The sequence below is a fragment of the Salvia miltiorrhiza genome, chromosome 1 (assembly GCF_028751815.1).
Source record: "Salvia miltiorrhiza cultivar Shanhuang (shh) chromosome 1, IMPLAD_Smil_shh, whole genome shotgun sequence".
Lineage (NCBI taxonomy): Eukaryota > Viridiplantae > Streptophyta > Magnoliopsida > Lamiales > Lamiaceae > Salvia > Salvia miltiorrhiza.
In genome coordinates, this window is record NC_080387.1 from 34,250,501 (window position 1) to 34,370,100 (window position 119,600).

The 119,600-nt window shown below is 36.5% G+C and overlaps 11 protein-coding genes, 1 long non-coding RNA gene and 1 pseudogene across 15 annotated transcripts; 9 read left to right on the forward strand and 4 right to left on the reverse strand.

Moving 5' to 3' along the window:
- The first annotated feature begins 10,538 nt into the window (after nt 1-10,538).
- LOC131021746 (vesicle-associated membrane protein 714) lies at nt 10,539-13,931 on the forward strand. Its single transcript, XM_057951031.1, has 4 exons — nt 10,539-11,056; nt 11,385-11,575; nt 13,159-13,322; nt 13,514-13,931. The coding sequence occupies exons 1-4, from the start codon at nt 10,834-10,836 to the stop codon at nt 13,605-13,607; spliced, it is 672 nt and encodes a 223-aa protein (XP_057807014.1). The 5' UTR covers nt 10,539-10,833; the 3' UTR covers nt 13,608-13,931.
- Nucleotides 13,932-16,413: 2,482 nt separating this feature from the next.
- LOC131021739 (capsanthin/capsorubin synthase, chromoplastic-like) lies at nt 16,414-18,249 on the forward strand. Its single transcript, XM_057951021.1, has one exon. The coding sequence runs from the start codon at nt 16,674-16,676 to the stop codon at nt 18,156-18,158; it is 1,485 nt and encodes a 494-aa protein (XP_057807004.1). The 5' UTR covers nt 16,414-16,673; the 3' UTR covers nt 18,159-18,249.
- Nucleotides 16,656-20,320, reverse strand: LOC131021753 (extensin-like). The gene has a single exon (XM_057951039.1). The coding sequence runs from the start codon at nt 19,938-19,940 to the stop codon at nt 18,534-18,536; it is 1,407 nt and encodes a 468-aa protein (XP_057807022.1). The 5' UTR covers nt 19,941-20,320; the 3' UTR covers nt 16,656-18,533.
- Nucleotides 20,321-29,598: 9,278 nt separating this feature from the next.
- LOC131021763 (casparian strip membrane protein 2-like) lies at nt 29,599-31,589 on the forward strand. The gene is made up of 3 exons (XM_057951048.1): nt 29,599-30,007; nt 30,882-31,005; nt 31,206-31,589. The coding sequence occupies exons 1-3, from the start codon at nt 29,742-29,744 to the stop codon at nt 31,419-31,421; spliced, it is 606 nt and encodes a 201-aa protein (XP_057807031.1). The 5' UTR covers nt 29,599-29,741; the 3' UTR covers nt 31,422-31,589.
- Nucleotides 31,590-33,338: 1,749 nt separating this feature from the next.
- Nucleotides 33,339-35,260, forward strand: LOC131021771 (uncharacterized). Its single transcript, XR_009101066.1, has 2 exons — nt 33,339-34,396; nt 34,829-35,260. It is a non-coding gene; the product is annotated as an uncharacterized LOC131021771 (long non-coding RNA).
- A 21,525-nt stretch (nt 35,261-56,785) lies between these two features.
- On the forward strand, nt 56,786-62,115 carry LOC131021778 (OVARIAN TUMOR DOMAIN-containing deubiquitinating enzyme 6-like). 2 transcript variants are annotated; one of them, XM_057951075.1, is made up of 10 exons: nt 56,786-57,000; nt 57,643-57,690; nt 57,785-58,656; nt 58,916-59,077; nt 60,300-60,377; nt 60,937-61,015; nt 61,110-61,255; nt 61,346-61,411; nt 61,490-61,664; nt 61,764-62,115. In XM_057951075.1, the coding sequence occupies exons 3-10, from the start codon at nt 57,970-57,972 to the stop codon at nt 61,982-61,984; spliced, it is 1,614 nt and encodes a 537-aa protein (XP_057807058.1). In that variant the 5' UTR covers nt 56,786-57,000; nt 57,643-57,690; nt 57,785-57,969; the 3' UTR covers nt 61,985-62,115. The 2 variants fall into 2 exon arrangements, with proteins under 2 accessions (XP_057807058.1, XP_057807051.1); XM_057951068.1 differs by having other exon boundaries at nt 57,643-58,656.
- Nucleotides 62,116-62,883: 768 nt separating this feature from the next.
- LOC131021797 (mRNA-decapping enzyme-like protein) lies at nt 62,884-66,752 on the forward strand. Of its 2 annotated transcripts, none has more exons than XM_057951091.1 (8): nt 62,884-63,217; nt 63,327-63,367; nt 63,553-63,602; nt 63,960-64,104; nt 64,873-64,929; nt 65,157-65,280; nt 65,795-66,262; nt 66,494-66,752. In XM_057951091.1, the coding sequence occupies exons 1-8, from the start codon at nt 63,059-63,061 to the stop codon at nt 66,551-66,553; spliced, it is 1,104 nt and encodes a 367-aa protein (XP_057807074.1). In that variant the 5' UTR covers nt 62,884-63,058; the 3' UTR covers nt 66,554-66,752. The 2 variants fall into 2 exon arrangements, with proteins under 2 accessions (XP_057807074.1, XP_057807080.1); XM_057951097.1 differs by having other exon boundaries at nt 62,948-63,217; nt 65,157-65,244.
- Nucleotides 66,753-66,880: 128 nt separating this feature from the next.
- LOC131021790 (uncharacterized) lies at nt 66,881-72,959 on the reverse strand. The gene is made up of 14 exons (XM_057951082.1): nt 72,476-72,959; nt 71,818-71,984; nt 71,394-71,497; nt 71,251-71,317; nt 70,983-71,075; nt 70,747-70,911; nt 70,520-70,660; nt 70,340-70,417; nt 69,186-69,298; nt 69,015-69,075; nt 68,743-68,910; nt 68,299-68,400; nt 67,477-67,566; nt 66,881-67,276 (listed from the first exon to the last, which is right to left on the reverse strand). The coding sequence occupies exons 1-14, from the start codon at nt 72,765-72,767 to the stop codon at nt 67,214-67,216; spliced, it is 1,704 nt and encodes a 567-aa protein (XP_057807065.1). The 5' UTR covers nt 72,768-72,959; the 3' UTR covers nt 66,881-67,213.
- An 870-nt stretch (nt 72,960-73,829) lies between these two features.
- On the reverse strand, nt 73,830-77,108 carry LOC131021811 (uncharacterized). 2 transcript variants are annotated; one of them, XR_009101079.1, is made up of 10 exons: nt 76,888-77,108; nt 76,602-76,786; nt 76,213-76,308; nt 76,036-76,092; nt 75,623-75,703; nt 75,110-75,144; nt 74,792-74,881; nt 74,557-74,713; nt 74,248-74,430; nt 73,830-74,115 (listed from the first exon to the last, which is right to left on the reverse strand). XR_009101079.1 is itself a non-coding variant. In XM_057951103.1 (9 exons), exons 1-9 carry the CDS (start codon nt 77,009-77,011, stop codon nt 74,311-74,313), a joined length of 945 nt encoding a protein of 314 aa, XP_057807086.1. In that variant the 5' UTR covers nt 77,012-77,107; the 3' UTR covers nt 73,830-74,310. The 2 variants fall into 2 exon arrangements, 1 of the variants encoding a protein (XP_057807086.1); XM_057951103.1 differs by having other exon boundaries at nt 73,830-74,430; nt 76,888-77,107.
- A 1,725-nt stretch (nt 77,109-78,833) lies between these two features.
- On the forward strand, nt 78,834-80,118 carry LOC131021823 (F-box protein At2g27310-like). The gene has a single exon (XM_057951117.1). The coding sequence runs from the start codon at nt 79,041-79,043 to the stop codon at nt 80,004-80,006; it is 966 nt and encodes a 321-aa protein (XP_057807100.1). The 5' UTR covers nt 78,834-79,040; the 3' UTR covers nt 80,007-80,118.
- A 5,517-nt stretch (nt 80,119-85,635) lies between these two features.
- On the forward strand, nt 85,636-86,937 carry LOC131021832 (photosystem I subunit O-like). The gene is made up of 4 exons (XM_057951129.1): nt 85,636-85,900; nt 86,263-86,335; nt 86,415-86,594; nt 86,743-86,937. The coding sequence occupies exons 1-4, from the start codon at nt 85,810-85,812 to the stop codon at nt 86,831-86,833; spliced, it is 435 nt and encodes a 144-aa protein (XP_057807112.1). The 5' UTR covers nt 85,636-85,809; the 3' UTR covers nt 86,834-86,937.
- A 6,995-nt stretch (nt 86,938-93,932) lies between these two features.
- LOC131006842 (patellin-3-like) lies at nt 93,933-101,576 on the forward strand (annotated as a pseudogene).
- A 198-nt stretch (nt 101,577-101,774) lies between these two features.
- On the reverse strand, nt 101,775-102,254 carry LOC131006854 (uncharacterized). Its single transcript, XM_057934009.1, has one exon. The coding sequence runs from the start codon at nt 102,252-102,254 to the stop codon at nt 101,775-101,777; it is 480 nt and encodes a 159-aa protein (XP_057789992.1).
- Between the last annotated feature and the right edge of the window lie 17,346 nt (nt 102,255-119,600).

Consider the following 119,600-nt stretch of genomic DNA (forward strand, 5'->3'; position numbering starts at 1 on the left):
ATCCCCCATTTTCCTTAAACTAGTATGCCCTCCCGTGCGATCCACGGCCACGATATATTTATTTATTTTAAATTTTGAAATTATGTAAAAATATTATTATTTATGAATCAAATTAATTAATAACAAAAAATATATTATTTAAATATTAGTATTTGATTTAAAATAGTGTATAGTAATAATTTTATCAACTTAATGAGTAGGAGTATAATATTAAGTTCAATGAGTATTGTATAATAATAATTAAATTTATCGAAATTTTTTTGTTATTGATTATTATTTTCTATTAAAATTAAAATTAATAAATACTTTTATAATATTGTCTCGATATTTGTTGATAATTGTGCATTATATTTTTTAATTAATATTTTTAATTAAAATATTTTTATGTATGCTTTGATAAAATAATTCAACAAATAAATATTATATTTTTTAATCAAAAGATAAGAGAAGATATATAAATGTTATAGGAGAAAGAGATACAAATAGAAATAATATAATAACTGTAGTGGTCAAAATTCGTCAACTTGGCTCAAGCCCAATTAACCCTTCCGAGCTGGACGAATGAGCTAAACAGCCCGGTCAGTCCAGCCCGACAAACTTCGAACCAACTTGGATCAATAACGAGGCTGACCCATTTACTTAAGAAAACTTGTTCGTCCAGCCTAATAAGTCAAGTTATACTTATCTCGAGATCAACCTGGATCGACCCAGGATGACTATCCCACTTCAAGTCCAACTTGTCTCAACAGTCCGGTTGAATAATTCACACTTAGCCCAAACCCATCAAGTTAGTTCGTCAATCTGGCATGACCCTAAAAAGTCAAATTGGCCCAACAGATTGGTCCATCTAGCCCGGAAAACTATAGACCGACTTGAGTCCACAACCAAGCTGGATATATTGCATGCGGCCCAATGGTTATTGACAACCCAGAAAGACAAAGTTACAAGGCCCAACCGTCAAACCCTAAAACACGCTTCCCACCAAGCTGACACGATCAGACGGGTAAATCTTTGTGATCCCGTCCAAATCGCAACAACCCGGGAGATAAGGGCCTTGACGAGGCCAAACTGTAGAAACCCTAGCGGCTGGATGTCCACTATATAAACAGCCCGATTAGGTCATCAAACGGACACGAAAAAATCCTACTTGCTCTCGACTCTTTGAATTCTCTCGACTCCGCCACCACGCTAATTGCTCTTCCGAGCCAGAAATAGCCAACTTGGCCTATCTCCGCCTCCCATATTCCACTATCACAGCACACTGTCATCGTTTCCACCCTCCGACGCCGCCTACAGCCTGGAATAACCACGCATTCCAGCCTGTCTTTCTCTCTCATTTAATTTCATTTATAATTCCGCTTTGCTATTCCGTTACTAACTTGAGCGTCGGAGGCTCTACGGTCGACACCCCCACCCGGTGCTCAACCTAGGGCTCTTACGTGTTCTTGTGTTGACAGGTTGCTAGTGCCCAATCTATCCGGACGTGCAGACGTCAACTTCAATTGTAGATTTTAGTCTCTACAATAACAAAATAAGGAGAAAGAGAAAAAAATAAAGAATATTGTAAAAGAGATAGGAGGGAGAAAAATAATCACTTTAAAATTTTAAATTATAATAAATTATTTATTTCAAATTCATATTTAATGAATTTTAAATCAAATTGAAGATCTTGTCATGATCTTTAACTTAAGATACACATCAAATATATTTTTATAAAAGACGAAAAAAGAAGTAAAATAAAAGAATAAGGTTTTGATTCTGTTTTAATCTTAGTCAGCAATTTAATCTTAATTAGAAATTAATTACGTGGAAAAAAATAATCCACATAAGCTCCAACTCATCACTCCGATGGCCATAAAAAATTGAGGAGACGAAATTGCAAAATTGAAAATGTTATGATTTAATTCGCCACACTTCAAAACTCACGTTAAAATTGCAAATTTAAAATTGTTCGTGATTTTATTTGCAAAAACTTCGATGACTTTTTACCCTTAAATCGTTGCTGACATAACAGTCGAATTGACATCCCAAACTCTACAATTACATGTTATAGATTCCACATTTATAATAAACTTATTTATTTTATTATGCACTTCAAAATTCTATCTCAATTCGGCTGCCATATCAGTAACGATTTAAAGGTAAAAATTCGCCAGGTGCGAAATCATAAAAAATACAAAATTTAAATATTTATAGACAAATTTTAAAGTTGAGGTGTAAAATTAGAAAATAAGAAAGTTCGGGTAAAAATCAATACTATAACTCACCAAATATATGTTCATTTTCATTCCCTAAGAACACCTGTTTTTTTTAAAGTTCTTTTTTTCTTTAACTTTTAGTTACAACTTCAACAATAAAAGTGATAAAAGTAGTTACAAAAAGATTAATAGGATCCCTCAATTAAATTAATGAAATAAAATTCGCAGATATTTATTTCTCAGCATAATACCCTTTGATTAGCGCAGTTATGGAATGAACAATGGTCGTTCATCAACTTAATTTTACTAGAATTTAGCAATTTTCAGTTAAAGGAAAAAGCTTACTTTGTAATTTTTAAATCACATCTTTTTCTCTCATCTATCAACTTTTGAGTCACAACTTTTCTCCCTTCTCTGAATCTCTCACTCTCTATACATTTTTTTTTCTGACCTCCGACGATTTTCTCCAGTAGCAGAGTGAGTGATTTTCTCTGACGGAAACAATGTTCATTTTATGACACGTTTATTTATCCTCTATTTTCCCCATGTATTTATTTTATAACTCTTTATTAAAAATAAATTTTTTGTGTTAGTTTTAATATAACTTTGTAGATGAATAATTACTTATATATATATATATATATATATATATATATATGTTGGAAATATAATTTTAAATGACTTTTTATTTATGTTTGTGTATGAATATATTAATTTATTTATTATGACGTGTAATACACTATATGTAATAATGTGTAATGCTAATTTTGTTATCGAATATTTCCGCATCCCAACTTTTAGTACCCAACTTTCCTTTTTAAGTCATCCCACATTGTAGTATGAGAGCGCTTTTGAATTAGTCATTTTAAAGAAGGAAACACAATATTTGGCCACTAATTGAAAAAACACAAAATCTGGCCATTTATTACGTGTAAAGACTGTTTTGCCCTTAGTTAGGGCATACCGGATTTGGGTCGAATTCGGCTTTGCGCGCGGGTTAGGCACCATATGTGCCAACCGAAAAAAAAAATCTAAGTATACGACATTAAGGCACTAATATGGTCATAAGTACCATTCGTGCAACATTACATAAGAGAGTATATGGTACTAATGACACTAATATGACCATAAGTATCATTCGTGCAACACACTAAATGGAAAATCTAAACCCTAAATGGATAATCTAAGCCCTAAATGATAATCTAAACCCGACGGGAAAGTGTTCAAAATGGTCATTAATTTAACTGTATCCATCAATAATATCAACACACAAGTATATGATACTAATATGGCCATAAGTACCATTCGTACATCACTGAATATATGGCACTAATAGTGCCTAACCCGCGCGCAAACCCGAATCCGACCTGGATCTGGTCAGCCCTAATTAAGGGCAAAACAGTCCTAAAATGTAAAAAATGGCCGGATTTTGTGTTTTTTCAATTAGTGGCCAAATATTGTGTTTCCTTCTTCAAAATGGCCATGTAAGTATATTGTTTCTTTTAGTATCCATTTCTATTTTTAGTAAAAGTAGGTGGGACCTTTGCTCCATTTTAATTATTTTAACACTCACATAAAAGATGTGACTCTAATTCCACTTACAACACATCCAACCACTTTATTAAAACTCGTGCCACTCTCAAATGGATAATAAAAGTTGAGACGGAGGGAGTAATTTTTAATTATTTAATAACTATAATTATCATTACACTTTATTTATAAAGTTGAAAATTTAAATTTCAAATTAAGATTTTTATGCAATTTACTTAAACTAAAGAATAAAAATATAGTATATCTTTCATAATCATTCATTTACTTAAACAAATATGATTAAATATGCAGAAATTCTTGGTTGTAAAATCAGAAAGCTCCCTTTCACTTATCTTGATTTATCGATTGGAGCGAATTACTAGAAGAAAGAAGTTTGGAAGCCAATCATTGATAAGTTCTAAAATAAACTCTCGATTTGGGAAATGAGACTCTTATCTCTTGAGGAAAAGATTATTCTTTTAAGTTCAGTGTTTTCTACTCTCCACTCTACTACCTCTCTTGCTTTAAAGCCTTTGTGTGCATCTTGAAAACCTTAACCAGGTTTCAAATGAAGTTTTTGTGGAGAGGAAAGGAAAATTCTAAAAAAGTTAATTGGTTAAATGGGATAGAGTGTGCAAAAGCAAAAGTGTCGCGGGGTTAGGAGTAAGAGATATTAGAATCTTTAATGTGAGTCTTTTGTGTAAATGGTTTTGGAAAATTCTCGGATGAAGAGTCGCTATGGGTACAGATTCTCAAATCGAGATATGAACCCATTAGTAATATTTGGATGGGTTAATAGCCGAAAAATACACGAACTTTCATCGGATTTGCATATTGCACATGACCTTCAAAAATAGCCCCAGAATACATCACATTTTAATTTAGTCGCAAATTGCACCCGCGTTGACTAACACCTTGATCGGTGGTGACGTGGCTGCCAGATTTTGTTGACGTGGACGATTTTCCGATGTAGTAAAACGACGTCGTTTTGTCAAGCTCTTTTAAATAATAATAAAAAAATCAAAAATGGAACGCCGCCGTCTGCCGTAGCCAACCTCTGGTCTCCACCGTCTCCAGCGCGGTCCGTCGACCACCGTGCACCACCTCTCCGTCCACCTCTCTCATCACTCCAGCGCCACATTTTGCCCCACCCTGACGCACCCTGCCACCACTGCTCAGGCCAGCGCCCCAGATCCGCCGCCTTTTCCAGACACCGAGCACCACCTCCACCTCCACCTCCACTGCACTGCACAGGCCAGCGCCCCAGATCCACCTCATTTTCCAGACACCGAGAACCACCTCCACATCCACCGCACCGCACAGCGCGGCCTTGTCTCCAACCGCCGCGTTCCACCACCACCGTTCACGAACGCCGCCGACCACTGAGCCCTACACCTTCAATTCACCGCCAAATCTGCAAAACCCCCAAATCCCCTACAATCGCCGCCAACCCTGCAAAACCCACAAATCCAGAACCACAACCACCCCTCTCTCTCAGTCAACGATCTCCCTTTCCTTCCCTCTCCTTTTCCCTCTCTCGATTCCTGCAACTCCGGCGCGAGGTTAGAGGTAAAAAGGAGAGAGGCGGTGGTGCAATGGACAGATGGTCGGAAACAAAAACGTGAGAGAGAGAGACTTGTTTTTAGATCTGCCACGCGCCTTTTTCCAAGAAGCTGCGGAGGGTTTTGTTGCTGCGCCTGAGGTTCGACGCCTGATTTTGGTGGAAGAGCTGGCCGGCGGTGGTGGAAAAGCTTGAGGAAAGAGAGGATGCGGCTGTGATTTCTGAGAAAGAGAGATGATTTTTTATTTTTATTTTTTATATTTCTTTTTTAATAAAAATGACATGTGTATTTCCAGATCAATTAAATTGCCACGCGTATTGCCACCTACAATAAAAAAGCCACGCGTATAGTCCACGTCATTGCCGGTCAACTTTAATTATGGTCGGAGTTCTCACCGTGTGCAAATTGCAACAAAATCAATAGTTCGTGTATTCTGGGGCTATTTTTGAAGGTCATGTGCAAAATGCAAATTTGGTGAAACTTCGTGTATTTTCTGGCTGTCAAATAGTTGATCACTGTGGTGGAGAGATCTTGTTGGCCTCTTGAAGAGTAAAAGAGATAATCTTATTTTGTAATAACATTTTCTTTAGGCAATGGGCCCTCTATTAAATTTTGGAAAGATATGTTGTTAAAACAAGTTGGAAATCTACGCAATAGGTTTAGGGGGTTATGTGTGTTGTCCAAGTAAAAATATTGGAACATGAATGAGTTTTTTTAGTTCGATGGAGAAATCGACCTGATTCTCGATTTTGAGCGAGTTCGAATGATGGTTTGTTTCATAGAAGAGACATTTATTTCACCATAACAAATGCATCACCAAGCGATGAATAAGCTAGAGATCCATGGTTGATACTATGGTGGAAAGCCATCATGTTGAAGGTATCGGCTTTTGTTTGGAAAGCTTAAGACAAATTACCAATGAAGTATCTTGATCAGAAGATGAATTTTACGCTCAGTTGAAAATGTTGATTGCGTTATGTGGTGGGCTCAAATCAAATCGTCGTGTCACATACTTTCTACTTGCTCTAAGACATTTCTACTTCGGTATAAGGTATGTGAATGGCTTGATCGCCATTTAATTTATGCAATTAATTTGAAAGATCATTTAGAGGATTTTGTGAGCTCTGATCTTGATCAAGTGAAGAAGAAAATCTTAGGCCTAATTTGGCAATGCTGTACAAAATTTGGAAGACAAAAAATGAAATGATCTTCAAAAACTCAACACTGGTGCGGAGAAAATTGTCAAGAGTATCAAGTTTTGCTATTAGAAATGGTTAAAGTCATATTATCCATTCATTTTTTTGTCTCCTTTCACGATTGGAATTCACATTCTCTCGTTTGTATACTTGTAAATCTTTAATTTTTTCCCATTCTTTCTCTCTTTGTGTGTCCGTAGTATTAAGATTATAAAATAAAATCCTTCATCTTTTTTTTAGTACTTTGATACTTTTGAATGAGCTTTTATCATATTTAGTTTCGAAAAAATATTTCAAAACTAGTGTTTTTCATTTTTTCACATTGAATTATTTACTGTAAATTAAAACACTACCTAACTCGAACTATAATTCCTGTAAAATAATCTAAGGGGGGTGTATTTGTTCAAGACTTATGTAGATTTTAAAAGTCCGTGGATTTTAAAAGTCTATAGAATTCTCACGGATTCCTCATGATTTCGAATGAATTCTCGATCAGATTTTTAATGAATTAGCAAGAATTTGACGTGATATTTTTGGACTTGAAATCCACAAACCCAGCGAGGTGCGAGCCCGTGAGCGCTGGACCGAGGCCCAGCGGCCGCTGCAAGCACGCGAGCGCTGGAGACCCTCATGTGCCGCTTACCCCCACCTCCGCCACCGCTGCCGTCGCGGTGGTCCCCTCAATCTCCACCACCACCAACCACCCTGAACACGTTTTCCTTCCCCACCCTCCAAAATCCCCTGTGCACCTCTTCATCTCCACCACCACCAAACATCCCAAATCGAAAATCCTCAACCACCAATTCAAAGCCATAGCGTCGCCTTCCCCATAAATTGCTCTCCTCAGTCACCATTACAAACCCTCGATTTAGAAAAAAAATCAAAATTTGGAGATCTTGCAAAAGTAGGGATTTTGGGTCACAAATTAGTGAGTACAAGATAGAGAGACGAGGGGGACGAGGCCGATGCGGCAGCGAGGGAGACGACAGATGAGAAATCACCGGAAACATGAGAGAGAGAGAGAGAGAAATGGTTGTGAAATGAGATAAATGAGAACTTTCATCGTTGTATCCTCGGCAGCGATCGCTAGGTGCCAGCCGGCGCTGGCTTCTTGAGCCGCGTCTGCTGGCACCCAGCAAGCGTGGGGAATTTGCAAGATTTGTGAATTCTCGTGGTCTGTGTTCGGATTTGTTCATGCCTATTTTTTCAACGAAATCAATGAAAGTCATTCCAACTTTAAAGTCCATGGATTAACGAATACACCCAGATTTTTATAGACTTTTAAAAGTCTTTAACGAATACACCTAGATTTTTATAGACTTTTAAAAGTCTTGAACTAATACACCCAAACTTTAAAAGACTTTTAAAAGTCTTGAATAGGGATGGCAACGGGCCGGATCTGGACCGGGTCTGGCCAATACCAGATCCAGATCCGTTTTCATATACTAGATCCAGATCCGTGGATCTGAAAATTTTGGATCCAGATCCAGATCCGTCAGATCCGCGGGTCCACGGGTCCAGATCCATGGATCTACTATTTTTAAATTAAATTAAAAAAATTTCACAAAATCAACAACACCTAATTTCCATCATGAAAAATATAACACAAAATACTTTTATCTAATTACTTTTAGTTTTTATTCTTTTGAATATAATTTATTTATTATTTTTAATTTAGTTAATATTATTAGTAAACTAAATATAAAATATATATATATATATATAAAATAAAACGGATCCACGGGTCGGATCTGGGCCGGATCCGGATCTAAAATTTCAAGATCCAGATCCAGATCCGTTTTCAAAACTGAGATCCAGATCCAGATCCAGATCCGTCGGGTCCAAAAAATTGAGATCCAGATCCGTAAAAATGGATCTGGATCCACGGATCTGGACCGAGCCCAAGATCCACTGCCATCCCTAGTCTTGAACTAATACACTCAAACTTTAAAAGTCTGCAGAAATCTATTGAAGTCTTGAACTAATACACCCCCCTAAATGTTGTAAATATATCTATAAGATATATCTTATATGTGTTGACCAAGAAATCTCCCTAAAACCCTAGCTTCCCACTTGTATAAATATAGGCCTTTAGCGTCCATATTGAATACACTTAATACGTATTCTCTTCTCTATTCTCTTGCTTCTCTCTAGTTTATAACACGTTATCAGCACCATAGTTCTAGTTCTCTCATCTCCATCTCCCTTCGATTGTAGAAAGGTAATTCTATTGTATTTTTGTGTCATCAATATGTATCAATTTAATGTGAATCATATGAGAGTGTAGTTAATTAAGGGGGGTGTATTCGTTGTGAATTTCCACATACTTTAAAAAGTCCATGGAATTTAAATTCCATGGAATTCACATAGATTCCAGACGACTTTCAAAGAATTTGTGGTTGGATTTCACCCTGATTTTCACTGATTTTCGAAGACTTTACGGGACAATTCTGTAATTGAATTCCATGAAAACCAACGCCCGCTGAGTCCCAGCACCGCTGAAAACCCAGCGACCGCTGGGAATCCAGCGAGCGCTGGAAACCTTTAAATATGTCCATATCGTCAATTCCGAGCAACACAGTTTTGCCTGCAAACTGTTGCTTTAGCTCCTCAAAAATGTGGGTAAAACCATCAAATGATAATCATGAATCCAGACAAAATCATCCTCAGGATTAATTATTTCAATAACTTTTTGTGAGAACAACTTATTGGCCGATACATATGCTTCCCACATGGACCTATCAAACTGAATTCCATGATCTGATGAAAATGGAAGCATATAGTGAAAGAGTGGCCATAAGTGCTTCTTGCAGAAGCCATGATAATATTTTTCCAGAAGACTGGGCGGAAGAAATGCAGGGACACATTTGAATTTCTCCAAAAGGTAGTTGGCTACATCATCCTGTTCAATTGGATCGACATCAACAGGCAATGATCCAACATATAGCACCTCCATGTCCTCCGGAAAGCCATCCCTAACCCGTAACAGCAAGGAATCCTCGTTCCAGCTAAAAGTCCAGCCCTTATTGTCAGGCCTTCGTTTTGCTTTCAGAGGCAGAAGATTTGCAACAATGATGATCCTATCACCAAGAAGTGAAGATGGGTTTTCCGATGTAGCACTGCTAGCCTGTTCATCATCTAGCTCAAGAATATTCCTCGGAACGGTCATAACCCTCGGGAGGCGCTTCCGGTCCCTCTCCCTACCCACTATTGGGAAATTTCCAGATGCTAAATCCAAAAGGTTGGTATAAGATCTTGACATCATCTTTGCAAACTCCCTGTGCCTCTTCCCGAAAACTCAAAGTTAATTTTCCCCTCAAATCTCACTCAAAACCAAATCCGCAACTCTCTCTCTCTATCTCTCTTCAAATAAGGCTTTCCAAATTAACAGCATTAAACCACTAATTCAGGTGCAACCCAGCGGGCGCTGGACTTTCTCAACGGGTGCTGAGTTCCGGCGCTCGCTGGCTTCTTGGCCGCGGGCGCTGGAACTCAGCGCTCGCTTAAAACTTCATGGATTTCAATTCTCGTGGTTCTTGGCCGGATTTCGTCGTGTGTATTTTTTGGATGAAATCCATGAAAGTCATTCTGGATTTTAAGTCAATGGAATAACGAATACACCTAGATTTGTATGGATTTTAAAAAGTCTGAAACGAATACACCCAGATTTATATGAAATTTTAAAAGTCTTGAACGAATACACCCAGATTTCTGCAGACTTTTAAAAGTCTTGAACGAATACACCCAGACTTTTAAAATCCATAGAAATCCATTAAATTCCACAACGAATACACCCCCCTAAATAACTTCATCTCTATTTGATTTCACGAAAATCTCTATTTGATTTCACGAAATTCTTGCATTCATATTTGATTCAAAAAGTTTGATTTTTTTTATCTGTATAATATTTGTATAACAATTCTTGATATGAAAATCACGCATCAATCCATGTATGTTAATATACTCAATTTTTGATTGTTTAATTAATTAAGTGGCGATACATTTAATCAATTGTTATGCATGTTGTCGCCGTATATATCAATTGTTATGCAATAATGCATCTAATCAATGTATTAATCAATTTTCTGTTTTCTATTAATCAATTGATGGCCTCTGTATAGTATATTATTAATGATTAACACCTTCGTGAAATATCTCAAAATCAAAATAAATAAAATAACAAAAATTCTCCGTTTCAGTCATCGATGAGAGCCCGCTGTAAGTGTATCAAAACTCTCCGCGACGGCAGCTTCTTCCTCTTTTGACTCGCCCGAACACCTCATCGCCTCTGCGTCGGAGCTCAACAATCAGTAATCGCGTTTGTAAAATTTCAGTCGGAATTTGGGGATGGCGATTCTTTACGGCGTGGTGGCTCGCGGGACGACGGTGCTGGCGGAGTTCAGCGCCGTGACGGGGAACACCGGCGCGGTGGTACGGCGGATACTCGAGAAGCTCAGCGAGACCGATTCGGCCGAGTCGCGGCTCTGCTTCTCTCAGGATCGCTACATCTTCCACATCCTCCGCTCCGATGGCATCACGTTTCTCTGTATGGCCAACGACACCTTCGGGAGTAAGCCTCCGTTCCCAAATCGAGTGAATTTATTTTTTAATTTTGTGGTTCAGGGTTTAATGCGTTGCTGTTCCCTGCCTGGGCGTGAATTAGGTTGTCATACTCATATCGATTTTAGGGTATCGTAGATGCTGAATTTTTTAAACTACACTAGGTGATGATGTATTGTAGATTTGCACAGCGCTATATGATTTTGTGTTTATGAAATTGATGTGTTGATTTAGTTGGACTTTACTTGTATGCTATGGAGCAGTGAGGAAGTATTATGTTCATCTATGATTCTGTGTTCATTTGAAACTTGGTTGAGTAATGTAATGCTTTGATGCAGGAAGGATCCCATTCTCGTATTTGGAGGATATCCAGATGAGGTTTATGAAGAATTATGGGAGAGTGGCTCCTTATGCGCCTGCATATGCTATGAATGATGAATTCTCAAGAGTATTGCACCAGCAAATGGAGTTTTTTTCCAGTAATCCTAATGCGGATACGCTAAACCGTGTTAGAGCAGAAGTTAGTGAGGCAAGTATTTATCATCTTCATAAATAAAACGAAAATCTGCAAAGATTATACATCTGTGTTTCATTATTGGATTGCCATGTAATGAGGTGGTTGTGTGTTTTAGGTATGTCATAAAAGATGTTTCTCATCTCATCTATTAGGAAGCCAGCTGCATTTTTGTTATGAATGTTAACTGCATTTCGGTTTCAGGTTTTGATTAAATTGATTTATTTGTTTATACCTGATTTTCTGGTTATGGTCCTGAAGTGTGTTGCATTTTGATTTCGATTTTCCAGTTGTCCTTGTTTCAATTCAATCGTGAGTATGTGCCCTTAAATCTACAATATGATGGATGGAGAAAAATGAGTAATGGTATTCTGATACTTTTGGCTTGATAAAAATTGCTTTTAGATCCAATAGCTTTGGCTGCTTTTACCTTCTGAACTATGGCTTTTATTTTTTAGGTACTGTGCCACAAAATATGGAAGCAATAAGAAACTTTTTTTGCTAGGTGTCAAAATATAGTCAAGGCTAAACAACATTTATGATGTAATTTTTTCCTTCTATTCTAAAAAAATGTACTTACATGTGCTATGTGTAAAAAGTTGTTATTTAGCAACACCATTGGTCTGTTTTTTTTTTCTTTCTTCTTTTTCTTTTCACATGGTTTGTCTTCGATCGTTTTATATTTCTTCATGGATCATTTTGTGGATATTTATTCACCAAATACAATAATTCTAAGGATAAAAGTATAAAGTATAAATTCTATAGATGTTTGTTCTCAATGAGAGGATCTCATCCCCTTAAGTGCTTAATGGGAAATAAGTGTTAGTTCATCCAAAACAATTAGAGGGTGTTTGACTGAGTTTATAAGCTCTTTAAAACAGCTTATAAGTTGTTTAGGAGCTTATAAGCTCCTTCAAAGTGTTTGGTAAAATAAGCTCCTAAAGAGTTTATAAGTTGTAAAATTAAGCTCTAAGAGCTTGTAAGCTCCCCCCAAAAATAAATTCCTCTACCCCAACTTGTTTTCTCATTTTCTTATAAGCAACACTCATTTTACAAAAATAACTCAATTATGACATTATATATCATTCTAATTTCATTTCTTTTCGATTTTTTTTCTCAATCTCTCACTAAAAATTCTCTTTCTAGCTTATAAGCTCAATTATCCAAACACTTTGACAACTTATAAGATCTTAAGAAACTACATCTTATAAGCTCTTAAAACATCAAGAGCTTATAAGCTCTTTAAAATAAGCTTAGCCAAACACCCTCTTAGTAGGAGAAGTCAAGAAAGATCTCAAAGTTTCTAAAAATACTTGTCAAATAATACATCAACTGATGTCCAAGCTGTATGAAATCCAGCTTTTAGACATGTCTAGGCTAAATGATACCCAATGTTTCTTTTTATAGCATGTCTGCATTTTTTTTATGGCCATCTTATATCAATAGTTTGTGAATTGTGATCAGGAGTGATATATGAATTCAGAGAAATTCCATTATTCTTCTATTAATGTATATATGATATGCTTCTTGTTGTGTATGTCAATCTTCCTCATCCTTGTTATTGCACTACTTGTCATGACACCTTAATTTGGGTTCAGGTACGCACAATCACGGTGGACAACATTGAGAAGATTCTAGAGAGAGGTGACAAGATTGAACTTCTCGTTGACAAAACAGCAACCATGCAAGATAGTGCATTCCACTTCAGGAAACAATCAAAGCGCCTTCGTCGAGCTCTATGGATGAAGAATGCCAAGCTACTGTAAGTTTATGGTTCTGTCTACCACTCTATTGAGTCAAGTTTGCATCTTAAAAATTTACAAGCTTCTTTTTTCAGGTGTTAGTTACAGACGATGAATTCTTAATCTGTTTAAGCAAAGTAGCTGTGTGTGTCATTTATTGTTGAACTCTTTGGTTCATGGCTATTGACTTAAAATATTGTGTGCTTCACAGGGCCTTGCTGACGTGTTTGATTGTTCTGCTCCTGTACTTCATAATTGCGGTTGCATGCGGAGGCATCACTTTACCTTCTTGCCGATCAAAATAATCAATTGTGGTCTACATTGGGTGATCCTGTTGAATCCAAACCATGACAGCAAAATCTTCAGGTGCCTTATGGTTGCTTCTATCAGAATGCCTATGGAAAATGTGTCGTTTCCAGATAATTTTACTTGATTTATGCTGTCGTGGCTGTAAAGTGGTGTGATGCACAAGCATGATAATATCTAGTATATCTGTGATGCAGTTCGCTTCCTCTTATTCATGTGTCTACATAAATTGGTGGTCTTTTTCGATTGCGTGTGATGTATCTAGAAAAGAACAGAGAAAGCCTACAGAATAAAATATAATAAGAGGTCTACTTGTTTGTGAATATGGTGGAACTGAATTTCTTGAAATTCATCTTAGCAGAACTTCATAATTGGATAATCAGCTGGTTTGAAATATAAGGCTTTCATTTTATTTGTGCAATTTTGTAGGGGCTGATCTATATGTGGAGCTAAATTTAATGTCAATTAGATGAGATGGAGAAGTGCATGTTAAAGGAATATGTGAAATTATGACATCCTAAGTAGAGGCAATGTATAGACTGTAGAGCATATCTGGATATTGGCTGGGAGATTTATTACTGGATAGAATTTTAGAGGGAAATTGTTGCAGTAGTAACAGATTTTTTTAAAATATAGATAACGAGTGTTTTTGTTTGGTAATGCGATTAAGCAAAGACTGTAGCCAAACTCTTTGTCTCAAAAAATTTATCTTTTCAGAAACACAATCGAACGCTTTACATTTGGTTTTGTGTTTGTATCATATTAATGGAAATTAATTTCAGCTTTTGAGAACAATCTTGTTATTACTACTATTTTTTTGAAAACTTACTCCTATTACTATTACATTTTGAATAATTGAAATGACCAATTGTCTAATTGAGCCTCATGAGGTTTTAATTAATAGCAAGGCATGTTTATTTCATGCAACATTTAATTATCTAATGCAAATTCATAGCATAACAATCCTACAGTTTTAAACGTGTTCCATATCCCCCCACCAAAAATAGAAGCGTTGTTTGGCCTACAACATATGAAATTCGTATATTTCAATTAACGGACAGCTGGGCAGTTTATACATTTTCTAAATGAAATTCATATATTTCAATTAATCCACAGCATGCGCTAAACAATTTTATTTGGGTTAATTGCATGTAAATCTATAACGTTTTCTCAAAATTGATTTTTGCTCTTAATTTAAAAAATCTACTTTTAAATGCATAACCTTTCGTTTTTGTCTCAAAAATTTTTCGGTGACCAATTTTTTCTCACGTCGGTGTCGGAAATGACACGGTGGCACATTTATGATGTGTGGAAAAAAAAATCCACATCATCTTCCCCAACCTCCCCCATCCCAAACCCTAAGAGAGGTGGGGGATTTTTTTTTTTTTTTTTTTTTTTTTTTTTTTTTTTATCCACATGTCATAAATATGCCTAGGTGTTAATTCCGGCTGCCACCGTGTCATTTTCGGCGCCGGCGTAATAAAAAATCGGTCATCGGATAAATTTGAGACAAAAACGAAAGATTATGTATTTAAAAGTAGATTTTTTAAATTATGAACAAAAACCAATTCCGAGAAAACGTTATAGATTTACAGGCAATTAACCCATTTTATTTTATCTTTAGAGGGCGTTTGGCTAAGCTTATTTTAAAGAGCTTATAAGCTTTTGAAGCTTATAAGATATGATTTCTTAAGAGCTTATAAGCTTTTTTTTTTTTTTTTTTTTTGATCGGGCAAAGTCATGTTAGATGTTAGTAGTTAGTTCCCCATCCACTCCAAGTACCACCTTATCTCTCCCATTCACCAAATTCACCTTATATCTCCAATCTCCAATTCGCTCCCAAGAGGGATCGAACCCGGGTCACTTCACTTAAGTGAGGACCTGGTGGCCAGTGGGCTAAGCCCCCTGGTTCTTAAGAGCTTATAAGCTATTAAAGTGTTTTGGTTATTGAGCTTATAAGTTAGAGAGAAAAAAAATTATTAGAAAGAGAAAATTGAATAGACATAAAATTAGAATGATAGTATATGATGAAAATAAAAAATTATAGTTAAATAATATTTATAAAATAATTGTTAAATATAAGATTATGATAAAATAAGTTAGAGATAGAAAAACTCATTTTTTGAAGATCTTATAAGTTTTTAGAGCTTATTTTTAAAATTTATAAATCGTATAAAAGCTTATTTTAATAAATAGTTTGAAAGAGCTTATAAACTGTTTTAACAATTTATACGCATTTTTTAAAGAAGTTATAAAATCAACTAGACACCTCCTTAATCTTTCTAAAAGAACGGCCGCCCCACAGCGGCCCAACGTTCTGTTCATTTAGGATTTGCCGATTATAACAATAATCATGGGGCCAGACGGCTTTTTTGGGGGGGATCACTGTGATAATATGAGGATTCAATCTAATAACCGTGGTGACAATAACGAGAATTGCTAGTATTAAATTATATAAAATTATAATCCATAATCATACGAATATCAATATGATTCTTGGACGAGACATAAAACGAATTAAAATATAGTAGGCTCTTATTCTCTCAAACATCTTTTTAAAAGAAAGTGATGTGGATTTAATAAAAATTAGATGATGATGTGGATTTAATAAAAATTAATTGTGTATTTGATAAATAGAGAATGAGTTCTACAAAAAAATGAAGATTGTAAAAATAATAATTAGTAGAATTATTTTTAAAAATAGATTAAAAAATGTTTTGCGAGGAACTAAAATAAAAAGAAAGAAATATTTTTGAGAGAGGAGGAAGTATTAAACGCAATCATTCAAATTCAATAGAGTAGTTAATTAAGATAATTAGGGGTATTTTCTCAAAAAAAAAAGTTAATTAGGAGTAGGTTTGCCGATGATGGCCCACCAATTGGTAGAAATGCCAAATTTTGTTTTCAAGAGCATCAATTTTCATCAAATTTCGGGTCATTTTCTGGGATCCTCTCTGTTCAGTTAGTTAAAGATTCAATTTTGGCAGCATTGAATTCTTGTGATTCTTTTTCTGCATATTTAGTTCAAGAACCTGTTTTATTTGCATTCTCTCTCTGTCTCTCTCATGGCGTCTCTGCTCAATCTCACCCCATCACCCCTGCTCTCCACTTCAAACCCATGTTCATTCCCAGCCAAGACTCCAACTTTGCATCCAATCCCTTACACCCATCTCAGAAAAAATCCCCAAACAGCTCAAAGCAGCAAGTTCGACAGCTTTCTTGATTTGGAACCCAAATCAAAACCGGAGTCTTTGAATTTCGACATCCCCTGGTTCAACCAGGCCGACCGCTCCCGGTTCGACGTCATCGTCATCGGCGCCGGCCCGGCCGGTCTGCGGCTGGCCGAGCAAGTGGCCCGACGCGGCATCAAGGTATGCTGCCTCGACCCTTCCCCCCTTACCATGTGGCCCAACAACTACGGCGTGTGGGTTGATGAGTTTGAGAGCTTGGGATTAGAGGATTGTTTGGATGCTAAATGGCCCATGACTTGTGTTCATATAGATGATCGAAAAACCAAGTATTTGGACCGTGCTTATGGTAGAGTCAATAGGAAAGACTTGAAATTGAAATTGTTATCTGATTGTGCAACACATGGTGTGAAATTTTATAAAGCTAAGGTTTGGAAGGTGAATCATGAGGAGTTTGAGTCCTCAATTTCTTGTGATGATGGCATTGAATTGAGGGCTAGTTTGATTGTTGATGCTAGTGGCTTTGCTAGTGCTTTCACCGAGTATGACAAGCCGAGGAATCCAGGCTTTCAGATTGCTCATGGCATTCTTGCTGAGGTTGATGAGCATCCCTTCGATTTGGACAAGATGGTGTTGATGGATTGGAGGGACTCTCATCTTGGAAACGAGCCATATCTACGTGCTAGCAATGAAAGATTCCCGACCTTCTTGTATGCGATGCCCTTTGATTCGAACCTGGTGTTTCTTGAGGAGACGTCGCTGGTGAGCAGACCGGTGCTGTCTTATGCAGAGGTGAAGAGGAGGATGGTGGCGAGGCTGAGGCAGCTGGGGATCAGGGTGAGAGCCGTGGTTGAGGATGAGAAGTGCTTGATCCCGATGGGGGGGCCCCTCCCGCGGATCCCCCAGAGTGTGATGGCGATTGGGGGGAATTCAGGGATCGTGCACCCTGCTACTGGCTACACGGTGGCTCAGACAATGGCGCTCGCCCCTGTGCTTGCGAGGGCCATTGCTGAGTGCCTTGGCTCGACCAGGATGATCCGGGGGGCTCCCCTTTATCAGAGGGCTTGGGATGGGTTGTGGCCTGTGGAGAGGAGGTGTGTGAGGGAGTACTACAATTTTGGCATGGAGACGTTGTTGAAGCTCGATTTAAACGGGACGAGGAGGTTCTTTGATGCCTTCTTTGAGCTTGATCCTCACTACTGGCATGGCTTCCTTTCCTCAAGACTCTCTCTTGGTGAGCTTGTTTTGCTGGGGTTGTCCCTCTTTAGGCATGCTTCAAATCCTACTAAGTTGGATATGGTTACAAAATGCCCTGTGCCCATGGCTAAAATGGTGGGGAGATTGGCCCTTGAAGCCATTTGATGTGAAATAATTGTAGTTTTTTTCTTTATGAATTTATACAAATGGTTCTTGATTATCTGTGGTGATATAAGATTTTTTTTGTTCTGTGAAATTTGTAGTTTCTTTTGTTATGTGTTATTGGTGTTGTTTAATTGCCAAGTGAATATTGTCATGTGTTAGTGTCATACATTGATGAAAAGAGATGCAAGCATTAACTTTTATATATCGGATTGAAATGTGTTAAAGATGTTAGTCATTGAGGATTGTAGCCATTAAATAAAATTTCGATATATGATTGAAAAGGTGAGTACAATACAACTTGAAAAACAAGGGAAATATAAATATGCAAAAACAACATTACAAAGCTACTGGTAAAAGCTTAATTGTCAAGATTGCTCATGGAGATGGTGGCGATGGAGGAAAGCCATATGACGGAATAGGCAGCCCGGGTTGGCAAGTAGGTGTTGATGGTGATGGATTGTAGTCTGGAGTTGGTGGTGGAAGAGTTGGAGGAAGTGATGGTGGAGTTTCTGGTACACTTGGTGCCGGATTGTAAACCGGAGATGGTGGAGATTGATAGGTTGGTGTTGGGGGTGGTGGATTATAGACCGGTGGAAGAGGTGGAGGAGATTGATAGGTTGGCGTTGATGGTGCCGGAGTCGGTGGTGGAAGAGTCGGAGGAAGTGATGGTGGAGTTTCTGGTACACTTGGTGTTGGAGTGTAAACCGGAGATGGTGGAGATTGATAGGTTGGCGTTGGTGGTGGTGGGTTATAAGCCGGTGGAAGAGGTGGAGGAGATTGATAGGTTGGCGTTGATGGTGGTGGACTTTGTGGTACACTTGGTGCAGGGGTGTAGACCGGAGTTGGTGGTGGAAGAGTTGGAGGGAGTGATGGTGGAGTTTCTGGTACACTTGGTGTGGGAGTGTAAACCGGAGATGGTGGAGATTGATAGGTTGGCGTTGTTGGTGGCGGGTTATATACCGGTGGAGGAGATTGATAGGTTGGCGTTGATGGTGGTGGATTTTGTGGTACACTTGGTGCAGGGGTGTAGACCGGAGTTGGTGGTGGAAGAGTTGGGGGAGATTGATAGGTTGGCGTTGGTGGTGATGGTGATTGAGGCGGGGTTTTTGGTGGAGTCGAGGGAGGGTTGTAGGTCGGAGTTTTGGGTATGTGGTGGTGATGGTGGTGGTGGTGGTGAGGAGGATGAGGTTGAGGTGTATAAGGTGGTGGTGGTGACGGACTAGGTGGAAGAGGGCTATACGTCGGAGGAGGGCTTTGTGGTGGTGGATTATAGACCGGAGGAGGTGATGGTGGTGGACTTTGGGGTACACTTGGTGCAGGAGTGTAAACCGGAGTCGGGGGAGACTGATAGGTTGGCGTTGGTGGTGGAGTCGAGGGAGGGTTGTAGGTTGGAGTTTTGGGTGGTTGGTGGTGGTGGTGAGGAGGGTGAGGGTGAGGGGTATAAGGTGGTGGTGATGGACTAGTTGGAGGAGGGCTATAAGTCGGTGGCGGGTTTTGTGGCGGTGGAGAGTAGGTGGGGAAGGGCGGAGGAAGAGTTGGTATGGCCGGAGTGTATGTCGGAGATGGCGGTGGCGCATAGCTGGGAGTAGGAGGAGGAGGCGCGGTGGTGTCCGGCGGTGGTGGATTGTCATATGGTGGAAGGTGAAATGGAGGCAGTGGGTTGAAGTAGTGTTTCCAGTTTGGCCATTTCAAATGGCAAAATGGATTTGTTGCAGTAACAAAACCAGGCAAGATCACAAAGACTGCAACAATGAGATTCAAGAAAACACTCACAAATCTCATGATGAAGAAGCCCTGATTTTACTGCAAAGCCTTGTTTATGGCATTAAAATGTGACATTTTTGAGCTGCATTTATAAGGGGTTAGAGCATTGATTTCAAGAATTCGTGTCGATGTAAAATTTGGTGATGAAAATGGCACTTTCTGCATGGCTTTGCACAACTGTGAAAAATGGTTGAGCAAGATTGTCTTCTACATAATTATGTTTAATTTCTTTGAGGATTTTACAGTTCATCATTTTCTCATTTGACACTCGGATTCCTTTATTACAGTTGTTAAGGGTCTTACTTTGTTGCATGTATTAGTAAGCAGATTTATGTACAATTGTTAACATGTTTGCTGCTGACTTTACTACTAATTATTTTGAGTAAAGTTAATTAATTATCGAGCACAAGATTTGATTCTATATTTGGAGTCAGTTGGAGTATTTGAGTGTGTGATTTTGTCCCTATCTTCATATGCATTTACACCTTATTGGTAGGATTGATTCAATGGGATGTATTCAACATATGATTCGACATTAATCGGTTATGAATTTATTTGAGCTGATTCATAGTTGGAGTGGTTGGTCATGAATTAGGGGAATAGTGTTTAATTTTATTTTATTTTATTTACTCTTTCATTTAGAATCATGTGTGCATTATTATCTAGCTATTCAGATTCAGTGTATCAAAATTAGTGTCTTATTTATTTTCTTTCATTTTTTTTCCTTCAATTTCATTTTTGCATATTGTAGTTTAATTTTGTAATCAGTAATTAGAGTTTATTCGACTCAATTAAAATATACAATTATTCTCAATCCTTTAATTTTACTTTTATTAGTTAATATTTCATTCATCCACGAAAATTGTGGTGTGATTTGGGAGGACACGAATTTTAGTAAATGATTGGAAGATGTGTATTAACGTGAAGAAAATGACTTACCAAAATTGAATGGAGAAAAAGACTCATCAAAGTTAATGTGTTAAATGATTTGATTTTTTTTTTATAAATATCAAGTGTTTAAAATATTAAAGGAGGTGTACCAAAATGAAAACCCCATAATTTTTGTGGAAGCACGAAAAATGATAATAACACCGTAATTTTCGTGGATGGATGGAGTAATTCATTATTATGATTGATAAATAAGGAGTATAATCATTTAATTTCAATTTATTAAATATAATACATAATATTATAATAAATTTTATTTAAAAAAATATTATTATAATAACACAAAAACTCCTGTGAAACCGATTTCACGATGAAATCGACTTTTCAATGACACTACTTCAATATACACATGACCACCTGTTATAATAATAGTCAATAGATACATAATACTGACACAAAAAAATTAATGAACACTACCAGAACCGTTCACCTACCCACCGTGGGCATACATAATGTGCCCACCATTGATGTGGCAATCTTAATTAGAGTATGATAATTTTAATTAGAGTAAGATATGTTAATTCTCTTTTCAAATTAAAACTGTTACATCAGTGGTGGAAATATTATGCTTGCCCACGATAAGTATGTGATCGGTTTTATGAACACTAAATCCCATCTGTTTATTTAGTGCTAATATTTTACATATGACGAGATGCATTAGTGGAAGGGAATCAAGCTTCATAGTGTGGTAACAATTCCATCTAAAGATGTAGGGTAAATTTGATAGGTGTAACATGTAGCAATAGTACAGAAAATTAAAATCTGAAAATTGTAGTAGCCAAACTTTGCTCGACTCAATTTCGAATTTTATAGAAATTTGAGACTTAACTAGTAAATTTGGATAAATTGTTACATATTTATATACTGTGATAACTGCTAATGAAAAGGGTCAGTACAACTATATATGCTTTGATATTTTTTTTTACCTTTGTCAACTAAAAGTGGAATATTAGTTTAATGAGTAGATGACAAATCTTATTTATGGTATATTGGTGGCGGTTGAATAAGTAGAGTATTGCTGTAAATTACTCCCTCATCACAAAGAGTGTGTGGTGGAATTGATGGCATAAATTTTAATAAAATAGTTGAAATATGTAATTTTAGTGTTAAAGATAGTATTGAATTCATCAAATTGTAAAAGTAAATGGTGGGTAATTTGTAAATATTGAGTGTAAATAAGGTTTAAAGTATAAAGAGAGTTTCTAAAAGAAAAACACTCAATCTTTGTAAACGGACGAAAATAGTAATAAACACACAATTTTTGTGAACCGAAAAAGCATATAATACTCTTCCTGTTCATAAAAATAAGTCCTAAAAGCATCTTCAGCAGGGTGCAAACGCACGACTCAATCTGCCCCGCTTCGCATCCCACTGCGCCGGCACCCCCTTGGCTCAATCAGTGGCGGATCCAGAATTTAATTTTTGGGGTGCGCTACATAAACATAAACTAATACATTATGTACATTATTTAAATTGAAAATCATAAACTATTTCTTTCTCTTCTAATGACACACTACTAATATTTGAACCATCCAAATTCGTAACTTTTTCTTGAAGAAGATGTAGTACCTTTTTTTTAGATCTTATTTAGATGAACAAGGGATGATGAGACGATTTTTTATCCTCTAAATTTTTAGCTAATTGTTCTACAAATGGGGGTACAAATATAGAATTAAAAGTAATTTTTCAATTTTTATACATAATAATATTCTTTTTATAAAACATTTGAGGGTACAACTATACCCCCTTTGTTCTATACTAGATACGTCCCTGTCAATTGCCAGCTCTAAAATTCGCACTCGACTTTAAGGAAAAAGTGTGCGACGCGTGCTTGTACGTGCCTTTATTAAAAAAAAATAGATTTTTATTTAAATTTTAATTTTAATTAAATATAGTTTTATTTTTTTTATAGTGTACTACACATTGTAGAAAAGCTTACACACTTTGATGTGAGATTCAATACAAAATCAACTTAATGTAGCTTCTCTTTTTACAGTAAATTTACACACTTTGATGTGAGATTCAATACAAAATTAACTTAATATAGCTTCTCTTTTTACAGTACACTACACATTGTCGAGAAACATACTTTTTCCAATGTGGGATACAATATAAAATCAACTTAACGTAGCTTCTCTTTTTTTAGTGCACTACACATCGTAGAGAATCATATACTTTTTGATGTGGGATACAATACAAAATATTTTTCTTCAGTTCTTTCAACCTTTTACCTAATTGTTTATATAACTTTCTACATTAATGTAATTCAAAAAATTTAAATTTAATATAAATTTTTATTTTAAAATTCAATATTTATTTTAATTTTCAAATGCATTTAAATTAGATTAATGAGGTGAATTTGAAATGAAATTTCTGTATTAGTTATTGTAATGTTTTTTTAATTATTATTTTAATTAATATAATGTGGCAATTTTAATTTTAATGAAATGTTATATTTTAAATTTGAACAGTTAAATGAAATGAAATAGAAATAAAAAATTAGAGCCTCAATTAGAGCTCATGGTTGTGGAGTAGAGGCTTTAAGGCGGGGACCATCCTCTTAAAGTGGGCTAGCTGGAGACGCTCTAAGGGAAATTCAAATGGATTTTTAAGAAAAAGTTAGTTATTTATTTAGTGAGTAGAGAAATGGCTCTATAAGTTAAAAATACAAAAAATAGAGAGAGTTAGTGAGAAAAAGAGCCCTTCTATAATTAAAAAATGGTGGGTCCATGAATAGTAAAAAACAATTAGAACATATTTTTATGGACGAACGAAAATGACAAATTACAATTATTTTTGTAAACGAAGGGAGTATATCCTTTTTAGTATAAACTCTATTGATTTCAAATCGGATGAAAAGCTTCAACTTCATGATGTACATGTATTTCCTTTCATAATCCATACCCCACGTTGTTAAAATATGCAAGTTTTGTATTTATTTGTTTTAACTGGTATTGTTATAAATTTATGTGTTAATATATAAATATAGTCACTTTCATATAGTAAAATTAAATTTTAGCCTATGAAATAAAAACATAAAAAATTGGCCAGTTTTTGTGTAAAAGTACAAAATTACCCCTCACTTTAAAATTTTAAAAAATGGCCAGTCAAAAATACTCCCTCACTTCTCTCGCTCGCTCTCTCTCTCTCTCTATGCACTCTGACTTCTCTCACTCTCTCTCTCCCTCCCTCATTCCTTCTCTCCTCCGGCGAAGCGCCGCCGCTCCGATCACCGCCGCTCTTGCTTCGTCCGCCGCCGCCAGAACATCAAGGCTCGAGTTTCCAAGGAGCAGCAGCCGCTTCGCACTTCTCTCCCTCCCTCCTTCTTTCTCTCCTTCGGAGAAGCGCCGCCGCTCTCGCTTCGTCCACCGCCGCCAGAACATCAAGGCTCGAGTTTCCAAGGAGCAGCCGCCGCTTGCGCGCTTCGTCATCCAATCGCAGGCCCTACATTCTGGATCTCCAGTGCGTATATCAGATCTGTTTTTGTGAAGATTGAACGAGGCCTTCGTTCTGGATCTCAGCGATTTTCCGGCTTTGCCTTTGGCTGTTTCGATTTGGACGTTGATAATGGAACAACGTTGGACTTGAGGGATGCGTAGCGTGATTGGATTTGTTCCAATCTCCCCTGCAGCTGGCGTTTGAGCTTCGATTTGGAGTGGTTGAGTAGTGCATCCGAGAGCAGGAACTCGAGCTTCGATTTGCTGCCATGGGCGACGTGGAGCGAACCGTAAGGCGTGGTGGTGATCGCCGACGGCGAATCGCGGCCGCTGAGCGGCAGGATTAGGGATTTCTCGAGGTTGATGGCGTCGAATTGGGCAGGGTTTGATTGGGAGTTAATGAGGAGATTCTCGATGCATAAAAAACCCTAGTTACATATCTGAATAATTTTGGGGATTTTTGTCTTAATTCCTTGAAAAAAACTTTAGATTTGAGACGTTTGTGAATGATTTTCGTTCTAAGATCTGTTGAGATTGTTGATTTGGAGATTGAATGCTAAGATTGTTGATTCGAAGGAATTGTTGTATTTTGATTGTTGATTTAGAGGAATTGATGTATGTTGATGGTAGATTGAGTTGTTGTATTTTGGTGTTGTACAACAATTTTTTTAATGTTCTTAAATTCACAACCAAATTTATGAATTCACAATTTAATGTTCTTGAATTCACGACCACATTTATGAATTCACAACTAGATTTAAGAATTCACAACCAGGTCGATGAATTCACAACTTAATGTTCTTAAATTCACAACTAGCTCGATGAATTCACAACTTAATATTCTTGAATTTACAACCAAATCTATAAATTCACAATCAAAATAAATTACAATTTTAATTGTGAATTCAAACTTTAAAACCTCAAATTCACAACTACTTGAATTCACAACCAAAATAAATTCTAGTTGTGAATTAAATTCAGGTTGTGAATTCGACTGATTGTGAATTCACAACCAACATAAATCTGGTTGTGAATTAAATTTTGGTTGTGAATTCGTTTGTTGTGAATTCACAACCCAAAAATTCTAGTTGTGAATTAATTTTTGGTTGTGAATTCGACTGGTTGTGAATTAAATTTTGGCTGTGAATTCGACTAGTTGTGAATTCACAAACAAAAAATTCTGGTTGTGAATTCGACTGGTTGTGAATTCTCAATTCACAACCAGAGTGAATTCACAACCAAAAAATTTTGGTTGTGAATTCACACTGGTTGTGAATTGCGGGATTTTTTAAAGGGGTGATGTAAAGTGGCCATTTTTTTAATTTTTAATGTGGAAGGGTATTTTGGTAACAGTGGCCATTTTTAAATATTTTTATCTTAGTGGACAATTTTTTATTTTACAATATAAAAGTGGCCATTTTAAAAATCCACTCTAAATTTATTCGGGTGTAACCATGAGCTACATATTGCTCTTTCTTGTTTCCGTAACTATTTTCAGAAGAAATTTTTTTACCAGATTTTGAAATTAATTAAAATGATATTAGTATTATAATATGATAGGCATCAAAAGCAAAATCATAGTTAATAAAAAGATAATTAACAAAGTGTTGGGTCCTGGAGGGTTAACTGAACAGGTGTATATGGGGGGAAATACACCTGCAGGCTATTTTTCACGGATTGAAAACAAACAAACCAAATTTCAGTTAAAAAATGGTTGTAGACTGATACTGAAGTAACTTCAGTATTTTTTATTTCAGTCAAGTACAGAGCTTTAACTGATATTCGCGTAAGGCTATTTCTCAGCATTGGTATGCCTTTACACAAGAGATTGAACCAAAGCAAATAAAATTAATGCCTTCCCCATCGAATTAGAAAAACCCCTCGCCGGCGCGATGCTGGAAAAGATCGGCGCGATGCGAAGCTTCAACACTTGGTAATGAGCGAGAGGATGGAGGAAGGCGGTGATAGGCTTCCCAGCGGTAAACTCGCCGGAAATCAAGGGAAGCGGCGGCGAATATTTTGGGGATCTAGGGCTTTAGGCGCTGGCGGTAGGAACGATGACTCCACTGGCGTTGTTGGTGAGTCGGGGATACAGAATAGGGCGAGAAAGAGTAGTGGAGGCGCGGATTGAAGTCGGCGGCGAGGTTCGTTGTGTGTATGTTTGATGTCTCTTGTGTGTGTGTGTGTGTCTGTGAGAGACGAGAGAAGGGGGAGCAAAGGTAGGGACGAGGCGAGAACATAAAGGAGAGGGAGATGGGGGTAGCCGGCGGCGGCGACTTGCCGGAGCAGGTGACGGCGTGACAAGGGGAGGGAGGAAGAGAGAGAGACCGATGAGAGGGAATGAGAGAGAGTTTTTAGTTATTTTAAAAAGGGTAGAATAGAGTTTAATTTTCGGGATGGATTTTCATTTATAAAATGACATGGATTAAAAAAAATAGAATATAAAATGACATGGACTAAAAAATAGAATATAAATTACATGGTGGGATCCGGAGAGCCACGTCACATTTTTGGCGATCGGAAAATAAATGCCGGATATATTTGATAAAACCTTGATACTTTGAGCTAGGGTTTAGAGAACATTTTGAAACTTCTAGGATATTTTTTGATAAAGCGGGTATAATTCAAGGTTTAATATGATATTTATCCTAAAGCAAAAGAATTTATGGATGGACGGATGAGGTGATAAAAACATCATTATTGAGCATATAATTTCCTCCGTGTAAAAGGCGAGAAACAATTTTAGCATAAACCCATCTGAAAAGGTTTCATCGCTCCTAAATTTTCAAGGGTTAAGGTGCAGAAAGGCCCCTTAAGTAGATGCCCTTATAGCGTTTCACTCCTCTTACTCACTGTGTGTGCAATTTAGCCCCTAAAGTATCAAAAATCGAACATTTAACCCCCTCCGCCCTAACTCCGTCAGTCCACCGTTAGTCAAACTTTTTTTTTTAAAATTCAAATCCCTTCCTCCGGCGTCCGATGCTCCTCGAGAACGGCCAAGCAGCAGAATCGGTCGTCGAAGCCGCGCTGCCAGAATTCGGCCGTCGAAGCCGCGACACCAGGAGCAGCAGCTACTCTGACTCCCAAACCAACAGCAACATACAATCCAACCTCTCTCTCCTCACCCTCTCCTCCATCTCCCAAACCGGCCGCCGAAGCCGCGCTGCCAAAATTCGGTCGTCGAAGCCGCGACACCAGGAGCAGCAGCTATTCTGACTCCCAAACCAACAGCAACATGCCAACATACAATCCAGCCTCTCTCTCCTCACCCTCCCCTCCATCTGCCTTCGTTTTCTCATTTGGATTTGCAGCGGACTGGTTTGGAGATTCTTGCTCACCAGTTCTTGAATCTTGAGAGGGCAGATTGGATCTTAGTCCCAGTCCTCCATTGGCGTCATATGCCTCTCTGACGCCCTCCTCCGCCGCATCCTCTCCCTCCCCATCCCGCGCCCATTCCACGCCCTAATCTTCTTCGATGTGCACCAGCTCTACTCCAAACCCGAGCTCTCATTCCCCACAATCAAATCTGAATTCGCCCTTTCCAATCTAATAACCCTGATTTCAAATCCAAACTCTTCTTCTTCGAAATCGATTTTCAGGAATCCCAATCTTCCTTCGCCCTATTCGGCGTCAACTCCCTTCCCCACATCCGCCTCATCCCGTTGTCCGCATTCGACGCCAAGACGGATTCCATTCAAATGGATGCCGCCGATTACTCGAGACTGGCCGACTCCATGGTCGAATTCATCGAATCCAGAGCTAAGCTCACCGTCAGCCCCATTTTTGAAATTAAAATAAATTTCTATTAAAATTAAAAAAAAAAAGTTTGACTAACGGTGGACTGACGGAGTTAGGGCGGAGGGGGTTAAATGTTCGATTTTTGGTACTTTAGGGGCTAAATTGCACACACAGTGAGTAAGAGGAGTGAAACGCTATAAGGGCCTCTACTTAAGGGGTCTATCTGCACCTTAACCCAATTTTCAATTACTATGTGGTTGACGATGCAATAAATAACGTTTGACAAGAAGGAGTATTTGAGCATTATCCGAATGTGCTGTATTTGTAATAACGATGTGGAAACACATAAACATTTATTTTTTAAGTGTGTGACATAAATTAAAATGTATGTGATAGAATACAAGAGTGGCTTAAGATAGGAAATCGAATGACCACTCTTTTTAGTGCTATTAAGCGCATCTTTTGTAGGAAAACATTAAACATGTTCAACTATAATGCAAATAGCAAAAATTGCTCTAACAGCTACGGTAAACCACCTTTGGTATGTTAGAAACATGTCAACTTTTGAAGATGTACCATTCATCATCACGTACATAGTCTTCAAAATCAAGAAGGATGTGTACACTTACTTATACCAACACTTTCAAGTTGTCCATGTCATGTGGATATAGTCACCATCACATTATCAGGTACTATCATTCCTTAAACTCTTAATTTACATATTTGAGATAGATATTTTTCCCTGTGCAATGAGATACCCCTTAATAATTATATTTTTTGATAATAAAATATTGTTAGCTAGTGTTGTCTTTTATTTTGTTAATTCATGGTTTTTGTTAAGTTATGAAGGCTCTTCAAAAAATAATGAAAACTAAAATCCCTCCATAAGTTAGGTATACGACTTTATATATCTTATCTAATTCTAAAATCAAATCGTCTTTCTCACTACAAAATATTAATCGACTTGCCACGAAATTAGATACAAAAAAAAAAAATCGCCGTTGATTAGAGACAGAATAACGATAGAGGTTCAAGTTTGATAATGGTGACAAAACAACGATAAATGATTTGGAGTCGCCAATTCTATGATTGGTGAAAAGTTCATCTTCAAATTTTTTAGCGACAAATAATTTAAAATTTGAATGATTCAATCGATAGTCCGTCTATTTCATTTAGCGACATAATTGTTGAATTTTATGAATATTTTTGTTGTTGATCGCTGTTAGGTTCTCCCACAAATTTGCAATGTGAATTGCATTTCATAGTGATATAATCCCATAAAATTTTTATAATTGGCACTAAAATGCGTTGCAAAAAATTAAAAAAACAAACAAACAAATTAACAAAAACTTGTAATAATTAAGGAGATTCCAAAATACATGTGGAATTAATTATAAATCTTATGATAGATTGAAAAAAGAAAAGAAAACTCCAACAAAGTTGAATTAATCCTAAATATCTAAAGTGGAGCAAGTTAGTCATAACTCCTCCACACAAAAACCTAATCTTCCACAAAATTTTATACTATCATAAATCCTTAAAATGACCAAATTAAACTAATCCATCTTCAATCAAAATATTCTCTCTTCTTCAGCCGCTATAAATCTCTTCACTAATTCTTCAACACAAAATCATCCAATTCTCTCCCACTACACCTCAACCAATTAAACATACTAGAAGAAGAAGAAAAATTACGATGATGAATTCGACAAAAAGCAGTGGCGAAGCAGCCATAAACATCTCCGAATCCAAATCGACCAAAGCCAAAACCGCCGCTGCAACTCGGCTCCCGCAAGCTCCGTGGAAGAGAGGCGCTTCCATTTTCGACTTCATTCTCAGGCTCTGCGCCGCCGCTGCCGCGCTCGCCGCCGCCGCCACCATGGGCACCACCGACGAAACGCTCCCTTTCTTCACTCAGTTCTTCCAGTTCCAAGCCAGCTACGATGATCTCCCCGCTTTCACGTAATAACACAAAATTAACACTCATTTTAATTTACTACTTTTGCTTTATGTTTTTAATTTACGAGTAGTTCGACTTGCATGTTGCATGCAGGGACAAAGTTAAAAGGAACCAAGCCCCCACCAAATAGTTTTTTATTTTATTTTGTTACTATTCTAAAATTGTCAAAAATTATTTGTGTGAATATATGATTATAAATTAATGAATAGAGTTACTGTGAGTTATTTTTGCCTCGGCTTGAAAAAATATCATTTCGTGCTCGACTTGTTGGGTTCACGAACATGCTTGATTTTGTTTGTTCACGAATCCTTAAAGCGAGCACTAAAACAAGTCAAACTCGAGCTCGAGTAATAAGTTGATTAAGAGCACATCTTGAATAATTTTGTAGCCTTCATAAGTTTTTAGAAAGGTCAAACTCGAACATCATTTTTACAAATATCAGATGAGCTGAGCTTGAGTTCATACTCGGATACAATATTTTCAAATATTATACGATTTGAGCTCAATCGAACTCGATCTCGATCTCGGTAATTAGGTGACGAGTGGAGTTCAATCAACAAAGCAAAAGCTCGAACTGAGGTCGAACACCCGATTATTAATTAAACAAGTCGAGCTCAAGCCGGCTACAACCCCTATATGAATCATTATACTATAATATAGCTCCCATTATAAATCCTAAGAAAATTATCTTTTCAAAATCTCAACTCAAAATTAAAAAAATATAGCTTCCACTATAAATTTATGGTGCGTCTTCCATCGTTGCACGCATAGTGTATGCATGATTTTTCTCGTGCGAAATCATCTATCACAAAATCGTGTTGTATCTAATTGCATTTTTGTATCATTATAATTTGATATTATTGAAATAAAATGCAGGTTTTTTGTGGTGGCAAATGCTATTGCTAGTAGCTACTTAGTATTATCTTTGCCTTTCTCCATTATTGGAATTGTTCGCCCTCAAGCAGCAGGAATCAAGCTTCTTCTTCTCATCTTCGACACGGTAATTAATATTTCGATTATAAATGATGATATTTCATCATCCATTTCTACACGTTTATAAATCATTAATTTACAAAAAAGAAATACTATTCGAAAAAGAAAATCAAAGTCGCCTGTTTTCTTTGGAGAGATTTTGAATCGAACCCTACATTTGGTGCGTATGTACATTTAGCAGTTTTTTTTTTTTTTTAATAAAAACAGGCGGTGGCGGCTTTTACCACAGCGGCGGCAGCGGCAGCGGCGGCCATTGTGTACCTAGCGCACAACGGCAACTCCACGGTGAACTGGCTAGCCATCTGCCAGCAGTTCACCGATTTCTGCCAGCGCGTGAGCGGCGCGGTGGTGGCGTCGTTCATCGCCGCCGTCATCCTCATCTTCCTGATCGTGCTTTCCGCGGTGGCGCTGCGCAGCCACTGATCGTAAACTCGCATTTTCACAAGCTTAATTACGAAGTCTGTTTCCACTGTTTTTTATTTTATTTTTTCAATTTCGAAATTTGTGATTGTGATTTTGGTGTAGAAAAAACATGTAATTATTTGAAAATGTTTTTAATATTGTTAAATGTGAAAATGCTTTTCTCTGTCACCTATTTTTTATTTTTCTAATGAAAAGATTTCGGCTCATCATTGATCGAGACAGATCATAGAGCATTTGGGAATTAGTGATTGGCAATGTTAGTTGGAATTTTATAGTAATCCTTTTTCAAGACATAAATTGGGTACCGGTTGCAGCAGCAATAAGTCGTTATGTATTAATCAATGAGTAAATATATAAAAATACAATGCAATTAATATGATAATATCTCATTTTCTTGGGGTTGGAATATGGTGTAAGAATCACTAAACGCTCTAGCTAGAGAATGTGCCACATAATTTAACAACTTTTTTGACAAAATCAACTACCAAATATAACAAGCAGTAAAACTATTACAACCACCCGTGCATTTAAATATTAAAATTAAGTATTATTTTTCAATGAAAAAATATAAATATTAAATATAATTTGAAAATCAAAGTATCTATAAATTCAAAAAAAAAATACATAAGGAGTGTTATATAATCCATTTTTAGATATCACTTGAACTATTTAAATGGTAAATTTTAAATTAAAATTTGTAACCCACTTTCCTAGTCTACAATTAAACATAAAACACTCAACTAACTAATCATTTTATTACTATAATAAAAATATGAAAGTCTTATTTCACTCACTACTCATTCAATTAATTTCTTAAAGTTTGTGTACCTTTCAAATGGATTTGCGCTTGGGGGCCAAGGGAATAAATATTATGGAGGACAAGGGAATATTATGGAATCCTTTTATATATATACATTTGTAGATGCACTACCACCATTATTTATATCATCTTCATAAATTAAATTTTTCGGTCAATTGCAATCTCATATATGCCTGGTCACGATAAAAAATAAATTAATTAAAATAAATAAATAAATTAAAATAAAATACTTTCTCCGTTGACGAAATGAGTATTCATATTTTCTTTTTGGCTCATCCACCAAAAGAGTACCAATTTCCTTTTTTTTAATAAGTGTGCCCCACACAACGCACTCATAATAAAAATGGATTACTTATTCCACTCACACACACTTAATCAATTTCTTAAAACTTGTATCACTTTCAAATGGGTGCTCACTTCGTGGACGGATGAAATATTATTTATAATAAAATAGATATAATGGATTAAAAAAGATCATCTAATATATGGCAAAATATATTTTTCACCATTTATTTCATATTTATTTTTGAAAAGAGTAATTTTTTTTATATTACTAAACTAACTATATGTTTAAAATAAATTTTTACATACATCTTGTGAAAAGTGGATATACTTATGAATTAATACAATAAATCATACTATGATGCTATTATTTTAGTTAAATCTTTCGAAGAAATTATATATTTTATGATGAAAATTCAATTAGTGCATGATCCTCATCAGAATGTTGTTATAAATTTAAATGTAAATACCATCGTCGACAAAATATTTAAAATATTTGATAATTGTAATTAACATTATTCATTATGATTATAAAGTAAGGCGAAACAATAAAAAATAATTTAAATCACATTTAATATTCTATATATATATATATATATATATGTCAATTTAATATTATATTTAATTGAAAAAAGAAAATAACAAATGGAGTATATTTTTACAAATAAAATGAAAATTTCCGTATACGATCAGAAATAAAAATAAAATAATTTAAATCATATTTAAAAGAGTAAATATATAAAACTGTCCACTTTCATATTGTAAAGATAAAAAATGTCCACTAAGATAAAAATAATAAAAACTGTCCACTTTATGGTTGAAAGGACGGAAATGCCCCTTAGCCTAAAATAGTCATTTCATCTGCTCTCTCTCTTTCACGGTTTCACTCTCCCTCTCTCTCTCTCTCTCTCTCTCTTCCTTCGAGCTTAGATTGCCGGCGAAGCGCCGCTGCCCCGGCCTCGTCGCCTCCGCCATCTCCTGCTTCACCCCCCGCCGCGACTTTAGCCTCCCATGTAGAAGAGCATACCGGAGATGTACAGAAGAGGCGCGAAGAGGAAAATCCCCTGACGCTTGAGGAGGAAAGAGAGCAGGATCCAGACGAGGCGCTGCGCGAGCGTCTTGGGCGGCGGGCGGCCCGATTTGGAGCCGCGGTGGCGGTAGCGCGGGGAGTGACAAGTGTTTCCCCTTCACAAGTTCGGCCACCGCCCTTGCCCTCAGATTTTCCGGCGATAGCAGCAAACTATAGCAATCGCTGCCTCATTGTCGAGGCTAAAGCCAATCAAAGGTGCGTGCTTTCATTTTGATTTCAAATCTGTTGATCCCCAAATTTAGGGCTTTTTTTCTAATCGATTCCATCCATTAATTTTATCGGTTCAAATCCAAAGTACATCATAAGACTTCAGTTCTATTTTTTATGTTTACTAAAATTGTGTAGCAGAAGCAGATACTCTTTGGATAAAGAAATGGTGTATTTTTCGAGTTGTTATGATTATCATTAGCAATTTTGGGGCTTAGTATGATATGAATTGCACCAGCATTGTATGAAGTTGCATTGGTCTCTCGAATTAGCAGAAGTCTTCCATTCACTCCCTTCTCGATCTTCCTTCGCCCCGCGATGTAGACCCAGTCAGTTATTTATCTCTCTCTCTGTCTCTCTCTAATGGGTTCTTAATCTTTGGATTTTTTTTAAGTGTAATTGCAGGTTTTGGCGTGCCTTCGTTTGATTATCAGGAATTGCGTGCACAAAAACATAGAAGAATGTGATGGTTTGAAGCTTTTTCCAGCTAATCTTCCTCTGCAACTGCAGAGGATGCTTCTTGCACCGTTGCAGAAGCTTCGAAACTATTGGAAGGAAGAGCTCTCTCGAGAACCGGTAAATTTATTGGCAATGACATTGTACCATCACTGAAATTTAATGCTGAAATAGTCATGTTTGCAAGTTTAGTTTATGCTGATGATAATCTTAGAATGGTTGAACTAATCCATTGTCTATTTGTCACTATCTGTTAGTAGGATTATATAAAACATAACTTTGTTGGAGAAGTGGTATTCAATGTTCTAGTTAATTTACTTGAAAGTTGAAAGGCACATCGTTAGTTGGCTTGGTACAAACTGCATTGTGAAATTATCTTGTTTATATGCATATAAGAAGTTGCAAAGAATCTTAGATGTTGTTGTTTCTGTTCCCCGTCAACCCGATAAAGAGTTGAAGTGCCATTTTATGCATATGTTTTCTTGCCTTTTCGGGCTGTTGGCTTGTTTTCTTCGTCATCATTTGGGCGGATTCTCTATCGTGTTTATGCAGAATGCATCAGGATGGACCAGTCATGTGAACATTTCCTCTTCAGCAGTTTGTGGGTCGTTGTTGTCGCTGCAAGTTGATCCAGCTTCTCGTTTCAATTCTCCGAATATTGGAGGTCGGATACCAATCACTGCTGAAAGAAATGTGGCATGTTTTCCAGAGTTAACTCTTCAAAGTGAGATTGGCCCTACTGAAATTCCGGTGAAGTTCACTATTCTCCAATTATCATATATGTTGTTTCAAATATTGTATGTATGAAGAACTTTTTGATTAGTTTTTGTTAGTATGTACGAAGAATTTTTGTATGAGATGAAAAAACTTTTGTGTTAAGAACTTGATCCTCAGCAACATAGCTTTTGTGTTAAGAACTTTTGTATTTTGGTGTTGTACAAGAATTTGATCGAAATGTATGATTATTTTTTTAATGTTCTTAAATTCACAACCAAATTTATGAATTCACAACTTAATATTTTTGAATTCACTATCACATCTATAAATTCACAATTTAATATTTTTGAATTCACAACTTAATGTTCTTGAATTTTCAACTAACTTGATAAATTCACAATTTAATATTCTTAAATTCACAACCAAATCTATGAATTCACAACTAAAACTCGAATTCGCAAAAAAAATAAATTCTAGTTTTAATTGTGAATTCAAACTTTAAAAACTTAATTTCACAACTACTTGAATTCACAAGCAAAATAAATTCTGATTGTGAATTAAATTTTGGTTGTGAATTCACACTCAGTCGAATTCACAACAAAAAAATTCTGATTGTGAATTAAATTTTTGTTGTGAATTTGATTAGTTGTGAATTCACAATCAAAAAATTCTTATTGTGAATTAAATTTAGGTTGTGAATTCAACTGGTTGTGAATTCACAACCAAAAAAATCTGGCTGTGAATTAAATTTTCGTTGTGAATTCGACTGGTTTTGAATTCACAACCAAAAAATTCTTATTGTAAATTAAATTTAGGTTGTGAATTCACAACCAAAAAAATCTGGTTGTGAATTAAATTTTGATTGTGAATTCGACTGGTTGTGAATTCACAAACAAAAAATTCTGGTTGTGAATTCGATTGGTTGTGAATTGTGAATTCACAACCAGTGTGAATTCACAACCAAAAATTTTTGGTTGTGAATTCACACTGGTTGTGAATTGCGGGATTTTTTAAAGGGGTGATGTAAAGTGGACATTTTTTTAATTTTTAATGTGAAGGGTATTTTGGTAACAGTGGACATTTTTTAAGTTTTTTATTTTAGTGGACATTTTTTATCTTTAGAATATGAAAGTGGCCATTTTAAAAATCCACTCTATTTAAAATTTTCTTTTTATTATGTATATCTATTTATTTATTCATAAGTTTATACTCCCTCCGTCCGTGATATCGTTTCCACATTGTGGATGGTGCAGGTTTTAAGAAAAGTGGTGAAGAGTAGTAGATAGTAGTGGATATTGTAATGAGTGGAGTTCGGGTCCCATTATTGTTGTGAGTAGAAGTTTGTTGACCCTACTTCTATAAATGAAAACGATATCGCGGACGAAAGGAGTATTAAATTAATACTACAAATTTTCCTTTTAGAATTACATATAAGAATAAAGAGTTTTAAAATAACTCAATATAATTGCTACACTTTAATTGCATTAAAAACTATTATAATTAGTAAATCATATAAATAAAAAAGCATAAAATATAAACTCAAAGAAAAAAAAAATGTAATAAAATCAAAATAGAAAGAAAAGAGAAAAAAAAAACGTGGAAGTCATGTGAGAAAGAGAAAATATGGAAAATGAACAAAAAAAAAATAGTTCTTTTTTAATTAATTTTGAATCTTTAAATGTTCATAATTTTTTCGTTTTAAATTTGTTTGTTATGATTGTTATATTAAATTAAAGACATCTTTAAATTAAGATATATATTGAATACATGAATCAAATTTAGTAATTTTTAGAAAAGATTTAAAATAGAAAAGAAAAAAAGGACAGAGAAATTTGACTCTAAAAAAATGTTGTTAAAACTGTTTTTCATACAGATGGGATCCTCTGTCCCACTATTTTGTGTGTATCACTCTTAATTTATCTATTTTATAATTGTTTTTTATAAAAATAAAAAAGATTATTATATTATGAACTCTAATTAATATTTATAACTAAGAATTGAAATTTTAAAAAATTATATACCCTAACTTTGAATTAATGAATCAAAATAATCAATTATTAATTCAAATAAATATAAAAAAATAATTATAAATTCTAATTGGATGAGTGAACCCTTGTTAATTATCTTTTTATAATATTAAAGTATTATAAATTAAAATTGAAGAAAATATAATTAAAAATTATACTCCCATGTGTTTTTCATATACTCTCATGTGTTTTTCATATAAATTAAGAGTACACGGTGGTACACACAAATAGTGGGCCAGAGGATCCCATGTGTTTTTCATATACTCTCTCCGTCCCGTGAAACTTGAGCAATATCTTTTCGGCACGAGTTTTAAGGAGTTACTCCCTCCATCCCGCTCCAAATGTCTCCTTTCTTTTGGGCACGGAAATTAAGAAATGTGTATAAAGTAGATAAAGTGGGTATAAAGAAGATAAAATGAGTTGGTGGAAATTGTTTAAATATTAAGTATAGAGAGAGAGTGTATTGCCAAAAAAGGAAATGAGACATTTGTAGTGGGACAACCCAAACTAGAAAATGGGACATTAGGAGTGGGACGGAGGGAGTAGTATTTTGTGTGTGAAAAAGTGAAAAGATGACTAAAGGGAAAAACTTTTACCATATAAAAAAAGTAGTGCTCAAGCTTCGCGGGACAATCCGAATAGAAATATTGCTCAAGCTTCGCGGAACGGAGGGAGTAATATATAGATATATAGATTTTACAATTGCGCAGCATTTCATCAAACACCGAGTAATATTCCATTTGATATTTGAGGCTCTCTATTACCTTTTGACTATCCATTAGAAAGATCATTCTAATGAGACCTAAGTATTTGATCCATGACAACACCTTGTAGTTCCATGACTTAGCTAGCCCATGATTTTACCCTTGTCGATTCGATAATACACGTTTTTGCATATAAGACCTATTATCTCGTCATAAAATTTATATTACATGTCACACGTATATTATATTTATTTATTTTATTTTATTTTGAAAAACATCCAGAAGTGAGGGGTTAGACAGACCCCCAACCTGTAAATAACATTAACCATAATCTCATACATGACGCTACCCAAAAGTGACAACATCCAACTGAGACCAAAGAAAGAAGAAAGAATCAGACAAAACAGAACCATACATAAATGTAGCCCAAAAGTGACTACATCCAGAAGACAAAGGAGTCAAAATCAAACGGGAACAAAACAAAAACAAAGACTAATTATCAACATGACATCTGAATCTGAAGTTAGGATAACCAAGTCGATCCATCCTAACCAGAGCAAGAAATTAAATAACAAGGAGTCAACTCTGAATTGAACGTAGTCAGCATCTGGACCTGATGCCCATGCCTCGCCATAAAATCCACAGGCCGGTTTTCCTCGCGGTGGATGTGAGTGAAATAAACTTGTCGGTGCCGACTAAGCTGTCGAATCCAAACAACAGAATGTTGAATATTATCATGGCCGTGATGCCCAGCAGACATGAGCAAAACAATCGCCGTGATGGTGGTATTAGACGCAAGACTAACAATTAATTTTTCTTTATTTTGGATTTCCCCTTATGTTATAAGGGTCCGTTTGGTAGCCTTATTTATGCTAGTTTGTTTATTTAACACACGAATTTCACACGTTTGGTAGCACATTTTAGTTAATGTTGGGGCCCATTGGAGAGGCTATGCTCGCTCCTAAAACACTGTTCATTCTCATTAGTGGGACTGCTGAAATTGGTGGGTTTATTTTAGTCTCATTGCTACAGTAAATATAATTTTAAATAACATTTCAATTTTGCCCCTTAGACATTCAACTTCCACTGCAACTCTCTCTCTCTCTCTCATAACACACATTAGAACACACACACACACAGAGTCCCAGGGTATTGGCGCCTCAGCCTTCCCTCTCTTCACCTTTTGCTTGACGGACAGCGGATTGAGCCACTGTCGACTCCCCCTGACAACCTGGCGAGAACCTCACCCTCAGCCTATGTCGCTCTCTCTCTCTCTTAGCTGAAAATAGGCCACCGCACTTTGAGGTCGCCGCCATTAGCTTCCCCCTCCGTGGGCTCCAGCGAAGACACAGCTACCAGCCGCATTCCCGACTCTGGACCACCAACTTCCGACCTCCCTTCTTCCTCATTGAAAACCTCCTCCCTTCTAGCTCCAATTTCCAAATGATAGATGAGCTGCCACTAATCGGAGCCCTAAGTTCCCAATATCACCTCCCCACAAAGTCGTCGACCAATCCGGAGAGAAGGGCGCAACGTTGTCAAAATTTCGACAGTACACAATAAAAATTGTGAACTATATTGATATTGATATTGGGAACTATATCAATATTGATATATGGAACTATATGATAGCAATCAATTCTAAGTGTGTGGTATGAAATATGAAATACGGAACTATTCATAATAATAAATCCGATTTCAACGTCGCAAAAAGAGAATAAAAAATTCTCATTTGGGTGAATTATATGCCCAACGAATTGAGCGAATTTTCCCTCCAGAGATATAATATTATTCCTTTTGTTATTTCAAACAGTGAAGGGTATGTTGGGCAATTTTGAATTTAGCTAAGGGTACAAGTGTAATTCCATTCCTTAATCCAGTACATAGTAGCAGCTACCAAACGGACAAGAATTCATATCCCTACAACTAACCTGTCTACCAAACACACAACAATAATACCATAGATAATCAAATTTGTCGTCGAATTAAATCGTGCCACATGTAAATTCATGAATTAAATATTCAATTATATTTTCTATTTTATTAAAAGAAAATTTATTCCAAAAATTAAATAGATATATTATTAATATTTAATATAAAGAAGTTAATGGGCCCATTGGCATCTCAACCCTAAAGCCCATGCATGGAGGCCCAAAGCCCATGAAGCCCATCTCCCTACATCTATAAATAGAGGTGTTGGGGTTTTCACAAATGACAAGTGAAGTATTGCAAGAATTGGTGAGCCTAAGAATCCTCTTAAGGCCCCGTTTGATAGTTTTATTAGGATATGGCAAGATAATTTAACTCAAGATAGATATCGTAGATAATGAATGATAAGTATCTTATATTTGTGTTTGATAGTTAAAATATAATCCTTGAGATAACTCATATTTTTGTTTGATAGGCAATATATAACTTAAGATTAAATTAATAAATTATTCCAAAAACAGATTAAATTTGCAAATTACCTTTTTGACCTTAATTTAACAAAAAAATTAAAAAATCCTATAAGCAAATGTGTAGTCCCAACCCCCCTTGTGATAGAACACGTAACCCCACCCCTTTTCTTCTCTATCACACGTAACCCCACCCCCCCCACCCCACCCCACCCCACCCCACCCCTTTTCTTCTTCTCAGTGTCGCCCCACAACCTTCGTCCTTTCTTCTCAAGCATAAAGAAAATTATTGTTGAAATTTTCGTTGATTCATCGCCCCCAATGTTTCGACTCCGCCGCTGCCCAACACGTCTCCCCTCCCACCCCCTTTCTTCCCGAGCAAATTACATTGGCTGAATAGAGGACGGTGGTGGTGGAATCGCTAATGGCGCCGCTCAATTGCGTCGCCATGCCCCAATGGCACCGCCGTTGCTATGCCCCAATATCTCCGCACCATGAACAGCGAGGGCGGGGGTCAACGAGGACAATGGTGGTGGAACCGCTAATTTTCTCTTATGGATACGTTTTGTAATTCCAAAACAACAAATTGTAAAATAAAGTAGAAATCAATGCAAAATTCACCCAAATTTTATCAATATTCACATTCAAAAAATCTCAAGAGCAGAATGAAGAATTGTCTCTAATGGATGCGCAGATGAAGAATTGGGGGGGACAAATTTGTCAACCTAAAAAGTAATATATTTTACTGTAGAAATGAGTATAACTTAACTGGGGGGTGGCGGTGGATACAATTTCTAACAAGAACAATAGATTAGGTGCGGGCTCTATTTTTTATGCGGGCCTGGATGATAAATAATAATCCTATCAAACAGAAAAAAAATCAGTAGAAATACTAATTAACACGCCTAATACACACTATCAAACAGGCCCTAAGTATTCAAAGTATCTTCAAGATCTTCAACTCAAGTATTCAAAGTATTGTCAAGATCTTCAACTCAAGTGTTCAAAGTATATTCAAGATCTTCAAGGATTTTTTCGAATCTTCAAGTATTTCTTTGAATCTTCAAGTATTTCCTCGGATCTTCAAAGTATTCTTCGAATATTCAAAGTGATCTTCAAGTATCCAAAGACATCTTCGAGTATTCGAAGGACGTTCTTCAAATCAAATCAAACCAAATCCAAAAGCTTCAAGGCATTCTTATAAATTCTAAAAACGTTCTTCCTCAAATCAAATCAAATCAATCAAGTCCAAAAGCTTCAAGACATTCTTACAAATTCTAAAAACGTTCTTCCTCAAATCAAATCAAGTTCAACGTTCAATCCAAAATCATGACTTGAGTCCTTTGGATTGACCTTACCAAATCAAGTATTTCAATAATCTTAGAGATTGTTCGAGAATCAAATGGAATAGAAGAATTAGAGGATCAACTAGAGATTGCAACCCACATAAATCTACATTCAAGTATTTAAAGTTATATTTGTAACGCTTTTTATATTTTATTAAATTGAAATACAAAAATTTGTGTTTACAACCTATCAAGAGTAACCTGCCATGGGTCCTCTAGTTTTAAGCTACCAGGACATATCTTGCCTTGGCTACCAAACAGGCACTAAGAGTGGTAGCAATAATAAATTTACAAAAGTTACTTTAACAACGCCACATCAAAAGTTTAAACTTCTTAACTTGTACAAATTTATCTCTGTTACAATGAATCTAGAAAATTAATTTCTGCACGAGTCTCATCATATTACTATATATTTTTCATGTTAGATATGTATATGTATAATATTCTTTTTATGTATTTAATTTACTTTAATATTAAATTTAAAAATTACATGATTGAAAAGACAAAAATTAAAAAACAATAATCAATATATAATATAAAGCGGCAGTTCCAACAGTGATAATTTACCGGAAAAATTCAAACTCTTCTTGGCAATATTTAATTTTTATTTTCTTTTACATCAGATGTTCACTACTACTACTACAAAAAAAAAAAAAAAAACTAATAGACAATGGACATTGCCTGTTGTCAAATAGAGAAAATGTCTGTTGCAAACTCTTCCTGGCAATATTTAATTTTTATTTTCTTTTACATAAGATGTTTTGACAGCTGTTATCACGTACAATTTTCTTAGATTTAGTTTAACAGATGTTTGACAGTTGTCACACATCAATAGTTGTCGACAGTTTTCCACGTGTATGTTCTTTTGAACTACCACTTTCTTTTTAACTCGCAATTGACCATTACTCAGCCCATTACTATATTTAAAATACCAATATATGACATTTTAAATATTCAACAAATGTAATTGCTATCACCGAATTTTGTAAAAATTTACATAGTATAGAAAAGGGTTAATTGCATCAAAATACCTAACCTTTTTCCAAAATTTGGTTTTTTGACAATCTTTTTAATTGTAGCAAAAATTTCAACGAGCTTTCAATTTATTGCAATGTCCGTCTGGGAAAAATTTCCGGCCAAATTAAATATGAGTTGGCAGTCGGAATGCCAACGTAGCATCAGAAATGCCAAATCACACCCTGATGCGTCTTCGACTTTTGGGCCATTTGGCCCTAGTTTTTTCTCTTCTTTATGTTTGTTTGAGTCGTCTAGGGGAGAAAACAGGTTTTCAGGAGGAGGAAGCTCGGAAAAGGGCATATGCATGAAATGTGGTCAGAATGGGCATTACCGGAACAAAACTATCCAAGCTTCCAGAAGTGAAACTTACCAGGAAGAGAGCTCGGCGAAGTACCCCTCAGAACCATTCGAGGCGCGAGAATCTCCGAAGTGTACCACCTGGTGGGAGGCTAACCGAAGGAAGCAGTTGGTAAGGCCATAACAGCAGTCGCAGTCAACACAGATGAACTATATATGAACCAGGAAGAGAGCTCGACGAAGTACCCCTCAGAACCATTCGAGGCGCGGGAACGTTCGAAGTGTACCACCTGGTATGAGGCCAATCGAAGAAAGAGGCTAGTATGACCATTCCCGTCAACAACAGTCAGCAGCTGGAGCTATATATGGAAAGACGTGTGGAGGAGATTGCCCGGAAGATTCTGGCGAATTCTAGCAATGGAAGGATCTGGAATAATGTGGAGTCAACCCCAAATCCGCAGGAGATCCATTATCTATCAAATCAAATCAAGGATCAAGCTAAATATGGAAGGAAATAATCTGCCAGATTTGGTCTGCCGGCTAGGGTTTACCGAATTGCTATATAAACTTCAGCATGTGTGGCTGGCAGAGGGCAGTTTGACAGCAGTTTTTAGAGTTTTTGGAGTCTTACGAATTTCAGAGAGCAAATTTACATTCTATAGTTTAGGATTACTCTTCTAGACTTAGACTTTAGTTAGTTCACCAAGAAAATAATTTACTTTGTCATTTTACATTTTTCGCACCAAACACTTTATTTGTTTTTCGTATTTCAATTCCGTTGTGACGAACAAAGCCAAGGTTGTTTCCTTAGGTATTTTTTTATACTCCCTCCGTCCGCCAAGATTATGGCAATTTGCTTGGGCACGGGATTTAATAAAATTGGTGATGATTTTGATGTAGTGGAGAAAGGGTCCCACCACTTTATGAGATGAGTGGTTTTTTTGTAAATAAAGAGTGTTAGTAAGGATAAAATATTAAAGAGGATGGTGGGACCATTTCCATAAAAGGAAAGTGACATAATCTTGGCGGACGCCCGATATAGTAATTGTGACATAATCTTGGCGGACGGAGGGAGTATTAAGTATTTCAAATTCCCTTTAATTTATGTGTTCATTCTATTTCGCATTTACGTTTTTCAATATGTGTGAGTAGTTCCCTTGGTGAGGTTTAAGGGGTGGAAATAATTGTTATCAATATGTAAACATTCGTGAGGCATTTGTTCTTTCGGTTGAGTCTCGTGGTTCCAGACGGATCTGTATCAAACCATGGGCAGTAGGGGCCTAACGGGTGATCTCCGTTCGGTAAAACGTTGTCCGTGTCAAACAAAAGCCAGGGTATACCAGGGCGTGACAACCAGTATACCCAAGACCGAGTAGCCGAGCAGCGTCAACAAAAGGCGTTGTAGATCCGGAAGGTGGGGAAAGGATTGATGGGATACACTGTCCTTCCTCAGTCTTGGGCTTCTCTAGAGACTATCCATCAACTGTGACGAGGCATCAAGCCATGGTTATCAAACGAGGAAGGTAACTTCTGCGCCGTAGCATGTCTATGACTGGTCGGCTAACAAGCCAAAAATGGTTGTGTCCAGGAGGCATATGTCACTCAAAGTGCAGAGTTGGGGACCTCGGGAGAGAAGGTTGGTGAGGGTCATACTTGGTGAGTAACGGGTATGACTACTATCTAAGGAGGAGTGAAGCACTGCCTTGTGACCGGGGATTGTGTGACCTTCGGACCAAGTGATCGCAATGGACTCAACCATCCTAAGTGTGAAGTATGGTCTCTTGAAACGCTCCAATGTCTTTGGGCCACGCTTTGAGGTTATATGGATCATGGACGGATCATCAGTATGCCTATGACCGAAATAAATATTGACAACAGTTATGACCTAACCGTAAACCTTACCCCTTGTTATATTTGATCTTTGTTTAAGTTTACTTGTGCAGATAAACAGGTTGAGACCGTGACAACTCAATTTGTGCACTCGAAGAGTAAAGTAGTTCCTCACTCTCCGTGGGATCGACCCTATACTTGCTGCTAAGACTGTTCTTTGGTTGCGAGCAATAGGAGCGTGTACTGTCCGTCTAGGGCATACATAAATTATTTTGATACCGCGCACCAGACGACGGGCGCGCGCGTCTTATCACACCCCCTTCTCCCTCCCACGTCACCCTCCACGTCGCCCTCTCTCTCTCTCTCTCTTCCCCCCTCCTCCTCCCACGTCACCTTCTCTCTCTCTCTTCTCCATCCCCCTTCCCAGCTCCCCCTTAATTCCCCCTAATTCCCCCGGATCTCATCCCCCACCATGGCTACGATCATCTCCCCATCCTCCCCCGACGACATCCCCACCGCCACACTAGCCTTCCCCCGCCGTGCTGGAGCCCCGAGGAGACCGTCGCCCTCATCGACGCCTACAAGGACAAGTGGTTGTTCGCTATTATTTTCGCTACGCCGCAAGTGCACGGTGTAGTTGCAATATAGGGAAGCAAGGTCGTATTCCACAAGGATTGGTGAATTTAAACTTTTAAATATTATTAATAAGTTGTTTTCAATCTATTTAGACAAACCAAAGATGAAGAGGTGTTGACAACTAAAACAAAGCTAAATAAAGCAAGTAAATAAAATAACAACAAGATAAACTTAGTTAATAAATTGGGGAATGACTCGAAGGAAAGTTATCCTAGGGACTAGATTTCGATGGATCGTAACGAACTTCAATCTAAATCAATATAAATCTTGATAAGGCCTACTTATCTAGGGCGATCTCCCCACTAGTTTTAGCCCCCTCCCGGATGACTAAAACAGTAGATTACGGGTCATAATTGCCGTCCCCGGTCAATTTCTAACCTATAACTCCCAAGAGCACAAAAGATCAACAATCCCTCACCCAACTCTCAACCTCCCGGTTTATTGAGATGATATGTTTCAAGCTCCTAATCTATTGTAATTATCCTCTCCCGATTCAAATCACAAATTAGAAATGCACAAAAGGTGGCCAACCAATCATACAAGAGATAAATCTAGGGCTTGAAAAGATAACAACAAGCACAATCAAGATATAAATATTAAACAAAGAAATCAATCCATTACAAATTCATCTAATCTAATCCCTAAGATAAGGGATTTTAGCCAAGCATATTCATAATAAAAACAAATCCCAAGTCATAAGAAAACATAAATAAAGATATAGAGAGATAGAGATTCATAGACAAATCCTATAATCTTGATCTTCAATCATGTAGTCTTGATGAGCTCCTTTCCAAGTCTTCCCCTTCGTTCTTTGATTTTGGTGTTGTTCTTGTGTGTGGAAGAGAGAAAAATGGTAGAGAATGGAGGCTAGGGTTTGGAATTGGAGTGTTGGGGAAGATGAAAATGTGTGGGAATGGTGAATGGTATGAGAAAAAGGGGGAAAAGGGGGTTTTGGGGCAAAAATCGCGTCTGGGCCCACCAAAGGAAGCAATCCCGCCTTTTTCCCGCGACCACGGCATGAACCGCGGTCAAGAACGCGGCCAAAATGAGAGGAGACCGCGGTCGAGGCCCGCGGCCGCGGCTCGGACCGCGGGTGATTGCCAAAAACATTCTGGACTGCTTTGGAGCAGAGGCCCGCGGTCGGGCCCGTGGCCGCGGCCCAAACCGCGGCTTACTGGGCAATTTTGGAGCAGAGGCCCGCGGTCTGGCCCGTGGCCGCGGCCCGGACCGCGGGGTCCTGGGCTTTATACGCAGTCCGCTTGTTCGGCTCCGTTCTCCCTCGTCCGAACTCCGATTTGGTCGCCGTTTGCGCTCACGGATTCCTCTTGAGATGAACTTCAACCTAATCTTTTTAAAACTCTCTAATTTATCTTTGATTTTCCCTGAAATCACTCCAAAAGCTACACCAAGCATCAAAACTCAACAAAACTCAAAATGGGGAAACAAACACATATTAACATTCAATTCAAGGGGGAAAAAGACAACAATTCATGCAATATTGAGGTATGAAATCCATGTTTGTCAGTGGTACTCCCTCCACCGCGGCAACCTCCGCGGTAACCACTGGCAGGAGGTCGCCGACGACATGGCGTCGCGGTGCCCCGCCATCCCGCCTAAGACCTCCATTCAGTGCCACCACAAGATGGAGAAGCTCTACAAGCGATACCGCGCCGAGATCCAGAGATCCAGCAGCGGCGCGCGTCGATCCGCCTCCTCCTAGGCCCATTTCCACAACATGCACTCCATGGAGAATGGGTTCCGACCCCACTCCCCCCGCCCTCCTCCTCCGATGACGACGAAGACGAAGACACCAAGACCAACAACGTCAAGCGCATCAACGATCTCTACAACCGCCACACCAACGGATTCGGATCCACATCCACATCCAGGGTTCGGATCAAGATGCCCGGAGCAGCATCCTCCAACCCTAACCCTAACCCTAGAATTATTCCCCCCAATTCGAGCTCCGGTAGTAAGTTGGTGGTGGAAGCGATCCAGGCGCTAGGAGAAGGATTCATGAGAATGGAGAAGATGAAGATGGAGATGGCGCAGCAGATCGAGGAGATGCGGATGGAGATGGAGGAAGTGAGAGAGAGGGTGAGAGCCGACATGGAAAGGCGGAACTGGGAAGGGGGATGGAGAAGAGAGAGAGAGAATGTGACGTGGGATGAGGAGGGAGAAAGAGAGAGAGAGAGGGCGACGTGGGGGGTGACGTGGGGTGTGATTTGGCATTTCTGATGCCACGTTGGCATTCCGACTGCCAACTCATATTTAATTTGGCTGGAAATTTTTTCCGGACGGACATTGCAATAAATTGAAAGCTCGTTGAAATTTTTGCTACAATTAAAAAGATTGTCAAAAAAATAAATTTTGGAAAAAGGTCAGGTATTTTGATGCAATTAACCCTATATAAAAAAAGTAGGACGAATTATTATTATTATCACCCACTAAGTCAATTACTATATTTATTTTATTTTAACTTATCAGTAATATTTTATGCAAAAAGTGAGAAACCCATTACCCACTACTTCTATTTGTAACAGCCTAGAGCACTATCACTATATATTATAAATATAACTTCAAAAACCATCGTAGCTACAATAAAACGTTCAAACATAAACATCAAATATCTACAGCTTTAGCAATGGCTCATCTCTTTGATGTAATCAAGGACCTGCGACTTGGAAAAAAGTAAGATCGCATTACAGTTACATCTCATAAGAAGCTTTTGAAGAAGTACAATAGAGATAATGTATATTCCCATTAATGCATCTTCCACGATAAAGAGGTTGACAATTTTTTACTTTTTTTCTTATTTTCAATACTATTTATCGAAACACCAACTAACTTGAATTTTCAAATTCATGCCACTGTTAATTGTTCTTCGGTAACAAAATTGAAGTCACTGTTAAATGAGGGAAATGTTTATGCAATCAAAGATTATGTTGTTGCAATTAAACAACATGGCTACGAAATTCAAAACTGTAAGTGTTACTTTGCGAAACCCAAATGCGATGCACTGTGTTATTACAAGTGCACACAGAGCAATAATGCAGCGGAAATAAACAGAACTCAAGAATTGGAACAATTTCTTCAAGTTATAAAATAACTTATAAAATAACTTGAAGAAGCCTTATGGCAAAATGACTAAAAAGATAATGAACACTCACGTTCAAATATCTTTACAAGACTATAGATATTTGAACACTAGACACTCTCACTAACAAACACAAACTAGATTCAAGAGCTATACTCCAAAATCCGACGAAACAAATGAATGCTACAGAAAATGTTAACCTAACACAAGAAATAGCACTCGTACACATATCACTCCTTAAGCTCAATATTTTCTCTCTGATGTGGTGATCTGAACTAGGACTTCTCCTTGGTATATATAGGCTCCTCAATTTGCTTTCCAAGGCTTGAAGTTGTGGCTTTGATCATAGATGAATGGTTGTTGGAATTAGTGCACTTCTCCCTTGATTTTAGGAGCTGCCAACAAGCTCCTCTCTTCTCTCTTCTTATTCTCTTTATTTTCTTCTTTTTAGCAACTGAAAGCTTCTCCTCACTCCCTTCGTTTGCAGCTTCAAATCTCAACCCTTGACTTGGTCAAGTACCTACAAAAACACAAGTGGAGAAAGGTAGAACAACTCGAAACAATAAGTGAGATTTTTATGGAGTTAAGAAATATTAACTCCAACAAAAATAACTTATTGCAAAAACAAAATTCTACTATTCAAGCACTCAAAAATCATTAAGTTGGATGATGAAGCATTCCCCAAGCATATATTCAAGTTGAAAAGCTATGATGATATGATCAAAATTGACAATATTCAAGATGAAGTCATGTAAATATCAAATGACTAATGTTGGGTCCCGGGGTTCACTGAATTGGTGTGAGGGGGGGGGGAGAATACACCAGTAGACTATTTTAAAATTTTAAACTTCTTTCGTTGACTGAAAAGAGTAGTGTGAACGTGATCAGTGAAAACCAAGACCAATTGAAAGAAGGGGTAGACTGATACTGATAATGATTCAGTGGATAACTTCAGTATGAAGAACAAGTCGACAAACTGATAGTTCATATAAGGCTTTTTAGTCTAAACAGTTGTGAATTAGAGTAAGTGTTATAAATCTTACTGACTACCCAAAGGTTTGTCAGTTAGACTGATAACACTTGGTGAGCGGAAATGATTTAAGGAAATAGCCTTTAGTGAATCAGATTGTCAATTTGAATGTTTCTCTTTTCAAGTTAACAATTTCAGTATATAGCCGTTGTGCACATATAAAATATAAAATACTGAAAGCTGTAAATGACACAGAAATTTTTAACGTGGTTCGAAAAACCTTTTCCTACTTCCACGGTCAGTTGATCATACTGACAATCGATTGGGCTTGTGCTTACGGGTGTGAACGTGATCAGTGAAAACCAAGACCAATTGAAAGAAGGGGTAGACTGATACTGATAATGATTCAGTGGATAACTTCAGTATGAAGAACAAGTCGACAAACTGATAGTTCAGATAAGGCTTTTTAGTCTAAACAGTTGTGAATTAGAGTAAGTGTTATAAATCTTACTGACTACCCAAAGGTTTGTCAGTTAGACTGATAACACTTGGTGAGCGGAAATGATTTAAGGAAATAGCCTTTAGTGAATTAGATTGTCAATTTGAATGTTTCTCTTTTCAAGTTAACAGTTTCAGTATATAGCCGTTGTGCACATATAAAATATAAAATACTGAAAGCTGTAAATGACATAGAGATTTTTAATGTGGTTCGAAAAACCTTTTCCTACTTCCACGGTCAGTTGATCATACTGACAATCGATTGGGCTTGTGCTTACGGGTGCACAACAAACCTAACAACTAAAACAACCATTTTAGTACCAACGCACTGGGTTTGATTTCTCTTCTTCTCTCAATCTCACAAAAACGCTAAGACTTCACTTGTCTAGTTTGCGAGGACTGAGAACTCTCGAGTTTAGACAACCGTCTAAAACTTTAACACTCAAACACTCTTTCTCTTGATCGAAAGGTGGTTTGAAAATCTTCCAACTAAGATTACTGAGAACAGGCTCTCGAGTAATCAATGACTAGGCTAAAGATATAAGAAAGTGATTGCCTAGACACTTCTAAGAAAGTGTTTATAAATCAGGTAGACTGATTTTTACAACAAGGTTTACTCTCTTCTTCGATTCAATTTTAATGGCTAAGTAGTGGCTGACTTGATATTTTGGCAGAGCTTCAGCGTATGTCTTTGAATTGGTGAGGTTGAAGGTTATTCCTTGAGCTCTATTTATAGGCGGAGGATGAAGAATAGATCCGTTGGAGGAGATCCTTCTTCAAATACTGCCATTGATGCTTGATTTGATCTGTGCTCAGGGTCTTCGTCTTCTATCTCCCTTTTCGCCGAAATGGGTAAGGTCTTCAGGCATGGGGAGATGGTGTTATAGTGTAAAGTAACACGGATGAAGTAACTCTTCTCGGTGAAGGACGATTTGCCAAATCCCAACATTTAATGTTGTGTCCTTTGCATTTAATGTGGCGTGAACTAGAAGATATTATTTGTCTTTATTCGTCTAAGTGATATGTCATTTAATGCATCTTCTGATCCTTAAACAAGTCTTTAGAGAATGTTCCGACTAAAGATTGCTTCTTTATTCTAGTAAAAGTCCTTCATTTATTGTTGCAATAACTTCAAGTGAGCTTCAGTTGATCAGTGTTTCAGTCGAAGTTCTTCAGTCAGGTCTTCATCAGCCTTCAGTCTTCAAGCTTTACAGCTTCAGTCTAACTAGAAAAAAAAACTCTAACATTTGAGTTCGAAAAGAGTCTAGACTAAAAAATAAAATCTAAGGGTTTGGGGATCATCAAAACAATGTTAGGATATTTATTCTATATTCCACAATTTTTTTTCCACCAGTTTTTTACATACTATTTTAAAATTGCAATTTTTCATTACAGATCTCCTTGGAATCATTGTTAAAAGCTATGAACCAGTTTATAAAGAAGTGAATGGGTGCACTACAAAGCTTATGAACATCATCATGGAAGACCTAGAATTGTTAAATAAAGCTTTGTTGTTTTTAAAATGTTATTCCATAGATGATATTATATTTAATTCGTTTGCCAATATTACTTTTCAGGGGAAAGACTCTATCATGTACATTGTGGGAATAATATGCAGAATTAATGTACAATTATCTTTGTTGTGAGCCAAATATGCCAAGTTGTATTATCCTTCAATTTTGTCACCCAATGATGTACTTAGGTAAATTTTGAAATATATAGTACTAAATTTATCAATACTCAATCTAACAAAAACTACGATATGTAGGTGAGGTTTGAATTACAAGTTCTTACGATATCACAAATATTTTGTGGGATGAAAAAATTGGAGAGATCAAGGAAACAAATGAAGCGTAAGTTTCATACGAAAACCATTCATTTTTTAGATTATACAATTATCTTATAATTTTATTTTGAAAATTGCATTTTTGCTACAATCAACAAAGAAAGAAGCATTTCAAAGCTCCAATGGTCCTAACAATGGAAAAAGTGATTAATAATGGAGTATCAATGTTAAAGACAATTTTTAGAGTTGACAAATGAAAAGGTAAACTTGCATTTTTTTCAAAATTATAAAAGCCATTTTTATGTGATTTCTATTTCTAATTATTAAACTAAATTGATTGGAACATTTCGAATTTATGGAACAATACAAGAGGTAGAAATGATTAACACATTGGCATACTTAGCTTGCAATATTTGTTTGAAAAGGTTGAAGAAGGATGATGACAATTTTTTTTGCTATAATTGTGAGAATTTTAATGTAAAACATCAAAATTTAAATAATTTATCTTTAATTATATTATTCCAACTTATAATTATTGTTATAAATATTACTTAATATGTATAAATTAAGAGTTTCTGTTGCTGATAAATGATAATTCTGGAAGTACATCATTTACTCTATAGGATAGAGAATGCTTACAACTAATTGGAAAAGCAAATGTAGAATTGAGCTATATATGCGTGTTCTAATTTAATTTCTCATAATTCTTAATACAATATTCACTAACATATATTTTACTTAATTTATCTCAAATTTTGTAGGAAGCCAAAGATAATGAGCTCCTTTTTGAAATTGAGGCAATTGCAGAAAAAACAGCCTTATTCAAGATTGTTTTGGAGGAAGGATAAAGCAAATTATTTGATGGTGCATATGCAGTAACTGAAATTAATTATGAGCCAAACATGATTGAAAAATATTGTGGTCCACATATGGATGTTGAAGCAAGTTCTTAGCATGGTTTGAGGCAAATAAAAAAAATATTTCGAAGCAAAAAAACTTATATATGCATAGTTTCTAACACGATTTGTTTGGCATATAGATAAAAATAAAAATGCATGAGAGCAAAAAAAAAGGTGTTCAATTAGAAGAATTTTTCATTTGCCTCTTGGGAGTGGAGAAATGTAGTATTTGATATGTTTACTCAACATAGTACGTGAACCCACATGTTATGAAGACATAAGAACTGTTAGTGGAGTTGTATATGGTCCTTTTAAAGAAGCTTACTATGCAATGAGATTTGTTGAATGATGATAGAGAATACATTGATGGTATAATTGAGGCAAGTTACTGGGCATCTGGAAAATATTTAAGAAAGTTGTTTGTCATATTATTATCGTCAGATTTGTTAGGATGCGCGAGAGATGTTTGGAACACATGTTGGACATACTTATCAGATGATATCTTATACAATCGAAGAGCTTTGTTGCATCATCTAGGTAAAATTAATTATAAATTTTTATGGTATAGATGTACATATTTATCATTTAAAAATTTAAATTAGATTATGTAAATTTATTTATTTTATTTGCAGAACTACATTTAATTGAAGATCAAATTAAGTGTGATACACTTATGGAAATTGAGAAATTATTGAGTAGCCTTGGTAGAACTTTACGAGAGTTTGAAGGTATCATTTACCCAAGTTCAGAGTTCTTTGAATTTGATCAATGATGAATTGCGATATGATTGAAAAGCATTATCAGATGAATATAAAGTTTTGGTTACTAAGCTTACAGATGAACAATGAATGCGATAGAATCAAATTATGGAGGAATATTTTCAATATATAGATATGGGGGTACTGAAAAAATTTTCATATAGAACACGTTGCCTACAACTCTTAGATCTAAAGGGGAAATTGTTTTAAATGTTGCTTCAAGTGGTATTGCATCCTTGCTATTGCTTGGTGGAAGGACAACGTACTTATGCACGATCCAAGATTCATATTAATGTTAATGGGGATTCAACGTGCAACATTCATCAAGGATCTCCACTTGCAGAATTGATTGTTAGATCTAAGCTTATTATTTGGGATGCGACACCGATGATGCACAAGTTTTGTTTTGAAGCATTGGAACGAAGTCTATGAGATATAATGCGGTTTGTCAATCCGTCAAGTGCATCCACCCCTTTTGGATGCAAGACAATTGTCTTTGGAGGTGATTTCAGATAGATATTGCATGTTATTCCAACAGAAAATAGACAAGATATTATTTTTTCAAAAAAAAATTCTTCATATCTTTGGAGATATTGTAAAGTTTTACGGTTGACAAAAAATATGAGGCTATGGACTTAGAAGAGTTCTCTAAATGTATTGTGAGTATAGGCAATGGAACAATTAGAAATGCAAATGATGGTCATGTCAACATTGATATTTCGAAAGATTTAATAAAATGGTCAGGAGATCCGATAGAACACATTGTTAATACCATTTATCCATATTGTGCTGATAATGTAGATACACGTTATCTACAAGAAAGAGCAATGATGTGTGTGTTTTAGTTATATTTAGATTCGTGTTGTTTGCCGTGGTTTATATTCGATATTATCCAATTTCGTTGGTGTTTTGGCGCAGGAATTGTATGGATGGTGAATAGAAGCTGGCGGATGCCGAGAGATCGAAAAAAGGCGGGAATTTGATGAAGATTAGAGTTGATTGTGGAGGAGTTTAGAGATTGGGCTTGGAGTTAATTATTTTACATTTAATTAAGCTCAAAACTCTTATTTTAATTATTTTGGGAGCTTATATTTTTGTTAGGGGCCGAAAAGCCCAAGGTTTTGGCTTGGGCGGTACTTTAGAGATTTTATTCTCATATATATGTTTTTGTTTTTCCTAGTAGTGGCCGAACTTTATTCCAATACACATTAGACTTGATTAGTTGTGAATTGAGTTTTTAGCTTAGCTTTAGTTGGAGTAGAGATTTCGAGAACCAATTGTTGAAGAATTGTGGAGTTGACTTCGCATATCATCTTGGCAGACATGTTATTTTCTTCAACTTGGAGTGATTTGCTTTTTAGTTCTAAGTTATTTTATTAGTTCGAAATTATTTATTTTATGATTGCTTTTATTTATTTTATTATTTTTAGTTTGATCATGAGTAGCTAAACCTTTGCTTGAAATAGAGCTTTTAACTATTTTGAATTTGTTGAGTTTGTAGATTTGTGGTCTCTTTTGTGCACGGTCACTCGAAGACTGATTCCATCGTGTGGAAATTGGAATAGATCAAGTTTTGGAAGTTTTCAACAAGAGAGATGTATTTTTTTCTTCATAGAGATCCGATGATTGTGGATAACATCCCGACAGCCTTCACGGTCATCTGGTTGAAATGCATCCCGTTCACAGTGTCCTCCTTCGTCTAGAAAGTTTTTCTAGATAGGATTCTTACGAGAGAGAATTTGATGAAGATAAGAGTTAATATCGAGAATAATAACCACAATTGCCCATTCTGCCTTTCTCAAGTAGAGTTCGCCAATCATATTCTGCTACAATACTCTTTTTCTGGTATGGTGTGAATTAAAATTTGCAGTAGGTTGAAGATCCCCCTCAATTCTTCGCCCTCGATTTTAGGTCAATTCTATTTCCTCCGTCCCATAAGAATGTGCCCTTATTTTTATTTTAGGACGTCCCACAAGAGTGTGCATTTGCCATTTTTGGACACTACCCCACCACTAACTCCTTATTTCATACTCTTATTTTATACTCCCTCTGCCCTATTTCAAATGGCCCAAAACTATAGGATTGTCCTATAGTTTTGGGCCATTTGAAGTGGGACGGAGGGAGTAATAAAGTGAATCACTTTTTCAACTCTCAGTACACTCATCTAACATTTCATTAAAATCCGTGCCACCAAAAGTGATGCACACTCTTATAGGATGGAGGGAGTATGAGTTTGTTGAGGTGGGTGGGAACAAGGTGGGAAAGGTGCTCTTCAGCAGTATCTGGCAATGTGTTTGTTGGAAGATCTGGAAAGTCAGAAGCTAAAGAGTCTTCATTGATAGAACTCATGATATTTGCTAGAACGGTGGATGTTAGTATATTTTGTATATGGAGATGGGTGAAGGCGTGAGTTCCATTAATTTATGCTACACATCCCATGATTGGGCTCTCTTATATGACTATCTTAATGCAGTAGCGGAGCCGAAGGGGCTAGAGCCCCCTCACAATTATATATATATATATACATATAAAAGAATTTAGGATTCTATAAGATTGAATCTTAATTTGTCATAAAAAAACCGAGGATCCTTTGTAATTAGTTAAGAATGATAAAGAAAGGTTAACCAAAATGTTCAAAATAAGAGGTATTAACAATTAACTTAACCTATTGCATAATTAGGCTATCGATTATGCTTGAAAATAATGCTAGGAGTTACTATTATATTCATGCCATGAATGTATCATAAACACGAACCAATAAACATTACATACATTTTCTCTTGAAAGTAGTTGTCATTACTTTCTCAAATACAAATATCTAGCTCACCAAATATTTATTTATAAGTTATTTGTAATGCATTGAAACTATATAATCTATGAAAATATTGTTCGTTATTATTACTATTATGCTTATTTTTTTTAAATGTCTAAAATGCATGAAATACTTAGAAAAAAAAAATTGGAATCCGAACTCCCATATGAGTTCAACCCTCCCAACTAAATTCATGGCTTCATCATTGTGTTAATGTAACATAGATTTACGATTTTAACATAATTTTTAATTTTATTAAATTATAACCTTTAAAAATTACTACTATAACCTAAACTGCCACCATCTCATCTTGCGTGTCAGGCTTGACACACCAACTATTTTGGCATGGGAAATGATGACACTTTTGAATTATAAATCTTTAAAAGTTCAGGATTGAAATCGAGATATTAACGATGACTATAGTCAAATATAATTAATTTAGCATTGTATTATATGGAAAATACGACTGGGATCAAATTATATTGACTATTGAGGAAACATTATTAATTATTAATTCATTTACCCTTTTTCTAACAAAAAATAGACTTTACGTATAGATTTTGAGGGAGGCAACTAACTTAAAATATGAATTCACGAGAAAACAAGAGGCGAAAATGAGTTGCTGTGGACACGTGCGAAATGCCACGTGGATAAAGGGAGGCAAAAGCAGAAATGAAAAAGAAAGTAAAGAAAATGAGAAGAAAAAAACTAAATTCCGCAGTCACGTGCTCTGCTTTATTTTCTTCTTCTTTAAAACTCAGCCTCCTATTTTTGTTCCCACAAAACTGCCCTTCTCCTCATCTCTCTCTCTTTCTCTCTCTACATATACATACATATAAATTCCCACACACACCTACACACACTCTCTCTTCCTTCGCCCCGCCTCTTCGAAACACAGCTGCAACTCTCTGTTTCTCGCTCATCATCGAATCAGGTGAGTGCCTCCAGCTCGGAAACGGGTCAACTCTAGGGCTCTTTGATTTCTTATTTCACTTCACCTGCTCATGCGTCTAATTAGGTTTTCTTGTCACCGTCTGAGTTCATCGCGTGCGTCTCTCGTGGTCTTTCTTTTTATTTGTTTTTTTTTATATATTTTTTGGGGGGATTTTCCTCCGGAATTTCCGAATCTCTAGCTCCTCGATTTATCCTTCGAAGTTGATTTTTGCGTTAAAAATATGCACGTTTTGTTTCCCTAGGATTGGGGTAGATATGTTTCTATTCGTTTAAAGATTTACTGCCGTTTCTTTTATTGACGCCGAGCAGTGTGATTTACTTGTGTTCGCTAAATTTAAAATTCTATATCACTCGCTGATTGGTGGTGTGTTGCCTTGTTCTTGAATGGTAAACGTTGAAATGTTAGTTGGGCATCTTGTGCTGCCGATTCTGTATTTGTTGGATGTTCTTGTTTGTGTTTGGGTTCAGTAAATGTGCTAAATCCAGTTCTTGTGCGTTGCTTTATTTTGTTCAAATTGTAATTGCGAAATCATGGGCTTGGGCATATGTGGTTTTCTTTTCTTGATGGTAAAATGCTCTGAATCCTTTACTTATGTGTTGCTTTCATTTGTTTAAATTGCAGTTGTGAAGTCTTGGATGTGATTATTCGTTATCTGGGGCTTAATCACGGGTAAATTCGAGTACTCATCTAAAAGAGGGTTTTATTGTTTAAGAATAAAAGATTTGGAGGTCAAGGTCTCATGAGAATTGTCAGGGGAATGCAGAAATTGATTCGTGCTGAACAGAGCTTAGTGGGCTGGAAGAACAAATCACTTACCCGTGGAATTGGTGTGACTGCTCCCAAGGCCAGAACACGTGACAAACTGAAACCTTTAGCTGTTTATCTCTAAGTTGGGTAAAATTAAGGGAATAAAAGTGTCTCCTTGGGTTCTCGGAGAAGAGGGTAAGTATGACTCGGATTTTAGTGCAGCGAGGTTCTTCTGGTTCATCATCGTCATCTAACCAAAACAGATCAGCAACATCATCGACATCAGCGCCTAGTCCGTCGTCTTCTTCAGCTTCTCCGCAGCCACAAGCTACTGGCACCGCACAAGTTATTCCAACAGTAAAGGATGAAAATTTGGTAGAAGTGCAAGAGCAGAATGTACTGGATGAGTTGTCAGATCATTGTGCTGCTTCAGACAACAAAAGTGAGGATCTTTCTCAGGGAAGTTTGAACAGCGACCGGCAAGGTGAAAAATTGGTAGAGGATGAGATAGTGCACAATGATGATAGTGTCAGTTCTGGAAATTTGGTTAAGGGGTTTGCAGGGTTGTCAGTGGTGAAGGAGGAAACTGATGCAATGGTTGAAAGTTCATTCCAGAAGGTCCCTGGCAGTTCATATCCACCACCACCTCCTGTACCACCTCCAAAGCCTTCTTCAGTGAACTCCATATCTAGGAGATCTCCATCTGCAGACCCAAATGCAATGCGAATAGGGCCATCTAGGAGACCTGCTGCTGTCTTGCCTGGTGTATCGAGCAGGTCATCGCCAACTGGATCTCGCCCATCTTCACCTCGTTCTCATTGCGAAGGCGAAGGATATAACAGTGCTGATGAGCAGAGTCCAAACTATAGTCCATGCTATGATGATGCAGTGAGTTTTTTTTGAGGTTCAGCTTTTTCGAACAATGTTGTTTCATTTATACATGCTGCATCCTTGAGTTATACTATTAGACCTTTATAGAAATCAAATTAAGCAGCTATGTACAAGTCATTGATTTGCTTGGTATTGTTTTTACTCTTGCACGGTTGAATTAATCTGGTGGTCCAGGTATTTATGTGTTATAACTTGCTAAAGAATCTTAGTTCATGGACCAGAGTAGTGTGATAACCACTTCTTTTATCTGATACAGGAAAGAGAACACCAGTTTGAGATTGATTTAAGGCGAGTGAAAGGCTTGGAAGTGAGAAAAATGCTAGAGGATGGGAACTGCCTTTTTCGTGCTGTTGCAGATCAAGTATATGGTGATTCAGAATTATATGATTTGGTTAGGCAGATGTGCATTGACTATATGGTAATTTTCTGATTTTCTTAAATTTTCACAAGTAAATCCCTCTTGTGTTTGCGGTCAGTACATGTCACCTAACAAAAGAAAGTATTTGCTAATGAACTTTGGCTGACAACGCACTCAGTTGTACAGGCAAAGAAGAAGTAATCCTAATATTTCTTGTTGTTACTTTTTTACAAGTCTTTAACAGACTATGCTGCTTGCAATTTCTCTGGTAATTTCACATTTAAAATGTCCATGCATTTGTAAACGATTTGTCCATTATTTTTTTTTTACAACTTCCATGAAAGGCACATGCAAAAAGAATGAGTAGATCTTGCTTACATGCTAAGGATCTTTTTTTCTTAAAAACATATTATCTTTGGTCAGATATTTTCTGAAGTGCTCTTGGTGACTTATCATGTAAGTAGATTGGTATAAGTATGTGCATCTACTTACTTTGCTCATTATATATATTTTGCATCTAGTCTTACATTACATGTGTAAACACTCCCACCTTATACATCTGAATCTTTATTTAAAAGACTATTAACTTATCAGAGACCTTTTATGGGCCTTTAAAGATACCTTTGTTGATCAATTGGCACTATGTCGAACTCAATTATTTCTGGAGTTGGGATTTTCAAATCAATTTAACTTTCTGTTATGGTTATTGATATGCTCTGTTGGGACAACTACAACACATTGATGACAGAAGATATGGAAAACATATACTGGGCTATGATAGTAGAACTTAAAAAAACACATGGGTTATTACTTGAATTATTATGACTGACTCTATGAACTTTTCATAGTTCATATTGCACTTTGTAAGTGAGTTTATAGTTAGCCAAATTAAGTGAATAGTATATGGTACAGTAATGTGGAATGAACAAATTCTTGAACACTATAAGTTGAAGATTGAGAATTCAAATGCAGTGAGGTTATCTCTACAGTTATGCCATTCAAATTATGTTTGATAATTTGGTGCTCTATCATTACTTTTAATGATATGATTTTGAGCAAAATAATTAGCATACAATGTATTTGTTTGGGTTGTTCCTGTTAAGAATGCAATGATAAATATCTGTTATGATTTTCATGCGTATTATAATTATAAACCTTATGTAATTAAACTTTTTTTTTTTTTTTTTATAGTTTTTTTGTGTCATGAGAAAAAGGGTAGGCATCTTTTCCAGATGTTCTCTTCATGCATTCACCATATGATGTTCAATTTCTATTGCTGTAGGAGCGGGAAAGAGATCATTTCTCACAGTTCATAACAGAAGGTTTTACTTCCTATTGCAAGAGGAAGAGAAGAGATAAGGTACATATAATCTTGGAAGTTTTCTTCCTCAGCCCTCCCTTTATTTCTTGTATGATAGAAACTGAAAATGTTACTCAGAAAAATAGTACTATATGATAAGTTCTATTTCCTAATGATTTCATTCACCAATAACAAAAAATAAAGTCCCCTAACATGTTTTGCCACTTCATCTACAAATATTGCTGTCCTCGAGTCGAGGAATGAGATTCATCACATTGTTTTTTCACTGAGATTTAGCCAATTCTTCTTTTTGAAACATGAGCTTCAGAATGAGATCAAGTTAGAGCTGATAATTTCTTAGAAATTGAGCACTCGAAGCTCGAGGAAACTTACGAGTCTCTATCAAGGGGGAACTGGCTTTTCATGTTCTCGTAAATGTTATGATTTGAAATTATAAAGAACTAAGTCATTTTATTTATTGTATATCTATTAATAATTGTTTGACCCAACTCTAAAAAGCTTGAGTCCCAAACTCTAAAGAGAACCAACAGGGTAAAAGAGAAGGATCCAATCCCAAGTGGTTGTGATTCTAATTTGGGGCTTATTCTTTTGTTTGCAGGTCTATGGAAATAATGTTGAGATTCAGGCTTTATCAGAAATGTACAACCGGCCTATACACATATATTCTTACAGCACAGGTGCTTTATATGCATATAATGATTTTTGAGTCGGAGCTTTCTATGTTATTTCTCTTGTTAGTCTGCCGATTAAATCACTATATGTGTGATGCAGAACCTATAAATATATTCCACGGAACTTACAATACCGACACGCCTCCAATACGGCTAAGCTACCACCACGGAAATCACTACAACTCTCTTGTTGATCCACGTAGGCTGACCATTGGTGCTGGGCTTGGATTTAGCTCCCTTCAAGGGGTAAGTGCATCTGTTTTAGAACATCCTTGGCGTCCAAAGTTCTCATCCATATTCTTATGCTTGCCACTTTTGGTGTTAATAATCTGACAGACGGACATTGATAAGGGTAAGGTAAAAGCAGCAATAAAAGCTCAACAGGATCAACAAATCGATAATGTAAGTAATATAACATCTCTAAAGAATGAATAATAATCTCTACTCCAAAACTCATGTCAGATTTGTTCCTGTTGGTAGGCACTTCTTGCTGAGGGGCGCTTCTACTCCGATCTTGAGCTGACCGAGAAGGAAATAGAACGCATGGTGATGGAAGCTTCAAGGGCAGAGTATCTAGCCGATGACAAGTTCAAGCAACAAGTCGGTCCAAGGGAGTCCTCGACTTCTAGAGCTGAGCCCTCATCTTCTGCAGCAAGTGAGTGCTTACATTGCCACGCATTTGCTGAAAAGCGTAAGACAATTCTAGGAATTATTTGCAAGTAGCTGAACTTGTTTAATGTCGTTGACTTGTCAGGATCATCAGGAAGCGACGCCAGGCAGGAAGAAGGGCGCGATCAGGGGTCGGCCGGCTCAGTTCTGAGTGGCAGCATGCAGGTGCTGCTGTCTATGGGGTTTAGCTACCTGCAGGTGATCGAGGCATATAGCATTTTTGGTGACGATGTCGATTCCATGATCTGTTACCTAATAGAAATGAGCAGCAGCGGCAGAAATAAAGGCAAAGCAACGGAGAAATAAGAATCAGCAGAGCCTTAGTCAAGACTCTTTCATTCTCATTTACCAGCTTGTAGAATTTTGAACTCTCTCCATTTTATGTTACTTTTATATGAGAAATACTCGACTACAAAATTGGTATCTGTTTTCTTGCATGTTGAAGAGTCTTGTTCTTTGTTTTTTTAGTATGCTTATATCGATTCATGTTGTGTGTGTTTGCTATTTGTCAAATTGGGTTTGGTTGCGTTTCGATCTCGTATATTATTTGATTGATATAGTATATGTTGGCATGTTGTGTTCTTTCTGGATATTGGTGAATTAAAATACAACGAGATTGAAATGTAATCTGTTTGGCTGCGATTGGAATCGGAATTGAGACTGGTTAGTTTGAATATCGATGAAGGAAATACTATGAGATTGGGATGTGAACGTTTCAATTGTTAGCATGAATGGTAAAATGTGATTTGATGCACCAACTTTGAGTAATAAGTAAGAATAAAATATTATTATTAAAAGTTAAATTGAATGTTATGGGAGAATGGAGATGGGTTTAATCATTGTTGTACCAAGAAAATAGATGGTAATCATATACAGTCCTGAAAAGCGAAGCGAAAATACTTCTTTCGTCCCATTATAAATGTTCAATTATTTATAAATGTTCAATTATTTTTAGGTACGAAGATTAAGACATGTGTAGAAAATAAATAAAATGAGTTGATGAAAATTATTTAAATATTATATATTGCTAAAAATGGAATTGAACATTTATAATGGGACATTCTATGATGGACATTTGTAATGGGAGGTAATTGGATGAAAGAGAAAACCCAAATCGAAATAAATATTGAGATGAAATGACTAATATGCCCCTAGTAATAGGAAGAAGGAGAAAACTCAAATCGAAATAAATATTTAGAATGAAATGACTAATATGCCCCTAGGCCGAGTTAACAAAAAAAAGGCGAGCAATCTGAATATAAGCGGCGAGTTGAGATAAACTATTCTCCACAAGAGTTTTGAGTTAGTTCTGCTGAAAAAAATAATTTAGGGCTCTCTCTCTCTACAGACGCAAGGAGGAGTGAGATAGAGCCTGAAACGATGTCGCAGAACGGGAAATTGATGCCCAATCTCGACGAGAAGACCACCAAAGTCCTCAACCTGACGGTGCTGCAGCGGATCGATCCATTCGTCGAGGAGATTCTCATCACCGCCGCCCACGTCACCTTCTACGAATTTAACATCGACACTAGCCAATGGGTACGCTGTCTCAATTCGTTAATCCAGCAGGAATTTAGCTGTTGAATTTGATAATTCGTTTAGGGGTTTTGTGTTGTTAATTTTGGGGATTGTGAATGTTGGTTGGCAGAGTCGGAAGGATGTGGAAGGTTCGCTTTTTGTCGTGAAAAGGTGAGGGCGTTCATTGCTTCACTTATCTCTTTTCTGTACTTCCTTTTTCTGATTTCGGGGGAGATTGATTTCTTAGGGTATTTGGAGAAAATTGTGGGATTTTTTATGTCGGCCGGGATATTTTGTGAGAAATTTGCATTACATTTCTGCGTGTGATTTGATATCTGGGGTTTTTGTTTGTTCAGGAATACCCAGCCAAGGTTCCAGTTTATAGTAATGAACAGACGGAATACTGGTTAGTTACTCATTTCCTTTCATTCTGTATAATTACTTGGGGTACTGATGGGGGTTTTGGCTCTTTCAATAAGTATCTTTAGTCTTGCTTTTAGGTTGTATGCTTAGATAGTACTAAGCTTTTGGATGAATAATAAATTGGACTAATCTACTTGGTATGCCTATTTGGCTTTTCAGAATAAGAGCTCTCAATATCATGCTACACATAAGTTCTTGATAGATCTCTTCATTTACATGATCCAGTGGACCTATACAGTTCTGCTAAATAATCTTGTTAAAAACATCCAATTGTTTTAGGCATGTCATTGCTATCTTTGGATGTTAAATGTTTAAGGCCTGTCATTTCTGTTTCAAGCAGATAATCTAGTGGAGAATCTCTTGGGAGATTTCGAGTATGAAGTCCAGGTTCCGTATCTTTTGTATCGAAATGCTTCCCAAGAAGTAAATGGAATATGGTTTTACAATGCACGTGAATGTGAAGAGGTTGCAAATCTATTTAGCAGGTATTTGATCAAGTATTTGTTACTGTTTTTGTTTGCATCTATCTAACTGTTTGTTTTTAGTTATATGGTAATTAAGGTCTATGGATTGTCTTATGATGATGTGTCGTCACTACCTTGGAGTTCAGTGGCACTGGGTCTCATGTGTGCACTTTCTTGATGGTATTGAAACAGTAGCTTATTTCCTGTACAATTGTTTGGATAGTGTAAAAAATGAGAAGATATTAGATTAGAGGTATTGATTTAGGAGCATGTTATTGTAAAATGCCATTTCAAAAATTTGTGGGCTCTTTACTATGGAAGGTTTGCTTTGTATTTATGTTTGCATGAGAAATACATTCTGTGACGCTGATGCTTTTTGCATTAGTCAAGGCAAAGGTTTCTGGTCTCATGTTGGCATGTCGCGCATGATCCTCTGGCTGACTCTTTCGATTGTTTACATTTCAATAAATTTGATAGCAAAACAAAGCACGAGTCAGATGAACATTGCTGAAGCTTAGTTGTACATTTCAATAAATTTGATAGCAAAACAAAGCACGAGTCAAATGAACATTGCTGAAGCTTAGTTGTATACTTGTAAAAACTACCTTTTCTTCATATTTGTCCCTTTTCAGACCATCCAGTGCTCTTGAGATCTTTTGTTTCGATAATAGCATAGAATTAATACTTTTTTAAACAAAAAATCCATGTCTTTATCATCATGCATATTCCAAGGTGCCTACAAAGTCCAAAGTATCTTTTGTCTTGAGATCTTTTGTTTCCTTTTTCTAGGATACTTAATGCATATTCCAAGGTGCCTACAAAGTCCAAAGTATCTTCTGTGAAAAGGTAATTATTTTCTATCTGTTTAATTCTTATTATTGACCATAGAGGTTCACTTCTGGTATTTTTGAGATTTGATTATCTTGGCTACATCATGATCAGTCTGACTGCTATTTCACAAGAATCAATCGTGCTGTTAGGTGTAGCTAATTAATTTCCACTCACAAATTATTTGGATTTCCATGCTAAAAATAGATATACTCCTTACCTAATTTTATTTATTTTCTTCTCAGTGAATTCGAAGAACTAGAAGCAGTTCCAACACTCGCTGTAATGGATGGTCCCTTAGAGCCAACATCTTCTATTGCTAATGCAACAGAGGTTTCTGATGATCCTTCTTTTATAAACTTCTTCAGTGTACGTTTTCTTTATCTTTTTGAATTCCTGATTGAGAATTAGGCAGAAGGTTAGACTTAAAGATCACCATTCTAAGCATATTTCCTTTTTCCATGTTTCTAACCGTGAAATTCTGTAGATCAATTAGTTAGTTAAGAGACAGATAGATGCACTTATCAATGAGATGTTTGAGTTAGAGAAAGGTGGAATACCCTGTTGTCGTGATTTCAAATTAGTCTCTTTAGAATATTTTTCCATTATTCTGCTTCCTTTGGTCAACATAAGTTAGTATCAACAATCGCTCTGCAATGGTCCGAAAATGGGAGTTATAATTTTTTTTTATCTACAATCAGGTAATGCAAATACAGTTGAGTCTTTCTGATAGTTAATTCTGCATATTATTACTTAAATGATTAATGTTCAAATTATTTATTCAGTTCCTGTATCAGTAGTGGTTTACCAAATGGTTATTGAAATGATCCATGTGTTGAAATGTATTGAGATAAACTTGATCATAGAAATTATAAATTTGCAGAATGCTATGAACATAGGAGCTGCTCCAAATACAGCAATTTCTGGACAGCCTTTCAACCCCTCTGCAACTGTTATTCCTTCATCCATTCCACAGAATGTTTCTCTGCCCACTTTGACAACTGCTCAGCCACCATCTAATTTATCTGCTTCTACACCTATAATGTCTATTCTTGAGAATACAGAACGTACTACAACACAGCGTTCAGCTGATCTGGTGAAACCATCGACATTTTTCAGCCCTCCTCCCACCTCTGCTGGACTGGTTATACCTCCCGTGTCATCAGCAATGCCAACTGCACCTCCATTGAATCCTCCAGGAAATCTACAGAGACCTTATGGTGCACCATTACTCCAGCCATTTCCGCCACCAACACCCCCACCATCACTCACTCCAACTGCTCCTACACCAAATTATGGGCCACCTGTCAGCAGAGAAAAAGTTCGGGATGCACTTCAATTGCTTGTTCAGGTATGATATTACGATTCATGAAATCTCTTTTTATTTGCAAAATTCTTCCATGTGACTGAGCCCCTTGCTTCTAGATTATCTGCACCCTTGTACATATATATCTTGTAGCAAATTCTTGCGGTATTGTCATCGAGACTATTGTTATGAGTAGTCTGCAGGCGAAGCTCTGTGCTTATAATGATCTTTGCTGAGACAAGTGTGTTTTAACTGTGCATGTATTTGTGCTCATAGGACAATCAATTCATCGACATGGTCTACCGAGCAATGCTTAGTGCAAACCAACAATCGTGATAAGTCCGGAGGTTGCTGCTCGAGTTTCCATTTCCTGCCTCAACTCTCAGTAGGAGGAAAATGTATAAGTCGCTGTTCATTATGTAGTTTTGCTAAGAACCATAAATGTTCCTATGCAGTCCTTGTATAGAGTTTGCATTAATTCATAGTTGGTTTTACATTTTGCCATTTCCTTGATATATATCATCTCGTTTCCACATTTTGGTTATTACCTTTGTTAGCTCCGGAAAATCAATTTCGACTAAAAGTCATAAATTTCACGTGCTTTCAAAACCTTAAAAATAGAGATATTTGGACCATTTGGCGTTCGTAAGATTTTCAGCAAAATGAAAGTTAATTTCAATCTCATTTAAACAGAATAGCAGAAAAAATTATCTGCTCCATCCACATCTAAACAAAAATATTCAGCATACAATTACATGGGAGCTCCTGATTTCCGTTGAGTACGATGGCGGTCTAAACAAAATTTTTTCTACATTAGTCTATCCCCTAAAACAAACGATTGAGGGACTAATTAACGAGAGATGTGAAACATGCTGAATTGCTTAAAGATGCGAACGAGTGAGCAGGCGCTGCAGGTCCATCCGAGATCTATGCTGCGTTAATCAAACTACGGAAGGGGGGCTGCCGGGACTAACCAAATTCTTTGTGAGAGAACAGTTAAGCTGTCTTCACTTTGCGGGAGGTGGGGCGACGAAATAGACTGATCAGATCATCAAGACCCTGCGGGAATACGGATTCAAATTGAGACTCCAATTCTAAGATATAGTGAAACATACATAGCTGACATGATATGCAAACAAAATTAGTTAAAGCCATTGTTTTCATTTTAACATGTCACATTTGAGGCCTTATTTGTATCAGATGTCTTCCTTTATAAAACAAATATGAAGTGTGGGTGGAAAATGACGAGGCTGACTTACCCTTGTAGTTATAACCAAAAAACTAAATAGAGTAATAAGATAAGACCCGAGAACCAGCAGCAAAAGTAAGTCGAAAGTCACACTTGCGACCTGCAACAAAAGGAGAGTAGTTATTGTCTGTTGATTTCACACAAAAAGGAAAGAATTCCTCTGGACAAGGTAAAATATAATGCAGGGACTGGGTCCATTGCATATAAAGTGAACTAGGATGCCATTCACACAACACGACCATAAAGGCTATGTTTGACTTAGGGCAGGGTAGAAATTCCCGATAAATAAGGCAAAGCCCGCTGACCGTTAATTTCAGAAATTACCCTACTATCAACTTACCTCAAAAAAATATCCATATACTATCAATAATATCCCGATAATTACCCTACGTTCAATTTTTTATCCTAATCTAACCTCCTATTTAATAGTGCAAAGCCCGCTGAACGTTAATTTCAGAAATTAAAGGTTCTATGTTGATGCCACATCAGCAGTCAGTAGAAATTAACAGTTCCATTAGTGAAAATAGCGGAGGTTATATTAGAAAAAAAATTCAAAAGTACTTGTATTATTGGATACTATTGATAGTATAAGATATTTTCTGTGATACGTTTTTGGGTTATTTTGGATAATTTAGCCTAAAACCAATTACCATCAAAGTTAGGACATATAGAATGGCAACCGATGTTCTTTTGCTCGCGACATAACCTCGAAAGAGAATAGCTAAACAAGAATATAGAAAAGATAGTTCCAAAGCGGCGCCTCTGAAGTTTTTATCAGATATTTATTCTTGATATGAAAGAGCAAGTGAGATTCAGAATTTCAGATTTGTACCTGATAGATATGTAATCTGCCGCTTGTTGAGTCATAAAAAGTGAACATCCCATCAAGTACTTCGTGTTGCACTCTCACCTCAGCAGTGTGATCTTCTAATTCCTGTGGGTGAAAAATCTCACCAGTTAAAAGTGGATAAAAAATAATAATGATCACAGACATGAGATCATTTTCAGAATCCTATGAGAACGATACTAACAAACTACAATTTGGGAAGGAATATCATATGGAACAATGTAACTATGAACTGTTTTTTGAAATAGGAGAAATATACACCACCGGTTCTGATTAGTTAATGAAACAGATCTGATTAGCAACATTACTTAATCACTAGGTCTTAATAACTTATGAATAGGAAATCTTTTTCCAGATAGTATAAAATTAATTGAAAATACAGCCCCTTATAAGAAAATAGAGTGAACAAAAATTAGACCAGAGATATACCTTTTTCAGTGCCATGATAAGAGGATCATTCTTGGAAAGAAATGGAGCCACTCGGGGTGTCGTTGACAAAAATTGTAACCATGAATGTATATAAGAAGGATTTACAGATAAGCTACTATCATCTGCAAATATATCAATGTTTTTTCCCTCCTGGCCATAAATATGCCTCTGTTTATGAGAAAGAAACTTTAATTAGAAAATTGAGAATATAGTATAATTGCCACCATAGAGAAAAAATAGAATTCAAGCAAACACTAGCTACGAGGTCTTACTGCGAGACTTTCAGCAACTAATTTTGTACTTCTAGTTATTGAATCTTCATCAACAAAATGCCTGCAGAGGTGACCAGGGTTGACTAAAGAAAGATTCATACAGGAAAGAGAAGAAAGGAGTTCCAAATTCAAAGACAAAAAATAAGCGATTCTATTTCCTCGAGTTACAACCTGCTATCTGACAGACCTCCAGCACTTTCTAGAAAATCAGGTGCGACAGAAAGCTCGGACAGTGTTGCGGCAGTAACTCTCAGCCTCGAAAATTGTTCATGCTCCCATGCAACCTAGAATTTTAAACAGCTTGAACATATAAAACCTAGAAAGTTGATGAATAGAGAACAATGAAACAGATCAAAGAAATATATTTGTTTTCATATTTTAAAGATGAAAGACGAGCCTCTTGTGTCATATTGCTTACTGAAACAAACAGTTTAACTCATAAGAAAGCACAAAACAACTAATGTTGACCCACCACATAAAACCCACAGTTCACATGTACAATGTTAACACATGTTGCTTACTGAAACAAAACAGTTTAACTCATACGAAAGCACAAAACAACTAATGTTGACCCACCACATAAAACCCACAGTTCACATGTACTATGTTAACAGAGAGAAATGCTTTTACTCTTATCTTTCTCAATCTCATGTCAATAGTTATACCAACAAGACACTGTTGGTTGGTTTTTTATTTAGGTGCTGGCCAACCAATGGCACTTGAATATACATCTTTGCAGGAAAAATAAGTGGGGGTAAATGAACTCAATCCATTTTGTTCCAGAACTTTCATGATATATTTTCAAGAATAGAACTTTTGTGATGTATTAATGCTTCATTAGATATAGACATTTTATCTTTGCACCAAATAAGTCCCACTTTTACCCAAAAATAGAATAACCACAAGTTTAAGAGATAAGAGTAGGCAATTCAGAAGTATGGTCAATTTTGTATGAAGGCTATACTCCAAAATACAATGTTATCCCATCTATAGACAACTATAAATTCAGAAGTCCTTCAAGTATAAGCATTGGAAAAATAAAGTTCTAAAGGTGCAAGTGAAATGATCAGCCATACATATGGAAATTTCAAGAATCCTCAAGCAACCATGAAAAAAGGATAAAAGCATACTTTATCTTAGAATACTACAAACTAATTGTTAGATCATTGTCCAAATAAACAAAAGGGTAGTCAAATAGAATTCACATATATAACATTTTCAGCACTTTAAATATGTCGAGGAGTTACTCCATTAATGAAATTCTAAGGTGAACTAGAAGATAAGCCAAATTTAAAATCTCACATTCTGGATCTGATGTTACCTACCCGAGGATTAGAAATGTTAATCTTCTTGTGCTTCAGCCCAACTTTAAGCCCAAGTTCTTCAGACACACTAGAGAAACCCTGCAACAATGCATTTGTAAATACTGCAGGAATCACTTGAGCAAAGAACAACTGTCTGAAGACAATCACGTCTTTTTTCACAAAAGGCCTCTTAGGGCTTACCTCAAAGATTTGTTTGATGTAGACATTGTCTGGAGGCTTAGACACATGGATCCATAACTCATCACGGATAGAACCAATGCTATTCAAGCAAATAGAATAATCAATAGTCTCGCGCAAGCGTTGATCCAAACTATGAAGCCACTATAACAGAAAGGGAAAATGTCAGAATATTATAACAATGATCCAAGTATATAAAAAGGGAAAATTTCCTTTGAAAGAATAAGCACCTTATGTGTCCCATTGTAGTTATAAGGCCCTCCAGATGTCAGCGCAAAGAGTATATTATACCTTCCTCTTGTCTTAGGATTTGAATATAAAATTGAAAACAATCTAGCTACTTCTAGGAGTGCCACAACACCACTTCCATTGCTGTCACTTCCCACAGATAATCCCTGTTAGCATTGAGATGCATAAGATGCTGGGCTGCCAACAATAATTAGATTTAGGTAGGAAAGAGATTTACTGGTGCAGCCCCAAATGTATCATATGATGCCACAACAGCTATGGTAGGAAGTTGATTTGAATCTCCATCAGCTCTCAGTCCCGGCAGCCAACCCTGAAAAAGTAAAATATTTGAAAAACTTACAAATAAGCTGAAGTCATAGAGGTAGATGAGCTCAATGAGCTCAATGACACATCAAAGTAGCCACCAAATTCACTAAATAATGTGAACTTTTTAACATAATATTACCGTAGATACCCCAATAGAAAATAGAAGGCAAAACTAGAACCTGAATATTTGCTATAGTTGGAGACACAATTTTCTTAGGTTCAGGGGCAGCAACAACAAGCTTGTATCTGAAACATTTTAGTAAAGGAATCAGCTACAATAAGATTATTTGAGAAGGACTCCCAAACAAATATATCAACTAACCCGCCAGTTGTGGCAGTAGCCAGCTGACCAGTAGCATCATTCTTCTTGACATCAGCAAGGACAGCACTGACATGGTCGTCCTCAAAACCGAAGTACACAGGATACTGTAAATGATAATTATAATCAGGTGACAAACAGTAAAAGCTAATTGCTGAAAATGAGAAATTAATTTATCCAATCATATGATCAACTAGAAAATAAGCCATGAACATGTTAGCCAGAAGCTAAGCATATGATGGACAACATCATGGCTTTTCAGATACAAATTCTGTTGTGTGCACAGACTAGACCAGACCAAGACTTCATTTCCTTCTACTGAATGAAGAAGTTGGGAGTAAAAAAATAACGAATTTGATCAAATAAACATAGGGTTCATAAGTACGTCAAATACTAGCTTTTCAAAGGAATAACCTATTTCACTCACAGGGATGTTTGCATGTAAAAGCAACCGTTCCAGTTCAAGCAACACTTTCTTGATGCCTACTGAAGAATCATGACCTGCTTCATCCTTGCTATCTATGTTTTGTGGATTGAAAACCTGGGGAAGTAGAAGCAATAAACCACCTAATGGCTTCTTCTCCTCGATATATTCTGCGATGATGAGGTGCGAACAAAGGAATAGGTAAGTAGGTAACTATCGTATGATATGAAAAGAATAAACTGGAGAAGTAAACCAAAATAATACATTGTTGGTGAGGATTTTCAGAAGCACAACCAACACTAAAGCATATGTCTTAATGATTATCCATTTACACTGCTAAAAAATGGGATATCCGCCATTTAGGAATTGAAGAATTTAAGTAGATTTAGTAAAGTATGAAAAACAATATAGCTGAGCAAAACGAATTTAACTCGATTACTACTTTATGTAAAAACTAACACCCAGACCCTCCAGCTTTTCTGGAAAACACGAAAAAACGAACCTCCTTTCCCACTTGATTTCAAGTATTCAATCAACTTAATTATCCAAAACAAAAACAAACACATACAACAATTCGGAACTTCGTAACCTAGAGAATCAGTATAAACTGCTTTAAAATAAAAAGAAAAATAAGTAGAACGAAATGAAGGAAATTAGCGACCTCTGATGAAAGTGAGATTCAAGTCGCGGACGGGGAGTATAAGGACGGTGCGGGAGAGATCGGCAGCTGCACCGGCGGCGGCGGAGGATGAGAAGAGAGAAGAGGCGGCGTGGTGGTTGAGGGCGGCTAGTCTGGATCCAAACGGGACGCCGGCCAGATCGTACTGCACGAGGCGGTATACATCTACGACGGCGACGGCGTCGCAGAGCTCGATGCACGCCATCACTATAATCAGCAGCGCAATCGCCGACGAGTACACCGGCTCCACCAACGCCGACTGAGATTTCGCCATTGGTAGAGGTTTTGGAGCTTTGATCTGAAAAGAGTGTGGAGTCTCAAGTCTAAATAGTCTATATATCTGTGTGTGCTTGTGTGTGAGAGATTTTTAATATTGATAGTCTTAATTATACGAGCACTCATTAGTATCGTATTTATTATCAGTAATCAATTTTACTGCTGTAGTTTGTTAAATAACTACTACTAATTTTGGAGTTACTTTTTTAAGTTCTCTGCTGATGATAATTATGAAAAAATTATCAAAAATATTTATTCTTTTGCAATATTGCAAAATTAGATAAAATAATGTAACAATCATATACCAGAGGCGAGGGTGAAGGCCTGATCCAAACAATAATAAAATTACACATGTATCATTAAATTTAATTCGAATAAAAAATCCCTAGAATTTCGACCCGTCATACAGTCTAAGTGAACATAAAGATACGAAATAAAACCAATTATACAAGAGAAAACACAAGTCAGTCAATAAGTTGAAGAAAATTACTGTATCTTTTATAGGGATCTCAATTTTTTGGACCCGACGGATCTGGATCTGAATCTCAGTTTTGAAAACGGATCTGGATCTGGATCTTGAAATTTTAGATCCGGATCCGGCCCAGATCCAACCCGTGGATCCGTTTTATTTTATATATATTTTTTATATTTTATATTTAGTTTACTAATAATACTAACTAAATTAAAAATAATAAATAAATTATATTCAAAAGAATAAAAACTAAAAGTAATTAGATAAAAATATTTTGTGTTATATTTTTCATGATGGAAATTAAGTGTTGTTGATTTTGTGAAATTTTTTTAATTTAATTTAAAAATAGTAGATCCATGGATCTGGACCCGTGGACCCGCGGATCTGGATCTGGATCCAAAATTTTCAGATCCACGGATCTGGATCTGAATCTGGATCTAGTATATGAAAACGGATCTGGATCTAGTATTGGCCAGACCCGGTCCAGATCCGGCCCGTTGCCATCCCTAATCTTTTACAACCAAACCTACTTGTGAAAAAAAGACCATTTTCTGTTGGCAAAAATAAGATAATACAACAAAAGATCGATGAAACCAATCTAAGAAGCGACTCATATAAGCGTCTTTATATACATACGTACATCTACTTCATACTGCAAGAATCCACCCCCATTTCACAATGGTGAATCTGCATGATCCAGATGGCTGTGGAGCCAACATGAGAGCAAAAACTTGAGCTTCACAAAGAATTCCGATATCTGACCTAACAAGGAAGACGTTCCATGATTCGTCTGATTCTACTCGATATCTACTGCTAAACTTGGCCATCTCCATCATCAGTCCTCACAATAGTTTGAGTCGTTCTAGCATCATTACTAAAAGGAGAGGGCGTCAAGAAGTCCACATCAATTGTCCATGGATAAGTCCTCGTTTTACAGCATACGGCGTGGAAGGTTTACAAATGTAGGCTAAGTATGATGCAGGGAAAGCAGTTATAGTTAATTCACCTGCTAGCTGAGAACGAACCAACTCCTTGAACTAACAGAAGTGATGCGTGAAATTCCATGAGTTCAGTCACTTGATCCATCTGCAGCGTCGGGAAAGATAAGCTGAAGGTCTTCATTGTCTCGATAGACTTGTACCAATGCAGCTGCCTTATATGCAAACAGGCCGACCATAGCTGGCACTAGCTGTGAGACAACGAGAATAAGTCTTCAACAATGACAAATGCTCAAGAATTTCCTTATTTAGAGCTCACTCAACTAGGTTTAGCAAATCAAAACTATCAAATGTCGTGATACAATCATAAGAATTACCTGAAAGTCAAAAATGTCGTGGGTGAAATGTTGGGACAGTTCCCACAGACCGTATATTGCAGCAGGGATAACGAGCCTTGGGGATGAAAGGGCAAGACCTGCACCCTTTAGAGTTTTCTCCAATGAATCTTGCAGGTCCTCACTTCTTATCCCAATTCTGATATGATACAATCACTAGTTAGCACAGAGGACGGAATAAACAGAATTAATCGGTAGGTGGAAAAGGCCACACTACTTTTTTGGCTTCTTTTTTCTGAAAATTTCTGGAACTCTTTCCCTTGATATGTTGTCTGCCTGTTTGCATAGTAGTTGAAAGTACAAGCAACTGCAGGAACAAAATTACCAAAAGTATCAATTTATCATGTGAGCATTAATATGAAGAACACAATAGGTACTGTTCAACATTTAATGCTCCTCTAGGTAGATATCTCTGAGTTACAAGTCTAAGAGCTTACACAAATAACGAAGATGATAAATCACAAGGGAAACGTACCCAAAGCACACAAGAATCATCAACTATTTATTCGGACTAACAAATGTTTACAAGAGTTACCTGAAAAGAACTCCAGTTGCATAGCTCACAGCAGCCTGAGCAACACATGAAGAGGTGACTTTGTTTTGAGATTTTCAAGGACTTTTATGTTAGATGTCAAAACTGACTTTCAACGAGAAAAATAGAGAAAAGAAAAGGGAGTATAAAGTGGGAATCATAAAACAAACATCGAATCAGGTCTCAAAACAAAGGCTGAGGTTGTGAAAGAAACCCTCGTGAATATCTAGAATGTCATTTACTCCCTCCGTCCCAACAAACTTGATCAATATTCCTTTTTGGGCTATCCCAACTAAGTTGATCAATTTCCTTATATGGAATAAATATAAGCAAAGAAACATCTAATCACTTATTCACTTTATTACCAAACACACTTAAAACACTAGTTTCTTAAATCTTGTGCCGAAAAGAAGTTGATCAACTTAGCTGGAACGGAAGGTGCATTTCAGAGCAGAAAAGCTTTTTCTTGTTTTCCAAAAAAAAACAGGTCTGGAGCTCATGGAAACATGTAGTTACCTGGACTGATAAAGTTACGAGACAGTATCCACTACATGCAGTTCCAATGGCCACAGTCAAAAGAAGCAGCTCCCTCTTCAGCTGCACTCAAAATGGCAAGCATCCACATATTACTACATTGGAGAAATCCTATGGAGCTCCCTCCGTTGAATGCTATATATGAGTGTATATTTCTTAAGACCTATAAGATTGTTTTGTCACACTCCATGACGTTGTAGTTATTACAAGATTCGACTAACACCTAGAAAAGGTACAGATTCAGCTACATGAAACAGGTAATCAAAATTATCTAAGTTTATCATTTTCCCAGCATAATTTACCAAGATTTAATCGGTGCAATGCTTAAAGCTATCAGTACAGTTTAGACAAATAGAAACTAGTGGAGGCGATCACTAGAGTTTCAGAGTTCGTACAGCTTCATATCTGAGAAAATTCAGTCTTTTCCTTTTCTCACTGCCGTCTGCTACTTCCTAACATCATCATCAGCAGCAGTGCAAACAGAGTCAGGGTAATCATCTTAACAGAAAACAAGAATTGCTCGTTGCACAAATAAACCAGATAGTAAAAGTCAATGCACTTTAGTATACAACCTTCATGGTCATTTTCTTATTCATTGGTGCTGAGTCAACGTCTCCCAACAGCCATTCACTTGTTTTCTTCAATTTCAGAAACCCGCCTTCACTTTCCTGCCCAAAAATTGAAATTGTTGGTAAAGCAAATATAGAGCATTATAAGAAATGGAGCTTGAGGCACAAGTAAAATTAGTAGTATTTTAATTGAAGCCTAATTCGTTCAAGAAAACTCAAGGATATATACAGCTGCTAGTAGACCAATCATCACAAAATGCTCACATAAAACATATTGCATCAACGCAAATGCAGCCACAATGCAAACCAACACAGATATATGCCCACTACAGTAATAAACAAAAGGAAAGCAGAAAATTATTGAAAAATTGAAGAGACAAAATGTAGTATACCTCTTCCAAAGCCTGTTCGGCATTGAAGTTCTTATTATCAGAAACATCCTCGAAATTTCTAGAATTTTCGTTGGCACCCCTTAACCAAAGTTCATCGCAGATTCTCGCAATAATATCTCCATCCGATTTCCTCTCTCTGAAGAAAGCTTGCAAGACATCATCTCCGCTCAATTCATCCACTTCCACTATCAAAACAATAACAAATAATTATCATTCACATTTAATTAGGTGATAGTAAAATTTCCCCCCAAAAAATATACTTAAACTAAAAAGTGGGGGCAATTACCAGGAGGAGTCGAAGATTTGAGGCTGGAGAGGACGGCCGGTATTCTGGAGAAGAAGCGACGACGCTTTACGCAGTGAATACGTGAATGATTTGGGAGAAATCCAGTTGCTGAAAGGGAATTCATTGTTTATTTGTTTATTCTTTTTCTTGTTCCTTGATTTGTGCAGCTACTCAGATTGAAGAGTGCAGCCAACAGTTACAGGATAGGCTGATGATAAATTGATGATGCCACAGTGAAGAAGCCTTTTAAATGACGGATTTGCCCATCCAATTAAACGATTTTTATTTTATCCCACACGCAATTTTCATAATTTTTAAATGCGCGAAACTGATTTTTCTACTTAACGAGATTTTGTTTCAACTATCAATACTCTATATAATTTTTTATTAAAATTCGTATTCCAAACATGAAACATCTATGTATATTTATGGTATTATAAATTAAAGCCTTATCATTAATTTGAGGTCATATCTGATATCTCTATTCTTTATTTTAAGGTGGTCTTGGGTACACTCGAATGTACCGTACATTCGGGTTGACCCGTATCCAGATCCTGACCTGTATCCTGATTCAAATTCGCATTCTGACTCAAATCATATAAATGACACTATTCGATTATACAAATAACATTGTCTGTAATTGACACTATTCTGTTATACAAATGATATTGCGTATAAATGACGTTATAACATTGTAAATGACATTGTGTATAATTGACACTGTTCAGAAATATAAATGACACTTCCTGTCATTGACACTATGACATTGTAAATGACACTATTCATAAATATAAATGGTACTTCCTGTAATTGACGCTATTATATATATTTAGAAATTTTTGTAGTTAAAAAATTTATACATATATAAAACTAATTATTAGACCATTGATGAGGACAATATTATGCACATCTCATTGGACCAAATTTAGTGAATAAAAGATATGAATGACGACAAGGAGTTCAACTTGATGATAGGAAGCTATCAAAGAAGAAAGGCAATACACTTGTGTCAACCTTGATGACAGCCCTGCCAGGGTCAGCGTCGATCAATCAGCTTTGGTCAAAGTCAACATTGGTCAACTCTACCAAAGCAGTATTGACTGGTCAACTCTCTCATAGTCAGCGCTGACGACTTAGCCCCAACCGCTTAGCGCTGCCCACACATGACAGTTTAGCTCCGAAAATAAGAATATTGTTATGAGGCTTTGGCCCCAACTGATTAAATGAATGAGCCTTTAAAGTTAGGGTTTATTTGTATATTATAAATAACATCTTCACTTGTAAGCTAGGGAGACTCTCTCTCTCTTTCCACAAGCAGAAAACTTGTAAATGTAAACTCTCTTAAATATAATGAATTTTTCTGGCGACCTCTCGTGGATGTAGATCATTTGATCAAACCACGTAAAATCCTCGCATTATTTATCATTTTATTTAGGGTGTTAATTATTGCTTCGCCAAATATAATATAAACCAATTTCTAAGCTCATTACCAAGTTCAGTCTCAAATAAATAAATAATACTTCCTCCGTCCCATTAAAAATGACTTATATTTTATTTTGGGTCATCTCCTATAAGTGACCTGTTTTCATAAATGAAAATTTTTAACTCTTAAAAAAAGTGTATGTCCTACCATTTTTAACAAATTGACATTTTCGCTTTAATTCTCGTGCGAAAAAGTTTTAAGCCATTTATAATAGAACGAGGGGGGTACAATTTTTTTAAAATCGTATCACCCTTTCTTAGACATCTTTTCGTGGACGGAGAGAGTAAAATATGCGCCTCCCCATAAGGAATGTTCAAATGATGCCAACTATATTTTGTAAGCAACGATTTCTAAAGTTCAAACTTGAATATTTACCTTAGCAAATCAAATAAAAATTAAAAGCATGCATTAGCTCCGGGTCGTACATATTTGACTGTTATCATGCAAATGCTCGCACAACAAATAACATTAATGAAAAACTTGTCGCACGAAATGTTTTGGGGTTTAAATTAATTTCATCGAAGTCAGCATCGATCCTATATAAGCCCCACACTCTTCCACATTCAAAATCAAACCCAATCCACAACCATTGCCGCTCCAAATCAAAACTATATAATCTTTTTATTAAGCTTAAGATTAAGAGTGTGTGAATTAAAAGTAGAGAAAGTTTATGGTTATGTCTAGTTTTGGTTATTCTTCCATTTACTCGGAGTCCGCTCCCCTCGCCGGCATCCACCCCGATATCATCCAATCCCACATCTTGAGCAGGCTTGACGGCCCCACTCTCGCCACCGCCACCTGCACCTCCGCCGCACTCCTCTCCATGTGCAGCGCCGATCGCCTCTGGAGGGACATCTGCACCTCCACCTGGCCCTCCACCGCCGCCTTCCCCTCCGGACACCGCTCGCTCTACTCCGATGCCTTCCCCGCCTCCCGCCCCGTCCCCTCCGCCGCGCCGGCGGACACACCGGAATTGATCTCCGCCGTGGATATCTACTACGACGGCGCACCTCTGTACTCGAAGGTTTTCGCGACGGAGGCGCGTTCGGCGTGGTTCCTGAGCACGCCGCTCCGGCTGGAGCTCTTGGGAGGAAAGGAGACCGTGGCGCTTCCCACGGAGCCGGACGGCGGCGGCGGGGAGGCTCCGTGCGCCTCACGCGCCGCGGAGCGGCTCGGCGTGAGCTGGATTGTGATCGACCCGGCGCGGGGGCGGGCGGTGAACGTGGCGGGCCGGGCGGCGGTGGAGGCGGGGCGGGACTGGTTGAGCGGCGACATACAGCTGCGGTACGCCTCCGTGGCGGAGGACGGCGAGATGGTGTGGTGCTCGGTGGCGGTGACGTGCGGCGGGAAGGAAGGGGGCCGGCTGCGCGTGAAGGAGGTGAGCATGCGGGTGGAGGATGTAGAGGGGAGGCTTCTGAGTGGGGCGGAGAGCTTGAGAGTGTTGGGGGCGGCGATGGAGGGGGGAAGGCGGAGGAGCGACGGAGTGGTAGAGAGAGAGAGTTATCAGAGGTTTTTGAGGGTGAGGAGACGGTGTAGAGAGAAAAACCAGAGCAGAGAAAGGGGGTTGGACATGGCCTGCGCCGCCACCGGAATTTCTATTTTCTTTGCATTTTTTTTATTTTTTTTGTTGAGATAGATCATAAAATCGGGCTTCGATTCATCAGTGTGTAATTGTATGAATGTGTGGACGTGAGTTCTAATTAAAACATAACTTCTTTTCTTTTTTCACTTGAAGGCGGAGAAGGAATGAAATTTAAATCATAATACTAGAATTTATAAATAAGAGTTTGCACAGCTTTAAATCTCTTTTTTAAGACAACTAAAATTAAAAGATGTTAGATAATTAGTTGCTGGACTGGTTGTTATGACAGTTATGGATAATCGGCGGAAAAAATCCCCAAACATGATAAATATCTGTTTCATTTTGGAATTATTAGAGCATAATAAATCAAATGAATCAACGATCACGCATTAAATTGTATTTCTTGGAATTTTTTCTCTACTACACATTGCCATGCAGAGTATGTATTCTTTTTTATTTGATAAATTACACAAATAAACAAGGAAATTTAACGACCGCACAAGACCTCAAGTTTTGAGCATTAATTAATCACTTACCACTAAATCAAAAAATGTGTTTTCTTCTTCTTCTTTTAGTTATATGATGTTTTGGATAGCTATTATTTTATTCTAAATACATTTCAAGTCTAGCTTATTAAATTGTGACTTATTTATTTATTATGAAGACATTTAATTTGATGGATAAGATATAGTATAAAATTAATAGAAATTAAAGGACATGATTAATCTAACTTTTAGAGTATTAAATAATCATTTAATTGAATGATAGAATAACACAAACTAAATATTTAATTAAATTAAATTATTTTATTAATCATACTTTATTACTAAGCTAAACGTTTTCTTAGTAGATATATGATATTGTTTTAAAAATGATTACATGCATAAAAAATAATTCATTTTTAAAAGAAAATGCATTTGAGGGTATTTGAGAGAGGGAAAAAAAATACTGTCAAGATCAGGAAAGAAGAAATATGTGTAGTAACCTGTTAAGTTTGCTTTAAGAAAATCCCATTCTAGGTGTAGATATTTTGAGAGAGGTAGCATAAAATTGAGCCACTAATTCAAGATATTGGATCAAACCCTATCTGTATCATTCACCACTAATTCAAGATATAATAATAATAATAATAATAATAATAATAATAATAATAATAATAATAATAATAATAATAATAATAATAATAATAATAATAATAATAATAATAATAATAAACTCTATCAAATTTGGAATTAATTATTTTTATATTGAATTCAAATTTGGAAGAACACGAATATTAGTATGAAATTTGTGTTCTTCTCGAATCTTCCAAGACTATCTTTTTATTAATACAAGTACCAATGATACAATTAATTTGACGGGACTCGACTATTACCTAAAAATGACTAATTAATTATAAAGTTAGAGAAAGTGAATAACTATATGTTAGCTATGACTTAGAGTATTGGCAACGCAGAGCATTACTCGAGTAAGGCAATTTCTTTGTGTATGGCGTTGCAATGGCTGTTTCCTCGAGCATTACTCGAGTGCTCGGGTAGCACTCGAGTGGCGCGTGATGTGCACGCGCCTCAAATAAAAAAAAATTATTTTAATTTTCAATGGCTGTTTTTTTTTTTGTTTTTTTTTTATTTTATTAAAGTTTTATGTAATATTTAGGATTTTATAATTAATGCAATTTAAATTTGAAATAAATTGTGTTATTTAAATTTGAGCAATTAAATTTAAATGAAAAACATAAAATCAAAACTAATGTTATCAAGTAGGTTATCAAGTAACCCCAATGCAGCACTACCTACTCAATAACAGAACCACTATCAAGTAGGCTATCAAGTAACCCCATTGCGGATGCTCTTAGTAGTATAGGGGTGTTTATCAGCAAATGTAACTTTCGAACTTTATGATCGAAATTAGGCTTCCTGCATGCGTACCTTTTTACACTTTGCCTAAATTGGTCCCAAATGATAGCTAGGTACTTTAGTTGCGTTAAAATTAACTTCATTTAATTATGGTCAACGTATAAATTTACGTATATACTCGAATTTTTCTCAATACAAAAGTTCATATAAGAATAATAATAAATGGATATATGCTAATGAGGTCTAATAAAGGTGGCAAAGCTGAGGCACTAGAGACTCTTTTTTGTGAGAGGTCTTAAATTCAATCTTACGTGCGTGTGTCTGCTTGCGATGTAATTTTCCTATTTTTGTGTGGATAGTGTTTCCACCTTTAATTGTGTGGATAGTGGTTCCTCATGCGTGCGATTATTTTCCCACTTTTGTCTAGTGTGGATGTCCCAATGCATATTTTTTCATTTTTATGTGGTGTAGAGGTCCCGTCTGTATGCAGGTTGCTTATTTGATTATATTTAGATACCTCTTGTAATTATAATTAAAAAAAATGTACATATATATATATATATAGGGTTAAGTACCAAATACCCCCCCAACGTTGGGGCCCCTATCGCGTATAGGACCCTATAGTCAGGGTATGTGCTGTTTACTACCTCAACGTGGCTAAACCTAAGCAAATCCCCCCCCCCCCAACGTGGCTAAACCTAAGCAAATCCCCCCTACGTTAAGTCACCGTTGGGGGGGGGTGGTATTTGGTACTTAATACCCAACGTTGGGGGGGGGGGGGGGATTTGCTTAGGTTTAGCCACGTTGAGGTAGTAAACAGCACATACCCTGGTCCCTGACTATAGGGTCCTATACGCGATAGGGGCCCCAACGTTGGGGGGGTATTTGGTACTTAACCCATATATATATATAGGTGAACTCCATTGATATTGCTATTTTTCGTGAGATCATGAGTACAATGAATAAGCCAGTATATAGTGTTGAACAATGTAGAATGTACTGATAAATAACGATATTAAAAAAATTGGTAAAATTTCCGGTCCCTCCAAAATTCGAATCCTGGTTAAAAAATTCGTCTTCTAGGTAAATATTAGTCATAGAATACATGAAATCAACATTCATAAATTAATTTAAGATCTCACCACATATAATATGAGGGATCTTATTGGAGCACTCCCCTATATATATATGTGTGTGTGTGTGTGTGTGTGTGTATATATATATATATATATGAATTTTCCTCAACCATGAGCTTACACTAATATCATGTGAATTTATTGTAATTTGTTACTATTATCCTTTAGGTAAGTAGTTTATTGATTAGTGATGGCTAGTTCTTAAAATCATATATACTTTAATCTTAAAGTGTGTTTTATTTGGTTGTAAATTTATCATTAAATTTTTTTTTAAAAAAAATAGCATTGAAGATGAAATTAATCTCAACAGCAAATTTCTAAAGAAAACATGAAAATTTTGTGAAAGCTTGATGACACAATAAAGAGATAAAAACATAAGAAAATTAATAACACCATCAAAAAATTTATGTGGTTTGATCGTAAAGATCTACACCCACTTAAGGTTATCAAAAAAGATTCACTATCCATGACTAGAAATTACAATTACAAGATTGCGCGAAGTATAAAGGATGACCTCGTAGTTTTACACATGAGAGTCCTATGTATAGGTTACAAAATAAACCTAGCCCTAAAACCTATTAATCAAGGTAATTGGGCCCAAATCTCGTTACAATAATTTTTGTCTTGGAGTAGATTATCCAGCTTGGCAAAGGTGATATCCAAAGCTAGCATAGCTGAGCGCCAAGGCTGGCGATAAGCGAGGCTGAACCGTCAAAGTTAGTGCTCAACATAGTTGAAGTGTTAAGGTTGAGATGGTGCTAAGTTGTCAAGATTGACGCTTGATATAGCTGGAATGCCAAGGTTGAAGTGGAGCTGAGCTGTCAAGGCTGGCGCTTCACATAGTTGGAGTGCCAAGGTTGAGGCGGAGCTGAGTTGTCAAGGTTGACTCTCGACATAGCTAAAGTGCTAAGGTTGAGGTGGAGATGAGCTGTCAAGATTAGCTCTTGACATAGCTGACTTGCCAAGGCTGAGGTGAAGCTGTAGTGCCAAGGCTGAGGTTGAGCTGAGCTCCAAGATTGACGATTGACATAGCTGAAGTGTCAAGGCTGAGATGGAGCTGAGCTCCAAGGCTGGTGGGAAAGAAAACTCCTTTTTGTCTTATCATTTTGTCTTTTGACCGAATGCTATCCCCTAGACTTGACCCGAAGAGAAGACCATAATATCATTCGCATCAAAAAGAAGAGAAAATTTTATCAAACTTTAGTGGTCTCCACTCTAGTGAAAAATATATAGTATGAAAATATTATGAAGAGAGAGAGAGAGAGAAAACGAAAAAAATAGAGAGACGAGTTAAATTGTATTCCTCAGTCCCACTATAAATGGTATAAAACTTTTGAGCATGCAAATTAAGGAAAATATGTAAATTGGTTAAAAGTGATAGGACATACAATTTTTTAAAGGTTAAATTTTGTCATTTATGAAAACAGACCACTTATAGTGAGACAATTCAAAATGAAAAAAAAAATGAAATATATATATTCTATCATTTTTCAACAAAGAGAATGCACCCTTATAAATTATATTCACCTTACATAGTGTAATTATAATTATTTTTTCATAACACTCTTTGTGTACATAAGACAGATCTAAGATTTGGATCCCCATTGCTCTTGGAGAAAAAAGTGTATCTATATTGCAAGATGTGACAAATGCCCTAGGCCCTTACATTTGATGATTCAACTAAAACAGTAATTTAACAAATAAAGTTAAAATGTTTTTGCTCGAGATAAAATCATCTAGTTCATAATTGGTGTCCCACGCGCTCTCGCATTTTATGTTTAGAATTTTTTAACACAAAAATTTGGGTGCAACCGGTTGCACCATGTAATCTGATTGTCTGCGCTCCTGATTCGAAATTTGCACCTGATTCGAAACTCGCATCATTTTCCGTACTTTGTAAATGACATTATTTATCTATGTAAATGATACTACCTATAATTGATACTATTCGATTATACAAATGTCACTGCATATAATTGACATTATTCGATTATATAAATGACACTTCCTATAATTGACACTATAAGATTGTAAATGACATTATAACATTTAAAATGTTATAGTGTCAATTTCAATATTATAGTGTCATTTGTATAATAGAATAGTGTCAATTTCAATCTTATAGTATCATTTTCAACCTTATAGTTTCATTTAAAATGTTATAGTGTCTACCATAGTGTCAAATATAGGAGATGTCATTTATATTTCTAAATAGTGTCAATAATAAGCAGTGTCATTTACAATGTTATAGTGTCAATTATACGCAATGTTATTTGTATAACCGAATAGTGTCAATTATAGGCAGTGTCATTTGTATAATCGAATAGTGTCATTTACACCATGCAAGTTTCATATCAGAGTGTGGATTTTGAATCAGGAACATAGTGCAATCGATTGCACCTAAAATCACCTCTTTGTTTAATAGGAGTATTATATTTTACTAGTCTCAATCTATATAAACCAATCAAATTGAAAATATACAAGATTATCTACATGAATTTGGAAGTTGCTAATATACCCCAACCCAAACGGCGTGAAACCTATTAGAACTCTCTCTCCCTCTCTCTCTCTCTCTCTCTCTCTCTCAAGGCCCAATCCAGACAACCTGAGGCCCATTAAGAGTCTCTCTCTCTCTCACAGTAGCTGAGTCATGAATATATCCAGAGGCAAGACCAATTTTATCCATAGAAATCTAGGTGGCACGATAGCATTGTTCCACAGCCAATCCATGCAATCACAGAATCAACCAATCACCACATCATCAAATTCCCACCACTATGTTTGCCCTTTTCTTAAACTAAGATACTCTGTCTCAAATTTGGCCCAATCACACACACACACACACACACACACTAAGAAAGAGAAATGGCAGCAACAACAATGGCTACCGCTTCAACTGTGGTCGGATTGGGCACTTCCACTTTGTCTTCTCCAAAGAAGATAAACCTCTCTTCCGGTAATCATTTTTACAAATATTTAGCATTTTGTTTCTTTATTATTTTTTGGGCCTCTATTTCAACAATCTCATGTCTTAAATGATGATTCAGTTGTTCTGTTATGGACAGATGTGGACTTTTGTGGTGTATTATTCATAGATTTTTGACTGTTTAAAAAATATTAGAAGAGTTTCATTTATCTGAAATCAAAAGGTAGTTATATTATTGAAACGTTTTAAAAATCGGATTAGAATCACAAATTGTATCAATGGTATTAGTTTATATGTTAACCCAATTTAGAAAGTAGGAGTATTATTAAGTGCAGCATTCTGTATTAGTAATTGATAGCATTTTTGTTTCTTCAAATTTTCTCTTGTCTTAGGATTCCTAAAGTCCCCCATGGCTGCAAGGAACCCTCTAAGGCTTGCACAAGCCTCAGGAGGAAAATTCACATGGTAAAATAATTAGTAGTATCTTTTTAAATACAGTATAAATTTTGAAAGTAAATCATGATTCTGTTTTTTGATGATGAAGCTTTGAAAGAGATTGGCTGCGAAGAGACCTAAATGTGATCGGTTTCGGTTTGATCGGTTGGATTGCGCCGTCGAGCATTCCGGCCATCAACGGCAACAGTTTGACCGGACTTTTCTTCTCAAGCATCGGCACCGAGCTCGCCCACTTTCCGACGGGGCCGGCCCTCACTTCCCCCTTTTGGTAACACTCAACTCTTCTCATCAAAATACTCTTCTTTTATTTTGCATATATTATTGTTTTATTTTACCCTTACTTATTATTTTCATATATGTTAAATAAAGTTAATTTGTAAAAGAAAGTTTTAAAACAATTTAAATTATACTTTCAGGTTGTGGCTGGTGCTGTGGCATTTGGGACTCTTCTTGTCCCTCACCTTTGGTCAAATTGGGTTCAAAGGAAGGACTGAGAATTACTTTTGAGATGGATGTTTTCTGTGATATATATTTTATGTTGGATTAAGTGTATGATATTATTACAATTGCCCTGGTTTCTCCTTCTAGTAAATTAGTATTGTGTTTTGTAATCTCTTCGCTATAATTCTTATGGTCGCATGCTATTGATTTAAAAAACTAAAACAAACAAATATTAGTTTCAACTATCACCAAAACATAACAACATTAACTTAGCATCGCCCTTTGTAACGATCAAGGCTGGTAAGTCCATCGGTCCACACAGTTGTTCATGAAACAGTAGAAGATTCGGCAGCTACCGCGGCCCCTGCTTCTTCAGGCGGAACTCCAAGTTGAGGAGTTACTCAGAATGCTGCCAAGATATCAGTATCTTTGGTTTCGTATTCAGGAGTATAATAAGTCAATTTGTACTCTTTAACACCCGCTTTAAATCCAACACTTGCTTTAGTCTCTGTTTGTGGTGACATAAATCCCTCCCTACAATTCATGAATTAAGAAGAATGATTAGTTTTGATAGATAAAAATAGTAAAATTAATACCTTATTTATTTTAATACATTGGAGTTTTGAATATGTCGAGGCTCGTAATTATTTGAATCAGTTGAGCTAATTTTGTTTATTTTTTATCTCATTAAAAGAGTGAGATTAGATAAATCTTCTTTTAAAGATAAAGGTATTCTATCAGGCATTTTATCAATCAAGCGAAGCAAATACCCCCGAAAGAATTAAAGCTAAGACTTCACATCTTAATTTTTTATTTTAATTTTTGTGATTTATATGTGATTGCACCCTTTTTTTTTCCTTTTTCTATTTTTAGTTATACGAGTGATTAATTTGTAACTGCTATATATGGAATTATTCTAGGTAACTCTGATGTGATGGCTAGTATGCAGTGATGGCTCGTTTGCTACGTAATGTGGGATAATATGCAATATCTTTGATTAAGATGATTATTAATTTATTAGATATCAATATTAAAATTGGTAATATATATATATATATATATATATATATATATATATATTAAAGATGTTACGCTATTACACCTCTCAAGTGTGATACATAATCAAAAAGGCATGGATAATAGATAGCATACCATTAATTTATAAAGGGCTTTAATTTTTGAAGCAAACAACATATTGAAACGTTATAGGTATCCATCATATATTATTATTATTATTATTATTATTATGAGATTAAAATTTTCAGAACAAAAACATAAATAAAGATAATTTGATTAAAAAATAAATAAAATTTATTTGACTAATTCCAAATTCGTGTGAGTATACAATATCATGAGAGAAGGGAGGAAGGACTAATCCTATGTCCATGAGAATATGTATTTTATCGAAAATGACGATTTCCACTTCAAAAACCGTATCAATTCCTCTACAGCAAATAAAGGTAAGAAAACTATTGCTCGCAGCAAACAAGACCACTATCCACACAAATGTGGGAAAACTAATCGCACGCAGACAAGATTGAACTCAAGACACTACCCACACAAAGGTGGGAAAACTAACCACGCACAGACAGAATTGAACCCAACCTCTCACTAAGGTGAGTCTTTGGATACTTCAACTTTACCACTTGAGCTAGGCTTTGTTAGGGTGTAAATCTGTATTTCGAAACCTATATTTTCATAGATGAATAATATTGTTGTGTGGGCTTAGATCAGTTGAGCAATACTTTAGCAGATAACTCTATTGATAATATCCATTTTACTTATCATATATGTAGCCTCCTATATAACTCCCTCCATCCACCAATTCGTATAATAGGAAAAGGGTTATTTATCACTTACCCTAGAACTAGGACCAGGCGGGGCCAGACTTTTGATTCAGGGGGGTTCAATTTTTTTTAACGTAACTTTGAAAGTGTGGCGAAGTAAATCACTCATCTTTTTTAATTTTTGCAATTTCATCCCCCAATTTTTTCGATTGTCGAATTGTTAACTTGAAGTTTGTGTGAATTATTTCTCCATGTAATATTCATGTTACGATGTATTTTGCAATAAAATTACTACATATTGAAAATTATGGTGCAAATACAAGATACAGTCTCTTTCTAATTTGGAAAAAAAATTAATTGAAATTGTACGAAACGACGTCGTTTAGGCCTCACAAAAACGATGTCGTCTTTACTAATCCACGTAAGCTGTAATTCAACACTCTGACGATCGAAAAAAAAAAAGGGGACGTAATGTAAAAAATAGTGATTTAATTCACCACAGTCAAAAGTCATGTTAAAATTACAAATTTGAAATAGTTTGTGATTTTATTTGCAAAAATTTCATAAAACTTTGTAAGACAAAGTAACTTTCAATATCAAATTAAAAAATAAATCTCTAGAATCCAATCCAATCATGATATGTATAAATTAATTATGTGTTCACTTTTTCAAAACGTCTTAACTCTAAATATCGCATACCAATTACAGTTTAAAATAGCTCAACATAATAATAATGTAGATAAAATTATATATTTTTTATTTTAATATAAAATTACGAAAATACTCCTACTATTTTTTTAAATCCCAGGGAGGCCCAGTGACCCCTGCCCCACCCCTAGCTCCGCCCCTGACTAGGACATGAATTGGTGGACGGAGTATAATAATTATTAATTTATTACTCCTACAAGAATTCAGCTCATAGACAACATAATATAGACAACATGCTTCTAAACTTGTTGTCTAATATGACTATAGACAACGGTTTTTGAAACACTGTTGTCTATTTATGGCGGTCATAGACAACGGTTCTGAAAACCGTTGTCTATTATAACTATAGACAACGAATTTGGAAAGACCATTGTCTATTTAGGGCGGTCATAGACAACGTTTTCAAAACCGTTGTCTATTAGAGAATAGACAACGATTTTCATAAACGTTGTCTATGACCGCCCTAAATAGACAATGGTCTTTCCAAAACCGTTGTCTATAGTTATAATAGACAACGGTTTGCACACACGTTGTCTATGACCGCCCTAAATAGACATCGTTATTTCCAAATTCGTTGTCTATCTGTTTTTTCATAATTTTTTTTACTATGTTTCTCTCTATTTTTTCTTTAATTTTTTTTATGAACATCATCAAATATTTCATTTTTTTTCTCTTCATTAATATTTTATAATTTTTTATTTATATTTGTGTATGCAAATATTAATTTATTTATTATCACGCTTATAATAATGATAATATGCAATGTCAATTATTATTATTAAATAATTTAAATTTATTTAATAACTATAATTATCATTATACTTAATACAAAGTTGAAAATATACGTTTCAAATCTAATATTTTATTAAGTAATTGATATGAATTATTTTATTTTATTCAATTTTATTATTAAAACATAGTATTTTTATTTGTTTATATTTTAGTTTTATTAATATTTTTTTATTATTTAATTTCAATGTTCGTTGTGCATCGCACGAATGGATGTTCTAGTATTTAATTAATTACTTAACAGATTTTACCATCAACATACAAAATTACTCTACAAAATTAGTTCAAACCCTAACTTTCTACTGCCGCTCACACCATCGTCGCCGGAAGAATCGGACCTCCTCCGCCGCTATTCCCTGGAGAGACACGCTACCTCCGCCGCTGTTCCTGTAAACCTCCTTCGCCGCCTCTTCTCTCTACGGCGCTAGGCGATTTGTCGGCGCCGCCCCTTCCCCCTTTGCCTCAGTCGATCCGGCGCCGCCTCTTCCCCTGCCTCAATCAGTCCGGCGCGAGAAAGCTTTTAAATTATGAGGGATTGGGGTTTGGGTCTTCTCGACCCGACAACCGCCGTTCTAAGCCTCAGGCCTACCCTCATCTCTCAAAAATCGACGGGAACAAGAAAGCCCTAACTCTTCCTCTTACATCTGAACTCGTCGCCGCAGTGGTTCCGAAATATCAGGCGACGTTGTCGCCCCAAGGCCGCCTGAATTCTCCCCCAAGGCCGACATTGGTCAGATTTAGGGGAGGTCGCTCAAAATTGAGCCTTAATTCTCCCCCTTCCAGATCGAGCCCTAGCTCTTCTCCTGCCGATTCAGTTCTGCCGTTGCCGCCGCGTGTGGAATACCTGCGAATCGGCGTCCTCCCATCTCTCTACACACGAAGTCTGAAGTCAAAGCCGGCTGCTCCTCTCTCTCCTGTAACGAACTAATCGCCGCCGCTTCCGCTACGGTGGAGTCGTCGGGTTCGAGCCACGCCGTTGCTGTTGTTCTCGGACTTCACCGAGGCAGCAAGAGCAGTCGTCATCATCTTCGTCTCAGCTCGGCTGAACAGGGCAGTCGGCCTTCCCTCCTCCCAAAGCTAAGTTAATCTATAGCTCTATTGTGCACTAAATCTCAGGCTGGTTGCTAGCTTGTTTAATATTTTTTGAGTTATGCTAATTAATTGATGGTTGATTGGTCGAATTTCTTAACTAGGGTATAATCATCCAATCAGGTGGAAGAAAAGGTCTTGGATTAAATCAGGATTTTTTTCATCCATTTCGATCTTGATGGCATTAGGGATTCTATTGCATATGGCCATGAATTTTGCTCAATGTTAATTTTGGCTGCTTAATTCTTCATCGTTTTGGCTATCAAGATTGATATCACATTTGATGCATTGCAGTGTAATTTGTTGGAAGATGCTGGGTGGAAATTTTCATGGCGTAGTGGAGGGAAATCGCTCCCAATACAATAAAATGGTATCGCCTCAGCTTCAGTTAATTGGACATGGTGAGGATATGTTGTGGTTTTGTTAGAAAGTCTACCATTTGCTACTTGTTTTTACCTTAATATATTGCCATTGATCTTTTACTTGTCCATTGAAATATACTCTAATGGCCTTGCATCATACAGAGAGGCAGTGATCATTAGGGAATACAGAATGTGATTTAGCATTGTAATGTGTTATCTTTAAATTCTTTGCAAACCAAAAGAGTTGGTGTTGGTATTCTCCCTGCCTGATCATTGTGCGTATAATGAATGCTGTGACCCATTACTGCTGATATTACATTGTTACGTGTCCGAGTGCCTTCATTAGTTTCTGATAAGTCAAATATGTTCCTCTGATTGAGTGACTCGTGAAAGATAAATGAAAATTCTTGTCCTTCTCTCACAAAGCATCGGTTCTAGACTCTAGTTGTTAGGTTACATACACAAGATTGAGTTCAAGCTTGAGGTTCAAATACGTTTAGTTTTCGTGTGAAGGTGGGCGATGGCAGCCTGGCACTGCTTTGGTTTTTGTTTCCATGCATTTAGAAAGGGCTTGTTCCTTTTTTTTAAGAAAAATATTAGTGCTCCATTGACATGTAGCTTTCTTTTGTTTATACATCTTCTTCACTTGTTATATGTGGTAAGGCAATAACCTCCCTGGTTTCGAACCATCAATCCAGTTCAAATGCTCTCATTAAAGATGACAATAATTATATGTATAATGAAGGTTAAGAAGCTCTGATACCTGTGAAACTCTTACCTTGTACATTCAATTTTATCTTCTTTCTACTTCTGACACATGAATTCATTTCCCACTGACATCATTGTTTGGTTGCTCATAATTTTTTTCACCTGATGTGATCCTTGTGTAGTGATGACCTTCAGGTGGCATTAGAGGATGTTGTTTATGACTTGGTGCTGAAGTGGTCTCGATTCCATTATCAAAAGCTGGAGGAGCGTCGGGACATCCTATGTTCACAATTGGGTGGCTATATCCGTTACCCCGTACATAACGTGGCTAATATGTAATGTTGGATGAAATTTGTTTCAATGTAATATTGGATTAATAATGTTTGAATGAATGTATGGATTTTTAGTATTAATATATGTATTTTTAGTTTTCTATTATGAGTTTTTAGTATTGGTAAATATATATTTAAAAAATCAGGAAATATAAATAAATTACAAAAAAAATATTGTAACATAAGAAATAGACAACAATCTGGAAAACTGTGGTCTATCAATAAATAGATTGTTGTCTATACAAAAAAAATTGCGGTCATAGACAACAGTTTTAAAAACCGTTGTCTATATTCGAATAGACAACGATTTTATGAACGTTGTCTATCAGAGAATAGACAACGGTGTTCTGACCGTTGTCTATGACCGCCCTCAAATAGACAATACCTTCATTTACAACAGTTGATTTTCTAATAGACAACTGGTTTTGTCCGTTGTCTATTAGCATTTTTCTTGTAGTCCTATAATCCATATCCCAAATTAAAAATAATATTTTCTCAAAACCAAATTAAATTTCAAAACTTGGAGGAAGTGAAGCTAAAAAATGAAGTGAGGAAGTGAAGAAAAGCGTCAGAGGAATTTGCATGGATGAGAGGTGCCATTTGCGGATCTCGATCAACTTCTTGTTTCTCGACTGAGAGAGAGAAGAATATATGGTGATTTCTAATGTATTGCGTGGTTGGTGAAATTTTATTTGGTTATAAAAAAATCCATCATTAATTTAGGAGTTATGAATTTCCCCATTAAAATGTGATAAGAAATTCATTTTTTTTCTCATAATAAATTTACAATTAAAGAAAATATACCTTAAGAAAGAGAGGGTCAATTTCAAGGAGAAACATGTCAACAGTTAAACAACTTTGGAAGCATTTGATTTTAATGATAAGACATGTTTAATGAAATCATTCAATTTAATCAAACATTTAATTGGCATGATTCGATATGTGATAGATAACTCAACCTGCACTCTAATTATCCAATTTAGTAATTATTTATTCCTAAAGTTGGATGAATTATTTAATCATCTTTCCATCCCCTCAATTATCTATTTCGTACACCAAATCAAACGCTCACTTTAGGAACTTAGAAGAACAGTCGATGTATTCAATTTCATCTTACAAGAAAAAAAGCAACAGCTAAAACATTTTATTATATAATGAATATTACAATGCGAAACAACCAAGATATCTGTGTGTGAAGTGTGTGGAAATTCATGCCTGACAATCACATAACAATCTGCCGGATAAACAGTAAAAAACAGAGCTAGAGATTTAAGGTTATTACAAGAGGGTCCTCACCTGGATCAACCACAAATGTCTTGGTGACTTTCTCTCCTTGTGAAAGACTCACTATTTCAACTTCATACGATCCATGAAATCCTCTGAACTCGAAATGGCCCTGTCCATCGATAAGGCCATGACATTTCGACAGCCACTCTTCCTTGAGAACAAGATATCTTTTACCGGCTTCATTGACGTCGCCTTCTGCATTAACCAAGTGCCCATTGTCCCGGCCATGAACAGCTCCCAGAATCCCCACAGCATCACACCCTCCACTGCAAGGTGGGCGAAAGCTTCGCGAAGCATAACTTCTAAGTCATCAGCTCTAACATACTCATTTGTGGAGGTATAAGATAAAATAATAAATTTATTACTCCCTCCGTCCGCCAAAATTATGTAAAAATTACTATATTTGGCGTCCGCCAAGATTATGTTACTTTCCTTTTATGGCAATGGTCCCACCATCTTCTTTAATATTTTATCCTTACTAACACTCTTTATTTATAAAAAACCCACTCAAAACTCAATCTCAACCACACATCTCATAAAGTGGTGGGACCCTTTCTCCACTACATCAAAATCATCACTAATTTTATTAAATCCCGTGCCCAAGCAATTTTACATAATTTTGGCGGACGGAGAGAGTATTATTTATAATATTCTCTTAAATAGGAGACTATAATAAGTAAAATGGATTGTGAAAAGAATCATCATATCCAATTAGTCAGTGACTACGATTGTTCTAAGCCTAAATTTTTTCATATATGTACTACTCCATCCGTCCTAATTTAATATGTTACAAGATTTAAGCACAAATGTTAAGAAACGAATAAGTTACAATAAAATATGAAAGAAAATATAATTTGTTTGAGGATATATTTATCAAAAAAAATATGAGAGATAAATGAAGATATTCTTTTTTAAATGAAATGAGAGATAATCATGTGTGGAGCACAATAATGTATGGTGTAAATAATGAGTTATATAAAATTATTTATTATGTAATAACTTTTTATTTTAGAAAATAGTCTGTGACATTTAAATAAATAAATATGATCCAGAGGGAATATTAATCCAACCAAAATTTAAAACATTGGAAACAAAACAAAGTTACAAACAAATCAAAATTCAGCTTTAACAGCAGATGGAGCCCAATAATAAAATAAACATCAGTTGCCTGGCCCAATAGTCAACTAAGATATGAATGCTCGTTTAAAACTCCAATTCAAACAAATTTTAATCTTTTTGAGATCGATCTAAATTCAAAATTTGGTGTTATTCCATTGAAAAAAAAAACTGTTGCAGCCCAATACGCTCGTGAGCTCGACAATAGCTCTATTAGTTATGAATTGTGGGTCAAGTGAGATAAATTTTGATTCGCTAGCTCGTGAGCTGCGATCATATTAAATTTCATTGAATTCGAGCTTGAACGTAACAATTAGTGAAAATAGTTGGTACATGAACTTGATTCAAATAAGTTTGATTTATAGATGAATTAGCCAGTTCTATGATATACAAACTTAGTATCATGTTGAAAACAGCAATTATGACGAGCTGATATAGTTTATTAATAATAATTAATATTGATGGTTTTATTTTTACAATGATAAGAAAAAAATTGCATTTGCTATTTAAAATGCTCAAATAATATAGAAATGTTGACGATAAAGTCCAACCAATAGATTGAGGTGAGTCATCTGTGTGTGAATCTTGAAAAATATCACAAATGAAATAAAATAATTGATGGCATTATTAATATTGTTCACAGTTTTGATTGAGTAAGCACGAAATAAAATGTAATAAGATTATAGATTATGCATTATTGATTGATGATTAAAATAGGTACGAGTATGAAACGGCTATGTTTTAATAGTTGAAGGATCATATGTTGAAGAGTAGGGCCACGTTAAGAATTAGGACATATCCATCTAATAAAATGGAATTAGTTCGTCTAAGCCACCAGAATTTATTCCCTCGCCTATTAAAATAAAATTGGCACATCTATGACTATTACCACCACAAAAACTTCATAACATGTCACTTGGTCAACAAAGATTAGCACCTACGAGCCTCCCATTATTTCTCTTGTTCCCAGATTAACCATGTGCTATCATAATTAAATATAATTTGATTGTTAGAAACTCAGAATTATTAGAGAGAGGCTGCTACCTTTCTTATTTCACTTTCAATAAACAACTTTTTACTAACTATACAACAGTTTTACTTATGGATGTATTCGAATTAAATTATCCTAAAATTATTGAACGTGTTCTAAGATTCGCGGAAACATATATGGGTGAGGAAGGGCTCAAGCCCCCAACCAAATCATTTTTGTTTTATCTAAAGGTGCATTTATTTTGATGAAAAACGAGAATTTTCACAAATTTTCACCATTTTCACGTATTTATTATGATGGATTTTTTTTTCGAATACGGTAAAAAAAGGAGAAAAGAATAATATTTCTCATATTTTCTCATCCATCATTTTCCAATAAAAAAATTACTACTAAAGTAAAAACGCACCCTTAAAATTTTCGAATTATTTGAATTTAGTGTAATTAAAAGCCCTATTAGTGAATTGAATCGGCCGAAAATCGATATATCTACTTTATGCTGAATTGAAATTTTTATTGAAAAAAAAACTAAGAAGCCATTGATAGCACAAAAACATCAACTAAATACCAAGCTTCATAAAAACTTTTCTCGCGAAAATCGAGATAACGGAACATTTCAATTCAATTTCATATCAAAGTACCCAAATACTCATGTGCTTGCAACAGCAAAATATAATTTCAACAAACGTAGAGGATTTGAATCTGCACCACCCAAAACAATCTTGTACTCTTCAAAAATCCAAACGCATGATCATCAAAAATAAATATTGGGTGCATGGAATTGGAATTTGAGGCCAAGTCATGTGGGGATGGGCCCCACTCGTTTATCAGTATGTAGGTGTTTTGTGGAAATTTATGATTCCCCCAAATCCACAATTTCTAAATCCCTAAAAATCCCTTTGCCAATTTCTTATTTGGAGCCGTTAAAATGGGCCCCCGCAAAAAACCTCAGTTCCCCTCTGTTTTATTGATGGAATTCTGCATTGTACAGCCAAATATTTCTTTTTCTTTTTATTATTTTTAAATTAATTTAATCTGCAATTATTATACCTTAGTGTACCTTTCTCCGGTATTTACACATGGCCCCATCTTCTTCCAACATTTTGCATTATCTCCCATCTTTTTCCCCTTTTAAATTCGACATATTTTACGTTGAATTATGGTATTCATGAAACTTTGATTATGATTATAGGACGAAAATTTAAATATTCACATTTGGTAGTGCATATGTAAGTAATATTTATTAAAATTGGTTAATGACTATTTGATTTATCACTAATAAAAAATATTTCAGGCAATCAATATCAGAGTGTCATTAATTTTTATACAAATGGATACTTTTACATGCACATTTTAAATGTAAATAGTTTTACCCAAGTAAGGTTTCTTGTTGTCTTGATAAAAAGGAGCGCGTGTCTTTTTATTTGTTTCATTTTACAAACGTGGTACAATTTATATCAGAATATTTTTATTTTCCTATATATTTGTATAAAAAAATTTTGAAACAGTTTATTAGGTAGATAATTGTTCCAACATCTCGAGGCATGACTATTTTATTGTGGTCCAATTATTTAAGAAGCCAAGAAAAGTATATCAAGATTGCAAGGCACACATAAGTTGCATTTCATTTTCTTTGGCTATGCTTTTCATGATCTAAATCGTGATGTCTAATTCAATCGATATTTTTTTGGGACATAATTAATACTTTTTCGTAATAACACATAATGAAATGAAATGTTTTTGAAGTTACAAGCATGTGTTGGTTTTTTAAATACGATAGCTAAACTTTCTATATATATAATTTGCTACTATTCTTCTTCCAGCGACATTTCCATAGCTCAAGTTAAAGGATTAAGATCCATCGCTTGAATGGAGATGTCAAAATAAAACCTTTGAAATATATATATATACAAAAAGCTTTCGAGCTTTCAGAAAGTTGTTATAATGGGATTGAACTTGTTGGAGTATGGGAAGAATTCTTTTGCATAAGATTCAGGGGTAGTAGTTCTTGAACAAAAATTTTATGAGCAAATCTGTATAGTTTTAATGAACTTATGATTACAATTCAGTCAGTAGTGGAGTTAGAAATTTTTATTAGCAATAAATCTATGCAGAGAATAAAAAATAAAAAAAATAAAAAGAAACAATTATATAATAGTTAATTAAATTAATTTTTTTAATTAAAAAAATTATAATTAGATTTGCAATGAACAGTTTTACAAAATAAATTAATTTTTTTAATTAATGAACTTATGATTACAATGTATTCTCTACATTGTACTTATTTTAATTTTTTTTTTGCATTTTTTAGTTTTATTTTATTAATATAAATAAAAACAATTATAAAAAATTACAAAAAAATTACTACAACGTAGTTAATACTATAAAATAACTAAATCTTATTTTTATTTTAAAAAATAAGTTAAATAAATTAATTTTTTTCAATTAAGTAATTTGTGGGTGGTCACAATGTGGCTGTTTAGCATCACTCTTTTATTAGAGGGGTTGAACTTGTATGAGTGCCCCCGAGTCAATTTTTTTTAGTTAGTCCATACAATTATTAAAAAAAAGTATAAGTAATAAAAGAAACAATATTTTCATACATTAAATAAATCTAGGCGAACTAATTGTTTTTGTTTGAGAAACCAATGACAATTGATTTCAATGTGTACTCATAGATTGAAAAAATTCTAAAATATTTTCGTTAAAAATATCTTTTTAATGTACATGATTATATATTATGTTATGTTCCCTCTTTCTTCTCTTAATTCAAAAAAAAAAAAAAATTGAAAATGTGGAGGTTGGCTTCAGCCCACCCTAGCCTCCATGTGGCTCTGCCACAAAGTTAAGTCATTTGTTATTGGAAATAGTTATTATCTCATTGTATGTTGTATCGGTAAATCATAGTTAAAAATCTTTGGCTATAGACAAATTGATAACTAATTTTTGTGTATTTTTTTCATTTTTTTTGCGATTGTGTGTGTGTTACATTTCTTAACAAGCTCAAACTCAACATTGAAAATTAATTAAGAGAGGCAAATGTACAAATAAAATAAATTTAACAAACTAATGCAAAATGCTAAACAATTAGCATGGATGGATGATACCAATTCATAAAACGAGTACAAAATTTTCTATTGAAAAAATGCTTGTATTGAAAAGTTCGGTTTAGAACCGTTGATCATGGTTTCGGTTTTAAAATTGTTGATGCTGGTTCTATTCAATGATTGGTTCTCGATTTTGATTTTTTTTAGCATCTCTCTCTATAGAGGAGGCGGGACTTCAACCCCATGGATCCGCCCATTCATCGTGCTAGGCAAAAATTTTATTTTTCATTGTTCAACTCACCTTTAAAATATACAAAAAGATGAGTTGAATCATTTTTATTAAAAAATTGCAAATAATACGAAACAAAATTTTCAGTTGTTCTATTCATCTTTTTTATCGTAAAATTTATCTCATGCCATATATGGTATTTTTACAAAAAAAATTCAGATCATAAAATGTAATTAACCTTCTAACTTTTCATAAATATTGAGAGCCTTAAGATAAGTGTCATCTTAAGAATTTCAGATACTAGAGGGGATGATTACCTGCAAATATGTCGGTTGTATTATATCGCTTCAATTGAACATAAATCATGGGGAACCAAATGTAAATGCAAAGAATCAAGTCAAAATTTGCAACTATTTATTATTCACAGCGCCGTACATTATTTCATGTGCAATTTGTAAAATAGAAAATTAGGAACATGCAACTATTATTGGTAAGCACACCCTATACAAATTCTACTTTTGTAGAAGAAACCAAAAAACATACTGAAATGTATCTCAAATATATATATATACATTATGTATCTCAAATATATATATAGGGAAGGGGCCACCTCCTCTTAAAATTAGAAATAAGAACTAAATAAAATGTATAAATTTTATATAAAACACATATGAATTTGTTGTATAAAAGGTATGAATTGCGAAAAATAAATTTTTGCTACCACTGAAATTCGAACTCATGACCATGAATCCATCCAACATAATGATGAATCAACCGTAGATCTTAATAATCTAAGGACTGAAAATGATTCTTATTTTATATTTTAAGAAGTGTACTTATTTTAGCTCTCTCTCTCTCTCTCTCTCTCTCTCTCTCTCTCTATATATATATATATATATATATATATATATATATAGGGAAGAGCTACCGTGAAAACACTTCTTAAAATAAAAATAAAAACGTTTTTAAATGTACAAATTTTATGTAGAATACGTATGAATTCATCCAACATGGTTACGGATTGTGAAAAATAAATTTTTGCTACCTTTAGGATTCGAATTCAAGACCACAAATTCATCCAACAGGGTTACGAATCAACCGTAGATCTTGATGATATAAGGGTTGAAAATTGTTTATATTTTATATTTTAAGAAGTGTTTTTATTTTAGCCCTCCCCTATAGAATTGGCACACTTGCGGCGGGTGCGACGCGGTTCTGGGGGAGGGGGGGTCCGACCGGGTGGGGGGAAGCTGACGTGTGGAGAGAGAGAGAGAGAGTGGGGTGTGAGAGAGAGAGGGTGGAGTGTGTGTGTGTGACGTGGCGATTCCGGCTGCCACGTCAATATCCCAGTCGCCGGAATTCAAAATTGTGTCAAAATTGAACAACTTCTTAAATTGGTGTATTAAAATGTAAAATCCTAACTTCGCGTCAAATATGGATTTTCGACAAAGTTTGTGTATTTAGGTGCAATTTTCCCTAAAATAAAGGGTTAATGGCGCCTAAATTACTATACTTGTACCGAATTCAAGTTTGGGTACCATACTTTGAAGTGTGTCATGTAAATTACTACACTATTAATTTAATCTAATTTAGATTTTCCGACCAATTACTGGTGAGGTTAATTTGAAAATTTTGCATACGTGTCAAATTTAGGACGCGATGCTGGCATCCAGGTGTCGTCCTAGTGGATGCCACAATGAAACGACGCCGTTTCGGCTCCTTCAAAGATGAGAGCAACCGAATCTCATATCTCTCGTAGCCCGAACTCAAATTCCTCCACGAATTCAAGAACCAAATCGCCGCTGCCGAATTCAGTGACGAGGCCTCCATATGGGGCATGCCGCTGCTGAAGGACGATCGCAACGACATTGTTTTGCTGAAATTCCTCTGCTCCTGCGACTTCAAAGTGAAGGAATCCCTCTCCATGCTAAAAAACACCCTAAAATGGAGAAAGGATTTTGGGGTGGACAAGCAGCTCAAGGAGGATTTGGGCGACGATCTTGAAAAAGAGGCGTTTATGCATGAAAACTGCGACAAAGAAGGCCACCCCATTTGCTACAATGTGTATGGAGAGTTTCAGAATAAGGAATTGTATGCTAAGACGTTTGGAGATGAGGAGGAGAGGTAAAGGTTCTTGAGATGGAGGATTCAGTTCTTGGAGAGGAGTATTAGGAAGCTGGATTTCAATCCGAGGGGGATTAATACGATATTTCAAATTAGCGATTTGAAGAACTCACTCGGGCCAGAAAGAAGGAGCTTCGGATTGCGACAAAACAGGCTTTGTTCATCCTGCAGGATAACTATCTTGAATCAGTAACCAAACAGGTATTGAGAGCACGAGATGTGATCAAAAATCGGAAAATGTGAAGATTTCATATTTTATTTTTTAATGAATTGAAATTATGTTTGCAGTAGTGTTGATGATCATTCACTAAGGGCCCGTTTGATTTTCAGTATTGGATTAATCAGGATATAAATTATCCTGATAATTTAGTGTGGATTTTTTTTTGATCAGAAAAAGTAGAATTAGATAAAAACGGTACCAGGAGTACCAAGGCAGAAACCTTAAAGGAGTTTACAAATCAGGTCATTGGAACACCACACTTCCAAGTCCATCCCATCATCAACAATCTCAAATATCCTATTCCAAGACCAAAGTCTAATCTTGATCTCCAAAACAAAATTTTTGCAATTCCACTCTTTACCACTAAAACGTCTCTCGTTTCTTTTTTTCCACAGAATCCAAATACACCCCACCCAAATAGCCAAGAGGAGGTTTCTAATCTTCTTTTCTTTTCCAAAAGAAGTGAACGTACCTAGATGTTTTTCAAAATGATTTGGGCGTACTGTTGCAACTCCCAACCACTTCTGCACTTCGTTCCACACCTCATCCGTCTTCGGGCAGATGAGGAAGAGATGATTGATCGATTCTTCCTGCATCCCGCATTCAAAGCATTTGGATTCTTCATCGTTCAGCAGAATCTTCATTTTCCTCAAGTTATCACATGTCGGAAGTCGATTTTTCAACATTCTCCACGCTGTCATGATTGCTTAGTGAGGTGTCTTTGCCTTCCAAATCGAATAAGGATTCTCTGCTTTGACATTAAGTCTTGGCAGATCGTTGGAGCAAGCTTTGAGTTTTGAGTATGCCGATTTTGTGGAATATTTTCCGTCATGATTTAGTGTGGATTAGTCATGATTTCTAATCTCAGATGGGTGTTTGATATCATTGGTAATTAATCCCAAAAAGTGTTTGGTATCCATTGAAATAGGTTGGATTAACATATCAAATACCTAAATTAGTAGCCTATGGAGGGGGTGGAATAATTAGTGTGGGTTAATCCCATGGGGGAGGTGGGATAATTAGTGTGGGTTAATCCCACAAAATAAGCTAGGGTCTTGGGATAAAGCTGGAGTTGACCATATTAGTAACACATAATATCAAACACTACATAAATCCATATTAATTTAACTTATCCTGCTTTTAAACCCATATCAAACAGGCCCTAACTCTGTTTGTTGCATAAGTAGAGGAAGTTTTGATTTGATTAAGAGGTTAAATGCAAAAGAAATAAAAAGTGACGTCGTTTTTTATTAAGTAAAATGATTGTGCTTAACTATTTGTCCGGCGTATCCACATAGAATTTCTAGTGGTCCATGTCATCAAAGTTGTCGCCGGAAAATGAGTTGAGTCGTTAAATCAGTTTAAATTGATAGTGTAGTAATATACATGACACGCTTCAAAGTATGGTATTCAAACCAGAATTCGGTATAAGTTTAGTAATTTAGGCGCTATTAACCCTAAAATAAAAAGGGCAAATGGTTTTTAATACCCACTTTTATAATACATCTATCAAATCTACCCACCTATATAAAACATCTATGAAAAATACTCACTTCATAGTGAAATACCATTTCTACCCTTATACTTAATTTCTCTTTATCTCCCATCTTTTGCCTAATTAAGCTTGACTAGTATATCGGCTGGAAACTTTCCTCGTGCCCGATAGGTTACTTCGGTAAACTGGGTCTGGACTGTGAGACAACGCCACGTACTGTTAAGCAAAAATGATTAAAATTGGTAATTGTTCAAATTGATCCCGCGCTTCTCAAAATGGTATCAGAGCGGGTTTTTATAGAGGAATTATATTATTTTTAATTTATTTTATTATTAACCCATGTGGGAGGAGACTCCACTGAAAATTATGGATCCGGACGAGTGTCCGAGATGTGTACACTACAGGAACTCTCTCCAAAATCTGGAGATAGAAACCAGTCGCCTGATAGGCGATCTCAAGTGGAACAATCGAGTCCTCGTTACCAACTTAAGACGAGGAGGAGACATCGAGTTTATTCGCGAAGTCATCGCGAGTATCCAATTCTATCATGAGAATCTCATGAGAATGGCCGCAGCCAGAACGGCCATTGAACGAAACATGGAGGAAGCCCATTGGTCTCACGACTAATGGAACCAAAAGACAAAGCAGGAGTAGTCTATCCAGGCTACCAAAAGATCGAGCCAAGCTCTTCCGACAACGTCAACTTGCGGGAGATCCAAAAGACGGTGGAATATTATGGCGTCAAGCTATACGATCTACCGATGGAGCTGAGCAGAATATCACTCAAACAAGAGGAAATATTAACCCTCTTGCGTGATATCCAGAAAAGAATGGAGGAGATCGAAAGGCGAAAACCATGTTCCGGAAAAATTCGGAATCAATGGTCCAAAGACCCGACGTCTATATCTCTATTCGATGCAACACCCAAAGAGTTGCAGCCGGAGGACATAATCCGAATTATGAAAGGCAAATATCATGGATAGCCTTGACAGAATCGGATTAGAGGATCTACAAGAGTTAGCAGAATCTTTTGCTAACCTCAACATGGTTGATCTAAAGATGAACCAAGGAGATGAGGTTCCCAAAACTGAGCCTCAAGAAGAAGAATCGTCAAAGAAGGGGTCAGCTCAAGACGATGCAAGCCAGTTCCAAAGAACCAGGCGACGGAGGCCTCAGATGCAGGATACTCCTGTAGGAAAGGTCACACTGGAACCAGTCCATCCATATGGATTGATTCTCAACCTCGACGTAGCCAGTTTCAAAGAATGGGAGGGTCTCATCGACGAATGGGCTTCATCATTAAAAGTCGTGATTGCCACAATTGATTACGACAAAAAGGAATTTGCCAGAGTCTTCGAAGCCAGTTTGGCAGGCATGGCAAAACAGTACTGGGACAGAATTGAGATTCCAGCAAGGGAAGAAATGTTTAGTAGCACGTCTTTATATGACGCCATTAAAGAAACTACTAAACAGATTAAAATCCATTTCTTGGGAATGGGTTTTTTCGAAGGATCCGCAGAGGAGAAGCGCAAGAAATATCAACAGGCACTTTACAATCTAAGGTTGATAGTGCTAGAGCCAAAAGCTCTCGATGAATTTCTGCGTCTGTACACCCTATATGTCCATATGGGGGAAGTGGAAGATCAGAAGGCCATGGACCTCTTCTTTCCAAAGTTTCCAAGTCCATGGAGGGAAATGCTCATCAATGAGTATGTTTCACCAGGAGGATATCCACTTGACAGTGCTTCGAGGAGGATGTCTTATGTTCACAAGAAGCTGTCCGAATGGTGCCAGAAGGCAGCGGACCTGAGGAATCTCAAGAGATTGAGGAGACTCAACAAGAAATCCCCATTGATGTGCGACAACATTGATCTTCCAACAGAGATTGGTGCTGAGTTGCTGTATCAAAGGAGAAGCCGAAAGAAACATAGGTACCAACCCTATGAAAGAAAGTCCAGAAGGAGTTCTTGGAAGCCAAGAACTATGTGGACTAGACAGAAGGCGCGCTCCTACAAATCAGGCCAACGGAGCGGACCATCAAGAAACCGATTCTCAAATCAAAAGAGAATCCCGGCGAGAAAAACTTTCAGGCGTACTCAGGCCAAAGCAAATGAAAGTTTCAAGGATTGCAACTGCTGGTCGTGCGGTGCAAAGGGGCATATTTCAACCAATTGCCCAGACAACGAGAGGAAATGGATAAAAAGATTCGAATCCACACAGGATATCGAAGATGCTATCTTTTACCAGAATCTGATACCCGTGTATCAGTTTGAAGATATATCCTCTGATGAGAGTATATATGAACAATAAGAAGTCTTTAGTTTGAAGATTCGGAGATGACCGATGGATCAACCGGAGACGAGTCAGACTAAAGAAGAACACGAGGTCAACCACATCCAGAAGGAGGATCAGAATGGATTCACTAGCCATTTTCTGATTCCACAGGAAGAAGTGGTGAAGAAGCTCGTGAAGAAACTCAACAGGGAAACTGGAGAGGTACAGACGTACCAAGGGTTTTCCAATGGGAGATTGAATCGAGTTTTAAATAGCTTGATTCCAGCCAAGAGGAAGCATCATGTCTATTTTGGTGTCACAAACCAAGAAATGGCGCTTCCAATTGAGATTACAAGTAATCAGGTGGAAATCCAACTGGTTCCTGCCGAAGATATTATGCAGGATCTTAAGAAAATGAAGCCAGAAGTCGCAAGTACGATGAAATGAATTCATATTGGAGCAATTCAGTTGGTAATCAAATCATCCCTCTCCCCAGGGACAGACCAACCGATTGATGTCGCACTTTGCGACAAAAGAATCAGAGATGCTAGAGCTTCAGTTCTTGGAGCATTTTCGGGCAATCTCTATGCCAAGAGGATTATAACCGAGTTCTACCCACAGATCGCTTATAATCTACAAGACTCATCCTTCAGCCGAGCCCTGACCCTCTATCAGGACTACAAAATGAAGGAGCTTATGACGGAAGGGAATAGGCCATACTCACTGACTTATCAAGTCTCGTATGCCTTATCAAATTCCCATCATACGGAGTTATTTCTGGGAAATGAATTTATTGAAATTCCAGAAATATTCAAGGAGGTTGCCAAGGCAGTCAATCCAAATCGAGTGGAGATTCCTCAGATCGGAGAAATCGACATCGACATTGGAGACAAGCAGGTGCTCAACCATACCCAGAGTCTCAGACTAGGAGCACCAAGGCTATCATTCCAAGGAAATAGGCTAACTTCAGGGCCTATAACAAGGAGTTTCTCTCAATCATATGAGAGAAGGACGATCCAGGAAACACCAGCTCAGGACATGAGAATCAAGCTCAAATGTCCCGAAGGATGGAGACAAGTTTCCACAAGATTTGATACAACAAGCAGGGAAAACCAGTTTCCTTGTAGTTCGTTGTATTATTTGGCAAATCCAGGTGACAACCGATACATCGGAACTCTGGAGGTTGGAGGTTTTGAAATTCAGACCGAAGGCCAAGCCGGACAAGAAGCAGACGTCCTAATTTTAGGACGAGATTTCCTTGACAAATATAAGCCATGGTCATGGAAATCAGGAAGAATGGAGATCACAATCGGACGGCAAAGATTGATGATCTAATGACAAGTCCATTCTCGATATACATTTCTGTGGGGATGTTATACGAGAAATACAAAGCAGAATATTTTGCTGCTTATGTGGATTCAGGAGCAGGAATCTGTACAGCAAAACGAGGAGTCTTTCCAGCAGAAGTTGAAGAAGATCTACCTCGAATTGCAGGAAGGGATTTCTCCAAAAAGATTTTGCTTCTATCAAAGGGAGTAAAACAAACGGAAATATTGATCGGCGGAGCAGGACAGACACCTTGGTACAAGGTCAAAACTCCACCAATTTATTTCCATGATACCGGAGCAGATATATTATTTGGAAATAATTTTCTGCAAAGCTTCAAGCGGTATATACAAGACAATGAAGCCAGGAGGCTAGTGTTCACAACCAATTGTGATCACAAAATCATTGTGCAAAGGCTCAATGGAGCTTTTCATCGATCGATGCCAATCAAATTCCGCAGCAAGCGTGGTGATGATGGCAGACTCCGGAGACCTCAGATGAAGGATCAAAGGAGATTCGGAGAAGTTTTGCTCAAATGCAGAACTGAGGGATTCCCAGATCTCTCCGAGGAAGAAACTCAAATCCTCAAAGTATCCCTGATATCACACAAAGATATCAAGGAAGAAGAACAGGTGTCCATTGCCGACGTCAAAAGGAGAATCCAGAAGTGTTACCACGAGGATCCTTTGGCATGGTGGGACAAGAACCAGCTCAGAGCAACCTTGAAAGTCAAAACTGGAAAGGAGCATGAGTTCGTAAGGTTCAGACCTATCCTGATGAACCCTCGAGATCAACAGGATATGATGAGTATAATCAAGGAACACCTTGATTTAAAGCTGATCGAAGAAGGAAGATCACCCTACAGCAGTCCTGGATTTCTGGTGAGAAATCATGGGGAGATCAAGCGAGGAAAACCAAGACTGGTCATTAATTATAAAGGGATTAATGACATTCTTGAGTTTGATGGATACTTCATCCCAAGTAGAGAACACCTCATCAACTGCATCAGAAGTGCAAGGGTATTCTCAAAGTTCGATTGCAAATCAGGTTTCTACCAGATTCGCATGGAGGAAAGGAGTAAGAAGTTCACAGCTTTCTCAACTCCACAGGGACATTATGTCTGGAATGTCATGCCAATGGGGTTAGCCAACGCGCCTCAGATATTCCAAAGGAAGATGGATAATCTCTTCAAAGATTATTCTTCGTTTATGTTTGTTTATATTGATGACATTCTCATTGCATCAAAAAACATTCATGAACATGTCAGGCATCTGGAGATCTTTGCGGATGTTTGTCAACAAGAAGGACTTGTGCTGTCTGAAAAGAAGGCAGTCATAGCCACCCAGAAGATGGAGTTTCTGGGGATTGAGATCGATGAATCTGGAATTATTCTACAAGATCATATTGTGGAGAAAGTCCAGAATTTTCCGGAGGATCTCAAGGAGAAGAAGCAGCTCCAAAGTTTTCTCGGAGTTGTCAATTTTGCAGGGATGTTTATCAAAAACCTTGCAGAACACAGAAAGGTCTTCAGTCCACTACTGAAGAAAGATGTTCCATTCATATGGAAGGAGGAACATAGGGAGGGTATGAAGAAGTTGAAAGAGATTTGCAAAAATCTCCCGAAACTTTCAATACCACAAGACGAGGATGACTTGGTCCTCTACACCGACGCGAGTGATTCATGGTGGGCAGCAGTGCTCACAAAGATCACCCCTTTTGGAAAAGAACCTTGCAGATATTGTAGCGGTCTTTTCTCCAACGACGAGGCTGTGCGATGGCACATAAACGAGAAAGAGTTTTTTGCAGTCAGGAAGGCGTTCAAAAAATGGCCGCTATTCTTACTTGCTAAAAAATTTGTTTTGAAAGTAGATAACACTAACGTTAAAGCTTTCTTAACTAAAAAGTTTGAATCTAAACCTGAAAAGGCTAGATTAATTAGATGGCAAGCAGAATGTCAATATTATGATTATGATATTGTCGTTTTGAAATCTGATCAGAATGTTCTTGCAGATTTCCTTACAAGGGATGGAGCTCCCTGAGGTGGAGGCCATCGAGGCAAAACAGGCGCAGCTCTTTGAAAGTCTAGAGTTGCTACAACAAGAGTGGCACAAGTGTGTGCTACATACCAAACAAGCAGGAAAGATACAAGCAGCTGATGAAGCTCGAGTATCTAGCCAAATCGATGCCTGCTTCATGAAGATGTTCAATCTTCAGGAAGCAACCAACAAGCCGCTCTTGCGCGCTGTCCGTGAAAATCGGGCTAAAGCAATGCTTTCCGTACAGGGCGGATTACCTGTAGCAGGGGATTCAAGTACCCCTAGCACAAGTCCTGAGACAATGGTGTCACAGCCAGACTCTCGAGGAAAAGATGTTGTTAAGGGGTCACACCCTGAATCAACATGTCAACCCTCCACCTCTGGGGTAAAAGAGGGAGAGATCAATCTTAGGCCCATGACAGGCCAAGTTAAGGTTGATACTGACTTTATTGAAATTTCTCCTTCTTGGCAGATGTACCAGGACAGATGGGAGAAACTTCTCACAAGGAAGGGCATTAATCCGGGAAATTGCCGGGTTGATGTTGCCGGAAAATATCCAAGGGTTTGGACGACTCCAGGAGCCAATCCAAACGATGTCAAGGAATGGTATGAGTTTGGGGCTTTGGCCTCAGTTTATATCACCGCCCCAGCCTTCACCGAAATCAAGGGTCTACCAAAATGGATCCAGAAAACGGTGTTCGACACATGGGAGAACAACGAGTCCCTCAAAAGGGGAGATGTTCTGGAATTGTACTGTTTCAGTGCAGCGCCAGAGCCAGTCGTAAAAGGAATCCGTGAAGCTTTTCACTTCATCAAGCTTCGGAGACCTGATACGGGAGCCCTTAACCGGATCAAAGTTCCCGACTTCCAGGCCGCAATCGTCTCAACATTCACGGAGGATCAAATCTCCACTAGACGAGCATGGGGTCTATGGGTCTGTCTCACAGAGATGGACAAAATGAAGTCCAGATTCAAGTTCTACCAAAGCTCGGATCTGGGAACGTTCCTAGTCAATACCATGACAGGAACAACAACTCCTTTTGCCGAACAATCTTTCGAGAAGAAACGGCTAATGTTGTGGGAAAACAAGATTGCGGGGAGCCAGGAGACTCGTCGCAAGTTTTGCAATATGGCTCATCTGGGCCATTGGATCGAGAAAGTCTGCGATCAATGCTCATCGCAGAAGGAGCCAGAATTCGGCAAAGGATTCTTTCCAAAGCCGGATAAAAGGAGGTTCCGGTCTGATGAACATGATAAGCATCAGACTCCAAAGGGAAGGACACCTCGGGCACCAAAAAAGGAAGGTGGCCGACAAAGCTAAGTGAATCATGTGATTCACAGCAAGGATCGCACCCACAAAAGAAACGACGAAAGTGGGTGGAAGAACAGGAGGACCACTCACCAAACGTTCCAGGACAAAAGTGAGTGGAGAGAAAAGCAGCCGGCCCCTACCAGCATTATCACAAGACGATAAAGCAAGGGTCCAGCACCATGTGATGCCACTAACAAGTGTCGGCAATCAAGGCCGACAAAAGAAGGTGGATGTCATATTCAAGCAAGCTGGCCACGAGGATGGAATCCGAGGCCAACAACCAAGCAATTATAGAGGGGATCAAACCTCTATATAAACCCAAGTGCTGGAAAGAAGAAGAGGATCCGAAAATCACAACATTTTCACACACCACTTCCTCTCTCTAGAAATTATCTTTGTAATTTTTAATTTTGTTTTCAAAGTTTTTTCGTTTTTAGTTTTAGTTCCTTTTTATTTTTATGTACACAAGTACTGGCTACTATGAGTAGCTAAAAACAAGTTAGTCTCCTCCCTTGGTGTCACAGCCCGCCCTAACTAAGGATAGTTAAGCCGAGTGATCTACGACTAGGGATGGGGTTAAAGAAGAAGGGGAAGAAAAGGGGCGTCATTTATAGCCGTAACACTTACTCATCTTAATAAAACTCGTCATTTTTATTCATGAATACTCAATTGAAAATAGTCTATGAAAGACAGCATAAAACTTAATTAATATCATTAATCAAGTTATACATCATATGAAACCATTCTCTTAAGACTCAAAGTATGACATAACATACTATAACATCAACAACATCTTGCAGCGGAAAGTAGCTAGACATATGTATGAAGACATATTCTAGACAGGTTAACTATTTATTAACAACCCTGGAGACTCCGCTCATTGCAGCACCATCATCACATCAGCTCAACCTGCACATTTAGAAAACATATGCAGGGCTGAGTACAAAAGCACTCAGTGGGCACGTATGCCTAGGTATAAAAATACATGCTTCAAAACTGTAAATTGTCATGCCATCATAAACAGTACAGCAAGGGAGTTTTTCGCTAAAAAGGCCCAAGCTTACTAAGTTCATTTGTGATTCTTAAAGTTCGTCTGCAGACTAAGTTCTCTTGTAATCTATCATATCTGGAACTGTGTGCCGGAGAGGTGGCCACCTCTCACGGTCACTTGACCGGCCAACCCGCTAGATGACTCACGGTCACTGGTGTACACTAGTCCTGGCAGGATAGCTATCAACTGCTCAGGACCCGAATTCGATTGCATCATTGGCAAAGCCAAAGCAGATAGATATCATACTAAAATTGAAACATTTTATGGCAAGACAATACTTGAAATAACTTTAACTCAAAGATTTTGTCATGAAATAACTTGCTTGAATGTATCATTTAAACTCATTTGATATATATGAAACTGAAATTAACAGTTAGATCATCTCATGCATTCATTCGTATAAGAGGCCTACGATACGTAGGGGATCTCTATATACGTATAGTAAAAGTAATGCCCACCTGATTGCAGTGTTTTGCTACTTAAGACAATGATTCTCTTTCCTTAGCGCGATAGGTTACTCAGACGCTTTTGTTTATTTGAACCTTTAATAACACGAAAACATGTGTTCGAGTGAATAATAGAAAAGATAACAACAAATGCAGTGAATCATGCACTATTCACTCATTTCTCTAACTACCCATATTTCCTTAAACGACTATATCTAACTCATATACAATCGTTCTTCCTTTATCAAAATACTTCATGTACCTTTGAGGATGTAGGAAATTCCATTTTATATTATTCATTTATTTATCTATTATAAATAAAGAATAATTCTATAAACATAACACGTTTTCCTTTTCCCCATTTAATAATGTCAATCACCAATATATATATATATATATATACACACACATCAATAGCTCATTTATAAACTAAAAGTGATATTTTATCAACAATAAAACTTTAAAATTCTTAATAGGAATTATTTTGAATCATTTCCATCTCAACAAAACTGTATAGATTCAACTTCAACTAATAAACTGCTTTTACTCCGAACTCGTATGGAGTCGAATTTTATATCAATAGAAACCTCTTTGAGTCTAGTTTAATTGAAAAAAAAGTGTGTTGAAAAACTCCAAGTAGTTTAAGAGATATAGCGATTTTCCCATCGCCTACCAGATTCGGCAGTTTCTGCCAACTGAAAGTCCAGATTTTTGAAAAAATAGCAAACGTTACCGGAATAACCTCAACTTTTATATGCAGATATCTAACACATATATCTTCATACAATAAAAATTTGAGAGTTAAATATCAACATATGGTTACTGAAATAATTAACCTAATCATCTGCCTCACGACAGTTTCAGCAGATACTGACAGTAGACTTCTCAAATTTTAAAAGGGTAGTAAACGAAGTTCAAATAACATGAAACTTTGTAAAAATATTCACCACACTCCCATCTATACCCCAGAAATTTCCCATAATATAATAGAAACGGGAATGCATTGAAATAAGGGCGTCAACTTACCCTTGTCCAAGTGAGCACTAATGGAAGTTGTTCGCCGGGGGTTTTTCTGGTCGTCGTTCCGCTATGGTGTTTAGCCGCGAAGGTCTACGACTTAGTCTTCCTCGTGCGAGGTAGATCAGGCTACACAACGGTGGTTTCTCGATCCTTTTTCGTCGTAAGGATAGTGAGAAACGAAAGCCGTAAGTTGGCCGGTGGCTAAGTCGGGAATTCGACGTTGGCCTCCGAAGGATATTGTGGCCTTTGGTCGGGAAAATATAGAGAAGGTTTCGGCCTTTCGATTGTTGGGTTTGGTAGCCTGAAGATGGAGGAACGAGTACACGTTCTCGGTTCAGAGCCTAGTGACCGGTCGGCGAATAAACGGTCCAGCGAAGGGAGCTCACTTGAGCTTAAAAGTATGAAGCTTGGTTCTTGAATCTAAAATATGGAATCTGAGTTTTTTTTTCTTGGCGAGAGAGTGTTGTGTGGGATGAAGGAGGACTTTGGCTGATGAGATAAAGAGTGAACCTTCTACTTCTTGCGAGAATGGGGTGAGTGAAATTGTGGGAGAGGTGGTGAATAATGAAATGTTGCTGCAAGCTCAATTTATAGGCAAACTTAGCCGTAATAGTTGAAGACAATGGCAGTAATAGTTGAAAACAATGCATCAACTTTTGACAATGAGATTATTAGTTGAAAACAATGCATCAACTTTTGACAATGAGATTATTTGCCGTAAATGCATGGAAATGGCAAGAGCTGTGAATAGTAGCCTATGTGCTAGCCCATTTGACCAACAGCAAGAATAGATTTGCTGTGTAGTTCAGTTTGGAGGGGAGTTGGAAGGAAAGTCAGCTGCAAATCTACACTTTTGAAAAAAAATAAGATTTGCTAGAAATCTGCAAATCTTTGAAGTCAGAAATCTTGAATTGGAGGGGAAGGTTGAGCATGCAATCTTTGAAAATTTTGTTTCTTTCGTGATCTTCTTTTCCTCATATCTTGGCTTTTTGGATTGCATGGATGTTGGGAAATTATATGCGATTTCCCTCTAACCAGATATGCGAGAGCGAAATAAATGCGGAAAAATAAAGACACAAATTTGATAACGGAGTTCGGCCAATTATGCCTACGTCTCCGGAGCTGCTGCAGATATATTTAAAGGGAGAAAAAAAGCACAGTGTTTACAACACTCACAACACTCAACTCACAACCCGTTATACCCCGTGAAAATTACTATCTAATTTTCACTATTCACCCCGTGAAAAAAGCACAGTACTTCACTATTCACCTTCTCTCCCAACCCTTCACCTGCTACTTTCTCTCTCTAGATTGCAGATGAATTTTTTTTTTCTTTGGTTTGGTGTATTAGTGTAGTGATTCGACTATTTATCGTGATCTAATTTCTCATAGTTCGTACTTGTTTCTGTAATAATTCTCCAATTCTCGTTTAATAAATACTCGTCGTATTTATATAAATTAAATTCTCAATCTTGGGATTTAATACGTGAAAGTCGGAATTAATTCACGACTTAATACTAAACACACATAACATGTAATAATAAAATTATTATTCACATACGCTCAAGTTATAATTCTAACAATTCGATTTAAATAACACGATTTATGAAATCGGTTATAAATCTAAAATTTCTAATACTATTGATTAAATCAATCAACTGGTAATGCAAGGTCTCAAACGTGTAGCTAAACCAATAATTTAATTATTGGTTTGATTCATGATTGAATATTAAATCGCAGCTCTGTATCTCTTATACAGACTTTTGCTGAAATAATATTATCTGAATAAAATATTCACAATAAATAATTAAAAGAATTTTATAACTAATGCACATGCTTAATCTAATATATATTTAAAAGAGCGGGGCATTACATACTACCCCCCCTTAAAATAAATTTCGTCCCGAAATTTGCATACCTGGTATTCTAGCTTGTGATACTAGTCATTCGTTTCATTCATCTCTTTTGTAGCCTTTTCCATCCTGTGATGGTTCCACTACATGACGAGAACAATATTATTGCCTCGTAACACTTGAACCTTACAATCTAGTCACTAAACTGATTTCTCTTCATAACTTAAGCCTTGAGCTTAATTGGACTATCTCATCTTTCTTAATCACATACTTTTCTTAACTGCGAGACGTAATATTCAGTGTATACATACACAATCCTCCACTAACCATTAGTGCACTATTCCTGACTTTCGTGAATCCTTTCGTTTTTTTCTTATTCTTGAGGTGAGACACATTTTCTCACCAATATCCATTTTCATTTCGTGCTTTCATAATCCTTTCTTGCAATTCACACTTAACTATTGATGCAACTACACAGCTTGATATTGTCTCCGGATGGTGAACAATTACTAAACCGAATAAGGCAATCACCAATCAGTACTTTATATTTAGTGGTGAAACATCTTATCTTAATTTCCAATTGATGGTACCATCATAATTCTTCACTAATTCGAATCGTCTCTGTTGTCTTACATTGAAATCTCTTTGCTCGAAAAAGCACTTCAAATTCTTGTCAGCTATAAGGACCTCACACTTAACTTCGTAGAGATAGTATCTCCAAATTTCCAACACGTGCACAACCACAACGAGTTCTAAGTCATAATTCGAGTAATTCAACTTTGGGGCTAATGAGACATAGTGCTCAAGTTCTCTGAAGTTTAAAACAAATACTTGCTTCCTTTGAACATTCCTATTGATGGAGCTTTTGACACTTTAGCCGAAACAATCACCCTTCTAGTGTGAGGTTGTTGGCTCTGAGGCTGGGTTGGATCTTAAGTCTTATACTAAAGTTCTTTTTCTATTCTCAAATTTTCTGTTGTTTTCTTCATTCCATTTTCTTTCCTTCACCACATCTTGAGGTGGTGTATATCCAGATTGTGTCGGAGTCTTCCCATTCTCCCTTGGTAGCAGTGATTCGATGGTGAGAGTCTTGCTCGTTGGTTGCTCCTACGTAATATTTCTTTGGCTTGGTAGGGGAATTGAATATCTCATGACGCCATTCGTTTGCGAACTCCTTCACGCGTTTCTCATAAGTGTCCACCACATTTGGAGCACGTCCTGACATTTTGTTGAAAATCCTATCATACTAGTTATCTGCCCTGGTTCTCCACTTGGGATTCCAGAAGTTGCTTTGTTTCTACCAACTATCGGTCAAAAGATAGGTTGATGCTTAGTGTATCTTTCTAACTGTGAGAATATCACCTTCTAGTACTTTGAGAATTGACAGCAAACTAAGTCATTCTAGTCATTACTGTGCTTATCGTGGTAAAATAAGATCTTATTGTGACAACTACATAGTGTGAGTCTATACATTGGGATGACGCCCTACTCAGGATCAAAATCCTAATTGACAATCACCGAGATCTTAGTTATATGGGCTGACCAGACCCAGCACGATGAATCACTCAGTCAAATGGGAGCTTCGCCCCCAATCATGTCAACTTCTTATCTCTTATAAAGCTCTAAGTCAACTTCTAACTTAAAACACTTACTAATAAGTATTTCATCATAAGTTATTGATACCATGAAAGTCCATTCTATGTTGTTCTAGCCAAGCTATCACGACTAACATCATAATCACAAGCAACATAAGTTCTTATGTAAAAATTTAATCTCACCGCTATTGAAATAGTTCAAATGAATCCTTAGTCTTAAGGCATTGCCTCTATGTTGTAACATCTCTATGTTAAACATTTCTATCTTACCAGTCTTTACTTAAATCGATCAAGCGGTGCTATCACGATTAACATTCTCAAAGCATTCTTGGGTGGTACTCAAACGGTTTGTAAGAGGACCCATCATTCTAATCGTATAGGCAGCTAGCCTAAAACGACAACATAAAGCTTTCTCATTCTTTCATACATACATACTTCTGTTTCTTTTGAAACCTTAACATATATGGACATTTAATGTCCCTTTCATGAAAACTTTGCTTATGCCGGAAAGATTCAAGGAATCTAACTGGACCATACATACATACATACATTGATTCGTTAAGGGCTCGGGTTGTCCCAAACACGAAATACATTCATTGAGTCGTTATGGGTTCGGGTAGTCCCAAACACGACAAAAAGCATTCACATAGCATCGTAAACATAAGGCGCACATTTTCTTGAAAAACTTTCATAACATCTGAAATACATATATGTATATTTTTGAAACTATTATTGTACCTTTGTTGCGGCAGTGTGACTGCGAGCTGAGGGTTACTGACATTCTTAGAAGTCTAGAGATACTATTCTAGACTCGACATCAAAAACTTATGATTATTAGAGACATGAAAGGAAACTTATGCTCTATCTCATATTCTATCTCCTTACTCAACTCTATATAAACTCTCCACTCATCTCAAATCCTTAAGTTCAAGGATAGGTTTCAAGAAAATCATGGTTCCAAGTCTCGATTTGTCTCTCATATAAGGCTCGTCTAATCTCATTCAACCACATAGACAACACAAGCACCTAAGGCCCATAAGAAGAAAAAAAAAACACAATCAAACATTATCAAAACATGCTTTGTTTTTACACTGACTCAACTTCAAAATCTAACCTGTTCTGACTCCGACACCTCCTGGACTCGAGACTCATACCAAAAGAAAGGTCTTCGAGTCTAGTTTCATATACAAAAAAAAGTAGAGTCAAAAACTCCAAGTATTGTAGGAGATATGACTGTTTTACTACAGTCTACCATATTCGGCAGTTTTGAGCAATCTAAAACTTGGATTTTTGAAAAATAGTAAACGTTGTCAAACTGGGCTCAACTTTGGTAGATATATAGATAACCCAATAAGGTTAATATCATAAAAATTTTGAAATCTAGATCACACAGGAAGCCACTGAAATGAATGACTCTTTCTCCTGTTCTCTGAAATTCTCGGTAGTAATGTGCAGTTTAGGTTTTGTATTTTATAAAAATTAGTAAACGAAGTCCAAATGACTTGAAATTTTATCGGTGTGCTTAAGACTCATGTAGGGATTTGCTATAAAATTTTCAAAGCTATTAGACATCTAAAAACCATCGATCACAGTAGGTCAATAGGCCTACGAAATTCACCAAAATCTCATCTCAAACTCTTAAATGCTCAACCCAACATCCTTCAATGAAAACCAATCAAAGCTCATTTTAAACACATATAGCACTTGAAAACATTCAAGCACATTATAATACTCATCATACTCAATCTTGACTCTCTTCTTACATCATAACCTCAAATCTTAAGTAAAACATTTCAACGAACGCATCATTAAAATTCTCTTCTCATTTTCGTGCTCAAAATTACTCAAATATTCAAACATGATCTCATTCATCATATAAATCATTATACACATATAGATTCCCTTTTATCATGTAAACTAAACTCTAATGAAACTTCATGTATCATCATAAAACTCTTAATAAAACATGACAAACTTTCACATAATGGTCATAAAGCAATTAGACCTCATTTTATCAATCATCGACTTCTCAAAATATGAAAACTCAAAAACTCATACAAACTAAACTAAGTCAAAAATTTCTTAGCCAACAAAAGACTTACTCAAACATAATTATACACTAATATCATGCTCAAATACATATATCTTAAGCCAAAATCACTTAAATAACACATAGGCAAAAAGTCCTAATTTTTATTAAAGTAAACTCTTTGAAATTTAATAAACACACATGATACCTTAATCCATTCATAGATCTATCAATCTTAGCCAATTAATCTCACATATAACCCATCAATTTACAAATTAGAGCATAGATACACATATCCCTAATTTTATTAAACTAACTCATATCAAAATCATCAATTGACATCATATACTCAATTTACTCCATCAATCATCATCATATACATCTCATGGACTCATCTTCATCATCTATTAATCATCTTAACCATTGACTCAAAAGTTCCCAATTTTGGGTAAACTAAACTCCATCGAACTTTCACATCTCAAGGCATATACTTCACACATAACATTATACAATCTAGATCTATAAAAATAAGAATCACTTAAAACTATCGTAGACCAATTAACTTAAGTCCTCGTACTCGAACACTATATTACGATCTTAGCTTGAACTCTGAATTTCTATCATAATGAGTGGTCGATATCATTTATAGGACAAAGACTAATCTCAACTAATTACAATGAGACACAATTATGCGAAGCCATAATTTGGGTAGTATACTACGTCAGTAGACTAACACTTCTTAGTCTTATCAATCAAGGGGATCTTATTATGACAACTCACGAGTTGCAAGGCTCAAACTCAACACAACATCAAAGCAAGGTGTTGTAGAAATTGTTCAAGAGAATCAAAAGAATGACCAGAGGGTATGAAATGATTAACTACTAGGTCGAACAAAATGACCTCGAGTATGAACCCATCTGGCTTTTCAACCGAAAGTTGAAACACATGGATTTTCAACCCAAAACACGTCTACTGAGATTTGGATCATGCGGACTGGCCAGGTCCAACATAATCACTCCCCAGTCACACGGGATATACTATCCCGAACTTGGAAATTCTGTGTCTTCTAAACCCTCATCATACTATACATAACAAAACTTAAGTTCACACCAGCAAGCTAAAAGCTTAAACTCAGGGTCCTATGTTCTAGACTCTTGTTTCGAAAGTTCAATATTTTTCGACTCTCCTCTCATGTTGCGGTGGTGGTGGCGGAGTATTATCCCGCCTATCCTTCACATCACACTCTTGATGATATCTTTGAGGCATTTTTGAAATCACAAAAGGAAAACTCAACTCGACCAACGCTCTAAGCATCCTCGAAACTCAAGTTCAATTTACTAACTCAACTTTAAGGAAACCCTCACGGTCACCTTAACATTCATCTGTAAGGCAATAAGTACTCACGAAATGCTAACAAAAAGACCACTCTGGTCAACCTAATATATCCATCAGTAGAATGCCTCTTTTTAGAGGACTTACATAAAGGGGTTATATAAACCCTACAAAAACCATAGTATCTATCGTAATGTCCCTTCTAAACCGACACCATTAATGGTGCTATGTCTCGGTTTGGACTTCCTACGGTAATTGTTACCGGTTAACTCATCTAG

Bases quoted from the DNA above. Each gene is read 5' to 3' on its own strand.
- LOC131021746 (XM_057951031.1), top strand. From the start codon at position 10,834: ATGGCGATTCTTTACGGCGTGGTGGCTCGCGGGACGACGGTGCTGGCG. The intron at 11,576-13,158 runs GCAAGTATTTAT...ATTTGGGTTCAG, and splicing joins TTAGAGCAGAAGTTAGTGAG to GTACGCACAATCACGGTGGA. The intron at 13,323-13,513 runs GTAAGTTTATGG...TGTGCTTCACAG, and splicing joins ATGAAGAATGCCAAGCTACT to GGCCTTGCTGACGTGTTTGA.
- LOC131021739 (XM_057951021.1), top strand. From the start codon at position 16,674: ATGGCGTCTCTGCTCAATCTCACCCCATCACCCCTGCTCTCCACTTCA.
- LOC131021753 (XM_057951039.1), bottom strand. From the start codon at position 19,940: ATGAGATTTGTGAGTGTTTTCTTGAATCTCATTGTTGCAGTCTTTGTG.
- LOC131021763 (XM_057951048.1), top strand. From the start codon at position 29,742: ATGATGAATTCGACAAAAAGCAGTGGCGAAGCAGCCATAAACATCTCC. The intron at 30,008-30,881 runs GTAATAACACAA...AATAAAATGCAG, and splicing joins GATGATCTCCCCGCTTTCAC to GTTTTTTGTGGTGGCAAATG. The intron at 31,006-31,205 runs GTAATTAATATT...TAATAAAAACAG, and splicing joins TTCTTCTCATCTTCGACACG to GCGGTGGCGGCTTTTACCAC.
- LOC131021778 (XM_057951068.1), top strand. From the start codon at position 57,970: ATGACTCGGATTTTAGTGCAGCGAGGTTCTTCTGGTTCATCATCGTCA. The intron at 58,657-58,915 runs GTGAGTTTTTTT...TATCTGATACAG, and splicing joins GTCCATGCTATGATGATGCA to GAAAGAGAACACCAGTTTGA. The intron at 59,078-60,299 runs GTAATTTTCTGA...CTATTGCTGTAG, and splicing joins AGATGTGCATTGACTATATG to GAGCGGGAAAGAGATCATTT.
- LOC131021797 (XM_057951091.1), top strand. From the start codon at position 63,059: ATGTCGCAGAACGGGAAATTGATGCCCAATCTCGACGAGAAGACCACC. The intron at 64,105-64,872 runs GTATTTGATCAA...TCCTTTTTCTAG, and splicing joins GTTGCAAATCTATTTAGCAG to GATACTTAATGCATATTCCA. The intron at 65,281-65,794 runs GTACGTTTTCTT...ATAAATTTGCAG, and splicing joins CTTTTATAAACTTCTTCAGT to AATGCTATGAACATAGGAGC.
- LOC131021790 (XM_057951082.1), bottom strand. From the start codon at position 72,767: ATGGCGAAATCTCAGTCGGCGTTGGTGGAGCCGGTGTACTCGTCGGCG. The intron at 69,299-70,339 runs GTAGGTAACATC...TTAAAATTCTAG, and splicing joins TTAACATTTCTAATCCTCGG to GTTGCATGGGAGCATGAACA. The intron at 67,277-67,476 runs GTAAGTCAGCCT...GTATTCCCGCAG, and splicing joins TTTTGGTTATAACTACAAGG to GGTCTTGATGATCTGATCAG.
- LOC131021811 (XM_057951103.1), bottom strand. From the start codon at position 77,011: ATGAATTCCCTTTCAGCAACTGGATTTCTCCCAAATCATTCACGTATT. The intron at 74,714-74,791 runs GTAGTGTGGCCT...GTATCATATCAG, and splicing joins AGAAAAAAGAAGCCAAAAAA to AATTGGGATAAGAAGTGAGG. The intron at 74,431-74,556 runs GTAATTCTTATG...GTTGTCTCACAG, and splicing joins ACGACATTTTTGACTTTCAG to CTAGTGCCAGCTATGGTCGG.
- LOC131021823 (XM_057951117.1), top strand. From the start codon at position 79,041: ATGGTTATGTCTAGTTTTGGTTATTCTTCCATTTACTCGGAGTCCGCT.
- LOC131021832 (XM_057951129.1), top strand. From the start codon at position 85,810: ATGGCAGCAACAACAATGGCTACCGCTTCAACTGTGGTCGGATTGGGC. The intron at 85,901-86,262 runs GTAATCATTTTT...CTCTTGTCTTAG, and splicing joins GAAGATAAACCTCTCTTCCG to GATTCCTAAAGTCCCCCATG. The intron at 86,336-86,414 runs GTAAAATAATTA...TTGATGATGAAG, and splicing joins TCAGGAGGAAAATTCACATG to CTTTGAAAGAGATTGGCTGC.
- LOC131006854 (XM_057934009.1), bottom strand. From the start codon at position 102,254: ATGACAGCGTGGAGAATGTTGAAAAATCGACTTCCGACATGTGATAAC.